The 130,521-nt window shown below is 37.6% G+C and overlaps 2 protein-coding genes, 1 long non-coding RNA gene and 2 pseudogenes across 4 annotated transcripts; 3 read left to right on the forward strand and 2 right to left on the reverse strand.

Annotated features, from left to right (window-relative positions):
* Nucleotides 1-5,602: 5,602 nt before the first annotated feature.
* Nucleotides 5,603-8,136, reverse strand: LOC119988649 (pentatricopeptide repeat-containing protein At2g37310). Its single transcript, XM_038833763.1, has one exon. It carries the CDS (start codon nt 8,008-8,010, stop codon nt 6,037-6,039), a length of 1,974 nt encoding a protein of 657 aa, XP_038689691.1. The 5' UTR covers nt 8,011-8,136; the 3' UTR covers nt 5,603-6,036.
* Nucleotides 8,137-28,263: 20,127 nt separating this feature from the next.
* Nucleotides 28,264-28,363, forward strand: LOC119990251 (annotated as a pseudogene).
* Nucleotides 28,364-36,276: 7,913 nt separating this feature from the next.
* On the reverse strand, nt 36,277-113,025 carry LOC119987880 (annotated as a pseudogene).
* LOC119989027 lies at nt 37,908-39,567 on the forward strand. Its single transcript, XR_005465715.1, has 3 exons — nt 37,908-38,081; nt 38,196-38,271; nt 39,258-39,567. It is a non-coding gene; the product is annotated as an uncharacterized LOC119989027 (long non-coding RNA).
* LOC119989025 (translation initiation factor IF-2) lies at nt 85,959-98,811 on the forward strand. Of its 2 annotated transcripts, XM_038834312.1 has the most exons (9): nt 85,959-86,220; nt 86,582-86,690; nt 87,115-87,159; nt 87,973-88,096; nt 88,505-88,574; nt 90,125-90,464; nt 91,092-92,141; nt 92,412-92,561; nt 97,819-98,811. In XM_038834312.1, exons 2-9 carry the CDS (start codon nt 86,613-86,615, stop codon nt 98,251-98,253), a joined length of 2,292 nt encoding a protein of 763 aa, XP_038690240.1. In that variant the 5' UTR covers nt 85,959-86,220; nt 86,582-86,612; the 3' UTR covers nt 98,254-98,811. The 2 variants fall into 2 exon arrangements, with proteins under 2 accessions (XP_038690240.1, XP_038690241.1); XM_038834313.1 differs by lacking the exon at nt 86,582-86,690.
* Nucleotides 113,026-130,521: the final 17,496 nt, after the last annotated feature.

Consider the following 130,521-nt stretch of genomic DNA (forward strand, 5'->3'; position numbering starts at 1 on the left):
TTATGTAATATTTATATGTCAAATTTAAAAACAAAAAAGCAACTTGAATCATAAAACAAAATAAATTTATTATTTATTAAATCACTCAATTTTTTTTAAATAAAATTTTTTTTTTCTTACGTTAACGACTACATTACTCTAACTACGAAGTACTATGCAATCATGTCTTTTACTATATTTATTATAACTAATTTAAAAAGATATTAACAATTTCTCAATAAATTTTTTTATTAAATTAAAAACTACATCGCGCATGGCGCAAGTATTCCACTAGTTTTTAATAGGGCTACACATGAGTCGATTTTGGGAGAATACCTCATTCGACCCATATAGGTTCGGATTACACTTTATCCAACCCTTAACTGACCTTTAATTGATACGAGTTGGGTCAGTTCGGTTTCATGCGGGCTTGGGGTCGGATAGATATGGGTTGGGGTCGGATAGAACATTAGACCTTGTCATTTGTCAACCTGTGTTTATAAACAAGCAAAACAACTAATAATGACAATAAAAGTTCACATTTACACAGTCCATACTCCATACTCCATACTCCATTAACCTGTGTTTATAAACAAATAAAACAACTAATAATGACAATAAAAGTTCACATTTACGCAGTCTATACTCCATACTACATAGTTACACACAGTCCCAATAAAAGTTCAACATATTCAAAATTCAGAGAAGTCAATAGACATATTACAGTCCCATATAACAAGTAGAAAGTCTGAAAAGTATAAATAACATGAACAAAAGAAAACAACATCCTGGCTGTGCTTGATGCTTCTCTTCATCTTCAATTCTTCACCAGTTCACCACTTCACCTATTGTAAAAATCATTTATTAGAGTTGAAAGTAGTAATTACTACTTATTGGTAGTCCATAATGACAACATAAATCAATTTACCTTGCATTGCTTACTACACATTACGTGTCAACAAGATCGCACTCAGCTGTAGGTTCAGGCAAACCCATTTCTAGATTAAAAAAATTGCAGAATAAGTCAATAGTATACATCCGACACATTAAAACAATTAGAACAAGAAAAAAATATTGAAAGTTAGTTACCTTAGGGCTACCCTTGAAGCAAATATTCTCTCACACAATAGTCTTCTTCATTATCCTCCACCCTTATGGATTTACTAGGTGGCTGAAACAAATCATCACTCTCTGCCAACTTTGTCCCATCTTTAAAGTGATCATACAACCTTGTCAAGGTGTCCCTCACTTTATCCACCATAAATTCCCTTCTAAATGACTCATAAATCTCCTCAAAACAATATTTCAAATATTTCAACTTATAACGAGGGTCAACGACAGCAGCCACATATAATAAGCAATTCACATTGTCCAAATTATCCCAATATTTATCAAATTTTGCTTTCATTCGTTCAGCCATAAGTTTCATGTCTACGTCATCGCTTTGGCACAAGTGTAGCAATCTACTATGCAATGAGACAATCTCAAGAAAAAATGTATTTGAACTCACTTGTAAAGAAGCAAAGAATCTCAAGGTCATATGGTAAAAAAGTTTTAAAAACTTCACAAATGACCTAACATTTTTCTAGTCTTGTTCATTGGGAGGCCCAACTTTCCCTTTTCCTTTTTTTACAATTGTTGCACTTGCCCCAGCAAACCCAACTGCCCCAGCAACCCTAACTGCCCCCCCAGCAGCCCATCGCTAACATCTCTACTGCTAAAATATTTCAAGAATCTCCTATCATCTTGTTCAAGTCTCCTAAATGCTTTTTCATACTACACAGCCACATCCAACATCAAGTAAGTAGAATTCCAACGAGTATCAACATCCAAGCACAAAGATTGTTTGCAATCAATCTTTACCTTTTCTACACATTTCTAAAAATTAGTCAACCTAGCCGGAGAGGATCTAACATAGCGAATGGCATTACGAATCCTTGAAATGGACTCATCTGCTCATCCAACCCATCCTTAACAATAAGGTTGAGAATGTGTGCACAACATCGCATTTGCATGAACTCATGACCTATGTCCCCTTCCACTCCTTAGTGACTATTTTCAAGTGCCTAATTACTGTATCATTTGCACTAGCATTGTCTACAGTGATAGTGAATAGGTTATCAATTCCCCAATGCAATAACAACAATTCTATGGCCATCCCAATCACCTCTCCTTTGTGACTTGGAATTTGAACAAAGCTTATGATTCTTTTGTTCAAATTCCAATCACTATCAATCCAGTAAGCAGTAATGCACATGTAGTTAATATTTTGGATTGATATCCAATTGTCGGTTGTGATGCACACAATTTCATTTTTCAATAATTTTCTCAAATTATCCCTCCCACAAATATTTTCATACAATCCCTAGCAACTGTCATCCTAGAAGGAGGATTGAATAATGATTGTAATGAATGCACAAAGTTTCTAAACCCTTCGCCCTCCACTGTAACGGCCCAGCCCATAACATTTATCAACCACCCAACCGCTATGGCCCACGCCCACTCGTGCATAGGGGCGCTCCACAGGAACACATGGAACCACCGGTTTTCTTTGGTGTCCCCCCCAAAAAGGTTGATAGTTATTAGAGAAGTCGTGCACGTTATATACTGCACTTCCTCCACATTCGTAACCGATGTGGTATTCAGGAATTGACCCCCCTAACTTGGGAACAGGGCATCACATTCCACCCCCTTAAGGGCTTTACATCCCCGTGAAGGAACCCACTCAGTCTCGTAATGATGGGCTCCGATACCATCTGTAAGGACCCCTCCATACTAATGTTTCATGGGCTTTGGAGAGTCCAGGCCCAAACCCCACCCTAACAGTCCAATAGGCCCAGCCCACATCCATGGGTGCACACCCCCATGGACCGGCTGTAGTACAATGGGCTTCCACAATACCAATGTTTCATGGGCTCTTGTGAAAACCTATTGGACATGTTAAGTAGTGGCCTTTGCCCTCCTTATAAATAACACTTAACTCTCCTATCTTTTCGATGTGGGAGTTTCTATCAATACCCTTCGCTTTAATAAGCCAACGCCCACGTTGGCACACTCTGCGGCCACCAGGCCTCCACGGGCTTTACAGGCTCTCCCTACCCTACCCAGATCCATAGGTAGCCCTTCCCGTGGCACGTCCAACCCAGTCCAGAGATTATCTGGACAAAGGGAGATAGGCCCATCCACATACGGAGGATGGAAGGTCTGATACCATCTGTAACGGCCCGACCCATAACACTTATCAACCCCCAACCGCTATGGCCCACGCCCACCCGCGCATAGGGGTGCTCCGCAGGAACACGTGGAACCATCGGTTGTCTTTGGTGTCCCCCCCAAAATGGTTGATAGTTATTAGAGAAGCCACGCACGTTATATACTGCAATTCCTCCACATTCTTAACCGATGTGGTATTCAGGAATTGACCCCCCTCACTCGGGAACAAGGCATCACATCCACACTCCTAAATGGTAATTCATCAATGATAACCATTTTTGCCAACTCCTTCCTTGCAACATCATGATTAAATGTGACAGCCCGGAGGTCCCCCGTACTAGTATTATCTTCCTTCTTAATAGGTTTCAAAAGAAGAGCCTTTTGACCTTTAGGTAATTTTCTAAAAGGGCACTTGGTGCACTTGGAGAATGAGTTTTCAAGTTTGATATGCCATGTGTTTTTAAAGAGCACAAATATTTGATCGAACGGTAATGACATTTGACATATTCAGGCGGACCTTCAATGTAATTATAAAGATTCCAAACCCAGGAAGTACGTTTACCCTTGCGTCCACTGTGCTTCGAAGGGTTGTCCTCCTCCTTGTCATCAATTACAAACTTAATTAACATGAATATAAACAAGAAAGAAGAGCAACATACAAATAAATAGAAATTTAAGACAAAATGAAACCTAAGTATACATAGATTAAAATTTATCAAATAACATCATAATTATATGTTTTCTCAAAATACTAATTTCAGAAAAGTAAGTTTATCATGAGTATTGAAGGGAAGGAGTCCTCGAATCCATTTAGTATAAGTTTAAAGATGAGTTGAAAGCAGATAAGGAGAAAGGGATTTGTGACACCCTTTTATCCAAAAAATACAATAAAAATAAACACAGAAATAATAGTGAGACCCTATCACGAATTTCAAATACACAGGAAGCGAACCACTCAAATTTCTCAGAGGCAACACTAGAGTTATACAGAATGTCTACAAAATTGGTTTCTTGTTCAAAATCCTCAGATTTCAAGTAAGAGTTTCTGGGTTACACAGACATCAACCAATCAAGAAAAACAAGTAAATCACCAATACAACAAGTAAACAACCATGAGAAGCAGTGGCAGGAGTTGGGGTTGGGGTTACCACGATGCTTTCTCGCATCAACTCACTATGGGCTTGCGCCTTCTCCTGTGACATCGTTACTCGTCCGTGGCAGTGAGGGACTTTGATATTCACCTTGAGGTTGACTTCGTGACTTCGATTTCAACCGTGAATGTGATCATTGGCTTACTGTGACGCCGTTAATGGTAGGAACTGGGAGGGTGAGAGACGTGAGAGCGTGAAAGGGCGGTCGTGAGAGATGGAGAGTGAGAGATTGAGAGATCGAAAAGTGAGAGATGGAGAGTGAAAGGGTTGTCGTGAGAGTCTGAGTCTCTGAGAGACGGAGATCTAGGGTTAGGTAAGTTATTTGATATTTTTATTATTCTATATGTGTACAGTAAAATCATAAAATGACGACGTTTTATGTACTTGAGGTCGGGTCGGGTTTATGCGGATCAGTTTAGACTACATACATATACGATCCGTTATGTAAACGGGTCAGCTATTTCAACCTATACTTGAACTGTTCTTTGCGGTTTGGGGTCGGATTTACTATGGGTTGGGTTGAGTTAACGGTTTGGGTTGAGTTAACGGTTTGGGTTGGATTGGTTACGGTTTTGTGCTGCCCTAGTTTTTAATTAGATTGGACTTTTGAAAAGTTTGGACTGGAGGACTTCTCGACAGCAAGTGCCACGTGGCTTCTCAAAACTTGTACCAGTGTAGTAATCGCTGCACAATGAAGTATGCATCCAAGCATTCACCTTCAAAATCCTAAGCCATTAATACTGGAAACCAATTTTCAGCTTTATTATGGTCCAAATAATAATGAAAGACAGCAATCTGAAATTGCACCGGGCAACAGCGCATCCTTATCCTTCTTTAAGAGTGTGTTTGGATTGAAGGATTTGGGGGGAAGGGAAGAGAAGAGAGGGGAGGGGGAGAGAAGGGAAGGGAGGGGAAGGGGGACTATTTTTCCCTCTCCCATCTTTGGATAGATAAAAAAAGAAGGAAAGAAAATTTGTTTAATTCACTAATTTATCCTTATTTTTATATTAAAATATTATGTACAAGGGTAAAATAGATATTTAACTTACAAATGATAATCCATTCCTTCCAAATGACTCCATTTTGGAATGAGAATTTTAACAAAAATTAAATGAAATCTTCCTCCTAAATCCCCTCAAATCCCTCCCCTTAATTTTTAATAAACTATCCAAACAAGGGAATTGAAAGGAAACTCTATTTCTCTTCCTTTCCCTTCCCTCCAAATCCCTCAATCCAAACACACTCTAAAGGTATTATATAATGTCAAAACAAATCAATGCCTTCTAGCTGAATGCTATATTGCTGCTCACTGTGCCTGCTGGTATTTGATGAAAAAGTTTATTAACCTTCAACCTCGATTCGCCGATCCCAATCCTGGTCAGAGTCAATAAACTATGAAGCTGGTCTCGATCTTAAGAACACTCAGCGAGATTACAAACAGTTCTCAGAACAATGAGATTTCCAAGAGTTCTAAATCATGGTTTAATGCCCCAATATCCACACTCCACATAGAACAATGCTTTCTCAGACGAGACATTTATCCGAGCATGGAGCAAGCAACCTATACCAAAACATGGTAGGCCAAGCGAATCAAGGCATCCTCATCATTACACTATCTCCATTAGTGCCCCACTGCCCCTAAAAGAGTGCCTAACATGTGGAAGATACGGTGGTTATCATGTCCCCTTTACTTTCAACCACAAACGATCTCTTCATCAAATTCTTCTCCAACAAAGTACCCCTCTTCTCTCATCAACTCAAGCAATCCTTCCAGCATAGTATATATCTCTTCTTTACCATCATTTGATAAGTCCCTTGCAATAAAATTTTTTAGCCCTCCACTAGTTTCTATCCAGCTACTGCCTGGGATCTTTTTCAATCCAACTCTGTTCATTTTTTTCCTCACCTTATTTGCTTCCTCCCATCTCCCAGCCTTGGAATATAAATTTGCCATGATTATGTAGTTCCCTGTATTTTCAGGTTCAATTTCAAACAAATGATCACAAACAAATTTACCAAGTTCAACATCACCAGTAACTGAAGCACCGTTAAGCAATGCACCCCAAACTTTTGCAGTCGGTTTAACTGGCATTCTGGAAATTAAATCCACTGCCTCAGAGAGCCTCCCTGCCCGGCTGAGAACACCTACCATGCAAGCATAATGCTCTACCGAGGGCTCCATACCATACTTCAGGAACATGGTATTAAAGATCTTCCAAGCTTCATCCACCGCACCAGTATGAGCAAGCGCCGTCAAAACAGCGGTAAAGGTGACAGGGTCCGGTTGAATCTGACAACTTAGCATGTCATCAAAAAGACTAGTAGCTGCATTAGAATCCCCATGGGCAGCATAAGCGGAGATGATTGCTGTCCAAATGATCAGGTTCCTACTTCTGGATTGATCAAAAACTCCCTGTGCACCATGAAGAAACCCTGACTTCGCATAAGTATCAATAATTGCAGTTGCAACAAAGATATTCTCGTAAAGATTATTTCTAAGAGCATAACAATGTATTTCTTTCCCTCCTTTCAAATTTGAAAAATATGACAATGACGGAAGAACGCTAGATATTGTCATCACATTCGGTCTAAAACCACAGGATTGCATTTCCCTTACTAATTCAAAAACCCCCTCGTGCCTATTGTTCTGAACCAGACCTGAAATCATAGCATTCCAGTTACTTAATCCGGGGGTTTTGGCCTCCAGAAAAAGATTTATAGCATCATCAACAAAACCATGACGCATGTACCCAGAAATGATGGCACCATAGGTGACCTCATCCTTCTCACTCATCTCCTCAAATAACTGCCTCGCATAGTCCAAACTGCCACATTTTGCATACAGTCCAATCAATGCATTACAAACTGAAATATCCATCTCTAGTTGAGCCTCAACAACAAACCGATGAACTTCTATCCCAAAAACAAGATCCTCTGACTGCCCACATGCCTGGAGAACGCTAACCACAGTCACTCCATCAGGTCGCCCTGAGGAATTCAACATCTTCTTATACATTCCTTTACACTCCTCATAGAATCCATTCTGAGAATACCCGCCAATCATGGCATTCCACGAAACTACATCTCTCTCCTGCATCGTATCAAACACAGCTCTCGCCGTTGCCACATCATTGCATTTTGAATAGTAAGTAATCAAGGCATTCTGCACGAAAACGTCCTCATCAAACCCGCATCGTAGAACAAACCCATGAACCTCGCACGCAGAAGACCTGGACCCGCAAAACGAACAAGACGACAATGCCTTCAAGACGCATGTCATTGTGTAGTGATTGGGCCTTGGGAAATCAGAGGAAGCCAGAGAGGCAGAGAAAAGCTGCAGAACCTGGGAGTGCATACTGTTGAAGGAGTAGGAGATGAGCATTGCATTATAAGAGAATGTGTTCCTTTTGGGAATTCCGTCGAACAAGTGGCGGGCTCGAGTAAGGAATCCCGTTTTGGCGTAGAAATGGATGAGCTTGGAAGCAAGGAAGTTGTCCGGCGTAACAGAGAAGAGGACTATGCGAGCGTGAAGCTGCTTGGCAAGGCGGGGGAGCCGTTGGTCGGAGAAGTGCTGGAGGAGGAGGCCGTAGGCGCCACAGTCGAGTCCATTTTGGCCCGCCTTCAGGCTTTGCAGCGCCTGTTGGATTTGGCCGTTCGTAGCCTTCATCAAGTCCGTTGATTGATTAGGAGTTCACCACTGGCTCAACTGCCCAAGTGGTTGAACATCATAGTAAAAGTCGGTTGGTTGATCTTTGATAGGATAAACCCCAGTTTGAAAAAAAAAAAAAGACGGGGGAAATTTTTCAAGGAAAATAGTTAAACCGGGCATGTCAGTATATCACCTCGTTTATGCGCGCTTAAACAATGTCCTTCTATATATCTATATACTACTACAATACAAGTTAAAAAAAAATAATAATAATATGATGATGTGCAAATGTGGCTCGCTAGCTGATTTACTAAGACTCTCTCATGCTTGTTAAAATATGTGTACTAACAGCACATAATGTATTGACAGCACGTGAACATGACCGTTGCACAATACTTTATTCAATATGATCGTTGTAATTATGGGCCCGTTTGGATCAGCCTTTTTTGGAGCATTTATACTACTTGTTAGTATAAATGCTCCATGTCAACCAAACAACAATTTGCGACACATATTCCGAGGCAATTTCTTGTAGCATTTATACTACTTTGTGAAATGCTCCATCAATGAACAATTTCACATTTTTTACCCAGCTTTTTCCAATCTTGCCCACAGTATATTACTGATTTACCAAATATACCCTTAGATGACCTAATAAAATTTAATTAACTTACCAAATAATGTATTAATTAAATTTAATTAACTTGGTAATTTATTAATTATTTTATAATTTATTATTTTCTTCAATTAATTTAAATACATTTATTGATTTTATAAAATTTGTATGTTTGGATACAGGTATACAATTAAAATGTATAATATCCCTGCACGTAATTTATCCAATATGCTACACAACACAAATGTTAACAGTAAAAGTTCAACCAAACACCTACCCAGCATTCAAGCAGCATATCTGCTACTAAAATTGTCCAACATTTATACTACCACCATTTCTACTAGAATATCTACTACTTTGTAAATCCTCTACCAAACTAGCCCTATATCTATATATGTTGCTGAGTAGCTATTGTAATAGATAACTTTGAATGAAATTAAATAGAGTTTCTTGCTCCTCTTTGTCTATTCAGTTTGCTTTCCTCTCTATCTACTCTTACATGTAACTCAAATTTAGCATCTTCATGACTGTTGAGAGTGGCATAGTATCTCATGACAGCAACATCTCATGACTGTTTTGTGTTGTATCATCTATTTTTTTCCTTACTCTCTCTTTGTCTCTTTACTCTCTCTTTACTTTCTCCGTGTCTCCTCCACTATCAATGTCTCTATCGTTTCTATCATCACACTCATATATATGGCTCGATTCACTCAGCTATGGTGATCTTGCTTCTGCTATGTAGCGGTGTCATAGTTGATGGCGTATCAAGCTTACTGATGTTATTCTTCCCGAAAAGAAAGGCAAGAGGGAGGAAGACATTGTCAGCCCAGTCAAAAACCAAGGCCACAAAGACCAAAGCCACTATGGATCTTACTTGGACATTTAGTGTAAAACCCCAAACTTTTCTATAGGGGTATAATTGAAATTAAACAAAAATCTTTGGGAGTAAATGAAGAAAACAAATAAATTTTGGGTAAAAGGTGAAAATCTTAGAAAGACCTAAACCGAATTTTACAGTATAAATAACCCTTTGCCTGTACAATACCGAAAACCTTAATGCTATGTTTGGTTGCACCATTCCGGCCGGAACTGGAACCCTCAATTCCTATTCCTAACAAATTCCTGTGTTTGGTATAACACACAATGACGGAACGGAACGTTGAATTCCGATCCTCTCCGGAACTGTAGGTTCCTATCTCCCCCTTAGGAATTGTATATTCCAGCCGGAATGGAACTTGTTTAAAAATTCAATTACAATTTTATCCCTCCCCTCTCTCCCCTCTCTCCATTTGCATTTCGTCTCTTCCCTCTCTCTAGCATCCCGTCCCTCTCCCCTCTCCCCTCTCCCCTCTATCCATCTGCATTAAGATTACAAAACTCCAACTGAGATTTCAATCCAAAACTCCAATGAAGATTTTAGACCACTAAACCCCAAATTCAAATCTGACTAAAACAAATAATGGGATGGGGAATTTGAGAATGGGCATGCAAAATTTGGTTAAGGAATGGAATGGGGAAGATGGAGAGAAGGTAGTGAAAGAGGCAGCCACCATGTTTGAGTGCTCCGAAATCTGATGTAGGAAGAGGAAGGGAATTATGTTTTTTTTTGAGAGAAGATAAGGTTTTGGAGAGGATAAGATTTGTGAGATATTTATTTTATATTATTTTCTGTAGAGACGATAAAACCAGCATAGATTTTTGTTTCTATTTAAAAAAACAATGTAGTGTTTATTGAATATTTATATTTATTTTTAATTTTATGGTAATATTTTATTTTATGTTATTTTGTGTATGTATGTATTATAGTAATCAAAGTATCAAATATTAGTACAGAACAAGGGATAATATAGTCTTTTTTCAAGTAAGGAATACAATGTTCCTGTCACAATCCCTTCCCCAACCAAACAACGGAATCATTGAAATTCCCATTCCCATTCCCATTCCCATTCCCATTCCTGTTCCCATTCCCGTTTCCGTTCCCACGACTAACCAAACATAGCGTTTCAGTTGGCATAGTTTCACATTGACAGAAAATTCTAGGTAAGTGTAGGTCTCTTCCATTGCTTCCATTATTGATTTGGATTAATGAAGTTTTGTCTGCTGTGTTAGGGACATAGGGAATTGGGATTTGTAGGAAGACATCTGTAGGAAACGGATTGAAGAGGAACCAAATTTTGGATTGATATATGATACTTATCTTGATTCTCTGGTATATCATATTGTTTGATTTTTTTTTTCCTGGTACCACATGGTTGGTTGGTCGCCAGAACTCTTTGATCTGGTGACATGTTTGGCCGACCCAAATCAGGTCCCAAGTGGCCAGGAGGAGAACCCAGGTCAGGCGAACTCCTTTGTGGTGTTTGCCGGCCTGAGATGGGTCTAATTCCACCGACGGCGTCCTTGATTAATGTCGCTGATGGAGAAATCAGTTTAACCCAGTCACGGGCTGCATGACTCGGGCTGGATGACTCGGTAATTACCGAGTGAGCACATTCAGTTGTGCCTTGAAGAAGAAGACCAAAATGGGCTGGGTAATTCCCCAAAGCCCAATTGATTGTTCTATATAATTTAGGGCTGCACATCGGGTCGGGTCCCGGGTTATCGGACCGGGTTTGACCCGATCCGGAAATTTTTAACGGGTAAGTCACCTGACTGGTAACTCTATTAAGGATTACTGGGTTACCGGGTTACGGGTTACCCGGTTCCTTTAATTGGGTCTAGGCCCAGCCTATTGTCCATAGACCCACATTTAAATTCTCTTTAAAAAAACCAAGTAAAAGCATCCATGTGAGCTTTGCAAAGCTGCCAAAGGCGCAAAGCATGTATTCAATTATCAATACCCAAACAACACCTGCATCCAATCATCCATCTATTTAACAAAATATCTTAACAAACTTAAGCAAACCTATTCAAGCACTAGCATAGTGGCATCCATCTATTTAGCAAAATAGCTTGACAATTGACGATACATTAAAGACTAAGTTAGACAAAGAAGTTGATGGCTTAACAAAAAAAGGCTGTAAATTTATAATATACTAATATAGATTAGTAGACAGTAGATAGGCTTGACAAAGTCCAGTGAGCTCCGAGCTTCGAGCCTTCTGCAAAGAATAAAGAGAACAATTTAATGGTCAAATTGGCACACCTAAAATCAAAGAACCTTTTTTTTTTATGAATATCAGCAATTCAACATATGTAGAAACCAGCAGAGAAGAAAAATCAACAGGGCAGCAGCAACTATAGATGTTTTAATATCTTGTTCCCATCTCAAGTTTTCCCCCACTGTTAAGAGTAGACTATGCACATTGCACAACACTCTTGTTCCTTTCTTTTTCATTAGCACATTAAGTAAGACGAGAAGGAGAGGTAGTTGTTCATCTGCTTTGCTTGAATGGAAAAAACTAATACTATAAAGAACCATTATTTGTTTTTGATTAGTATTGGAAAGCAAAGCAAATTTAACAGCAATTTTAAGCAGTGATGGAAGCTAAAATTACTTTTTTTTTGTAAAATCACAATCATCCAGATGAGTGTATACCATGTCCTGTCTTCAACCTTCCCCAACATCATGAGATCCATCTCCACCATCCAATTCTGAGAAATATGATTCAAAATCTCAAACTCACAGGACAAGAGTTCATGACAACATGTAGAAGAAAGAACAAAAATCAATTACCTGAAAGAGCAGCGAGTCAGAAGAAATTTGTTTGATTCGAAGATTTGACAGAAACCCTAATTTCAACCCCTCAAATTCGTGGAACTCTCCAAGACAATACACAATGCCAAATCAAAGACCCATTGGAGTCGAGTAAATCTGATGCGCTCTCCCTCTCCCTCTCCGGCGAGGCGGTGACTGCGAGGATGAAGACGTCTTTATCGTAGAGTTGAAAACGAAGAAGCAATTAAGGGTTGACCAGAGAGTTAGAGATAGACTACATATATTTTTAATTTTTTAACATTTGATAAATTTATTATAATACAAGTATTAAAATATAATATATATTTATTATAATAAAACAATTTCTTTTCCGAGTTACCGGGTGACCCGATAACCAGGAAGTCACTGAAAAAAACACCCGAAACCCGACCCTGTTAAGTGTTGATCGGGTCGGGTTTAACCCGAGTGATATTCGGGCAGGTCCGGGCCAGCCCGATAAGCATCGGGTCGGGCCGAAAACCAAGACCCAATGTGCAGCCCTACTATGTATGTATAGGCCACACGGGCCTTAATGAATTAAATGCCATTTTCGGCCCAAAGGTACACTTTACGAATTTTGCCCAAATTGTTATGATCCATTGATCATATTATTGAGTTTGACCGGGCCTAACTTAATGGTCCATTTGACCATACAAATATCAGTTTTGATCAGATTTTAAATGGTGGTCCAAAGGGCCTTAAGCCCAATTAATGTGTTGGCCCACATAGCAAAAAAAATAATTTAGTTGTGTTAACCAGTTACAGGTTTGACCAAATAAATAAATGGGTCTACGACCCAATAGGTCGGGCCTAGTGGGTCAGTTTAGGCCGGAAAAAAATGATGATTACATATTTGGAGAAAGATTATTTTTGAATTGTTTGATGACCCGCCATACGCTGGTATATTTTAGGAGATCGATGAGACGTAGTAGACGCGGTAGACACATAATTTATTTGAACTGATATTGAGGTAGGGTTTTCACATTTTTGGCATATAATGCTCGATATTTCTTTTCTCGTACGATTCCGTGAATCGCTCCTTTCGCTTGACTAGTACTTCATATTCATTCTCGATTGTTTCATGTTCCGTTCTTGAAAATCGTTATTTGTTGCCTATCCATTGATTCCAAATTCTTCGTACTCGATTATGTTTCTTTCGACATGTAGTTAGTCATGCATCGTTTGGATAATGGGGTGAAAATATTGGTTTTTCTTTAGGACCCTTCGTAGAGCTTTGCTTTAATTTGCTAGAACATTAATTGTTTGGAAATTGGTTTCGGGTGCATGAGATATTATTGAAAATTCATGCATCCTGGATGATTGTGTGTTAAATGGATTGTATTGTGACTGAAATTTGTATTAGTGGATGTGATAGTTTTATTGTGGTTGGTTGGTTTTGTGCAATGGTTTTGTTCGCAACACACCATCAGGAGACGTGATCACTTTTTGAGATTATATATCCCTTTTTTTGTTACCGCGTGATTATACGGGGTATTTAGATGCCACAGTCTCCAATGGTGGTTTCAGACTATAGTGTGTTGTGTGATGGTAGTGGATGGTTTGGTGTCACAGTATCCAATGGTAGTTCCGGATGACTCTGCACATGGGATGTTGTGTTGTGTGATTGTATATATATATTTGTTTGCATATATTTATGTATATCGGATGGTGATTGTGGCATGATTCATAATTATATTGTCTCTACTATTCTTTTGCATCTCCATGAGTTGATTATTATTTTGTGGTCTAGTTATACCCTCTCTCCTATCAGTATTATTATTGTGCTCGTTTACTCAGATATTCGTTTCATGGGTATTCGGGTTCTTATTGGGTATTATACTTCTATTGGGCTATTTAGCTCAATCTCTTTTCTTTGCTATCCTTTCAAGTGAGTATGCAAATGGAGGCCAGCACCGCGAGGTGTGAACGATGTGCCATGGATAACAATTAGTGGGTTGATGGGTATTGCTTAGGATTTAATTATAAAGACTTCCGCATGTTTTAAATCTTTAGACTTATTAATGTCATAAATGTTTTTTTAAGAGATGAATTTTATGTTGAATTTGCAATAAATGATTTTTGGACAACTTTGCATAGAGTTTTGTACGTTTGGGATATTTTAGTAATTTCACAGACCCCTTCGGGACGGGTCATTACATTTAGCACTACGGGAGCTCTTGAGGCAGCATAAAATAAGGCTTTTGGAAAGGAAATTAATCTATTTGAAAACAATTTGTGGGTTTGATTGATGACGGGCTATAGCATGTGGTCCCTGTTTTGACATGTGTTGTGTTTGGTGTTGCAGTGATATGTGACTGTGATATTGGCGTCTGACTGTGATGTTACCCCAAATAAAATTTTAGATCCAAGTATTTTAAACCAATTGGACTCAAGTATCGTGATGTGAGATGATCTAGTTGGATCAAAATCTTTAGGGTAATCCAATGTATCCTTAGTGATCCAGACCCCATAGAGGTCAATATTTTCCTTGCGCCTACATAGCATTAAGTTCGATGGCCCAAAAACAACAAAAGTTGTACGGGCTCGATGCATCCACTGGAACTGGTAAACCAAAAACAAATATCATTCAAGACTTGGGTCATATTTAAAAAATCAAACCCAAGTGGTACACCAACTTGAGTTTGAGGGAAAGTGTTAAAATATGTGTACCAACAGCACACAATGTACCGACAGCACGTGAACATCACCATTGCACAATACTTTATTTAATATAAACATTGTAATTATATCTATATATGTTGTTGAGTAGGTATTGTAATAGATGACTTTGAATGAAATAAACTAGAGCTTTTGCTCCTTCTCTCTGTCTATTCAACTTGCTTTCCTCTCTATCTAATCTTACATGTAACTCAAATTTAACATCTTCAATTTATTTCAATGCTTAAGTTGGAACATGAGAAAGCAAGGAATTAAGAACTCGAAGGTTAGAGCTCTCTAGTAATAAAGGAGTACTTCAAATTATGTGTCGAGTATACATGTTTTGAGGTGCCATTTATAGTAGTTGGTTAAGTTCTACTCCATTATGGAGAGTGATCCTTGCTTTGAGGATCTTCTAGTTTGGATAGGAAGATAACCTCTTTTGGTTTTCGAATTGTACAAGGGTTTCACTTCGCGAGTTCTAATCCGTCTTGAATTATGAGTGCTCCTTACGCCTTATCCGACCTAACCATGTTGGGTGTCCCGAGATATGTGATCCGAGATACCTAGATTCTGATAAGGTATGGGTAGTGAAGTTTATTATACCTCGGGTCATATTGGGGAATCCTCGTTGTTGGAAATATGAGGCCCGGCCCAGGCCCGATTTTGAGAATCGGGCCTCGGGCCGAGCTTGGCTTGGCTCTCAAAATGAAATGGCCCGGGCCTCGGGTCGGGATGGGCTTGATTTTTTGACTATATAATATTTATATATATGCTTTTTTGAGGAAAATGTATTATATATATGCAACCACGGTGTCGGGCTGGGCTGCCCAGGATATAGGTTTATCGAGGAAGAGGTATAGGGTTGGAGACAATACAAAATTCTTTTCCCCTATGGGCATGTCCCTGCTAAGGAATCTCCTTTTAATCCTCGTAGGGGGAATTTGCCATCTCAGTTCCAAATATCTTTTTCGAATGCCTTAACTAGCTTTTTTCATCACTTTGACATCTGTCCAGCTTATCTGACTCCTAATTCCTAGATATTTCTCGGCACAATCTTATATTTTTTGGTTGAGATAATATTAATATTTCTTCTACCATTCTTCCTCATCTTCTTTCGCTTTTGTCATCTTTCTGATTTCCTAATTTATGTTATTTAAAGTTCAAAAAGGATACGTGTCCTCGAAAGTACTCATATTCTAATCATGATTGGAAGGCGAGTTATATTTTTATTCAGGTTCCTCTTCCTGAGGGTAGCCATATTCCATTTCGAACCAATTGGAGCCTTCCTATATTCAATCAGTTTTATCGACTACCCAACTAACGATTTATAATGTGGATAGTTACATAGACCTTAAGGGAATCTTTACCCCTCCAACCATCCCTTCAACATGCTCGCTAGAGGACTTTACTAGGACTTTTCAGTCTGAGAAGGCTACCCGAGGTGTGGAGATGATTATCTTTTTATTATATTTCTTAAGTTTCTTTCTCGGATTTCTTAACTTGTTTTTTATTTCTTTTGCAAATATGGCCAATGCTGAGGAGTATATGAATATGCAAATTGGTCCTACTTGAGCGCTTGAGAAGAAGATTCGGGCTGCTGAAGGAATTGGGACAAACAAAAGAGCTTGTGGTGGCAAGAGGAATTGTACGACTGCCTGAGCGATGACTACTTTGACTGCTTTTGGATTTTCTATTCTAGACAATGACAAGGAGCGGACTACGACTCTTCCTCCTGCTCCCCATTCTCAACGAACTCCTCCCCTTCATGTTTTAGACATTCATGTTCCGAGGTGAGGGGTTATGGTCTTAGTTAGTGCTTCCAATCCTCAAGTGGCGATTGAGATGCTGAATTGTATCTCTACTCTAAGCTGGTCAATTTCTTAACTTTACTAGGACTTCTCAGTCTGAGAAGGTTGCTTGAGGTGTTGAGATGATTATCTTTTTATTATATTTCTTAAGTTTCTTTCTCGGATTTCTTAACTTGGTTTTTATTTCTTTTGCAAATATGGCCAATGCTGAGGAGTATATGAATATGCAAATTGGTCCTACTTGAGTGCTTGAGAAGAAGGTTCGGGCTGCTGAAGGAATTGGGACAAACAAAAAAGCTTGTGGTGGCAAGAGGAATTGTATGACTGCCTGAGCAATGACTACTTTGACTACTTTTGGATTTTCTATTCTAGACAATGACAAGGAGCGGACTACGACTCTTCCTCCTGCTCCCCATTCTCAACGAACTCCTCCCCTTCGTGTTTTAGACATTCATGTTCCGAGGTGAGGGATTATGGTCTCAGATAGTGCTTCCAATCCTCAAGTGGCGATTAAGATGCTGAGCTGTATCTCTACTCTAAGCTGGTCAATTTCCTACTAACGAAAAGCTTTCTCATATCAGTGTATACTTTATGGACGTACATCTTTTTCCTCGGTTTGCTTTCCTTGGAATCTCCACCAACCAAACAAAATGAATTATTGGCAAAAGTAAAATTCTTATTCCTACAAAGTTGGATTCTACAAACCAAATGACACCTTAATTCAAAAAACTCACTAACCCAAAAGAAGGCGGCTCTGTCGCTAAAACTCTACTTAGATATGATATTCTTGAAATCTTTTAAAATTTTTGTTAACCTTTCTTGTTTTCCTCTTTGTCATATGCCTTTTTATTTTAGTGGTTTGTCTATCGATGTTGCCAACTTGGTGACGTCATAATGGACTACTGAGGAGATGTTTCAACTTAGGGTTACACTTGATGCTAGTCATCCAGTCGAGAAGGAATAAGGCTATAAAGCTAAAATGGCTAGCCTAGATGACGAGCTGGAAAGGTAGAGGTTCAATACTGACGCTGAAATAACTCAGATGTTCCAAGATTGCCCAGAGTTGATGAGTTCAAGAAGTCTTATGAATATGGACTCACTATTTGGCAAAAAGGCTTTTTTGGCGTTTGAGTAGCCTTTAAGTAGGTGAGGAAGACACTGATCTAGGCTTGACTTAATCCTGAGCTGTTGACTCCTTTCTGCCTAGTCTCGATGGAAAAATAATGAACAAGTTGACAAGGCGACGACCTGTGAAGACTTTGAAGCAGCCAAGGAAGCACGAAATGCTCCACCTTAAGAAGAGTTTCATAAGATGACGAGGAAGTTGACATCAAAGGCTATGCCGATGATGTAGATGCTCGCCCTTATATTGAGATTCTTTCTATCTTTGACAACTATGCTGAGGTTGCTGATTAGCTTTCGCCGACCATTAACCCTATCGAGGAGCCTGCTGCTGAGACTATCCCTCCTCCTCAAGATGTCTTCACAATCTTATTGTTATTGAAAAAGTTTTGAAAAGTTTAGCCATTTGTGGTCTTAGCACTATTTGGGTGATTTGTAATAACTATTTTTGTTTATAGATGTCTTTCTTCATATATCTTTTGTTTATATGTTTTCTCTTGGCCCATTGTAACTTAAAACTTTTTCAAAGTTGTAATGTTAACTATGATGCATGATTGGTTTTGTTCAATCCATTCTAACTTATAATTTTTTTAAGTTTTAATCTTTAACTCGAGGTATGATTGGATTCGTTCAATCCATTGTAACTTAGAACTTTTCAAAGTTGTAATGTTTAAACCGAGGAACAATTTATTATATTCGGTCTTTGTAACTTAGAATAATTTATAAGTTGAAAGGTTGGACTGAAGATTGATTGATTTTCCTCGGCCCTTTGTAACTTACAAGGGTTTCTAAGTTTTAAGGTTGAATCGAGGAATAATGTGATTGCTTAGCCATTATAACTTAGAGAGATTTCTAAGTTGTAGTGTGCTAACCGAGCAATGTTTGAAGCTTTAACAAGCTCTCAAAAAAAGCAACTCTACATATACATATAGTATCTATGGAGAATAGTCGGCTGGAACTACAGCTTCTGATCTGAAAGTGAGGGAAAACAAAGTTTCTTCTATTGAAGGTCAAGGAATTGTTATCTAGTACCATAGGACATATGGTAACTGTTCAACCCAAAGTTCCTTGGTCTTATAAAGCTAAGCTTTTAATCTTTATAGGATGATCTAGTTTGTCACTTCGACCTGCCCGTTGGCTTGAAGATAAGCTACGGAGGTAAGTCGGAGGTTAATGCCTAGTTCTTCATAGGACTTTTTGATGGAAATACTTACAAATTATCTTCCATTGTCAGTGATGAGGATCCAGGGAATTCCATACCTATAGATGATAGTCTTCCAGATATTTTCCTTGATTCTATGGTTGGTGACGGTGGGGAGAGGCCTCAGCTTCTATCCATTTGGTGAAATAGTTAATAGCAACAATGAGTAATTTTGATTGGGCTATTTTTCTTGGGGATGGGGTCCGAGCAAATAAAGTCCTCATTGCACAAAAAGTTAAGGGTTCTGGATGATAATAATCTCAGTTGGAGGAAGATGAGGAACATTGAAATGTCTTTAGAATTTATCACATTTCCGCACGAGATGCTCGGCGTCTCTTTTCATTGTGTGCTAATAATAGCCATAGCACAGTAGGTTGCCGGCTAAAGTTCTTGTTCCCATGTGACTGCCACAAATTCTTTCATGAACTTCTCTTAGTTTGTAATATGCTTCCTGAGGAGCGAGACATTTGAGGTATGAAAGTGTAAATGACATCCTATAAAATTTGTCTTGCAAGAGAGAATATATTTTTGCCCTTACTCGAATGTTTCTAGCTTCATTTTATCCTCGAAAAGTCTTCTTTCTGCTATGTATTCTTAGATTGGGTCCATCCTACTTGGATATGTTTGTATTTTGACACCTGTTTGATTGAAATACTTGGTTTTTGAAGTAATTCTAAGATGACCAAGATAACTCTATCGAGCTAGTACATTTGCTTGCTGATTTCGGCCACTCTTTTGAGATTTACTTTGGGAATTTTTGCCATTAATTCCTTGGCTTTCAAGAGATATTTAACCATGTTAGATCCTTTAGCTTTGTATTCCCCTTTTACCTGTTTGGTTACCGACTGAGAATCATTGTTGATGACCAGGTTTTTGACTTCTAATTCAATTTTGAGTCTTAACCTTGCTAAAAGAGCTTTGTACTTGACTTTATTATTTGAGACTTTTAAGTTGAATCAAAGAGCATGTTCAGTATGTATTCCTCCCAGTCCAAGCAGAAGAATCCCAACTCCACTACCTTCTTGATTGGATGACTCATCCTTGTAGAGCTCTCTTTATTTATTTTCTTCTTGGGTTTTATTTTCCTAGGGAGAATGTTGACATTCGGTTATAAAGTCTGATAAGGCATGTGCTTTGATGCTATATCTTGGTTGGTAGTGAATGTCGAATTTACGAAGTTCAATTGGCCACGTAATAAGTCTGCTCGAGGTGTCGGATTTTTATATAATGTTGCTCACTGGTTCATTGATGAGTACTATGATGGTGTGTGTATGAAAGTAGAGACATAATTTCTGAGTTGCAGTAACCAATGATAAAAACTAGTTTTTCAGCTCGGCTATAACGTATTTCAAGCCCTATAAGACTTTGCTCACATAGTATACTAGTTTCTGAATCCTGCCTTCTTCCCTGATGAGGATCGTACTAATTGCATGCTCGAAAATGGTCAGATATAAATATAAGATTTCTCCTTCCTTATATGTGGTCATGAGGTGGATTTTTGAGGTATTCTTTTAATTTTTCAAAAGTATTTTGACATTCTTTGGTCTATTTGAACTCTTCAGTCTTTTTTAGTGCATTGAAAAATGATCTACACTTGTGACCTGAGCTAGCTAGGAACCTACTCAAGGCTGCAACTCAGCTAGTAAGTTGTTGCATTTTTTGTTGCGTGGGGCTTGCATGCTCATGATTGCCTCTACCTTCTCTAGGTTAGCCTCGATTCCCCTTCTCAAGACGATTAAGCCAAGAAGCTTACTCGAGGAGACCTTGAAAGCACACTTTTTGGGGTTAAGTTTCATGTTGAATTTGTTTAAGACATCAAACATTGATTGTAGGTCGGTTGGATGGTCTTCAACGTTTTTACTTTTTACAACTACATCATCGACATAAGCCTCCTCTGTTTTGCCGAGAAGATTGGCGAATATTTGTTTCACAAGTCTTCGATAAGTTGCTTGTGCATTTTTTAGTTTAAAAGGCATTACTTGATAATAATAAGTGCCTTCTAGGGTTATGAATGAGGTACGTTCCTCATCAAATTGGTTCATCCTGATATGGTGATAACTTAAATAGGCGTCTAGGAAGCTGATAAGGCATTTTCCTAAGGTAGCTTCTACAAGTTGATCAATTTTTAGAAGGGAATATTTGTCCTTTGGGAAGGCTTTGTTGAGGTTCGTTAAGTCCACAAATATACACCACTTGCCATTGGGTTTGATGACCATGACCACGTTGGCAAGTCATTTCGGGTATTGGACATCTCGGATTCATCGGGCATCAAGGATTTTGTTAACTGCATCCTTGATGGCATGTTGGTGGACTAGTGTGAAATTTATTTTCTTCTATTTTACTGGTTCGCTTCCTGTTGGTGACTTGGGCTTAGGGCCTATAGAATTATATGTTGTTAAGTTTATATAAATACTCAATAATATGTGTATAGGTCTCTGACATAAGAGAACATACTTACCCTAATCTGAATAACGTGCCATGGCTTATGCTACTAGTGAAATTGTCTATTAGAGACAACTCTTTGAGGAATTGGGATACAAGCCAATTCTCAATTGTGGTGTGACAACGAAGTCGATGTCCATATTGCGTCAAATCCTGTGTTTTATGAGAGAACAAAGCAAATTGAAGTGGATTGTCACTTTGTGCATGACAAAGCTAAGAACAAAGAGATCTTTTTGCAACATGTAAAGACTAGTGACAACTGACTGATATTTTCACTAAGTCTTTGCCTGAAACTCAGGCGAATTTTATTTGTAACAAGTTGGGCATGATAAATATCTATGCTGCAAGAGTGTTAGTAACTTGGGCTTAGGACCCACATAATTATATGTTGTTATGTTTATATAAATACTCAATAATATATGTGTGGGTCTCTAACACAAGAGAAAACACTTACCCTAATTCTCTTAACGTACACTTTATATCTTGATGTTATAACATCATCACTTATTCTCAGCATACCGTATGCATTCCATACGAAGGTATTCGTGTTTGAGAGGAGCAACTTTGGCAATTCCTTGGAAAGCTTCTTAGGTAGCTCAGACTTGAGGTAGAGTTTCGCTTTTGTTCCTTCTACGGTAATGATGAGACTAGTTCATCTGCAAGAGTGGGTTATGGATTGATTATCTCTTGTACATCGAGACTTGCAACTGGGATGGAGAATTTCTTCTTTTCTTTTAGGTCATTCATATAAACCTATCAAGCAAGCTTTTGGTCAACAGGGATGAGAAGGGTTTTGAGTTCTCTTTGGGGATGTTCAACTCCTTGAAGGCATGATAAAAGAGAATACCAACTACACTCTCATTGTAGATTAAGATCTATTTCATTGTGTAGAAGGCGATATTGGCTTAAACCACTAGCGCATTGACCGACACCAAAGTGTGTGTGTACTTACCCCAAGTGTAGGGTATTGGCAAGTAATAAACCGGTGAGTCTGGTATCAATCCACGAGGAAGCAATGCAAATTTGAAGGTGAATGATATGCAATTGACTGGCTAACACTATTAAACGCAATGAATATCAAAATAAAGACAAGTAATAAAAAATGGCTGAATGACTCGGTAGCATAAGCGATTTTTGTAACCAAAGCAAGTGAGAATTAGATTTAAAACAATTAATTAAAAAAACCTAGTCTCTAATCCGTCCCCGTGCTACTCAGTTCTCATACTCAAGGTATCATTGCAAACACACACAACCATACACAATGCATTGTGTGATACTATCAATCATGCATATGCAAAGATAATTGAGATATAAGACTTCAATTTATACATGTAGGCCATCAGGTCTCTTAATCTACGATGAACACAAAGGGATAAGCACATATTATTATGGATTAATGTTCCCCTTTGGGGCTTGGCTTGGCTTGGCTAACACCCCAGTTTCACACTCAAAGATCAATTAACCATAACTCTTCCATGCACATTCCTAAATCAACCCAAAACCCCATCATCAATACACATAATTAATAGCTATGCAATGGAAAACTCGATTAATTAAGGAAATCATGCAATGGATTTAACAATTCTCAATCGAACACATTAGATGCAATCCCTAGACTAGACAATCCAAGAATGCAATCAAATATGTCATTCTCATATATGCAATCATGCAACTATCACGAAATTAAAATAGAGAAATCGAAGCTACGATTCTTTGAGCATACATTGAGTAATCGAAATCTTGCACCCACCGTTCGGGACTAGAAACTAGAAAAGAAACTTAGCCACTCATCCTAATGGATATAAACATCAATTTTATAGATGAAAATCAATGTTTACAAACAAAATCACAAGAACCAAGCAAAGCCCTAGAGAGAGAAAGGGAGAGAAAAACTATGGAGGCTCTTAATGTTCAAGAGTGAATCAATGAGGTAGAACCCCAAATCTTATGGTTTTATCTTCTTTTTACAATGGAAAATACCTAATTACCCTTACAATATTAATCGCCATTGGTTACAATTAAGAAATACCATAAAAACCCTTCAAAAATCTTTTTTGCAGCTGCTGGTTCGTGACAAGGTGTCCGGACACCTAGGCTTCATCAAGTCTTCGTTATAGGCTCTATTTCATTTTTCAAAGAAAGTGTTTGGACACCTTGGGAGGTGTCTCGACACCTCACAGCAAAAAGTGCCCAAAAAGTACTCCAACTTGCCCGAAGAAGGTCTGATTCCTACAAAATCAAGGGGAAACATTTGTAAGTGTAAAACTAAGCTAGAATGCAATAAAATACATTAGCTAAGTGCTAGAACATTCTAATTAAAGAACAATCGAACCTCAAAATAGAGGTCCAATCGCACCCCCAACTTATACATTGTTAGTCCCTAGCAATGCAACCACTACCTAAAAGTAAAATCTACTAAATAAAATCCTAACTCACTGACGTAGGCATCACGGTTGCATTTAGTGCATGCAACAAGCCTTTAAACCCCTAGGTCACCCTAGTGGACAAGTTGTAGTCTCGTGAGGGCTTATCAGAGTGATACCCACAAACACTTGCCAGGGGATCCACCATTACTTTGATAGTAGCATAAATGATTCTTAAGTTCTCACATGCAAGAAGTATAGTTAATTCCTCAATTCCTCCGGTAGTCAAAAACATGCAAAATCTTTGGACAACCAATCTCAATCCCCTCAAAGATGACTAAAAACATTTTATACTATGTAAAATATATGTGCAATCAAGCAAGGCAACTCAACACATTCACACAAGTAAAACCTTGTTATGGAACCTTTTGGTGTTCATAAATCCCCAATCCCAAATGTACACAAAAACATGAAAGCATTGTGCTAAGTGAATGACTTACACAATTGGATTAAATGTATGTGTCTATGAAAGATAATTTTGGATGGGCATAGCTTTGAGAAAGAAATCGCCTACATGAGCAACTAATGCATCTGTCGACTCACTTGCTTACCTCGGATAAAATTCATCACTAGGTTTTATCGGGTTGTAAAGTGGTCATGGGACAAGATAGGAAGAATTTGGATCTAGGTAACAAGTTACAAGGTTAAGTTCAAATATGGAAGCTATGTTCTCATTTTGTCACCATTTTCTATAAGTACCACAAATTCAACTACTTCTCCTCCTTCAAGCACATTAGAGATAGCTTTATTGCAAATTTCTCTTTTTGATTTTTTTCTTCTCCTTCTCTGTTCTCTTTTTTTTTTTTTTTTATTCTTCATTTGTACATCGTAGCTCAATCTTTTTTTTTCTAAAATAAGTACGAGTAGTATAAACACCAACTTACTTTCAAACTCCTACTTAACCTTACAACCAAAGGTGGGAAATATTTGGGGAAGTGGCTCACACAAGGCTTGTAAGTGAAATCAAGAGGCTTAAAGAAATTTAGGGCTTATAATCACTCACAAATGAATAGGTTAGACTCAATTCTCTCAACCTAATGAATCCTTCAATCCTAAGTTTACAAGCAAGTGACAAATACAAAAATCACACTTCTCAATAATCAAATGTAATGTTTGCAAAGCTATTGAATAACAAGCTCATAGGATGTCAAACGAATAAAAATGAAGAAAATCACCCACACTCAATGTATATCAAGAAAGAATGGCTCAAAAGAATGAAAAGGGTAAAAAGGTAATGTTCGGACAAAAGAATCCAAAAACGCAGTCATGCAAATGCTTCAATGCCAAGATGTCTGCTCAACTACACAATTTTATATCAAACTAGGTCTCAATCATTTCAAGAGAAATTGATCATAGTCATCCCATTCAATCGCATGCATCGATTCACAAACGAAATTATGGAACCTACTCTACACTTGCACATTTGAACAAGAATAAGAAATTAACGTTCAAATTGGTAGTGAATCCCTAAAAGCATCTACCTATCCCCTCCTAAAGTCCATCTAGCATATATGAACAACAAAGCACAACATAATAGGATAGAGGGTAGGAAGTCATACCATACTCTTCAAAAGTGGTCGGAATCATGAGAAATAAAGCATATCCTGAAAAAGTTAATACCCACCACACAATCCAAGCATGACACAACAATTTTTTCTTTTTTTCAAATTTTTGATATTCACAAAAACACACTAGGTTCATAATGAATTCACAATTCCTCACCCCTCAACTTAAATGAGACATTGTCCCCAATGTCAAGAATGAAAAACAATGGAAGAAGAAATTGTGAAATACCTTGTGCACAAACAAAAACACACCAAAATTAAGGGAAAGAAAATCATAATATAACACACAACCATTTCACAATTCTCACCCCCCAACTTGAATGGATGCACAAGGAGCGAAAATTGTGAAATGGATTGTGAGCATACAAAACACGTACAAAAATTGAAATCAAATCAAAACTAATCACAACCATACTATGGTACAAGGGTGGAATCTCCCACAAACTAGGTGGGGGTGGGATCCTTTAGATCTCAGGGAACAACCAAAGCATCAAAGTTCTCCATGAATGGTATCAAGTATTGGTCATTCACCTTAAACACTTTCCCTCCACTAGTGTCCTCAAAATCACTATTTCCATGTTGAGGAACACGACGAACATCTAAAGGTCCATTCTCCTTGGTCCGTAAATCTCTGGGAAAAAAATCGTAATCGAGATTTGGGCCGCCACACTTTCCTAACTTTTCCAATAACTTTTTGCACAAAGTGAAGTTTAGGAGACTTTGTCACTCCACTTATTAAAGGTTTTCTTTCCGGTCTTAGTGGATGCAATTGGGATGATTCAACTCCAAGTGTAGGAGGCTCTAATTCCTCAATGTCATCTTTATCACCCAAAGGTTGACAAACTTTCGCACCCAATGCTAGCACACCTTCAACCGGATCATTTGCAAGGGTTAACTCCAAATTATCCTTAACATGGGCATGGAGAAAATCTTCATCCCTTATATCCTCACACTCACCCATAACCTTAGTCACATGAAAGATATTCATCTCCATGCTCATATTTCCAAAAGAAAGTTGTAGCATCCCATTCCTACAATTGATTAAGGCATTAGAAGTTACTAGGAATGGGCGACCTAAAATGACTAGAATGGAAGTGCTAAAGCTAGTGGGGGGTTGAGTATCGAACACAATGAAATCCACGGGATAGTAAAAATTGTCCACTTGTACTAACACAACTTCAACAATACCTCTAGGAACCCTCAAGGATCGATCGGCTAATTGTAGGGTAATCTTAGTGGGTTTCAATTCAGCTAACCCTAATTTTTGATAGATTGTGCACGGAAGGAGATTCACACTTGCTCCCAAGTTTAACAACGCTTGCTCTACCCTATGGTTCCTTATGACACAAGAGATAGTAGGGCAATCAGGATCTTTATACTTAGGAAGAGTGTTGGTTTGAATAATGGAGCTCGTTTGCTCCGCTAGGAAAATTTTGTCCTTAACATTTAATTTCCTCTTCACCGTATACAAATCCTTAAGAAACTTGGTATAAGAGGGTATTTGCTTAATGGCATCTAGGAGAGGTATATTGATCTTAACTTGTCTAAATAGCTCAAACACCTCCTTATGCAATGCCTCATTGGTGCTCTTTCTTAGCCTCTGGGGAAAGGGTAGCTTGGGGATGTACTCACTCTACTTGCTAGGCTCTACCTTATCGTCGTTTGGTTGTCTCTCACTTTCTTCTACTTGGACTCTTTGCTTCTTACCTCTATTTTCACCAAGCAAAATTTTCTCATTTTCACTTTTGTCTTCATCTTTCTCTTTCACACCATCACCAAAGTCTTGCACCATATCATCTTCATCATTATTCGCAAAGGGTATAGGCATATCCATAACTTTTCCATTTCTTAAAATAATGATAGATTACACTTGCCCATGTCCACTAACCTCCCCACTCCCACTAGATGAATTTATCAAATTGGTTTGCTTGGAAGGATTAGGGTAAGGTTGAGCCGGAAATTTTCCCTTTTCATAGGTGGTGAGAGCTTCTGTGACCTTAGTCATTTGACTCCTAATATCCTCAATGGCCCTATTGGTTTGTTCTTGAAATTTGATGGCCTTTTGATTCTGCCTTATTTGAGCTTGCATGAAAATGTTAAGAGTGTCCTCAAGGGACCTCTTAGGGGGTAGAATATATGGTTGTTGGGCTGGTTGTGCAACACTTGGAGGAGGCAATTGTTGTTGGGGTGGATTGGGGAGTGATTGAGATTGATCATTCCCATCATTCCTCAACCCAAAATTTGGATGATTCCTCCATGGGTAATTCTCATTATAAGAATTGTTGCCTTGGTTATTGGTAGAGTAGGGGCTTCCTAAAGTTTTGAGAATTGTTCCCATTGTAACCTTGCCTAAATAGGACTTCCTTACAAGCCGATAAAGCATTACACTCATCCGTCCTATGATCCCTACTTTCACACAAAGTACAAGCAACTTGTTCATCAACACCAACCACATTTATAGGGGCTTTTTGTGACTCTAGAGACTCTAACTTCTTGGACAACAAAGCAAGTTTAGCATGCATATCATCATTTTCAGTCAGGATAAACTTGTCACTAGAGCTCGGCACAACATCATGTCGGGTTAGTGGAGGAGCTTCCTAAGATCAGGATTCCTCAGCCAACCCATCAAAGAAAGTGAATGCCTCATTGATATCCCTATTTAGAAAATCACCTTGAGTCATAGTTCAAAGATGGAGTCAAAAATTTATGAAAAAATTCACAATTTGGAATTTTTGAAATCCATGGTGAGGGCACATAAACAACAAATCTTTAAACCTCTCCCAAGCTTGGAAGAAGGTTTCATGTTCTTTGCAATGAAAATTCATGATTTGTGTTTGGTAAGATATGGTACGATGGGAAGAAAAATATTTGTTGAGAAATTCTTTTTGTATTGTCGCCCAAGTCATAATGGATTGGGGGCGCAAGTTCTCAAACCATTGTTTTGCATGATCCTTCAAAGAGAATGGACATCGCCAAAAGTAGTACACACCGATTCAAAATCACGCACATGTGAATATGGTCGTTCCAATTCCATTCCATGGAATTTGGGAATCATTTGGAACATGGATGGTTTAAGGCTCACATTTTGTTGGTTTGGTGGCATGATGATGCAAGAATGTTCAGTTTGCCTTGCGGGATGCGTAAGCTCCCTCAAAGTGCGATACTTTTGGGCTTGGGTATGAATGCACTTCATAGCAGGAGATGCATGAAAGTTTTGCCCAAGGTGCTATATTGTGGCACTTGTGGCATTGGATAATATATGGGATGCACATAATTGTATAGGGGAGGCATATGGTATGCAGAGGCATATTGGGAGGTTGGTAGACATTTTGTGGGGCAAATTGCGCCACATTGTCTTGTTGAAGTGGCTGAGGTGCATTTTGCAAAGCATGCTCAACTTGAACATTTGACAAATTTTGGGCATTTGGCGCATTTTGGGCATTGCCAATTTGGGCATTGCCAATTTGGGCATCTTGCCCTTGCACTGGATTCATTAATTCATCAATGTTCACATGTTGCAGAAGACGATGCAATGCATCAAGATTCATATCACCCCACGCACACTCCCCACATCACTCGCATTTATATCACCACCTCTCCCACTATATTAGACCCACGTCCACTAGCATTATCTCTAGGTTGAGACATGATGGCAAGCAAAAATAGCACGTACCACAAAAGATGAGGAATCTAAGTTAGCCCCATCCGCCAAGTTCTCCTCACAATTTTTTTTTCTCTTTTTAGCAACTACACTAGAAAGCAAGTAAAAGGGAGGAACGAAGCTACCCTTGAAGCGTGACCGTGCTCCTTCCTTATTTGATGGCATTTAATAGCATAAAGCTAGCATCTACAAGCCACCCAGCTCCGTCTTTGACCGACACCAAAGTGTGTGTGTGTACTTACCCCAAGTGTAGAGTATCAGGAAGTAATAGACTGGTGAGTCCGGTATCGATCCACAAGGAAGCAATGCAAATTTGAAGGTGAATGATAGGCAATTGACTAGCTAATACTACTAAAAGCAATGAATATCAAAATAAAGACAAATAATAAAAAATGGTCGAATGACTCGTAGCATAAGCGATTTTTGTAACCAAAGAAAGTGAGAATTAGATTTAAAACAATTAATTAAAAAAAACTTGGTCTCTAATTCGTCCCAGTGGCTACTCAGTTCTCATACTCAAGGTATCATTGCAAACATACACAATCATACACAATGCATTGTGTGATACTATCAATCATGCATATGCAAAAAAAATTGGCATATAAGACTTTAATTCATACATATAGGCCATCGGGTCTCTTAATCTACGATGAACGCAAAGGGATAAGCACCTAATATTATGGATTAATGTTCCCCTTTGGGGCTTGGCTTGGCTAACACCCTAGTTTCACACTCAAAGATCAATTAATCATAATTCTCCCATGCACATTCCTAAATTAACCCAAAACCCCATCATCAATATACATAATTAATAGCTATGCAATGGAAAACTAGATTAATTAAGGAAATCATGCAATGGATTTAACAATTCTTAATCGAACACATTAGATGCAATCCCTAGACTAGACAATCCAAGAATGCAATCAAATATGTCATTCTTATATATCCAATCAAACAACTATCATGAAATTAAAAGAGAGAAATCGAAGCTATGATTCTTTGAGCATACCTTGAGTAATCGAAACCTTGCACCCACCGTTCGGGACTAGAAACTAGAAAAGAAACTTAGCCACTCATCATAATGGATATAAACATCAATTTTATAGATGAAAATCAATGTTTACAAACAAAATCACAAGAACCAAACAAAACCCTAGAGAGAGAAAGGGAGAGAAAAACTATGGAGGCTCCCAATGTTCAAGAGTGAATCAATGAGGTAGAACCCCAAATCTTAGGGTTTTCTCCTCTTTTTACAATAAAAATACCTAATTACCCTCACAATATCAATCCCCGTTGGTTACAATTAAGAAATACCAGAAAAGCCCTTGAAAAATCTATTTTACAGCTGCTGGTTGGCGACAAGGTGTCCAGACGGCTTCAGAAGTTGTCCGAACAACTAGGCTTCATCAAGTCTTCATTATAGGCTCTGTTTCATTTTTCAAAGGAAGTGTCTAGACACTTAATGTGGGTGTCCAGACAAGTAAGTGTCCAGACACCTTGGGAGGTGTCCCAACACCTCACAGTAAAAAGTGCCCAAAAAGTACTCCAACTTGCCCGAACGAGGTCTGACTCCTACAAAACCAAGGGGAAGCATTTGTTAGTGTAAAACTAAGCTAGAATGCAATAAAATACATTAGCTAAGTGCTAGAACATCCTAATTAAAGGATAATGGAACCTCAAAATAGAGGTCCAATCACGCATCATCATGAGGAATGTTGATGCGTCGATGTCTTTCTTGGATAAGCTGATTATCTCCTCTTTTTTCTTGATTTTTCCTTCTATCATCAACTTGGTGGACTGTCCTGGCATAAGCCCTTTGTTTTGATGAACTTACTCATTTTGATGCCAATCTATTAATAATTACGTTGATGGTTCCAGCTCTACCTCTATTTTGCCACCAGAATGAGTCATCCGATCATCTCCCCTCTTTTTTGGACGACGTTCACCTTCTCAGTCATCATCTGTATCTCCTCTTCTCTTCTCATCTTTTGTGTTAGTGAAAGTTTTACGATATCCTCGTCGGATGAGACTCTATGTTTCATCTTTGAGGTGCTGGCACTCATCAATAATTTCTAGTATTTGTCATTGGTTTTCCTTCCAGGCGTTGTCTTCATCTTTGGGGGCCATTTGAGAAGATCGTACTCCTGAATTTCCATAAGGGCTTTCCTTACTAATGTATTAAGGGGAGTGTAAATATTGTACCAACGAAGTGTCAGACTTCCGAGAAGAGTCATTTGAGGTATGCTTCTTATCATTTGATGTTTTATCTCTATTATTGGAGTTTTCTTTCTAGATGGGGATTCAAATTATTCAATAAGAAGGTTATGTACTTCTCCTATGGTGTCGTCGGCTATGATGTATTTTTCAACAAGTTCTAAGATCTTAGGGGGCTTCTTGTATAGGGAGTGGTTAGTGTCGAGTGTCGATCTGCCCAAACAAGAGTTTTGGTTGCCACCAAAATTTATAAGTCAGATGCTACCAAGCACTTTTGATTGAATCAGGCAATGAATGCCCAAATTCATCTCTCTTTTGCATAATGTTCACCTAACTGATGTTTGTCTTTGTCTATTTCCTTGGATTAGCGAAGTGCATGGTAAATTCATGTGATAGTTCTCCAAAGTTGGAGATGTTATCCTAAGGAAGACTTTGGAACCATCTTTAAGCCATTCCCATGAGAGAGACATGAACCATCTTGTAGCATGCTTTCTCAGATGCATCTTGAAATTCCATCATGGTCTTGAAACCGATGAGATGATCAACGGGATAACTTTTTCCTTTGTATTTTTCTATAGTAATCACTTTAGAGTTTTTAGGCATATTTACGTTTTGTATTTCAGGTGCCAATGCTGTTAGTGTTTTCACCTAGGCAGGGTTTGAGGTTGGACCCCCTCTTTATTGGGACCATCCTTCAATCTACAACTTCTTTGATGTGTTGCTCTTCCCGTCTATGGTATAAGTATTTGTTTGCTCTTCCCCAGTGCAAGAATTTAATGGAACATATTTGTTGACAATTAACCAGGCTGGGAGCAGCTACTTGTAGCTGTGGCAACTGGAGCACGTCAAGCCTTTGGAAAGAGGTTTGCATATGTGAAATAGCATAGCAAATTATTCTTGAGTGACATAAGCATTCTGTGTGTTGGCTATGGGCGGATTTGGGATTGGTAGATTTTGTTGCACCACAACAGGTGCCTCTATCAACACTGGAAGATTGTTGTACTGCTCATGGTCGTCACCTTAAAGACCATCGACTCCTGTTGTGTCTCGTGTAGACCTAGTTTAAACCATGAATAATTCGAGAAGTTTGTTCTTCCCTCCGATGGTGCCAATATGATGACATACAAATCTAGATCAGTTTTCTTACATATTATGAGGGTCAAACTAGGCTCTTTGGATACTATTGTTTCTAAGGATTGCTTCTCTATAAGATGAGTAAACGTAAGCTAAGAGGTCCCACGAGATGTGTACTCGAAAAAGATGCTCTGATGCTTAAGTTAGAACATGAGTGATCAACAAATTGAGAACTCGAAGGTCGGAACTTTCTAGTAAGAAAAAGAGTATTGTAAATTTTGTGTGTAGATTATACCTTGTTGGAGGTGCCTTTTATATTAGTTGAATGAGTCATACTTTGTTCTAGAGTGTGATATTTATTTTGAGCAACTTTTAGCTTAGCTAGGAAACAACCTCTATTGGCCTTCGAATTGGAGAATGATTCCTCTTGGGGAACGATTATGAATGCCTCTTTAAGCGTTATTCGAGATAGTTATACTAAAGTTCAGAGATAGGGGACCTGAGATACTTGTAATTTTTTGATGTTTGGCCTATGAGGTGTACCTACACCCTGGGTTCGACAGAGATAGATTTGTGGCAAGTATGTTGAGATATGGTTAAACACCATCCAAGTTGCTACGTGTCTATGTTTGGCTGGAGGGTATGATTGGTATCATCATATTGATTTCATTAAAAGAGTATGCATAGTAGAAACTCTAAATTTATAATAAAAGTGCATTTTTCACAGATTTACAGTTTCTCTAGTGTACCACCACGCAGCATACACTCTAAATCATTTAAATATTCATTTATACAATCAAATTTTGTTGATTTCTTAAACTCAATTCATTATCACTATCATAATATAAAACCACATTAAAACAATAAATCATTTGAGATCAATATTTTTCTAAACCTAATTCCATTTTTTATTCTCACATTTTTTTTTCCATCGAATTGACTACATGAGTGTATGTCTCTCTCTCTATATATATACACACACGCTGCATGAGTGTGTTTTTTGTTTCAAAAAGATAAAGAAAATTAATATAATAATTTGAAACTGTGACCCACATAAATTAAAAATTTTAAAAAGCACATCCAGTTTGCCACAATGACACCAAAGATGTTGAGTGTCACTATAGCAAACCAAACATTTGGAGCTTTGTTTATAGTTATTGATGTGGGAAATTTTTCACAAAAAGACAAAAAAAAAAAGGAACTCCAAATGTATACTTCAGTGTGTGTATAGAGTAGCTGATGTGGGTGCTCTAATATATATTATGTTCACTATTAGTTACAAACTTAGAAATATAACCATAATAATGATTTACATCAATGTTATAGAGAATAAAAGTCAAGAACATTAGATATAATTTTATTTAAAATGATCTTTTCAATTAAAAGGGTTGGGTTGGGTATAAAGGATTAAGTATAACCTAAAGCTTTATCCGACCCGTATTTAAAAAGAGTTAGGTGTTGACAACCTTTACCCATTTTGTTGTTAGTGGGCTAGGTCAGTTTTTCATAGGTTGTGTTGGATTAAGAGTTTGGGTCGGGTGAAAAAAGGTTTACTTACACCTCTGGCGTCTCTTTTGGTGCCTTGCTAACACTCCTCGATCTGGGTTTACCTTTGTTAGCTCCTCAATAAGGGCTACTCGGTCTTTGGTACTGCCTCCTCCTCGACATCAAATGTGTCGTGTGTCTGCATTTTTTTTTACAAAAAATAATTTTATATCTTAAAGAGAAATAAAATGGCACCATGTTTTCTAATAGTTGTGTCTATGCGAATAATCTTTTTTTTTTTATAGTTTTATTGTCTGAATTTGTATTTAATTGTCCTAAACCAGAAGAAACATCCATTAGAAAATCGAAAAAATAAAAAAGAAAACAAACTTACAAAATTTTTATTGCTCTAGCCATGTGACTTCGCGACCTGTGTGGTTAGATCATCCCTATGAGCTCTTGTAGAGTTGTAAAGAGACACTCTATCCTATTTTACTGGACAAAGCTCAAACTATTTCAAAAAATTCCACTCAGTAGCTCTTGTACAGTCACCAAAAATGGAAGCAGTGCTAGCAGATCACTGTAGCTATCTGCTATAGATTAAATATTAATTTTTTAATTTTAAACCCTTTATTATTTAGATTTTTCACTCAATTCTTCGCTTTTTTCCCCTCCCTTCGTCCTCTTATTTGTTCTCTCTTCGACCAATCCAGCTGAGAACCCATCAATCGAATTCTTACAAAGATCTGCACATAAAACCCGATTGAAATCATCCAGGACACATTATTTAATTAAAACAAGACAAAACAAAACAAATCGATCATTTGTTACCTTTATGCTGTTTTTGAAGGAGGTGGTTGGCCTGAGATGTCATAAATATAGATGGACTTAAAGGAGAGAAAGTTATAAGGGCAGAAGAAAAGGCAAGCTTCGAGCCTTCGTCTTGCGAGGTTGCGTGAGAGACAAAACAGAGAGATTGAATGTACACTTTACAAATAGGAAAGAGGAAGGCTTCTCCATTGGACAACCACATGAGCATATGGAAAAATATGTTTTTAATATTTTCATATATTTATTTTTATATTAAAATAGGAGAAAACGACATTTACAATAAATCTTTGAATTTTAGCTCTTTTTGGACAGTGCTCTTTGAGACATCTTGATTTTCAAGAACATAATCATGTATTTACTGGGTGTGCCCCATGCTGCCACATGTCGCCACATGATTACAGATAATATTTGGTACGAACAAGAATTTTTTTTAATCTATCGGAACCCGGAACCCCCAGCTCAGCGTGTTACTTTGTAACACCTGGGCCAAATCCAAACCTCGGGTCAACAGCCCACTCTGGTAATGGACTTGATTGGGCTTACCCATCGTTTTTGTGGTAGCCCTATGAGAATACACCGTTGAGGGAGTACCTGGTAGGAGGAGAACTTGTGACCTCTAACCTTTGGTAGAGTTACACATCTTGTCACTCAACCAACCGAGCTAAACCTCTTTGGTAGTACAAACAGGATGTTGTGCCGACGACAGTGAACATAAGTTTTTGAAATTTCCATTAGAAGGAAACTCTGTTTATTTTGAAATAACAATTTTCTCGCAGAAATAACTTTTGAAATTTGAGTCCTCAGTTGAGATTGTATCGAAGTACTTAGCTTCCTTGCATAGACAAGGGACTTCAATGATTCAAGTAACCTCACTCGATGTATTTTCTTATATAAGGCAGTCAATGTATGAGGGGATGTGTTTTTCTTCATGACAAAAATCCTACAGGTTTTATATAGACTTTGTATATAGAGCTCGTGCAACACAAACTAATATGACCATACTGTGAAGAGGACTAATCTATTGTTGCTATATTTGAATACCCAACAAATGGGAGAAGTGAAAGTAATTTTATTATCATGCTTGAATTCTACTTCCTGTTTTAAGTGAGCATTCTGCAATTTGGTTACTAACGTTATTGAAGAATTTTATATTTAGAAATAGCATTCAAATACAAGATCATGTACATGTTGTTCCCGTGAGTAGATATAACATGGTTTCTGTATTCTTAAACAACAGAATAATTAGCAAAGTTCACACATTAATATATAAGATGAATGGAAGAGCCCAATCTTACGAAACCCGAATCGAGGCGAGGCGAGGTGTACAGTTAGTTCTAACCTTAAAGAAATTGCAATTTATTGCCTGTGTATGGTGTGCTCACAGCTCAAACAATATTGCCTCCAAAGCCCACCCGATTCCACACCCACGGTAGCACAATCGCAAGTGTATAGCGAACCAAAAAAATAGAATGAGACACTCTCTCTCAAAAGGAAGACAGACAGACGAAGGAAGCAAAGTATAGTTTCAATAGACTCGAAAAATTTTCCGTCTCGTTCCCTTGAAAACCCAGCCTATTAAAAGGTTTTCTCCCACCAAAACTCCCCACCTGGTCAATCACCATATATTTGTTACTGACCTAGCATAGTGGGAGTTTAGTGACCTCCTTGTAACTGACTCCAACAAAAAATGAATAGTTTAATTTAAAAAATAAAAAACAACAATTCCATTCACTATATCCAACAGTACAAAGGTCTGTAACATGATAGATATAGAGCTAATTGTTACATATAAAGTATTGCAAGCACACACTCTCGTAGTAAATAAAATGCATGTACGCAAGAAAAACAAAGTTGATTCATTCATGTTCCTCTATTCACACCTTTGAGTTAAAAATGGCTTGAATGTCAATAGGACTCCAATTGCCTCAACCACATTCAGGATGAAGAAGACCATCTGGTCACCGGCATTTGACATCATCATATAATTAATAAGCTTCTAAACTAAGTAAGGCAATCCAAAATGAAGTCCACATACACTTTTTATTCTTGTAACTACTGTTATTTTCCTCTTCTTCATTCTCCAGAACGACAAAAAGAAATAATAATGCACATGTTTCGTGGGCGTAAAATCACAGTGAATTATATTGTGCATTACAGATATGTAACTGAGGTTCGACCAAAACTAAGAAAAAATACATTTGCCATATACACGTATGTAGAGGAGTAAAAAATCCAAGTCAGAAAATACCTAAGGACAAATGGGGTGACGACATGTGTCATGCAAGTATAGAGTAGAACGTGGGATCAATTACATGATCCCACGTCCAAGTTAGGGGATCGGCCTGTACCTCACAACTAAGGAGAATAGGCATACTATAAATGGTAGAAGAAAACTCAAGGTATGAGATTCTTTCTCCATTCACAAAAATACTCACACTTGCTACAAATTATAACTTGAGCGTCGGAGCATCCTCGATCACCACCGTGGTCATTAGACTTACTGATCTTCTTGTTATAGGTAATCAAGAATTGAAGTGAAGTTTTTATATTCTGTAGAAGGATTGTACTTCAATGCCCCCATATTGCATTGAGACCCAACAAGATGAGATTCTTGTTCCACAATTTGTCGACCATAATGGGAGGAGAAATCAATCCCATGAAAGACACTTTTTGATCGAAATTCACTCCACGTTTGTTCCACAATTTGTCGATCATAATGGGAGGAGAAATCAATCCCATGAAAGACACTTTTTGATCGAAATTCACTCCACGAGTGTGGAAGAAAGGGAATTTTTGGAACTTGACAATGACCAAATTGCAAGCTTTGAAGCAACAAAACCAAAATCCACCCCCGACAGAGGTGGTCGGAGATAATCCACATACCCATTCTAATGAAAAGGAAAGAAAAATATAGAATAATAAATAAAAAAAGTAAAATAAGAATAAAAAAATAAATAGGACTTCGTTTATGAAAGGAATACAATGCATCGAAAAGAAATTTCATATGGACATATACGAATATAGAAAATGATTTTGGGGTCAAAAAGTTATAAGAGGAAAAATGATAATATAAAATAAAAAAAAGAGAGAGAAAAGGGTGCAGTAGCACCCGATTCTTACTTTTTTTAAAAAAGAGACAAAGGTGTCTCTCCCTTCTCTCCAAATAGAGACCTTTATCGGTAATCACTATTCCGGCGACATTTCGGCGAAGCTCCGGCCGGGAAGGGTCATTCTTAGGTGGAGTCACACACATATTTTAATTTTCTACAAGAAAAAGAGAAGGATTAAGGTAATTTTTGAACCTAGGGTTTGTGACTTTAATGGATTTTGGGGATTTAGATTCAATGAGAGTTTTCTTTGTTCAATAACTCAAAATTAGTTTCTACTCTTCTTATATTACTAGATTCAAGTGTGGTTCTTGAACCAATTCAAGAAGAGGCTTGGAATTCTTGAGTTGGTGAGAACTAAGAAGTTCCAAGGTAAGATTTCTTGACTCAAATTTGTTCTAATTAAGATTGGGTTAGGATGAAAATACTATTATGATTGAATTTTAATTGTTTAACCTTTGAATTTAAGGTAGAATGTGGATTTCTAAGAAATGGGTTGGAGTTTAGAGTATGGAATGTAAGACTTGAGTGATTGGTGAACATTGAAATATTGAAATATTGATGGAGTTTATTTCATTGAATAGGTTAGTGAATTTGCACGGAGTATATGTTACTTTTGTGATAAGGGTTTACAATTCGCTTTGAGGTAGAGATTTTCCTCCATTTTTGTTGGATTCTTCAAATTCCGTAAAAGTACCTTGAATTTCCTCTTCTTAGATATCATATTATTGTTTGGTTTAGTAAGTTCATTTGAGCTACTCTTTGTTTAATTTGTTCCAAAGAGGGTCGAACCCCTATTTTATTCCTATTATTTGCTATCTCTATAATTGATTATTCATTGTACATCAAACCTTGGAAATGTCAAGCTTGACTGACATGTTTGAAAATGCTCTTTCATGAAATGTTGATGTATGTGGACATTGCATTTATTTTGGTACATTATTAGTGACATGGTGAATCACCAGGTATGGACTCGGGTGTTTCACATTAGGTGTTGGTGGATTAGGGGTTACTATGGTATTTCGGCCAAGAGAGTGTTCCGTGTGATCGGGACTCTTGAGCCTGATACTGGGCCAAGAGGTGCTTCGTGTGATATGGACTTTTGTGCCTAATATTTGACATTCTCTAGTATTTACCAGTGTTCCGGATATTCTGATGCTTGTAAATGCTTGAAAATGATGAGTTGTTATTGGTTAATCATTGGAGGTGAGTTTGGAGGCTCGGTTGGATGGTCCAGGTGCATATTTTATCATTGACATATTGCTGCATTTACTTTCATGAAACTTCAACCTTTATTTATACTATATTTTTATCCTTATTGGGCATTCGACTTATATCCTCCTTTCTTATCCTTTCAGGTTAGTTTGCTTCTAATGTAGGTCCTCCATATCAGCAGAAAGGGGCGTGATTATGGTAGCCTGGGCGGATGATTGATTTATGTTTTGGACTTTGGGTGTCTTTTATTTGATTGGATATATATTTATATATTATGAGATTGTTCCTCTGGATTTATATTGGACGACCAAGATGGTGCTTCGGATTATTGGGACTCTTGTGTTGGGTAGTATGGAGGTGCCTGTGGGCCCTGAGGGTCTTGGATTAGATTTTTTTGGATGTTGGATTATGTTTGGGTTATGTTTAGATATTATGCTATTTTTGGATTTTCTATCTACATGCAGGATGACATTCTCCAATTTATGGGGAGAAACTATCCGATTTTCAGCTTGATTTATTGTTGTGTGTGGTGTTGTTGTGTCACTTTCTCATTTTCCTCACACTTCGAGGGTCAGGGGGTGACAATCCACCAGTTCCCCTAGGCAAAATTGGGAGAATCAACATGATGAGAATCCCCAAGCTCCATGGAACACCACGACAACCTCAAAACATGCCTCAGAGAGAGAAAGACTTGTAATTGAGGAGGAGATGGCAGAAGAGATTTGATAGGTGAAAAAACAGTTGGAGGCCTTTGAGGAGGGGTTACACCGAAATCTCCTCAAAGGAAATCACCTTAAACGAAATTCGTCCTGGGGGCGAGAGCACCACATTCATGAAGAGGGAAGTCGACGAACGAGAATGAGTCCAGCTCTGAAACATCACTACTACATACGACATGAGCATGAATGTCGAGATAAGGAGGAGAAATCCCCTTCAAGGCACAACAAAAGGAAGGAGCACCGGTGACAGTATGTTGAGAGTGAACCAAAGAGAGATCGGCACCCCGAAGGGAAAAGGTCAGGGCCGACCAAGAGTTCGATGCGCTCAGAATTGACCTGATTTCAAGGGCGCATCAGAGGGCGATAAAGGCACTTGACAACTTGACGACCTCCCCATTTTTCAAAGAGATTAGAATATGTGAAATCCCAAAGAGAATGTTCATCCCGACTTTTGAGTTGTACAATGACCGAACGGATCTCGTCGCCCATATTGAAGGCTACAAGAGCAGGATGACCCTTTGGGAAAGGGACGAACTGATCTTGTGTAAGGTTTCCTTCATTATTGAGGCAAGTGCCCACATGATGGTTCCATCAGCTTCCCCCAAATTATATCGAATCATGGAGGCAATTGACCAAAACTGTTCATTTCCAGGCAGCGTTTTCAAAGGCATTTTTGAAACGCGTATTAAGGCGCGTTTTGAGGCCAAATGCAACAAAAACTTACCAAAGCACATGTATTAGGAGATTCCATGTATGCGTACGTATTTGGTACAAAAAGCGTAAAAAAAGTGTAGGGTGTAATGCGTTTGAGACGTATGTTTCGTAGGGTTTGCACGAAAACTACACCGTTTTACTATTTTTGTGAGTAAAAAAAATCGAAATCTAGAATAGATTACATATGTCAAAATCGAGAACAAAGTACAGATGTTCCAGATCTCCGATCGACGATTTACGCCACCTCTCGACGAACCATTGCAGGTCAACCCCTTTCGATTCCCATCTACAAGACTACAACGATCTGTTCTTCACTTCGTCGAGAAGAATAATCTGGAACTTAGTTCTTCACCTCCTTCGATAACATCAGAGAAGAGATGCGATGGTGCTTACCTCCTTCAATAATATCAGAGAAGTGATGTGCTGGTGCCGACGATGGTGTAGGTTGTCAAAAGATTCGAGAAACGAACACGACGAAGCCCAAATTTCTCTATTCCCGTTTCAAGATCGAGTTACTGGGGCAAAACAAAATTGTTTCGACTCCAATACAATAACTGGGTGAAATCGATTTGTTTCTTCAAGATCTGATAGAGAAATTGAGTTTTGGTGGAATCGGCCTCTTGATGTGCCGTGACCAGTGAGTGCGCAAGGTTTGAGGGAGAGAAGAGAAGAAGTGACTTGGGGATGAACTAATTTTTTGGTATACTAATTTTTTTATTGATATCTTTTTTCTACTAATATTACATATTTTTAATATAAAAATATTTTTCCCAAAAAACTTACGCCTCAACGCATCAATACTTACGCCTCGCCTTGAAGAGGCAAAAATGCATCGCCTTACGTTTTCGCATTTGAAAACACTGTTTCTAGGTTCATAGCAGAAAGTAGGGAGCCGAAGACTCTGAGCACCCTTTTCACTGTGAAACCAAACTGAGGAGAAGGTGTGAGTGACTACCTCTCAAGGTACTTAGAGGTCTATTCAAAGGTGGAAGATTGTGATGAGAAGAAGGTAGTGACCTCGTTACGGTTGAGCCTCCCAAGCAAAGAGTAGGCTAATAGAGTCTCTGACCCTGTATGAGCCAAACACTATTGCTACCTTACATGATAGGTGTGGAGGTATGCCAAGATGGCGGATAACCCCATGACTGACCAATTGAGGGATCGGTCGGCCTTATCAATGAGATCGGAAAGTAAGGATCAATCTTAGATCGACCAACAATGTTGTACTAGGATGGACATGACTCCATGATGTGTGAGAAATCTAGACAACCTATCATCAGCTCCATAAATACCCTTACAAAGAGAAAATATGCGATATTAAAAAGGACAAACAGGTCCCAACATCATAAAGTACTGTCGAAAGAGCATGTTAATCCTAATATGCCAACACATTTGACAAAACGGAAGGTTGTTTTTCAGTTATTTCGGATGAATAATAAGATGATCATCTTTCCAAAACAAGTCCCTACTGTCTTTTTCTTGAAAAACCTTAGAGATTCCTGCACATGAGGTTTGGTGGAAGGATCCGTCGGGACATCTCCACCAAAAAATTCGAAAGGGACTTCTCAAGAACACTTGGGTTCATTCATTAAAAACCTTAGATTCCTCCACAAGAGGTTTGGTAGAAGGATCGGCCGGGCCATCTCCACCAAAAAACCTCAGAGGTTCCTCCATGAGAGGTTTGGTGGAAAGATTGATCGGTCCATCTCTACCAAAAAAGTCTAAGGGACTTCCTAAGAACACTTGGATTTATTCGTCAAAAACCTCGTAGATTCCTCCATGAGAAGTTTGGTGGAAGGATCGATCGAGCCATCTCCACCAAAAAAGTCCAAAGGACTTCCCAAGAACACTTGGGTTTATTCGTCAAAAACCTTAGAGGTTCCTTCACGAGAGGTTTGGTGGAAGAATCGGCAGGGCCATCTTCACCAAAAAAGTCCAAAGGACTTCTCAATCACACTTGGGTTTATCTTCCAATCCTCCACGTTTGGCTGGCCGAACAGCCCAAGTCAAAGAAAGTCCTAAGGACTTCCCAGGAACACTTGGGTTTATCTTCAATACAAAGGGGCGCATGCAGTTGGATTTGCCCATTGCAACAGCATGATCGGCCTGGTACGCGAAGGACCAGTTGGACGAGCATAATTAAGGCTCGACCAGAAGAAGTCTGAACCAAGCCTAGGGGCAATTGTAGAGGAGTAAAATTCACATCAAAAAATCAACCTAAGGACCAATGGGGTGGTGGCATGTGTCATGCAAGTAAAGGGTATAACGCGGGATCAATTACATGATCCCACGTCCAAGCTAGGGGATCGATCTGGACCTCATGTCCAAGCTAGGGGATTGGCCTAGACCTCACGACCAAGGCAAGGGATTGGCCAAAACAAGGGATTGGACGGTCCAATCTAAACCCTGACATCATGGAAAAGATCTCGCAATTAGTTATTAAGGGAATAATAAATCCTTTGATTTACGAAGAATAGGCATACTATAAATAGTAGAAGGAAACTCAAGGTATGAGATTCTTCCTCCATTTACAAAAATACTCACACTTGCCACAAGATTCTAATTTGAGCGTCGGAGAGTCCTTGGTCACCACCATGGCCATCAGACTTACTGACCTTCTTGTTGCATGTGATCAAGAATTGAAGTGAAGTTTTTATATTCTATTGAAGGATTGGAGCTCAGGGCCCCTATATTGCATTGAGGCCCATGGAGGTTAGATTCTTGTTCCACAACCTATAAGATTTTCTGGCAATGCATTCTACAAGAAACCATTTAGTATCCACAAAAGTGTTTTTATTTATGATTCATGTTAAGATTTATGATTTATGAAAGTCCTTGAACCATGAAACTGGGGTTAGCTCTCCCCTGCCATAGTCTCCCACTCTCATCTCAGTTCGTTTGGGACTCGAAACTCGAAGATGGAATTCCGAGATTCAAAAAAATTATTATATAGTGGCATAGTACTTAAGATTTAATCTCAGTCACTGCGAGATATTCTCATTTTAGAAATAGAAAAGTTACACTAACAGCTCAATTGAATTTCATAATAGATAAGTACAGACCTAATCAGAATTCAGTTTAATTTAATCATAGGAATTTCAACAATAATGCAGGCAGCGTTGAAGGCAAGGTTGCCATTTTGCTGCTTTGCCTCTAACGGCATTCATCAAGAAAATAAAATAAAGCCTTTAAGCTTTTCCTAACGTTAGGATCATAATGTTCAATCTTCTTCAGCCAATCAAGCAATAACTGGCAACTTTATGAAGTGCAGACACAGAAAGATAATTCTTCTTTCAACTCTAACCCACATAAATCTACAATCACAAACATGTACGAGTGTCCTACCTGGGAGAAAGGCAGCATCTTGACGATTTTGTGCCCTCGCAAATCTGCAAGGGCACAAAGCATTAATCACTAAATGATGCCATTAATAAATGGTATTTATCTTCTGGGGAGTCAACTTCAACATAATTCAAAGCACTAACTAGCTTACAATGTACATATATAAATTATGAGGGTACAAAATAAAAATGTATTTCATCTTCAATTGATGTCCTTTTGCTATAGATGATTCAGTGGAGAACCTTCCCATACACATTTGCGTACCATTTGAAGACGAAAACTTAAAGCCAGTAAGTTATAGGTCCATTCATGTGCCTTAACATGCACCTTCAATAATCCTGCGATATTTTACTTTATAGGAGCACCCTAATCCTAATCCTATTGCTTATTTGATTCAAACCCACAATGATGTCCTTATAATTATTTCCCCGCAAACTCACAGGAAAAAAAAATTGAAATTAAGAGAGTCCATACAGTGTACCGCCTCCTGCTGGACCAGCTCCCTTGAAAAGTGACATTGCAGTCATGACAAAGCCATTGGCAGCTCCCCTTTGGTGTTGCTCCTGTTGTTTTGTTTATTACCAAATCGGCTTCAGTAATTTTTTGGATTAAAAATGACACTTACACACCAAGAGAGAGAGAAACGAACGCAAAGAAAGAATTCAGAGTAAGTGAACGAGGAAGAAATTTACCACAGCATTGTTTTGCAGAATGAACAAGCCAGTTACAATGGTAACCTGTTTATGGAAAACTAAAGTAAACAAGGAAAAAATATAATAGAAACAGCCTAAGCTACTACTCTTACAAAAAAGAAAAATACATATGTTTTACAGACCATGAACGTCTATAGTTCAATACATGCAACTGCACACACCAGCATAGTTATTATAGACATATGTCGTGTTATATAATATGCACCATCAAATAGACATTTATTTTAGTCGAATATCTGGATACTCATTAAATGTTGAGGGTTGGTAATAAAGTTACAGCTCAGAGAGATGAGAAGCATATAGTTTCATATTCACTTTAAAGACTGCAAAAGACATTAACGATGGGTGAATATGAACTTCGGTAGATTATGAGAATCAATATAAAAGAGACATGAAGAAGCAATAAGAACTTACTGACAGAACATGCTTAATCATAGATGCAGAATTAACCACAAGGGCTAGGGAGAACCCTGATAACATGGCCATGAAAGGGTAACTTGCCAGCAACGGGATGGATGCAATCTGCATAGCATATTCTTAGTTAACTGGGAAACTCAAAACTAATATATATTCCATGTCATGAATAAATAGATGAAATTGACAGAGTACAGTAAATGCCAGGAGTAGGATTCTTACCACTGCAGTGCGAGACACCATTATTGGGCCGAGAGTCCTCGCCACAAAAGGATATAAAAAAAGTTGAAAGACAAATAGGCCAAAGCCTAGTAGTTCAGTAATTGGTCAGTAGTTATACAGCATCTGATGTGAAGAAAAAAAAAATTCCTCTAGAAAAAGATTACTCAGAGTAGTAGGTTTGCGGTTGCACCGCGTGTGCTGAAAGTGATTTGCGAATTAGTATCAAAAACAAAAGAATGATAGTATCTTTAACTATCAGTAATATTTGCACAATGCCTTTAATATAATGGGCGGATACCATTATATCATTTTCAATTGTCTGAAACTTTCCACGGAAAAGGAAATTAAATTATATGTCAGAATCATTTTCATCAATTTTTAAACTTCGACCATTCCCAATCAGACAAGATCACTCAGAATATACAAGTGGCTGTACATCATACATTGCAATTGATGCATGGATTATTATCAGAAAGGAAATACTTGTATATTACACTTTGAATAAACCATACACATTGCCATTATTATAATATTATATATATCGGTAGATTTCGCTTTGCAATTTCAAAATTAACCTGCATGATGTGTTCAGAGATATATATAGAGTCTAAGTGTTGATGTTTTACCTGAGATTGAAAGAACTTCTCCAACATCCGAAGTTGAATAGCTCAAACCCCCAAACTTCCTAGGACTGACAGCCCATAATGAAAATATCTGCAGCAATATGAGTTTGAAAACAATGGCCGTTAGATTTTTGGAAAGCTTAGTTTAACCTGACCATAAATAAATAAATCATAATGCTTCTGCTTCATAGATGCATATACTGTGATCATATTTTGTAACATTTATGCAAAACACTAAATTCACTAGTGACATACTTGCAGGTTAGTTGGTAGCTTGACCAAAAGAAAGAACCATAGCTAAAAATTATACAAGTCTTATAATACAATAACTTGTATACCAATAAATACTAAATATTGATGTTTAGGTAGCAGTATATTGATGCAAAGTAAATATGTCCCACTTACATTAATTTAAGTACCTACCATGATTCCCAAAGCTCCTCTGCTTTGCAACAATATAGCAGTTGTTGAATTTATAACCTCATATCAGAATCCTAAATAATCGAATTAGCCTACCATAGGAACTCATACCATAACATAATTTTTTCTACAACATACCCAGTAGGTTAGTTCTTAATTAACGCGACAAAGAGGGATCAGTTTCTTGACCTCAACTGCTTTCCTCTAAGCTGATATATGATAATTCTGCAACCTGGTTGTTTATCGAAAAAATAAGCTTGTGAAGGAAAGTGGCCTAAATTTATGATTTGGCAAATAAGAATGCTATTTCTCTAACCAGAAAGCACAAACAAGAATGGTAGGTCTCTTCCGTGGACTCAAAACACACTAATCTAATACAATTTAACTCAGCAAGACGTAAACTATAGAATTCAAAAAATATAAATGAAGTGTACCTCATCGTAACCTGTATGGCTGTATCATGAAGTGAGAAAATGCAATAAACAAGGATAGATGACATTAAAGGCCAATTCTTTATCAGACTTCCTTTGGTGATCGATTCCCTCTCTTCATTTTCTTGCCCTTTTGCATTTGCATTTGAATTACGCCCAGTAGAAGCAGCTTCCGGATCAGCACATGAGCTACCACATAAACTACTAAATTCAGCATGTGTGTGCAACGTTTCCTGCAATAATTAATCATTTTGACCAAAATATGCAGTAAATAACCAGGGGTAGCATTCAAAACATACATACACACGCATATGGACACAAAAACAAAATATAATAAAAGGGGGATGTTCTATTCCTGTAATCAACAAGTCTCCATCCTACATGGAAAAGCTTTTGCAATTTAGTAACTTAAAAAGCTTCTAGAAAATTAGGGGGGAAAATTTTCTTTTACAAAACTTCTGCAAATGCATGGATAAGCAATTCGATATAATGCCATAATTTGATCATTAACTACTTCTATGAAAATGAAATAGAATAATTAGTCATTTATAAGGAGAAGCTGATGAATGGATGTTAAAGACAAGAATTTCCATTTTTCATCAATTTCGAGAACCGTCACAATTTTTGGTTAGTATGCTAAGGGCCGCAAGGAGATTGTCATCTGTGATAGGAGTGTTAATGTGAAAGGCTTGTATTGAATTGAATTAAGGAGTCAAAGAGTTACAAGAGTATATACATATACAAGGAGAAGACTAAAATATCCTCTAAAATAATGCACATAATATCCTTAACACATCCCCTCAAACTCAAGGTGGATCAAACACCGAGAGTTTGCCAATGAGAAGCTGATGACGAGAGACCGTATGTGACTTCGTAAAGAAGTCTGCAATCTGCTCAGCAGAATAAGTGAAAGGCAAGGAGAGACTGCTCTCTAACAAAGTGGCAGTTTATCTCAATGTGTTTCTCCCTCTCGTGAAAAACCAGATTGCTGGCAATATGGATGGCACTCTGGTTGTCACAATGCATCGAGATTGGACTGAATGACTAAGGAGACGTTTGAGATGAACAATCTCCTTAACTGTAGTGGTCATAGCTCGATACTCTGCCTCAATGCTCGAAAGAGAGACTACATTCTTTTTGTTGTTGCGCCAAGAGAGGAGAGAGTCACCAAGAAACATACAATAGCTTGTGATGGATTGGCGAGAAGTAGGATTACCTACCCAATCAGTATCTATGTAGGACTGAAGAGTGAGAGACAAAGATGAGGATAGGAATAGGGATCGAATCATAGTCCAACTAAGATATCTGAGAATCATGAGGAGAGCACTATAATGAACTGAGCTCGGAGCAGATATAAATTGACTCACAATACTAACAACATGAGCAATATCCGGATGAGTGATGATAGGTATACTAGCTGACCAAACAATCTGCCTGTAGCGTGTCGGATCAGGAAGAGGCTGACCATCATTCAAACGGAGCTTCACATTAAGCTCAAAAGAAGGTCTACACTGCGAGTATCATCTAAGAGAGTTGCACGACTAAGATGCCGGAGAGATAATTATGCTGGGATAGTAGAATGTCACTCTTAGAGCAAGCAATCTCAATACCAAGAAAGTACCTGAGAGATCCATGTAATACCTCGTCTTTTTTTTGGGGTTTCGTGGAGGCCGGCACGGATCGGATGCAAATTTGATGAGTCAGATAAATAAGTTGAACATTCAAACTTGGGATTTAAAGATTTGGGAAAAGATACCGGATGGTGTGGCAATATATGAGGGTTATAGTGCAATTTGCTAGATTGGGTGTAGTAACCGCTTTTCGTCCGGCCAAAAATAATAATAAAAGAAAAATAAAAATTAAAGGAAGACAAATGAAGTCCAAACTCTTTTCTTTGTTTAAAAGCCCGTGGGTCCAATCCCAAGTAAGCCCAAATCTTGGCCTGATTACCCACCCAAGTCCAAACCATATAAAATCAAAACCTTACAAAAATATATTTGAAAATATAGAAAATAAATAATAAAAAGTGGAGATTTGGAATTAAAGAAAAAGGAAATAAAAAAGAAAATGTGAAATAGGTGCAGTGTGTAAAGAAAACAAGGGTTTTGGGTTTTATTATTAAAAGGGGAGATGTGAGACAGAGATGGTGGCGTGTGAGAGGGATTTTGGCAGGAGAAAAAGAGATGAAAAGCAGGTGGAGAAAAGAAAGGACAGAGGTGGCGTGACGGAAAGCACAAGAGTGAGAGAAAGGTGAGGGGGAAGTGTGTAAAAGGAGGAGAGACAGAGCAAAGAGGAAAGAAAAAGAAGAAAAAGAGAGGTCTTGGTGAGAGGAAAAGGGGGAGAACAGAAGGAAACAAAGGAGCAAACCGTGAGGAGAAAAAGCCAAAATCAGGGGAGAGTTGCGGAGAGAGCTTTTCGTCACTCAAGGAGAACTTTGATTCTAAGAAAAGGAGGACTTTCTATTGCTTTAAGAAGGTAATATCTCATATACACTCTGGTTCTTTGGATTCCATTTCCTTGGTTCTGTTGCTGTTTCTATTACAGATTCATTTTCTGAGTTTCTTCGGGTTCATGGCCTCTGTTTCCATTTCATGTTTGTCATGTTTGTTCTATGTTGATGAATGATTGAGATTTTGTCCATATTTGAGACTCTTCCTCCTGTATGCATGAATGTGGTTTCTGTATATTTTGTATATTGGATTTGTTCGCTATATTCGTGCCCTTGCATTTTATGTAGGCATATATTGGTTTCTGTATGCATATATATGTTATATGTGTTTATATCTGTTTATATATGATGTGTATATATATATACATATGTGATGTGTATATATATATGGTATGTTACATGGAGTATATAGTATATATCTAGATATGGCGTGTCTATGAGTTTATGTATGTTTGTATGTGTATATATGTTGTGTGTGTGTATATATATATATGTTGTGTATGTATGGATTTGCTTGTATGTATATATACACTGTGGGTATGGGTATGTATGTAGACCGTGGGTTATGTGTGTACATTTTATGTGTTTATATATGTGTATATGTATGTATATGTGGTTTGTAGATGTATATGTGTATATTATCATATATGTTTATATGTGTACATGAATCTTTAAATATGGATTTGGTTTGATATTATATTTGAATACCCATTTGACCATTCTTATGTTTGATTTGTTGGGTTTGGACCGGGCTTGGGACTACTTGGGCCGAAGGGTATACTTAGAGGATTTGGGCCGGATTGGAGCAATGGGTCCCAAGGGCAATATTGGATTTTTGTACATTTGTATAATTTTATTATTTGTGTATAATTGTACAATGTAAACTTTGTAATAGTGTAGCAAAAATAGTAAAAATGCATACATGAATATCCTAGAATGCTAGAAGCATATAGAAATTAGGGATTGATTTTGTGAATGATGATTGCATTAGAATGCATGCTTAGGACTTTGATCTCTCACACTATGCCATGCCTTAGATGTATGTTAAGATTGTTTGAATGTCATGAAAATAAATGCAACGCGTTAGTCATTAGAATTAATCCAAGCCGTCTCACTTTAATAACACATCAAGATTAAATTACGGAACCCATATGTTTTGTTTAAATACCAAGGAGCCTTCAAGATATTGGGGTTCCATTGGCATTCATCTAAAACATTTGGATTTCGTGGACCCGGAAAACAAATATGTTTTTAGGGATTAGGGGAATTTATTTAAGGCCTCAAAGGTGGGTTTAAAGATATTTGGCTCATTCAATGAGCCTTAAATGGATTCTTTCTTTTCTCATGAAGAACATAATTGGGAGTAAGGTTTGAATTGAACCTTATTCCTTGATTGTGGGCCCTTTTGGTACATCAACCAAGTCCTCAAAAGTCCCTTTTTTCAAATATCCAAACCCACTCCAAGTGGTATTTTATCCAATCTTTGGCCAAGCCGGGAATGGCCTTAATGATCCCATGCACACCATTTTTCCAAATACCCAAACCCACTCCAAGTGGTATTTTATCCAGTCTTTGGCCAAGCCGGGAATGACCCCAATGATCCCGTGCACACCCTTTTTTAAAATATTCAAACCCACTCCAAGTGGTATTTTATCTAGTCTTTGGCCAAGCCGGGAATAGCCCCAATGATCCCGTGCACACCTTTTTTTTCAAAATTACCAAACCCACTCCAAGTGGATTTTATCCAATCCTTGGCCAAGCCGGGAATGGCCCCAATGATCCCGTGCACCTTGTTATCCAAACCACTCCATGTGGATTTTTCATCACATTTCAATAAGACTCTTCAAAATGGGATTTTCAAATACAAATTAGAGCCAAATAGGAAAACATTCAAAGGTAACCGATTTCGGGAGTTGTGGGGTGCCTAACACTGTCCCCATGCTCAATAGACCCCCTTGCCCATTTTTCTCGTAGACCAAAACGGATGTCCAATTGCATCCTAAAAATCAATTGGTGGCGACTTCATTGTTTTTCATGCTAGTTGCTTCAGCTGGCGACTTCACTGGGGACTTGGTTCTTGTACCAAAGGGGCCGGGCCTTTTTTGTTTTGATGTTTCCTATTTTGGCTCATTTATTTATTTTGTTGTATAATTTTGTGTAATCTAATGTATTTGTTCGTGATTGTAGGATTTTTGGTTTTCATAAAATATGAATATTTGAATGTTGTTAAGGATATGGTATGATCCCCCACACACACATCACTATTCACATGCACACAAATGGCCCATAAAAACCGGGTCCTACTAGTGATTAGTAAGGGTTGATCTTTGCTTTTGATGGATTTTGTCCTCACGTAAGCAAGGAAAAACATCCTCCTGGATTGACGTCCCTTCAAGATATTGGGGGATGGGTTCCACTTCCAGATATGGGGTGTGAACTAACCTGATCCCGTGGCCTCTCGCGTAGCCGCGTTATAGTTAGATATGCCACCCATATGCACATTACATAACCCTAGATCTGGTTCGAGACCTTCAGAAATTTGTAGGAACCTGATTTTGTTTAGGAACAATCGGGGATTCTCCTATCCTTAACTCTATTTATTTCCTGTACATTTAAATACCCTATACCTTTATTCCTCATTTACATGTTTATATGTACTTCATGCATACCTGTATGTATATATTCATCAAACCACACATGTACATGTTTTATACACTTGCCATGAATATGTTAGCCTAGGTTATGATACTTGTACACTTGTTAATTACCCATACATGTCCATATATACTTGCATGATTGTTAATCACTCATACGTGTTCATACACATCTTATATTCATCCTTTTCATGCCCCCATGCATTCACTAGGCATAGTCTTTGCAATTGGACAAGAGGATGTTTGCGGAAGCAGTGATAGGAACCAGTGACATAAGACGAGACAGCCCGTGGGAAACTAGAGATGTGTTGGAGAAATTACAGACAAAACTCGGAGATAGTTTAAAAGATGATTTACCATTGGGAATTGTTCAGAAGACACAGTTTCAAGAACAGGCACCACCAGGGTTAGCGTAGTTTTTGGAGGCACAAAGTAATGAAGTACGCAAGAATTTTGAGAAAATTTATGGACGTATTGGGCATTTATTAACTGTCAAAACACCTGTAACTCTTCTTCAGGCTGCTATGCATTACTGGGACCCTGCATATCGCTGCTTTACTTTCAATACAACAGATTTGTCTCCATTATTAGAAGAATATGGTCAGTTGTTGGGATATGATCCACATGTGAACAAAGTTTATAATCCGGGGGAAGTTACTGATGGAAGGAAGATTGTTCACCGTCTTTTACAGATAGAGCATACCAGGACTCTTGGAAAGGATAAAGGTAACATTTGGGTGTTTCCAATTGACAGACTTATGGGTTTCGCTCAGGGGAGATTTGCAACTCTAGAAGGGCAAATGGCTTTTGCTCTTGTGGTGTATGGAGCAGTGTTATTTCCTTGTGCGGGAGGATATGTAGAAAAGAATGTGATTAAATTAGTTCACCTTGTCAAGTACGACACCAATCCAATACCTGCAATGTTATGCGAGACAATCCGATCCCTTAATCATTGTCGCATTCAAGGAGAAGGCAGTTTTCGAGGGTGTTCGCAATTATTAGGACTCTGGTTGGTAAGTCACTTGAGGTACCCAAAAAGAATTGGAGCTCCGATGATTGTATTTGAAGATCATACCCAGATGCTTAAAGATCCCATTCAGAATTTCAAGATGGCGGAGATGCAATCTAATGTACCAGCTATTGACGTGTGGAGACAATTCCTAGAGGAGTTAGAGCCGAAGGAGACATTTGATCGAGCAACATGGTACAAGCCCAAAGGTTTGCTTTACAGATGTGGTAATTACAACTTGGTGCCATTGGTGGGACCTTGGGGAGGCACCAGTCAAGCACCAGTAATGTTCTTGCATCAAGAGGCGGGCAATTTATGCACGCCAGTTAGACATGGCTTTGTGGGAGTTTGAATTCGCACATGGAGATGAGAAGGGGAAATGTCTGTCTTACCAAGTGGTAAAAGCATGGAAAAGGACCCACATAATGGAGCGCGGAAGGCTTACTGTAGACTCGGAAGGGAAAGACCGATATGTGCAATGGCTCTGAGGAAGGAAGAAGACTATCACCCAGTGTCGTAGCTTTATTAGCATGAAAATGAAAGAGACGATACCTGGTGGAAATGCAAATTCAGGTCTGGAAATACCATCAAATGAGCTTAATGAAGTAGTGGACACCTTAAGTGACGAAGAGGTAGAAACAACGCAGAATTCATGGAAAGAAAACTATAACAGATATAAGAACAAATGATAAAAGTTGAAGAAGAAGGTCCAGAGGGAGAGGGAAGCCTGAGAAGTGGAAAAAGGACAGTTTGATATGCTGAAAGAAAAGTACTTGAAGCTGCAGAAGAAAATGAAGAAAAGAAAAGAGAAGGATTCAGCAAAGCATAGCAGGACACAAGCAGAACTCCAGGAAATGCAGGAGCAGATTCAGAGGCTAAATGAAGAGCTTGCATCTTGGAAGGAGGACGCTTATCAACTACAATTGCAAATGCATGCAGATAGAGAAGAGCAAAGAAGAATAGAAGCTGAGAAGGATAGATTGATAGACCAGATGAATGAGATGTTTGAAGTGAACCAGCAACAGGTGGAGGGGATCACAACTTTAAAGGAACAGAATGATTATTTTCATTCAATGCTGGAGGAGGTCCAACAAGAGCTGACAAGTACCAAATTCAAAGTAAGGTTGATGATGAGTCACTTGATGACCCTGTCAGATTGGGCTGAGTTTTATGAACGACGTCTGCAAAATTTGAGTTCCAGCCCTGTTTTGGAAATGCCAGAGTCGACGAATATATGGGCATTTTTGAAGACTTTGAAAAGTGACTTACAAGAGCTGCAGAAGAGGTTGAATGCAATACAAGCAGGAAGTGGTTTTATAGTTGAAATCCCGGTTGTTCAAGTGGACTGAATCTGATGTTTCTCATGTACGCTTTGAATGAGTGAAATGAATAAAAGAAGACAACCTTGTTTTAATCATCTTGTCCAATTACAAAGAAATATAGGAAGCACATAAACTCACAATCATGCATATGCATAGATAACAAAACTGATTAACTAATAAAGGTTTCTTTCATCTTGAAGGTGGCACGTAAAAAAGAAAAAGCATCAGTTCATTCATATCACCGTCATCCTTATCGCACCAGATTACAGTTGCAAATTGCTAAGACGATGGAGGATGAACAACAGAAGCAACTGATCCAGAAGCAAAGCCAAGAAATTACAGATCTGAAAGAACAAGTGGCCATGTTGATTACTCAGATGTCACAATTTATGAAAGGAAAAGCAGTTGCAGAAAGTTTAGCACAGAAAGGAGATCCCATGCTTCAGCTTTATGACAACACGGTAATGAATTTCTCAGGAAATGCACTGGTAGTTGGGCTAACTGGGGATGGTGGATTTCCACCACTGGATTCCTAGCAGAAAATGTATGTCATGCCTGTAGAGGTTAAAGAGGAAGAATGAAGGGGTCTTACTGTGGAGCAGTACAAAAAGATGGAAAAATGGATGAGTTCAATTGAAGGATTTGGGCCTATTGGCGCTTTAAGCCCTCATAAGCTATGTCTGGTGAAGGATCTGATCATTTCTCTAGATTTCAAGCTTCCAGCTTTTACTCTCTTTGATGGTATTGGAATCCCTCTAGATCATCTGACCGTGTATTGTCGGAGGATGCAGCCATATGTTCACGATGAGAAGATACTGATTCACTTTTTCTAAGAAAGTTTGATAGGGAGTGCAACTAGGTGGTTTACAAGCTTGGATCCGTCTTCTGTTGAGACTTGGGAGGATCTGGCTAATTTGTTTCAGAAGAAGTATGAGTATAATATGGAGAAGGTCCCTACCATCTATGACCTTCAATGTACTGCCATGAAGGAAGGAGAAAGTTTTCTGGATTGGGCCCATAAATGGAGAGACCTAGCATCCCAGATACACCCCCCGCTGGCAGAAAAGATCTAGTTAACGCTTTCATTGACGCACTCCGAGAACCTTATACTTCAAAAATTGCTGGAGGGGGCACGCAAGTTTAGGAGAAATGATCCGAGCAGGGGAACGTATTGAGAGATGCATCCAGAGAGGAAATATTAGCATTAGCGTACCGACGCTTGAGAAACCAGAATATCAAAAGGGAGGGAGGATGAAGAAGAAGGAAAACGAGGTGCATACCGTTAATTATAGCAGCAATCCCACTTATGGGTCTCCCACTTCTGATTACAGGCCGTGAAGCAATGCTCCCAGGCTATCTAGTCCATATAACCACTACCGAAACTCAAATTCTTACTTGCCACTTCAGCATTCTTATCGACCACCTCAGCAGACTTACCAACCACCTCAGCAAGCTTACCGACCACCTCAGCAAAATTACCAGCCACCTCAGCAAGCGTACCAACCACCCCGCCAAAATTACCAAAACTTTGAAAATAATCCCAGACCCCGAAGGCAGATAGAACAGTTCGCTCCGAAACCCATGACTTATGCCCAATGTTATGACAAGTTATTGTCTAATTCAGCTATTGCACCTATACCGGGAGGGGGACCCCAGAATCCACCTTACCCTTATTGGTACAACCCTGAGGTGACGTGTGCCTATCACGGGGATTCGCCTGGACATTCAATTGAAAATTGTCTGACCTTCAAGAGGATTGTGCAAAATATGGTCAATTCTGGATGGTTGAATTTTGATGGGATCAGGAAGCCCGATGTGACCACTAATCCTTTGCCGGATCATGGCAATAGAGGTACCAATGCTGTTGAGGGTGTTTGGGTGAGTTTAGGAGGAAAATTGCAGAGGTAACTATGTCTTTGAGTTTGGTGTTGGGTGCTTTGGAAAAGGAGGGACTTATTAAAAGAGAGGAGTTGGACTTGACGTTGAGATACGATGGCTATGATGAGTTGAAGACTTGTGAATTTCACAAAGGCGTTGAAGGACATTCTCTGGAGAATTGTTTTCAATTTCAAGCAAAGGTGCAGGATTTGATTGATAGCAAGAAAGTAGTATTTGGGATAAAGTCAGGGTGCTCAAATGCAGTCAATGTTATCGGGGATGAATTCTATAAAGGACCAAGGCCTGGTGGGAGGGCGAAGCCAATTGTTTTGCAGTACTTTTTAGAAGATCAACCGTTTGTCAAAAGTCCACACCCTTCAAAGCCTTCTTACGTGAGTGATAAGGCTGTTCCGTGGGTATACGAGAAAAATGATCATGGGGTTGCTGTGGATAACATCTCAGGGGTGAGTAGGATAACCTGAACTGGACGGGTTTACTCTCAGGAGGAGTCAAGTGACCCAGTGATAGGAGCAGAAGCTGAAAGGAAAAGAAAGGGAAAGGATGTTGTAGGAGCAGAAGAGAATTTGAAAGATTTGAAGAAAGATCAGATTGTATGTGAGGAAATTAAGAAAGCAGTGACTGACGGAGAAATTCAAGAGTTTCTGAAGATTGTCCGTCAAAGCGAATATATGATTGTAGACCAATTGAAAAAGACCCCAGCAAAGATTTCCATCTTGGAATTAATCATGAGTTCGGAGCCACACTGTAAAGTGTTGTTGAGAATGTTGAATTAGGCCTATGTGCCAGAAAAGATACCGACAGAATCTTTTGACGGGATCGTCGAAAATGTGCTTGCAACTCACTTATTATCATTTACTGAAGAGGAGATTCCAGGTGAAGGGATGGGCCATAACAAGGCGTTGCATATTTCTGCCATGTGTAGGAGTTTTGAAGTGGCGAGTATTTTGATTGACAATGGATCATCGTTGAACATCCTACCAAAGGAGACTTTTGATAGGTTACCAATTGATAGATCATATTTGAAGCAAGTACTAGTGGTGGCTAAAGCCTTCGATGGAACCAAGAAGGAGATAATGGGGGAGATCGAGGTCCCTCTGGAGATTGCAAATGTCACATTCAATGTCCCCTTTATGGTGATGGATATATCGCCTACTTACAGTTGCCTATTAGGTAGGCCGTGGATTCGTACTGCTGGTGCGTTACCGTCGTCTTTCCATCAGAATCTCAAATTTGCTCATGGAGGAAGAGTTTACATTGTTAAAGGCTAGTCAGAATGGATGGTGGCTAGCGTTTCAAACTCACTCCATATTGATGCACCCCTGCAAGGGATCGAAAGCTCATTTCAGTCTTTTGAGATTGTTACTGCTAGTTTTGTGAAGGAAGAACAGCTTCTAGTGCAGCCCCGTTTATCAAAAGTGGCTAAGTTTATAGGAAGAATCATGTTGAAGATGGGATTCCGACCAGGAGGATGTCTGGGCAAAGAGGAGCAGGGGATAAGGAAGCCAATAGCTGTACTAAAACAGGCTGAGCGCTGCGGGCTTGGGTATAAGCCAAGTAGAGCTGATAAGATACAGGTCTAGGTTGAGAAACGGGCAAGGCGAATCGCTTGTTTTGAGGGTCGAGAGCTAGATGTTTCAAAAAAGTCAATCCCCTGGCTTTATGACAGTTTCGTGTTTGGAGATTTCTTGGAAAAGGTAAATCCGCTCAATGCAGGGGGCACTGCCAGGGAAATTGATCCTTAATATTCTTGTTGATCAAGTTGAAAGGAGTCGAACTGGGGCAAATTTTGGAGAGCTGTGTGAGCAGTTTGAGGATTTTCATGTTGCTGTTATAGAGGAGGATCAAAACTTTGCTGCTAAGTCTTATTATGTCATCCCTCGGCCTCCAGGTTTTGAGCTCAACAACTGGACCAGTTTTGAATTGCCAGTCTCTATCAACAACCTTCAAGAGTAATCTCTATATGCATTACGATCTGTGGCTCAGCTCACGGCCATTGATTGGGTTTTTGTAATGAGCATGTCTTTACTTTATCTTTTGATGAATTCGCATAGTATGGCCTTTGCATGTTCTCATGTTTCTGATGATGCTGCTATGCTTATCATAAATAAAAATCTTTGTTCAAAATTCTCACATCTATTCACCTTATTTCATCCATTACTTCTAAAAATTCCAAATCTCACACATTCCATTTTAACAGGACTGAAATTGATGATAATAAAAAAGATGAACCGAATGAACCAGATTTTGGGGCACCCATTAACAATGCTGAATCTGACTCTGACACTGAGGATGAATTTGAGATATCGCCAAAAATGTTGAGACAAGTTAACCAAGAGGAGAAGATAATTCAGCCGCATAAAGAAATAACTGAGGTTGTTAACTTGGGAACTGAAGATCAGAAAAAGGTGGTTAGGATCGGTGGAGCTTTTGAAGGAGAAGATAGAAAAAGATTGATAGGTTTGCTACATGAATACCAAGATGTTTTTGCATGGTCATATCAAGATATGCCAGGACTTGATACGAACATAGTGGTCCATAGATTGCCATTAAAACCAGATTGTCTGCCAGTGAAGCAAAAGTTGAGAAGATTGAAGCCGGAGATGCTTTTGAAGATTAGAGATGAAGTAAAAAAGCAGCTTGATGCAGGATTCCTTGCTGTGGCAAAATACCCTGAATGGGTTGCAAATATCGTACCAGTCTCAAAGAAGGATGGTAAGGTTCAGATGTGCGTGGATTATAGGGATCTTAATCAAGCGAGCCCGAAGGATAACTTTCCGTTACCCCAAATTGACATACTGGTAGACAACACGGCTAAACACTTTGCATTCTCTTTCATGGATGGATTATCAGGATATAATCAGATCAAGATGGCACCGGAAGATCAAGAGAAAACTACTTTAATCACTTTATGGGGTACCTTTTGTTACAAAGTCATGTCATTTGGTCTAAAAAATGCGGGAGCTACTTATCAGCGAGCCATGGTCACTTTGTTTCATGATATGATGCATAAAGAGATTGAGGTGTATGTGGATGACATGATTGCTAAGTCAAAGGAAGATGAAGATCACATGATTGGCTTAGAGAAGTTGTTCAAGAGGTTGAGAAGGCACCAACTGAAGTTGAACCCCTCGAAATGCACATTTGGGGCAACCTCAGGGAAGTTGTTGGGCTTCATTGTCAGCAGAAGAGGTATTGAAGTGGATCCGGATAAAGTGAAGGCAATCATGGAGATGTCGCCTTCTCGCACTGAGAAAGAAGTCAGAGGTTTCTTAGGGAGACTCAATTATATTGCTCGGTTTATTGCATAGTTGACAACTACGTGTGAGCCAATTTTTAAGTTACTTCGGAAGAATAACCCGTCAGGATGGAATGATGAGTGTCAAAATGCTTTTGAGAGAATCAAACAGTATTTACAAAATCCACCGGTCTTGAGGCCTCCGGTTGCTAGGAAACCGCTTATCCTCTACCTTACTGTATCGGACAATTCGATGGGGTGTATGTTAGGGCAACATGATTCGTCGGGGAGGATAGAGCATGCGATCTACTACTTGAGCAAGAAATTCACTAGTTGTGAGACAAATTACTCCATGTTGGAGAAGACTTGTTGTTCATTGGCATAGGCTGCGCATAGGCTCAGGCAATATATATTGTATCACACTACTTGGTTGATCTCGAGGATGGATCCGATCCAGTATATTTTTGAAAAACCATCTCTTTCTGGGAGGAGTGCAAAATGGCAGATATTGTTGTCAGAATATGATATTTTGTAAGTTACCCAGAAGGCGGTGAAGGGAAGTGCAATAGTGGATTACTTAGCAGAGCAGGCGATTGATGACTTTCAGCCTATGAATCCAGGGTTCCCAGATGGAGAAATCTTGTCCTTAAAGATGGAGAGTCGAAAAGATATGGACAAATGGGTTATGTTATTTGATGGCGCTTCTAATATCGTTGGTAATGGGATTGGGGCTGTGCTTATTTCTCCAGAAGGCAAAGTGACCCCTTTTACTGCCAAGCTTTGTTTCGACCGTACCAATAATGTGTCTGAGTATGAGGCATGTGCCATGGGAATTCAAGCTGCTATTGATGTTGGGATTAAAAAGCTTCGGGTTTATAGGGACTCTCAATTGGTGATCAGGCAAATGTGTGATGAATGGGAAACCAGGGATGCCAAGTTAGTCCCGTATTATCAGCATATCAAGGAGTTGATTAAGTTTTTCTATTGTGAAGAATTTGATCATATTCCAAGAGAAGAAAACCAGATGGCAGATGCTTTGGCCACTCTAGTAGCCATGTTTGATTTGGACCCTCGAGGAGAAGTGGAGGTTATCAAGATTGAGAAGCGTGAAATTCAGGCACATTGTTTGAATGTAGTAGCGGAACCTGATGGTAAACCCTGGTATTATGATGTGAAGCAATATTTGGAGAAAGGAGAATACCCTCTAGAGGCCTCAGATAATGACAAACGCACCATCCGAAGACTCTCGAGCTCCTTCTTCTTGGATAAAAATGTGTTGTATAAGAGAAGCTCGGGATTTGTACTCCTTCGATGCGTGGATACGGGTAGAGCCAAGCAGATTATGGAAGAGATTCATGAAGGAATATGTGGTACTCACTCAAGTGGATATTCAATGGCAAGGAAGATATTGCGAGCCGGCTACTATTGGCTTACCATGGAAAGAGATTGTATTAGCTATGCGATCAGATGCCATAAGTGCCAGATTTATGCTGATAAGACTCATGTTCCAGTGAACCCTCTGTGGGTATTAGCAGCACCTTGGCCTTTTTCAATGTGGGGTATCGATGTCATTGGCCCTATTGAGCCCAAAGCTTCCAATGGACATCGCTTCATTCTGGTAGCAATTGATTATTTTACAAAGTGGGTGGAAGCAAATTCTTATGCCAAAGTGACAAGTAACGTTATCGCCCGATTCTTGAGAAAAGATATTGTATGTCGTTATGGGGTTCCTGAAAGGATCATTACTGACAATGGCACGAATTTCAACAGCAAGATAGTGAATGATTTCTGTGAGCAGTTCAAGATCAAGCATCATAATTCATCTCCTTATCGTCCCAAGATGAACGGGGCTATTGAGGCAGCTAACAAAAATATCAAGAAGATTATTCAGAAGATGACAGAGAATTACAAAGATTGGCATGAAAAACTTCCTTTTGCTTTATATAGGTACCAGACTTCTGTGCTTACATCCACTGGTGAAAGTCCTTTTGCTTTAGTATACGGGACAGAGGTGGTTCTTCCCATTGAAATAGAAATTCTCTCGCTAAGAGTAGTGGTGGAGGCCAATTTGGAGGAGACAGAATGGGCCCGAACTCGATACGAACATCTGAATTTTATTGAGGAGAGAAGGTTGGGGGCGCTTTGTAGAGGACAACTTTTTCAAAGACGAATGATAAGAGCACATTATAAGAAGGTGCGTCCTCGTTGTTTCAGAGAGGGGGATTTAGTACTAAAGATGATTCAACCACCTCGAAAAGATCATCGTGGAAAATGGACTCCCACCTATGAGGGACCATATGTGGTGAAGAAAGCATTCGCTGGTGGAGCCGCAATTTTGACAAAGATGGATGGTGATGATTTGCCTCACCCAGTAAATGTCGATGTTCTCAGACGGTATTATACGTAACCAAAAAAAAATCCCGTTAGAGTGAAAACCCGAAAGGGCGCTCTAGGCAAAAATTAGGGACCAAAAATAAAAAATAAAAAAATCCCGCTAGTGTGAAAACCCGAAAGGGCGCTTTAGGCAAAAATTAGAGACAGAGAAATTTTATTGAAGTGAAAACCCTCATGGAAGCTTCAATTGTGGCTGCAAGTATGGGTTTCGATTTGTTTGAAGAACGATGGTTGGGACATGGGTCCGTTGAATTAGTGAATCGGTGTCTGAATTGGCTGTTAACTTGTCACACATTGACATAATTGGGAGTGCAGAATCGGCTTCGTAGTTGCCTGATCAGAGGACAGTTATTTGAGCACGCACCCAAAACTGGGGCAGTTTTTGGTGCGCTCCTTATGGTATCATATATTTCACCATGCAAAGGTGTTAGTCCGTTAAACAGAATGAGAAGTTTGTTGGCAGAAATGGAGGACTCAGAGACAGCCTCATACAAGTCAGATTTGATCATTGTTAAGTGGGTGCACACCAAAACTGGGGCAGTTTTGGTGGAATCTTTGAATTATCACATATTTCATCTTGGAGAAGCTTGGTTTGTTTTTTTTTTTCCTTTGACTTCTCTACATTCTCGCACATATCTTCGTCTAAGGGTTTTTTCGATTGTCACCTATCCTTTTCAATAACAATGGTGAAGAAATTCATTTCTTCAGTTTTGTCACTTTTGGCATCTTTTTCCATATCCCAATTCAATTCTCATTCCATATTCCAAAAAACTTATCATTTACATTCAGTAATTGACATGCATGGCTATACTATTGAATTTATCATTGACAAAGTTTTGATAGAAAATATGAAGAACGCATTAGGACATTACTCATGACAGGAATTTGATTGGATCTTGGAATCCTAAATTGGAAAAGATCTGAATGAAGAACCTGCAGTCAAGGTAAGCATTAGCAAGAAAGAGAATATCATATTCCTAAGGTGCATACAACACAATGAACAATGAAAACTTAGATGAACTAACAGTCTTGAGTTGGAAGTGTGCACACATGAAAATTTTGAAGAAGATTTGAGTATGGAACAAGCAAGGAAAGGGAAAGAGATGGTTCAATAGTTTGGGTTCTGGAATGAGTGAGAGACTTTACTAATCAGAATAGAGAAGATACATTGAAAATCCAGAGTCAGAAAATCAAACCCTACGATGAAGCAGATTTGGTCTAGCAATTCGCAACTATACGCGTGCTTGAGGATGGCAAAGCCGTGAGAGAGCATGCATTCATTCATTAATGAGACATTCATATCTGAACAAAATAGGTCATTACATGCATCATTGTGGCATATGGTTTGTCCTTTTTGTATTATAGTAGGTTTATGCAGAAGATACAGCTTGGACATAGTCATTCTCCTCAAATCAAAGCATATCACTTGCTCGAAACATCTTTCTGTTAAGGTGAGATTACAAAAACTCCCGAATAGCATCTAAAAAAAATTTAAAAAAATCAAAAAATCATCCAATCATTGGCCAAGCCGGGAATGGCCCCAATGATCCCGAGCACAAATCATTAGCCAAGTCGGGAATGGCTCCAAATGATCACGAGCACCATAGCCAAGCCGAGAACGGCTTTAAATGATCCCGAGCACCATAGCCAAGCCGGGAATGGCTCCAAATGATCCCGAGCACCATCAGCCAAGCCGGGAATGGCTATAGTGATCCCGAACACTTTTTTCAGCCAAGCTGGGAATGGCTACAGTGATCCCAAGCACTTTTTCAGCCAAGCCGAGAATGGCTACAGTGATCCCGAGCACCTTTCCTCATCCTTCCTGTACGAAACTCGGTTAACTACACCTTTGTTTGCCTTTTATTCCATAAAAAACATACAAAGGGGGGCAGCTATAGTAACCGCCTTTCGTCCGGCCAAAAATAATAATAAAAGAAAAATAAAAATTAAAGGAAGACAAATGAAGTCCAAACTCTTTTCTTTATTTAAAAGCCCGTGGGCCCATAAACTCAAAATTTAAGGTCCAATCCCAAGTAAGCCCAAATCTTGGCCTAATTACCCACCCAAGTCCAAACCATATAAAATCAAAACCTTACAAAAATATATTTGAAAATATAGAAAATAAATAATAAAAAGTGGAGATTTGGAATTAAAGAAAAGGGAAATAAAAAAGAAAATGTGAAATAGGTGCAGTGTGTAAAGAAAACAAGGGTTTTGAGGAGAAGCAAACAACCGACCATCAGGTAACCAATGCTTCAAATTCGTATACTGTGCCCATTCCTTTCCCTCGCAGGTTCATGAAAACCAAGAAGGAGCAACACGAAAAAGATATCTTGGCTACCTTTCGTAAGGTCCAAGTAAATATCCCTCTCTTGGATGCTATAAAACAGATTCCCAAGTATGCGAAATTTCTTAAGGAGCTTTGCATTAACAAGAGGAGATTTGAAGAACATGAAACAGTAGCTCTGAGTGAGGAGGTGTCAGCTGTGCTCCAACGTAAACTACCTCCCAAATTGAAAGACCATGGAAGCTTTACCATACCGTGTACCATCGGTGAAAAAAGGTTTGAAAAAGCCTTACTTGAGTTAGGTGCTTCTATAAATTTAATGCCTTTTTCTGTTTATGAAGCACTTGATCTAGGTGAGCTCCAAGAGACTAGTGTGGCTATTCAACTTGCGGATAGATCACTTAGACGAACAAGAGGTTTGTTGGAAGATGTTTTGGTACGTGTGAATGAATTGATCTTTCCGGCCGACTTCTTTGTGTTGGAGATGGAAGAAGTTGTTATGCCGGTCTCCTTACCCCTCATACTTGGCCGGCCCTTCATGAGAACTGCGCGTACCAAGATTGATGTCTATGAAGGAACCTTGTCCATGGAAATTCAAGGAGAAAAAATTGGCCTTAGAATTTTCGAAGTAATGAGGTATCCTTGTGATGATCAATCTTGTTTTTCCATTGATACTTTTGATTATTTGGTGCAGGATACATTCAATACAAGCATGGGTGATGACTCTTTAAAAACTGTGCTGGAGTTGGGTTTGTTACCATGCCAACAATCAGCCATCACAATGACCAACCAAGAAGCTATTGGGTGTGAAGAATTGGAGAGTTCGGTGGCTGCCCTTGAAGCTTTGCCACGGATACAAGGTAAGTATTATTCTCCTTTTATTTCTCTTCCAATTTCTAATGAAAAACTTGTACCTTCTATGATTGAGGCACCAAAATTGGAGCTTAAACAGCTACCGGACCATCTACAATATGCATACTTGGGAGACAATGAGACACTACCAGTTATTATCGCAGCTAACCTTTCGGTAGAGGATAAAGATAAGCTGATTCGAGTTCTCAGAGAGCATAGAACAACAATTGGCTGGAGTATAGCAGATATCAAGGGCATAAGCCCAACCACATGCATGCATAGAATACTTCTTGAGGAAGGATCAAAACCTACAAGAGAATCCCAACGTCGATTGAACCCTCCTATGATGGAAGTGGTAAAGAAAGAAGTTCTCAAACTTCTTGATGCCGGTATGATATACCCTATCTCTGACAGTAAATGGGTGAGTCCTGTACAAGTTGTGCCCAAACAATCTGGAATAACAGTTATCAAGAACAAGGACAATGAACTAGTGCCTCAACGTTTGCAAACGGGCTGGAGAGTGTGCATCGACTATCGTAAGCTCAACAATACTACGCGTAAGGATCACTTTCCTTTACCTTTTATTGATCAGATGCTTGAGCGTCTTGCAGGTCATGCATATTATTGTTTCTTGGATGGCTACTCGGGCTACAACCAAATTGCCATAGCTCCGGAAGATCAAGAGAAGACGACATTCACTTGTCCCTTCGGAACATTTGCGTATAGGAGGATGCCTTTCGGTTTATGCAACGCGCCTGCCACATTTCAACGTTGTATGATGAGCATATTTTCTGACATGGTCGAAAAAATTATTGAGGTATTCAAGGATGATTTTTCAGTTTTCGGTAATTCTTTTGACCATTGTCTTCATAATTTGTCGCTTGTTTTAAAACGTTGTCAAGAAACTCACCTTGTACTTAATTGGGAGAAGTGTCACTTCATGGTAACACAAGGCATAGTTTTAGGCCATATTATACCTCCTAGTGGTATTGAAGTTGATAAAGCAAAGATAGATCTTGTTCGTTCTTTACCACCCCCTACATGTGTGAGGGAGGTTCGTTCTTTTCTTGGTCATGCAGGTTTCTATCGACGCTTCATCAAGGATTTCTCAAAGATTACAAGGCCTCTTTGCCGCCTACTCCAAAAAGAAGTGGAATTTGAGTTCAATGAAGAATGCAAAGTGGCGTTTGACAAGCTTAAGGGAATGTTAACGACAGCCCCTATCATTGTGCCACCAGATTGGAGTTTTCCATTTGAATTAATGTGCGATGCAAGTGACTACGCGGTGGGCGCTGTTTTGGGACAACGAGTAAACAAGCTGCCTCACGTTATCTACTATGCATCTCGGACTCTCAATGAGGCTCAAGTCAACTATACCACCACAGAGAAAGAGCTACTTGCTGTTGTTTTCGCTTTAGATAAATTTCGATCATATCTTATGGGCACTAAAGTGATAGTTTTTTCTGACCATGCAGCATTAAAATATCTTCTCACAAAAAAGGATGCTAAGCCTAGACTGATTCGATGGATGCTCTTGCTTCAAGAGTTTGATATTGAAATCAAAGACAAGAAGGGGTGTGAGAATGTTGTGGCGGATCATCTCAGCCGCATGACACATACTCAAACTTGGGAAGGTGAGGTTTTACCCTTACAAGAACAATTTCCTGATGAACAAATTTTTTCTATGCAGGTTGCGGATCCTTGGTATGCGGATATCATCAATTATGTTGTTACCAAGAAGATTCCGGCGGATTTCACTAGAGCACAAAAGGATAGACTTGTCACGATGGCAAAGTACTATGTGTGGGATGATCCATACTTATGGAAGCAATGCCCGGATCAAGTGATAAGAATGTGTGTACCCGAAAGTGAGTTTGATTCTATTCTAACTTTTTGTCACTCTTATGCATGTGGAGGCCACTATAGAGCTAAGAGGACAGCTCTTAAAGTACTTGAGAGTGGTTTTTATTGGCCATCATTGTTCAAGGATGCATATCATTTTTGTAAGACTTGTGATCGTTGTCAAAGGACATGTAATATTGGCCCAAGAAATCAAATGCCACTAAACCCATTCAATATTGTTGAAATCTTTGATGTTTGGGGCATTGATTTCATGGGTCCCTTTCCTTCTTCTCATGGATTCCTTTATATACTTCTCGCTGTAGATTATGTTTCTAAGTGGGTGGAGGCACAGGCCACTCGGACTAATGATTCTAAAGTTGTTCTCAGTTTTCTTCGAGCTAAAATCTTTTCAAGGTTTGGTACGCCTCGAGCTATTGTCAGCGATGGAGGAACTCATTTTTGTAACAGATCTTTTGAAGCTTTGTTGAAGAAGTATAATATCACTCACAAATTGTCTACACCATACCACCCTCAAACGAATGGTCAAGCAGAAGTTTCGAATAGAGAGATTAAACACATTCTAGAAAGAACCGTCAATACAAACCGAAAAGATTGGAGTGATAGGTTGGACGATGCTTTATGGGCATATAGAACTGCCTACAAGACCCCCATTGGCATGAGTCCTTTTCGGTTACTATATGGGAAGTCATGCCATCTTCCAGTGGAGCTTGAACACCGTGCTTATTGGGCCATCAAGAAGTTCAATTTTGATATGAGGTTGGCGGGTGATCATAGACGTCTTCAGTTGAACGAACTTGACGAGTTAAGGACTGAAGCATATGAGAATTCTCGAATTTACAAGGAGAAGACAAAGGCGTTTCATGATAAGCTAATTGCCAAGAAGACCTTTGAAGTTGGCCAGAAAGTCCTTCTCTTTGATTCTCGACTTAAGTTGTTTCCGGGTAAACTTCGCTCTCGTTGGTGTGGACCATTTGTTGTTACTAATGTTTTCTCTCATGGTGCAGTTGAAATTCAGAATCCAAAAACAGGGAGCACTTTTAAGGTGAATGGGCATCGGCTTAAGCCATACCTTAAGTTGGTCACAGAGCGGTTGGTGGAGAATGTACCTCTCCGTGACCCTGATGTTAGTGCATGATTTGTGGTGCCGTCTGGCTGAAGACGTTAACTCAAGCGCTACTTGGGAGGCAACCCAACAAGGGAGAAGGCTACACTCTAGTAACTTTTCTTTTCTTTTCAGTTTTAATTTCTAATAGTTAGTTGTGTTTCCCTCTTTCCATGCTTGGCTTAGCTTGTTCTGTGTTTTAATTTCTTAACATTGGGACAATGTTTAGTTTAGGTTTGGGGGTGCGGGAAATGTTTAGAGTTAAAAAAAAAAAAAAAAAAAAACTGTTTTGAAACCTTGAGTTGAAGTGCTACTTTTGCTTACTAATGGAGATGTATATGGTGTGCATTGATCAATAATCTTTGACTGAGAGAGTGTCACGTAGGGATTGCATCATAGATGATTCATTTAATTGTGTTGTGCTCTTAATATCTTGGTGGACAAGGATGCCATAGCAGAATGAACTGTGGAAAAATAGTGGAGACTACCTTGTGAGATTTTTGAGCCTATACTGATTTTTTCTGAGAGATGCATTGTTATTTCTATTCTTAAACACTCTCAACTTCATCGTTTAGATTGATCTCACTAGGCCTTGCATTGGATACTAAAGAACTAATCTCTATACAGATATCATGATGCTTGCCTTTGCTTTTGAGTTGAATGAACCCTGAAAGATGAAGTTAGGCTATGTGTGTCTTACCCTTGTTAAACCTTTTGAATTCATTACCTTTTGTGTGCGCCGTTTACCCTGTTGAAACCAAACACTTAAGCCTTTTCTTTCATTACCCTCAACTTATCCAGCTTGCCCTGTTCTGAACCTACCCTGTAGCTTGAGCTATGTTAAGGTAATCTTGTAGAAATTCGAAGGTTGAGCTGGAAATAAAAGAAAAAAAAATGGTGTGTACCGAGGCAGATTGTGCTTTGATTGGAAGAAAGAAATATGTTGTAATGAAAAAAAAAAAAAAAAAAAAGAAACGAAATTGGAGTTGAGAAGAATATGAGCTCACAAATTAAGGAAAAATCATTTGAGCTCCCAAGTGAAAAAAAAAAGAAAAAGAAAAAAAAGAAGAAGAGCACTGAAGGCCTGGACACCAATTACAAAGTTTATAAGCGGGCCAACCTATTGTACTTCATGAATGCAAGACTTTAGTATAGCTCAAGCTCTGATCCTTTGTATTCCTTTCTTTCCTACCCATAAGCCTTACCTTACGTTACAACCATAACAAAAGACCTAACTGATTTTTGGGTGAATTTCTCTTGGAAGTGAAGATAAGTGTTATGGTTTATCTGTGTTCTTAGTATCTGATTTCTTTCGTGAGATCTTCTTTCTAGAAATGTGCTTCATTGTCATCTATTCATACGTGGAATATCCTTACCTGTTTCACATAACTTCCGCCACGTATGCTTGTGAGAGATTTCAAGCCCTAGGTTCTGAGTGAACTAAAAGAAAAGGAGAGAAAGTTATCATGTGAGGTATAGAGTCGAGGCGAATTTATTCCATGGCATTCGGGTATGGTGTTTCTTTGAAGCTTGGATTTTATGAGTATCTGCATTAGTCTATACATTGTGATGTATTTCCTTATAGTGGCATGATCTTAGTTCATTGAGTACGATTGACACACATTGGTTTCTATTAGTTTGTTTAAAGGATGCCCTTTTACAATTTTGGTTTCATAAATGTTTGTGGGTATCGTTCTAGTAAACCCTCAGGAGACACAACTCCTCCTACTAGGGACACCTAGAGGTTTAAAGGCTTGTGACACACGCTAAGTGTCATCGTGTTTCCCTACGAAAGTGGCCTAGGTTATTATTTATCTTTTGTTTACCATTTTGCTCGGGGACTAGCAAAAGATCAGGTTTGGGGGTATTTGATAACACATATTTATGCACATTTTACATCCCTTATTCATATACTTTGCACTAGTTTCCTTTGTGAAATTGGTTGTTTTGATGTGTTTTGTGTAAGTTTTGAAGGAATACGTCCCTAATGGTGATTGAGAGCTAAAGAGGCAAAAATATGGTGAAATGAGAAAAGATGAATATGTTTACAATTTTGAAGCCAAGTCAGGTTCCTAAACAGATTCGTCAATTTCACGGAATAAACTGGACGTGCTCAGGAGGAATTGGACAACGAGTGATATACCCTTGGAAAGATCTAGAAGTCTAGTTTCCATAGAATTTTACGGTTCGTGATTTGGAGTTCCCTAGAGGAAGTTGCATCAGTTTTAGCATCAGTGGTTCAGTGCAGAAATTATATACGAAATTAGAAGATTTGATATCTCAAGTTACTATTCTTGGTACTCAAGACACGGAACAAATCTTGGGAGATTACGGGGCACTCGAATCATGTGTTAGAAGTCAATGACAACTCTCTCAATCAATTAAGTTCAGTTTCCATAAGGAGAAGTGTATCGAAAGTCGAGTTCTGTATCAATTAGGAGAATCACTTCCTTATGGTAATTGGACTTAATTCCTATTTTGTCTCAAAAGTCTCAGTCGTGCCCTATTGTGAAACTATAAAAGGGATGTAAAAGTCATCGAAGAACACATGGACGGAGGAAAGAACGAACGAAGAACACACGGACGGAGGAAAGAACGAACGGAGAACACAAAGAGAAGGTGAAACCGGCAGCAAGCAAGCGGAGATCTACTAATTGGTTGTCTCTTTCTCTTATGTGTTTGAGTGTTCAAAACAGATGATGAGTGGCTAGTTTTCCTTCAGTTAAGGGGCTGGTTGAAGCCCGAACATGATTGTACTGATGCTTCGTTAATCTTTAATCTTATTTCCTGAGATCGAATGAAAATCTTTTCACTATATTACTTGTTGATGAAATCTGAGATATGTTTCTTTGAGTGCACGCTTAGATGCATGTCTTAGAATTCTATTGCTAGGACAATATGATTGATCGCCCATATCTTCATAAAGTCTCAAGTAGCCAATGAATAAGATAGCTCATATTCATGTGAATTGATTTCTAGGTTATGTAAGATGCATGCCACATCTTGTGAATTTAGTGATGTTTGCTTTCTTTGTGCTTAATGATTCTTGAGTGTTGAATCTATGAACATGCCATTCTAGATTGCATCTTAAGAACTAAGTTAAGGAGTACATGCCATGCACTTGACATACTAATTAAGAGAGAGCAATAAGATAAAATCAACATGCCATTGTTTTATCTTAAACATCATCATTCGTGAATCAAGAATTACAGTTGAAGATTGCAGCAGTACATGATTGTTAGTGGTGGATAGCTTTCCCTTGACTCTTCCTCTTATAAGAATCAAAAATGTTTCCTACTTCTTATTGATTATTCTAAGTTAGTCGTTTAGCTCGAATCACAATACTGTCTAGCTCGAGTCACAATTAGATTTGATTTGCAATTATATTCCAATCCTCTGCGGGAGATACCCTTGCTTCTCACTATACTCAACAAGTTTTTCTTAAGTCGCAAGGATTAAATTGGGTTATTTTTCAGCACCTATTTTGGTGTTCGAAAATAGCTGAACAAATAACCTCCTTCAAACCATCTCAATCATCAAAACACCCCTACCATTGCTATCCCATGCAAGATAGGAAAAACTGAAAATTTAGAGGAAACTAAAAACCAATTAAGTAGTATTACTACTCAAATCCTTTCCCTACAACATCCAGATACTTCGGAACTATTTCCAAAACCTCTAGCAAATAATGAGGTAAAACCCCACAATGATCCCTCTTTCGAAATAGAATGGTGGGAATCATTACTTTTAGACACTGACACAACAACCAATAGTGCTCTAGAAAAACCAAACAATCTTAATTCAAGAAAAATAAACAATTCATCATTAACCATGGATTGGTGTGAATCGCTACTCCTCGACACTGAACCAAAAGATGGTAGTGATCTAGATAGCAAATTAAACCAATTACGGAATGAGATTTCTCATTTCCCTTCTCTCCAAATTCCGGATACTCCGGAACCATCTTCAAAACCTGCACTTCATAATCTCGACAAAATGACTGGTCGCACTGACAGTTCAGATTGTGAGATTAACAAACTGATATGACAGTCTCCACAAAAACTATATTATTCAAAAACAACTGCACCAGATCTTCTTTTAGAAGAGAAACAAACCAATCAAATGAAATACAATGCCGATACAATCTATGAATGGAACATAGATGGTATGTCTGATTACAATATTCTCAATCTGTTGCAACAAATGACCATGGTAAGCAATGCTTACAAAACCAAAATGGATACCACTGATCAAGCGATTTATTTGTTAGTCGCTGGTTTCGCTGGTCAATTAAAGGGATGGTGGGATTACCATCTTACTTCATCCCAACAAAACGAAATCCTTAGTGCTGTCAAAACTGCTTCTGACGGTACTATTATCAAAAGTGAATTCGGTGAAGATATACAGGATGCGGTTGCAACCTTAATCTTCTCCATCTCAAAACATTTCTTAGTAGATCCCTCTAGCATTAGAGATAGGTCTTCTGAACTCTTAGCAAACTTAAGATGCAAAAAACTCCATGATTTTAAACAATACAAAGATACTTTTCTAACCAGAGTCATGATGCGTCCTGACAACAATCAACCCTTCTGGAAAGAGAAGTTCTTAGCAGGACTTCCGATTCTATTAGGTGATAAGGTTAGAGACAAAATTAAATCAATCCACAATGATCAGATATCGTATGATCAACTGACATATGGTGATTTGGTTAGTCAAATACAAAAGGTAGGATTCCAATTATGTTATGACATTAAACTTCAAAAACAATTAAAATTTGAACAGAACAAATATAAAAATGAATTAGGATCCTTTTGTAAACAATTTGGATTTGAGGACAACTGTCCAAAAAGAAAAGAAATCAAAAAAGAAAAACATGATAGGTCAAATTACCAATCTAGGTCTTCTAGATTTAAGCGACCTGATTATTACAATAAACCGAATTTTCGGAAAAAACAAACAGAAAAGCCAAATTTAGATACAAAGACTGTAGTTTGTTTTAAATGTAACAAACCAGGACATGTAATATCCTGACCTAATTTTTACACTATTCATAGTTTATTTACGCATTGATCGAGGTGGAGTGAACCTCGATGATCGCAAACCAGGATTTGGGGAGAATAAAAATTAAATTAAGATAAAAATCTGGAAATATTTTTCATAAATGGGGAATTTAAAAAGAAAATTTTTGGGACAAGAATCACCTTAATCGGAGTTAAATGGAATTAGTTATGATTTTTTTTAAGTTAATACGTGTATATGTCTTATAAAGGTACAATGGCATTTCTGTAAAAACTGTAGGGACTACAGTGAAAAGATGAATTAATTAATTAAATACCAAAACTTTTTAAATTTTTCAAAAACACCCTCTTGTTTCACGATTTTCACTCTCTCTCTCCTCTTTCTCTCTCTGAAACGGGTTTGACAGTGATTTTGTGATTCCGGCGACGTGACAGTCAGGGCTGGTATCAAAAGAAGTGTAGGAGTGAGACGAGTATAACCCAAGTGGAATCACGTCGATCGGAGCTGTGGTTAGGGAGATATCGGAGTTTGAAGTTTCCAGCCACCGTGGGTTTCTTTGGTCGATCCGGCCGATTCCGGCGACGGTTTGGGTTGATTCAGGTACCTATGAGTTCATCTCTTCGAGCTCTTCAATTTGGTGTGTGGTTTGGTCGGGTTTGGTGGCCGAATCGCCGGTGGTAGTGTTGAATGGGTTTCGACTGAGTTGACCGAGTCAGGCCGAGTTGACTCTGTTGACTGGTGTGTTGACCGGTTTGACCCGGTTTGGCACTGTTTCACCCGGTTTGGCACTGTTTGACCCGGTTTCACACTGTTTGACCCTGTTTGATCGGCTTTACCCTGTTTGACCCGGTTCGATACTGTTTGACCTTTGACTTTGACCATTGACTTTGACAGTGACCGAACGTATTTTCACTGGATTTTCGTATTTTATGTTTTCCGGTGTAGACGGTGACCCCGATTGAGATTCGGAGCGAGTTGACTTTCGGAGTCAGGGGTTGACGGGGACGCTTGCGTGGTATTTGCTTTCCGATTTCCAGGTAGGAGTTTCCTTACTCTTACTTGTGATTCTAGAGTTCCGGTTTCACGGACTCTTATTATATGGTGGTTTTGTCCGTTTCCGGGGGTGGAAATACGGCTTGTTATATGTTTATTTATATTCCTAGTTGATTATGATTATTGGATTGTTTTTAGGAGTGAGGTGGTTGGAGGTGATTGGAGGTGGTTGATGTAGACTGTGGGGTCCATATAGGAGCCCAATTTATTGGATATGGATTTACGATGGATGATATATATATAGATCGGGTACGTACCTGTAGACCGTCTGAGATGAGGTGCATCACAAGGGACGCTCTCTGGTGTAGGCTATGCTATCGGGATATCCGATCCTCATCTAGTTTTGGTGTGGACCTGGACTGGGAGACACCCTACGGGGATTAGGGTGGGTCCAGGGGTGGATTATGGATTACGGACTATGAATTGTGGATTATGGATTTCTGGTGGCCGGGGTTCATGGTTACAGTGTTATATAGCCTTATCGGGTACTATATTCCCTGATTGGATTGTCGATGATTGCTTATTTATTGTATTGCTTATTCTGCATCATATTCCTGGATTTCTTATATTTTTTCTCTTCATGTGCAATATCTTGGATATCAAACTGGGTTTATGATTTTCATACTGAACCCAATTCACAAAAATTCCTTATACGTGTCTTCAAGTGCAAATGGTGGGATAAATTTAATCCCTGGAGGGCTTATCCTGACAATATCAAAAAATGGCTTTCAGTAAACAAAACTTTTTTAAAGACCCCAGAGAAGGAACACCAGAACTTCCAAGGGATAAAATCATTTATTAGCTCAAAACTGGTTTCAGCCAATTCAGAAAATGAATTAACTGAATTTCTCCAAAAAACTCTTTCTGAATTAAAGACCAGCCAATCCTCTGTTCGATCATCTATAAAATCTTCCCAAAGCCTTGAATCAGATGATCTCCTAGAGGATTGAAACTGTTCAAACCCAGTCATGGTTTGACTATTCCACTGTAAACGGTCGGTGGAAAAGAAACAATCAAATCCGTTGATAGTTGGAGACTTTACTAAAAAGTCCAAAAATCCCATGCGGTACCTAATCAAATCTAGGTTAAAGGTTTGGCTATTCCACCTCAAACGGTCGGTGGTAAAGAAATTATCAAATCCATTGATAGCCGGAGATTTTGCTCAAAAATCCAAAAATCTCAAGACCATGTTCACAGCAAACTGGCACATATCCACCTATAGTGTCTGCTTTTCCTGACAAAAACAAAAGAGACGACATACTCATTACCAGCACCAGTCGTCAAAACTACAGGAACTCGGCAGCGCTACAGGACAAAGCAAAAGCAACAGTGACAAGAGTGAAAGCTACAGAGATTCGGCGCAAAAGTTAAAGTAGGCCAAAATATTCCAAAAAGCTTTTCACTCTTAATCCAAATGTCATGCTCTCTCCATCTATATAAGGAGAAGACATGTAGGAGGGAGGAGGGACCTTAGAACACACCTTAGAACAAATATCTCAAAAACTCTCCTTCTTCTGAGGTCTCTTAGGAGCTCCTGCTAGTAGGTTAGTTTTTAATAAGCTTTCATATATGCTTGCATACATATATGTTTGCATAATTTATATGCTTTAAACAAAAAGCCTACATATATACTTATATGTAGCCGATATCTATACAGATATCGCAATTGTTCCTCAAACAAACAGATATTCATACAGATATCTGTTATCAATCAATCAATACAGATATTGTTTGATATCTTTTATTCAATTCTTATTATCAATTGTTTGGCTGGTTCTACCTCCTAAAGCTTTAAATTATTTTATGCTTCCATTAAACTGCTGCTACCTCCACCGGATGGTTTAACCACTAATGGATGGTTTTATCCAATTCATTTTAATTCAATTTATTTTATTAATTTTATGTCTATTATTTGAATTTATTTTATTCTTAATATTTGTTTAAATTAATCTGTCCATAAACTGTTTAAATTTGATTCTACTTTAGATTTCTTTTATATAAATTTTTGTATACGTCTACTTTAAGACGTATCACAGGCCTCAATTGCCTGTCTTAGTCTTCTCCCTTAGTCTCCTCTCCGCTTGCCTTGATCCTCGTCGTCTTGGTATCGGAGCCAGAGGCAAGTGCATTATCTAAAATAGTGAGTATGTGTCGCTTACGGTCTGGGTTGGTGTCTGGCCGATAGTTGTGAAATATAGGGTCGGTCATGCTGGCGTTTGTGGGGGAGGACAGGCAGTAAGGGCCGACGGATAAGCCAGTAAGTCCCGAGTGGCCTCTTCCCACCATGGTAGGCATGTATCAAACCCTATAGGAAACAATTCGTAGGTCACCGTACCCGAGTTCAGACATGAGCTCACTCTTTAGATCAATGTCTACCTCCAGCTCAGTTGTTGGCGATGGAATCGTCAACACTGAGGAGATTAATCTTGAAAACTTAGATAGATCAATTGATACTTGGGATATCCCCCGAGTAGAAATTAACAAAATTTATAAAAAAGAATCTAAGTTATCAATTTTAAATAGGACAGATTATACAATCAAAACCGAGGAGCGTGATGTACCTCTATTCAAAAGTCACGAAACAATTAAATTATTCACCTCAAAATCAATTTCAAAACATAAGTCTAAATACAATTATCTCCACATTGGCCTAGTCCAAATAGGTGTCAAACCCTTAACCAGAGAAGGATTAGATACCTCAATCTTATTATGTCTACGTGATTGTAGACTATTAGACTTTAATGATTCTCTCTTAGGAACGGTAGAGACAAGTCTCTGCAGTGGTTCAATCTATTTTGATTGTTACCCAAATTTCACCGTCTCCTTAAATGATCAAAATCTATTAGATACTTTAACATTAAATATCAAAACTTAGTTGATTTTTACCGAAGGTGTGTTTTCTAAGGTGTGTTTTTTCCTCCTACATGTCTTCTCCTTATATAGATGGAGAGAGCATGACATTTGGATTAAGAGTGAAAAGCTTTTTAGAATATTTTGGCCTACTTTAACTTTTGCGCCGAATCCCTGTAGCTTTCACTCTTGTCACTGTTGCTTTTGCTTTGTCCTGTAGCGTTGTCGAGTTCCTGTAGTTTTGACGACTGAGGCTGTTAATGAGTATGTCGTCTCTTTTGTTTTTGTCAGGAAAAGCAGACACTATAGGTGGATATGTGCCAGCTTGCTGTGAACCTGGCCTTGAGATTTTACCCAGTGGGATTTTTGGATTTTTTAGCAAAATCTCCAGCTTTTAACGGATTTGATAATTTCTTTACCACCGATCGTTTGAGGTGGAATAGCCAAACCTTTAACCTAGATTTGATTAGGTACCGCATGGGATTTTTGGACTTTTTAGTAAAGTCTCCAATTATCAACGGATTTGATTGATTCTTTACCACTGACCGTTTGCAGTGGAATAGCCAAACCATAACTGGGTTTGAACAGTTTTTAATCACTCAGAAGATCATCAGAATGAAAACTTGTTAAAGAGTTTTTGTCATTTTTGGTGTCAATGATCTTACCGAGGATTGACTCGTATGTGTCCTTTTTCTGGGACAAAGAACGGTATTTTTAAATAGAAATTGAATCAGAATAATTTCTTTAAGTTTTTCGCAAATCTTGTGGCATATGATGCCAATTTGTAGGAAAATTTTTGAAACAACTTTTGATGAATTTTTGCAATGGTATTCTCGTTCCATGAGAATAAATTTTGAAATAATGTGAAATTCTTTTAGATTCTGAGGATCTGTTGATGGCATAGAACCTTCCATTGCCTCTGCCTTTGTCAGAGCAACCACTCATTGTTTCTACATGTTTCTGCATAAGCGGTTAGAATATTGAGACTATAACGATGTATAGCCTGCTGCTTTAATAGATTAATATTAGAGATAACAGGTTGATTAATAAATGGAAAATGTATTATTTTTCCCATTATCATTGATTGAATGCCATCATAATCAACTTTAAAGGGTTTGATAAGATCAAGAAAAGGTGTTCCCAAAATAATATTTTTTGAAATATTTTTAATACCAAAAAAGTCAGTGGAGAAACCAATACTAGAATTTTGAATGGTAACTTCAGATAATTTATATTTTATTTGTAAATCATCACCATTGGCAGTTTTCATGCCTTCAATAGTGGTTTCCCAAAACCTTTGAGGGGCCAAATCTGCACGAATGCAGTTTAATTCTGCTCCGGAATCAACCAAAGCAATGGTATCAAAAGAATAAGAATTTTTTATTTTAATTGTGATTTTAATAAACCATTTTTGACTAATAATGAGACGTGATAAGTAACCAAGAAATGGTTTTTCTTCCTGATAGGAACTATTGGCCATAATTTCTTCAGTCTCAATTTGATTTGTTCTTTCAATTTCTTCCAACTCACTAGGAGTTTCTGATTTAAACAAACTTTTGCCTTTGTCAATAATTTGAACTAATTCATTGATTTGTCAACGATCCTTAATTTGTTTATTTTTAAGAATCTTGATTTCATTTTTGATTTTGAAAATCTCAAATTGTAATTCCGAAACACCGTCATCACATTTTATGGGTTTTTTGTCATGTTTAGACAAAATGTCTCTCAAGTTATATGTGGCTACTGGTGTTTTTACATCTTTGCTTGGCCTATCTAAATTTTGTTTTAATTTTTCTAAATAGGCTAATTTAATTTCAGGGTCCTCAATGTGGTTCACCACATCAAGAAAGAAACCCTGGTCTCGAGAAAGCATGTTGCATTCAGGAGAAGAGGAACTTAAATCTTCTAATTGGAGTTCACTATCAGCATCACTACTAACTGACGATGTTTCATCATTAGTGTTTAAGAGTAGTAATTCTAATTTTGCTAAAATTGGAGCATCGAGTTCGAGCTCATGAATTCTTTTGTTCAAGTGACAAAATGGTGCCTTATGTCCTGGTTTGTTACATTTAAAACAAACTACAAACTTTGTATCTAAATTTGGCTTTTCTGTTTGTTTTTTCTGAAAATTCGGTTTATTGTAATAATCAGGTCGCTTAAATCTAGAAGACCTAGATTGGTAATTTGACCTATCATGTTTTTCTTTTTTGATTTCTTTTCTTTTTGGACAGTTGTCCTCAAATCCAAATTGTTTACAAAAGGATCCTAATTCATTTTTATATTTGTTCTGTTCAAATTTTAATTGTTTTTGAAGTTTAATGTCAGAACATAATTGTAATCCTACCTTTTGTATTTGACTAACCAAATCACCATATGTCAGTTGATCATACGGTATCTGATCATTATGGATTGATCTAATTTTGTCTCTAACCTTATCACCTAATAGAATCGGAAGTCCTGCTAAGAACTTCTCTTTCCAGAAGGGTTGATTGTTGTCAGGACGCATCATGACTCTGGTTAGAAAAGTATCTTTGTATTGTTTAAAATCATGGAGTTTTTTGCATCTTAAGTTTGCTAAGAGTTCAGAAGACCTATCTCTAATGCTAGAGGGATCTACTAAGAAATGTTTTGAAATGGAGAAGATGTCAGAAGCAGTTTTGACAGCACTAAGGATTTCGTTTTGTTGGGATGAAGTAAGATGGTAATCCCACCATCCTTTTAATTGACCAGTGAAACCAACGACTAACAAATTAGCAATCGCTTGATCAGTGGTATCTATTTTGGTTTTGTAAGCATTGCTTACCATGGTCATTTGTTGCAACAGATTGAGAATATTGTAATCAGACATACCATCTATGTTCCATTCATAGATCGTATCGGCATTGTATTTCATTTGATTAGTTTGTTTCTCTTCTAAAAGAAGATCTGGTGCAGTTGTTTTTGAATAATATAGTTTTTGTGGAGACTGCCACGTCAGTTTGTTAATCTCACAATCTGAACTATCAGTGCGACCAGTCATTTTGTCGAGATTATGAAGTGCAGGTTTTGAAGATGGTTCCGCAGTATCCGGAATTGGGAGAGAAGGGAAATGAGAAATCTCATTCCGTAATTGGTTTAATTTGCTATCTAGATCACTACTATCTTTTGGTTCAGTGTCGAGGAGTAGCGATTCCCACCAATCCATGGTTAAAGATGAATTGTTTATTTTTCTTGAATTAAGATTGTTTGGTTTTTCTAGAGCACTATTGGTTGTTGTGTCAGTGTCTAAAAGTAATGATTCCCACCATTCTATTTCGAAAGAGGGATCATTGTGGGGTTTTACCTCATTATTTGCTAGAGGTTTTGGAAATAGTTCCGAAGTATCTGGACGTTGTGGGGAAAGGATTTGAGTAGTAATACTACTTAATTGGTTTTTAGTTTCCTCTAAATTTTCAGTTTTTCCTATCTTGCATGGGATAGCAATGGTAGGGGTGTTTTGATGATTGAGATGGTTTAAAGGAGGATGTTCAGACTCAACAACAGTATTCTGAGTCATATCCTGCCAATTTTGGGTCCTTTCGGTAATATTAACCGAAGGTAAAGATAAAGGGCAATCCTTGCAGTCTAAGGCTTCTATGAAATCACTGTTTTCTGGTTTTAAGGTTTTAACTAATTTTGGAGGGATTTCATAGGGTTTGAAAACTGGTTTATCCAAAGTAGGATGAAGAATTGGGTTTTGGACGTAGTCCTCAATCCTATTCAACTGTTGTCCTATTGTGGATAAATGTTGATTTGTGAAATTGTTTTGTTCAACTAAGTTTTTGAATTCCTTATCGGTTTTTGCTAATTTAAAAGGGGTAATTGGAGTAATACTATTACTCTCTGGGTTTTGGGATTTTTCGGTGATTTTTACCGAAGGTATAGTTTGGGGATAATTATTACCTCTGTCTGGGAAAGTCATTTCGAACCAGTCAAAGAATAATAATTGGATTCTATGGTTATATATATATATATATATATATAATATATAATAATTAATATATATATATACACATATATATATATATATATATTAATATGTTATATAAATAAATTATGTATATTAGTTTATTCTATATTATAGATCAATGATTCAACCTTCGTCGTACCAGTTGAATCTCAAAAACCTTGAACCTTCAATCTTGATGGGTCGATTTTAAAAATTATGATTGAACAGTCGCAGACACGGTTACAGGAATAGAGAAAGTTGTAGCCTGTAAGAGTAATCACAATGGTACCATTTTGTTGGGCCATGGGTGTTGTTTTTGCTAATTTTGTTTGGCCATTGATCAAAAGATGGGCATAACAATGCCACTTTAGAGCAGCCACAATAATAAAATTTTGTTGGGGACAACAAAATATATTGGGAGATGTGTTTTGAAGATGTGGCTAGGTCAACAAAATATATATTGGTACAATGATGTAAATTTACTGGCTTATTTTTTGTGTAATAGAGGTGGGACCCAATATTTATTTTTGGTGTAATTGTGAGTATGGTACAAGTGGGCCCCATGTGTCGAAGCCAACAAGGAAGACACCAATCTTCCCTTCCCTCATGTTGTTCCCAAAAAAATTGGGACAACAAAATTGTTCCATTGTGCACACTTTTGTATTCATACCCCATTAAAACTCACCCATAGGGCTGGGACCGGGTCAGGTCCATTGGTTATCAACCAACTATCGGCTCGAACCAATCAACTGACTATGTCAATTATGGGAAACCATGATCGGCCTGGCTTTTATGGGTCGGGTAATGGTTGGCAACCGATTTTATTGGTTACCCAGTGGGTCGGTTGTTGGTAACAACTGACGTTTCACAAGAACCGTATAACAAATTAGCAATTTCCAAAATTTTCATCTCAGTAGAAAAACACACAAAGGGAAGGGCTGAGATATCCTAAGCCCATATACATCAAGATCAAAAAAGCACATGACAATAAACCAAAGATTTACCACAATAGAACCCGTACAGAACAACACACCAAGTCCAACCAATGGAAATTCCCAAACGACACAAAAGAACGAGAAAAATGAAAACTAGTAGAATCATCCAGATAAATTATGAGATTAAAACCCAAATCCCAAAAAAGCCACAAACAGACGCCATTGAAAGATGAAGGTGAAGGGAGTTTCTAATCTTGAACAACTAAGAAAATCACATATCTAAGCCGAACACCAGAGGAAAGATTGTTGAAGCTAGAGATCTTGATGGGAAAGAAGTCACCGAAGAGTCAAACCGTTGATTCGAGTGAGTTGGGACATGAGATCAAGAAGGAAATGAAGGAGAAGTGTTAAGATTTCACGAAGTTGTTTTTCTTCTGAATCTCTGATGCTGCTCAGCTTCGTTGTTTTGTGTTGCTTCCTCTTATGAAGACCTAATCGTGCAATTGGGGATAAGTGTTCAATGACCAAAGTTTGTTTACCACAGTCATTTTGAAGTGGTCTAAAACTCTAATAGTGTGTTTGGATTGAGGGATTTGGGGGGAAGGGAATAGAAGGGAAGGGAAGGGAAGGAAATCTTCCCCCTAATTCTCTCCAAATCCCTCCTTCTAATGAAATCTTTATCTCAATCCTCTTCAAATCTCTCTCCTTAATTTTATCTAAACTATCCAAACAAAGAAATTAGAAGGAAACTCCATTTCCCTTCTTTTCCTTTCCCCCCAAATCCCTCAATCCAAACACAATATAAGTCTTCTTTTAATAGTAAATAACATAACAAATATATTAACAATTAACATTTAAGTTATAATAACATACCAATATACTTTACTTAATACTAATTTGAGTAATTTCTTTTAATAGTCGATTGGTCGATAATTATCGGCCAATCGATTTTTGAGTATTTTAGAAACCACCAACTGACCCACCTTTGCATGGGTCAGGTAAAAATATCGGCCCGACTCCATGGGTCGATTGACGATTGATTATCGACAGATCGGTAATGGGTCGATTGGCCGATAATGACCGGTAAAACCAACCCAGTCCCAGCCCTACTCACCAATACCTCATTAGATTAGCACCATTGCAAGTGCTCTTAGTGGTTTTGTTTTGTTGGACCAAGCATGCAAGCATGAACTTTACTTGGCTCATATGCTTGCTCGGTTTATGGATTTATGTCATGTATGGGACCCATTTCAATATATACACATATTTTTACAAAAAAAATCAATATCAGGCCCCACCTCTATTACACAAAAATAAACCACGAAATTTACACCATTGTATCAATACATTTTGTTGGCCCAACCACATCAACAAAACACATCTCCAAATATAGTCACATCAGCAAAACACAAATCTTCATACATTACCCATGTCCCATCCAAAAATCACCATTGTGGTTGCTCTTAGGGCTGTTATGGTAGCGGTAAATTATCCAATACCGTACCGTTACTGAGCTTTTGGTTACCGAAAATGACACTTTATTGATATACCATTACCAATACGTCAATATGGTATTTTTACCGATAACATCGATATCGATAATAGTAATGAAATTTCAACACCGATGTTTTTAACGATTACCGACATATATATATATATATATATATATATATAACTTAATATTATTGTTATTTTTAATTTCTTTAATGATAACCATTAGATCTATTTGTAATAAGATCTACACCGTTGATTTTTAAGGGTTTTCACTTATTCATTGATTTCACTCTCACCGTTTTGTTGGTCTGCGCAGCCCACTGCCTTCTTTCTCAGTTCTGACCTCCTAATGAATCCTTACAAATCCAAGGAATTCCCTTGCCAATACTCACGTATAAGCAAAGAAGTAATCTTTGTCCTCAAAGAAAACATCAGGAAACCACACCCACTGTATTGGATTTCCCTTGTTGGAGAAAACTCGACCTCAAATTTTAAAGAGTATTAGCAGTAGTAAAAATTTTGTCGAGAATAATATCATTGATATGAAGAAACATGTATCTGACCAATACTTCCTTGAACCCTCAACTTCAATTGTCAAAGAGATCGAAGGATTTTTGACCTTGCCAAACCAGTTGGGAATGACAAAATCGACATATTCAACCGGCACCATATTATGGTCAAGATATCTGCTTCTTGAATAATGTGAGATTTCTCCTCCATTATTTCTTCTTTGATCTCCTCTTTCGACAATAGATCTTTTTCATCCGGATAGTCATCGAATATCGGGACTATTAGTTCATCTATCCCTAAATCAATAGATTTCAAGTCTTCCTCTTTTTCTTCATCGAAAATAGGCGTTGATAATTCATTCAAATCATCATCCTCATCTTCAATTGATGATTGCTCTGATCTATTCGACGTAGACCCTGATCGACTATCATTGATGTGATGATCAACTTTGTTGGAATCCACGGTGCTGTCCTTCTTGAGATTCTTTGTTGAGATCATCATGATCTTGAGATCGGGAATTGCAAGGTCGGCGTTTAACTCTTTTTTCCTTGACGAAGAGTGAACTTGAGAATCAAATGATGATCCGGAATAACTGGCATGCGAGTGACGATGGGTTTTATTGTGGGTACTCCTACGTCGATATCGTCCCTTGTAGCTAGCAACGATCACTTTTTCAAAGTGTGCCAACAGTTGATGAAAATCTTGAGTTCTGGTTTGAAGCACCAGGCATAAAGCCTGCAGCTTGTTCTCCAATGAATTGAGTCATTCCTCATCTGTTGCCATTCAAAGGAGCCTCTCAATGAAAGCACCAATGAAGAAGAAAATCTCAGTTTTTTTTGTTATTAATTGAATGAATGTCATATACGAACTACACTTGGCTTTTATAGTAATCAAATCTATTCCTAATAAACATAGTAAACTACTCCTAATATAAGTCTATTCCTAAAATTCAGCCGCCTTAATTGGCAAGAATTAAAACTAAATATTCTCCTAGTAATTGTAACTTTAGTGGTACTAGGTCTTCATCACCTCCGCGGGACTCCACTACTACGCCTCGCGACTCCAAAGCTCCGCCTCTCTCGTGCCTCCGCGACTCCACTGCTTCGCCTCTCCCGTGCCTCCTTGTTTGATAGTTGGCTCTCTTCTTCCTTTTCTTAGATCGTGTTTATTAAAATCTAATTGCGTTTGTTTCTGGATGAAAATTCGATTTTGTTTGAGGTACGAGGATCACCGTTCGAATTTGTTTGTGTTTACGTTTATAGGTTATCAATTTGTTTAGATTTGCAAGTGTTGGTTTGGATTTTCATTTTTTGTTTTCGTGGAATATAGAAACTGTGTTGTGTATAGATGTTGTGCTATAATACTGTTGTTTGATTGTTTCTGGGTGTCCTAAACCCTATTAATTAAGGGTATTGATTTGGTCATTGGGATATAACAAATTTTTTTTGAAAGATTATCAACCCTTGTTATAAATATTGATAAATTTACCAATTACTGGTGACCTTTACTAATTGATCGGTATACCGACTCTACTGATAATGGTAACGATATCATTTTTTTATTTACTGAAGGGATCGGTATGGTAATAGTATTTTGTGTTTGGTAACAGTTATCATTATCATAACAACCCTATTATAGATCACCTCTCAATGTCGAAGCAGATAATTATGCCTTGAAAAAATCAATATATTCTCATATTAAATATTCTATAATCAGCGATTTAGTTAGAGAAAAAAAGTAAAAACTATCATTTTTATTTTTATTGTTTTAAATCTATATAAAAGGATGATTCTCTAACAATCCTTTTGTATAAATTTAAAAATAATAAAAATTAAAATTATTTTTTTTCCCGACAAAAAAGGAAAACGCATTTTTCCAGTTTCCTTTGCATTGAAAGCCGAAAAGATATCCGTCGCCCTATTTTACCGTCAAGGGGAGACAAGAGGCCGTTGAAGCGAAGTAGAGAAATACAACTCTTGTATCCGACCATAGTTGCAGACCGGAAGTTACGTAAACCCTTCAAACCTCTCCCCTCATGAACTCCCTCTTGGAACCAAACTTAGCTCCTCATCCACACTCGCAGATCGTACGATTCTAATTCTCCAGTTGAATGTACCGTATGACAAGGTTGCAAAAATCGGGCTAGTCGGCCGACTAGTTGCTAGGCGGCACTTGCCGCTTCGACTAGAGGCTACTTGGGCCGCTTAATCGGTGGCCCGATTTGCCGGGCCTGTAGGATTTAGTTGGGCCTAGTTGGCTTAGGCCTTTTATTTGGGCATGGGCCTTTTTTGACTGATCCTTTTTTTTGCCACAATTTTCTTCTTTTGGCCCGGTTTCTCCTTCAAGTCCAATCATAACAGCCCAAAAAAACTCCCTCTTCTAGTCTTCTGCTGCGCGACTTTACCTTCCAATTGCAGATGCTTGAACCCTAAAATTCGCATACGTATGTTCTTCGCTTGTTGCGCTGGTGATTCGACTCGGTTCTGTGCTATTCACTTGTTCTATTCTTTGCTGTCGCTTGTTCTAGTCTCTGCTGGAGCTATTCTGTATTCTCTTTCATTGGTTCTAGAGGTGTTCCTGTTCGTCCGTTGTTCTAGTCTGCTGGTCGACTCAGGTTCTGTATTCTATCTGCTATTCTTGTACCCTCTCGTGTTCTGTACTCTGTCTGCTAGTCTCTGCTGTTGTGTTCTTCGATTCAATCCTTTGAAGAGTCTCTGCTGCTGTGCTCTCTCTGTTGTGTTCTGTAGTCTGTACTTGCATTATCTAATTAGTTCAATCAAATACACTCATATATATATATATATATATATATATATATATGATATGTATATTGATTGGATGATTTTTTCATTTATATTGTGTTTTTCACACACTATATGTATTGCATATATATATATATATATTTTTAATTAAAAAAACTCAAAACTTAATCCAATTAATCCCCGATTAATCCGATGAATCCAATTAATCCGTAGTGCCTAGCGGCCGACCAGCGTTTTTGCAACCATGTATCCGTACCACATCGCTAATTTGGGACATGAACTCCTATCTCTTCTGTTGAATCGAAGTTGTTCTTTTTGTCCTGTAAGTTCCAATTTTTCTCTCAGTTATGGTTTTTTATTTCAATTACATATGAAACGGAAAGATTTTGCTTACCCTAGAAGAAATTTCAACAGCCGCCACAGTTTATCATGCAATCACCACCTCGGCCAATAGTGTCACTATTTTTAGTCTTAGCTCTGATTCTGACCTATAATGGTTTAGGTTTGTGCATGTGTGTAGATATGCTAACTGAATCGCTGATTATAGAATGTTTAATATGAGAATATATTATTTTTTCAAGGCATAATTGTCTGCTTCGACATTGAGGTGTGGTCTATAGATGCTAATGGATGTGTAGACATGATAGGGTTATGCAGATTTATTCTAATGATTTGATAAAACTTGTGGGATGATATTGTCCTGGAAAATTGAATGACTGTGCCATTACTATGTGATAATGTTGCAGAGTTCGGCAATCTTAAGAATGGCTTGGATACAAGCTGGAAAAAAGGTAGATTCTTGTGTAATTCTTTGTTCGTTACCTTAATATTACTTTTGCATTTTATATATTTTTATTTTTTTGTTTACTTTTATTTAGCTATGATGTACCTCTTTAGCAGTTTTGAAGTTTGTATAGCTAATTGTGAGCTTACAGAGAACATAATGATATGCACTTTACTTGGTCTTTCTATTTCTTTTCATGAGCCATATAGGGTACTCCATGATGCCTATTGTTAACTGGGTGTGGACAACATTTGTCTACACTTCTATGAATATAAATGGACTCTGTTAATAGTCTCATTGGTTGATTGTTTCATTTCACCTCGTTACTTATTATGGTGATCTTTTTCTCATTTTAGTTTTGGGTTCACCCAAAGGCAGACATTATCCCATAATTGTTTTAACATAAAAAACCTGTTTGGAATAAATTCTTGATGGTGATGATGAAGAGCTGTAAGTGATCACTTTGGGGTTTTATTTATTTATTTATTTTTGTAAAGACTTTGGGCTTTTAGTATACTGGTTCTAAAGTATACCTTACCTTTATTTTCATTGCAGAGATGTTGATATTCATAGTTTCCCTTCTTTCTTAGAGGAAACAGCTACACTTTGTTTTCCATTGACTGACAAAGTGACAATATATGTAATTCTGACTCATTCTAATAATGATTCTATTTCATCAAATGGAATCTTGAATTGAACAGTCGATAACTCTTGAGTATTGATGTTTTATATATGTATAATAAGATCAAGGGTATTATACATTGGTTAAGGGAGTTTAGCTTAGGTTTTGGAATGTCTTACGGAACCCTTTTTTTTGCAGGGTGTCCAAGCCAGTATCACCAAAGCTTTAACTTCAACACAAAAACGACAAGCAGTGGGGTTGTTTTTTGCAACTAAAAACCTGGAGGTTGTAAAATCTTCTGCTTCAGCGAGATGTATACAAGGTAACATGAAACTGTATGCATATATTGCCCTTTTTGTGATGTACTTATCATTTGTTATTGGTATTGATCCTTTCCTACTTGTTGCACTCAGCTTATTTTCTTTCCCTCGTGTTTCCTTTTTCCATGTAAAGCTTCAACCTCATAAGTGTAACGATTTATGTTTTTAGTCCAATTGTGAAAGCAACTTCCAAACAGTAATGGATTTGAATGATCAATCCTTCCGGCATCCCTTACCATGATCACATCATATGTCTCGCCACATCAAAATTATTTGTAATTACAGCTTTATTTCATTGTAAAAAGTGGCACTGTAATTTGAAAAGACATATGTTAGGTTAAAATTTTAAGGCTGACTATATATTTAATTGACATATATTTATTTGTCGATTCCCCAATTTTGTGCTGCAGAGTTCTCTTCAAGCACGATTCTATGTGGGTCCAATTATTGCAAAGTTATGAGAAAAGAATCCCTGATAAGGTACATTGACATCTTCTGTTTCATCTCTTTTTGGGTTTTGGCACATATATAATTGAGTCTGAGTAGTGCTATGTCTTTACTATTCTCTCATACTTCATTTTTGAGTCCTTGTCTGAGAGTATCTTGCGGGCTGAATAGTGTATTGTAGAAAATATGATTAAATTCTATGTCTATTTCATTTAATTTTCATACTGACATTAAGGTAATCTGAATTTCTTCATCCTAGGTGAATGAAATGTTAAACTCAAAAATAAAAAGTATTTGACGGTTTCATAAAAATAAAAGGGAACAACATGTTTATGTCTGTATTGCTTATGGGCCATAGTGGAATTGCAAAATTGTGGGATTGCAAAAAGATGAATAAACTTTACCCATTTTTATTCACTTACGAAAATGTGGAATTGCATTTGGCTTTAGAAAAAAAAAAGTGAATAAAAATGGAATTAGTCTTTTGCTAACAAGGAAAATGAGTAGTGTTTGATTGACAATAAGAGGCGTTGTGTATTAATCGACATGTTAAATTTGCATGCAGCTAGGCTTTGGTTTGACATTATTTACTGCCCCTGTAAACAATGTTAAATTCGTAAATTCGTAACGGACTGGTTGTAAAAGATTGCAATACCTGTTTCTACTCTGTATTATATGAATACTGTGCAAGTACCATAATGACCTGGGCAATGTTAGATTTTCTCTGATTTGTATCATGAATTCTTCCTTGCTTGAGATATTCACATGAGTTGCATTGACTGCAAGGTATAAGCAACATTTGTAGTGTTCCTCGAGCTTTGTCCCTGGTTTGGATTTAGTGGATTGCCTGTGAACCTTCTTGTTTTGTCCTCATGAGGAAGGGATTGATAACCAACTCTAATTACATTTTCCTACCAGCAAAGAGAAAACCGATATTGGTTTGAGCTTGATTTTTGACAATCACTTGCATTGTCACCTTTTTAACATGGTATCTGTCCTCAATTGAGCTTCGCGATTGATTTGCAAAATGTGGAATCTGATTACTTGTCTTGTCAAATCATATTATGACGTGTTTTGGTTAAGCTCTTTTTTTCTGCAGTTCTACTGGAATTTCTTCAGTTTCTTATTCAACAATCTTTCTCTGCCGTACACACTGTATTTTTTGGAAATATTTGTGGTATTGCAGTTGCAAGTTTTAGATTGTATTTTGACTGCTGTCACGATTCCTAGAAACTTATTTATGCTGTCGAAGTTAATGAAAATGCTTTAACACTTCTCCAAAACATCAGAGAATTTTGAAAATTCTTATTACGAACTAAATAAAGACCCTGTTTTAAGTATTTGTTGGCTTGAAGCCGTCGTGCTGCTGCTTCCTGGTTGTCTTCTCCTTTTAAGGGCTGTATCGCCATGGTCTCTCTTTCAATAAATTTTTTGCATAAAAAATAATAATAATTAAACATAAAATGGAATCTGATGTGGGTCTTATTGTGAATTTATGATGTATTTACTCAAGAGTACTTGTAAGATTTGGTATTGAATTTAGTGTGAATGTTGAGACAATTGATTCTTTCATATTTGCCTAGGTGTTTTCATGCCAGTCCGGAACTGTTGGCTAGAAGAGAAAACGATGAACCATTTGCTAATAATCTTAAGAAAACTCACAGAAAAGGGAAATATGCAAAAAAAGAAAAGAAAACTGAACCACCTGTTGAAGCCCCATATGTGCCTCCAAAATTGAGAAGAACTGCCAAATCTTTGCAAGATAAAGTAGTTGATGTATTTGAAGGCATGACCGTTTCTGAGCTTGCCAAACGTACTGGTGAGTCAACAGTCACCCTTCAGGATATTCTTGTTAATGTTGGGGAAAAGGCTGAGTCAGAGTTCGAGCCTCTCAGCATCGATGTGGCAGAGTTGGTTGCGATGGTACTTTCCCATTTTTCTTCTAAAATCTGTGTAATTCTATATACTATAAACTCCGAGGGATGAGAATTGGGAAGTACTCATAGTATTATGTGATGAATATTAATACCAGTTCTCGCCAGATGCAAGATTACCACATCACTGCCAAAGGAAGCCAATTAATTCCACTTCTACTTTTGTGCATTTTGTTCGAGATTGTATTTGGTTTACAACAGTGCCTTTGAGTTAGGTTTACAAGGGAAAAACTTTTTGAATAAATGTGGCCTTCTACTATTGGTTTTACAGCTGGGCAAGCCAGGGAGATTTTCCTTTTTCTCTTTTTTTTTTGGCCTTGCGGAGTGGGGTTTCATAGGTGTTCATGAATTGTATGCTTTAATTTAAAGAAGCTTGTTAATTTTTCATCTAATGTAAGGACTATTCTGGACCCTTGTTTACAGAAATTCATGGCTGAAATCAATCAATTTTCCATTAGAAGCAGTTTTGGCAATGTTTATTGACAAACTGTATTATTAAAAGGAACTCTAGACCGGTGTCTTAGTTTTAGAATCTGATCCGATCTCTTGTTTCGTTAATTTGTGGATCACCGAATGGTATGCTGAATGTGAGGCATATGTTTTTGTATTTCTGCAGGAAGTTGGTATCAATGCTCGAAGGATCCACTCCAATGAAGGTGCAGAACTTTTACCACGACCTCCTGTTGTAACAGTCATGGGTCATGTTGACCATGGTAAAACTTCCCTTCTAGATGCTTTGCGGCAAACATCAGTTGCAGCGAAAGAAGCCGGAGGCATAACTCAGCATCTGGGTGCTTTTGTTGTTGACATGTCATCTGGAGCATCAATCACATTCCTAGATACTCCTGGCCATGCTGCATTTAGTGCAATGCGGGCAAGAGGAGCAGCTGTAACAGATATAGTCGTGCTAGTTGTGGCAGCTGATGATGGTGTGATGCGACAAACTCTTGAAGCAATGTCTCATGCGAAAGCAGCTAATGTACCCATTGTGGTTGCAATTAATAAATGTGACAAACCGGCTGCCAACCCTGATAGAGTAAAAATTCAGCTTGCATCGGAGGGGTTGCAGCTGGAGGAGATGGGTGGGGACGTTCAGGTTGTTGAGGTTTCAGCGGTGCAGAAAACTGGATTAGATAACTTGGAAGAGGCTTTGCTTCTTCAAGCGGAGATGATGAATCTAAAAGCCCGTATTGATGGTCCTGCTCAAGCGTATGTGGTTGAGGCAAGACTTGACAAAGGACGCGGTCCATTGGCTACAGCAATAGTGAAGGCGGGGACCCTGGTCTGTGGACAATATGTTGTCATAGGTTCAGAATGGGGAAGGATAAGGGCTATTAGGGACATGATAGGAAAACTTGCAGTGCAGGCCAGACCAGCAATGCCTGTTGAAATTGAAGGGTTGAAAGGACTTCCAATGGCAGGTGATGATATTATTGTTGTGGAATCCGAGGAGAGAGCTAAAATGCTTAGTGCAGGTAGGAAAAGGAAATTTGAAAAAGATAGGCTTCGGAAGATCAGTGAAGGTATTGAAACTTTGGAAACATGTGAAGATGGTGATGAAGAACAACTGCCTAAGAGGGTTGAAATGCCAATAATTGTTAAAGCAGATGTGCAGGGTACTGTGCAAGCTGTCACAGATGCGTTGAGGACTTTAAATAGTCCACAGGTATTGTCAGAAATTATGCCACATAACTGAATACTTCTATCAAAACTTTTAAGTAATGTAAAATACTTTGCTGCCTTGGTTAGTAGTGGTCATTATCTTTTTAAGTACCCAAATGTTCCAATTGGAGTCCTTTAAATGTGTGGACAACTTGAAATGCTTCACATTATATGTAGTTTGTACTAACAAAGGAATTCTTGATTTCATATTTCTGTTCTGACTTTTAATTTCATTATATTCACTGATCTATTTGCTCTTTTAATTTTATACCAGCTTTATGTGAATATAGTCCATGTTGGAGTTGGTCCTATCTCTCATTCAGATGTTGACTTAGCACAAGCCTGTGGTGCATGTATTGTGGGCTTCAATGTCAAGAGTCCACCTAGTTCAATTAGTCAGGCCGCGATTCAAGCCAGTATAAAGGTAATGATCTTCTGTTTTCATCCTAGAGGTAATGCTTCTCATCTCTCGCTGTTAAGAGATTGTTGGGCTCCAAAATTACCATTTTTTAAAAGAAGTTCCCATCTACCAAAAGTACTCATTGAAGATGATTTTACATGGGCCACTCTTCAATATCAAACACCAAACACTGTCAAATCTCATCATTTTCTCAGTCATTGGTTCCGTGTGCATGATCTGAATATTTTATTTCTTTCTCGGGCATGATTACCAATGAGGCAATTTGGCAGCTTTGTTTTTCCCCATGACCCAAAATAATTCTTTTTATTTCTATAGAAATAACTTTAACTTAGCGTCTAGACCTACTTGATGCTGATTAAATCTAGCTTATTTGGATTTTTTCTTTTTTCTCCCTTGATTTTTGCTCGTAAGGATCCTTAAATGTTTGGTAAGGGCTTCATGTTGACGATGACTTGATGCTTAACATAGAATGACACGTACCATAGAATTATTTTTTCTCTATTCATTGCTCTTAAGAGATAGAAATGAATGAGTGCTACAGGCATGGAATATTTGTTTTGTCTACATCCGTACGAGCTACAGAGCGAATGTCCGTTAATTTCTTTGCTGATCAACAACATAATGAGAAATAAGACATTTGATGAGGCATGAGTGTGTGCATGTGTATGTGTCTGCATGTTGGAGTGTTACCCATATTTCAATGCATGTTCCTGCTTTTGTGCTTACTTTGGGGCGTTTTCATTTATTTTCTTTCTCTTTCTAGTTCTCTCATTCTACTGGTGCTTTTGGTGTTTTAAGGTTAGGAAAAGTCATGATTTCAGTTTGTCTAATAGGCACTGATGCAGGAGGACCATTAATATAGTCTTTTATAAGTTAGTCTATTATTGGGTCTATTTGAACTAAGTTTCTTTTAGTTTTCATATTAAGGGTATTGTCGGAATTTCCAGGTGTGCTGGAATTTCGAATTTAGTATTAATTGTTTTATGAATCTTTTATTAGGTTATTTTCGTAAAGTCAAGTCATAGTTATAATTGGAGTCATATTAGTTTACTTTTAGGAATCCTAGTTTTATTTGAAGGAAGTTTCTTATGTAATTAGGATTACTAGGACACTATATTTGGATGCAAGTCAAGAATAAATAATAATGAGAGTTTTTATACAAATTTGCTATAGAGAGATTCCTTAGACATGCTCGGTGAGAGGCTGAGAGGGGAAGGTGAGTTTATCCAACCCTACTTGAGAGATTCAGGGTCATTTTTGTTTGATACAAAAAATTCAAAAATTTTGTTCCAGTTTCAGACTTGGGAATTGTGAATTTTTGACCTAGGATTCTTAATTTTTGGGCTTAATTTGGGGGTTAGGGTTTTGGTTGCTCAATCCTACACAAAATCTACATCGGTAGTTCAAAACTACATCAGTTGGTATCGGAGCATGGTTTTGAGCAACCTACAATTTTTCTAACCGTTTATGCCAACAAGGAGTTGCATAAACTACGATTGTGAACTCAAGAAGATGACTAACCCTGCTTTAGAGGGGAAGAAACGATCCTCTAAGGTTACATTGGAGTCCATTGCAACATCTCTTAACTACCTAGTAACGAGAATGGATCAATATTGTAATCTTGTAGAATTTTTAGCGAGTAACATTTTTGGAAAGACGAGGGAAGCTGCTGGTTTTAAGAAACAAGATAGGTCAAGTGAAAAAGAAGCTGAATTTCAACATATACAAGACAAGGAATCTGTGATCGTGTGCGAAACAATAGAAGCACCATCATTACAGTCTTGTATTGATGCTGACTTAACTCTGAATTTGCTTGACAAGGACAATTTTCTTCGAGAGAACAAGGCTGGGGAGGAAGCGAATTCAGTTGGGGTAGAATTTTTTGTGGAAGAAACTATTGGAAAGCCACACACCATATCTGATACTTTTCAAAAAGAGTTCCATATTAGTTTTGCAGAGTTGGAAAAAAGATGTTTTTATGATTGAAGTGGCCAAACCAGAGTTGTTACCTGTAACAGAATTTGATATTGAGCAATTTAAAGGTGAAGGATATGAACTCGAGGCTGCAAACATAAAAGAAACAGAGAATTCCAATCCAATCAAATCTTTTCTGACACCACTCTACCTTTTGTTTTTTTGCCTACACAAGTTCCAATCATTGAATTTGTTAATTTCAGAAAAGTTCAATGACATACATGCCTAGTGCAAGAGTTTTATTGTTCTCGTTCCTAACTCCGATCAAGGGTTCCAAGTGGAATCAATGTAGGTTGGCAACTAGGAAGCACGGACACTCCTAAAATGGTGGCGTGTCTGTGTCGGACACTTCTCGGACACCGACACTCCTCGGACATGCCTCGGACACGTGTCCAAGCTGTGTCCTGTTTTTTCTTAATTTTTTTGAAGATGGACACGGCTTGGACACTTCCCTGACACGGCAATAGACAATATACAAGTTACACAGAGTCTGTAAGGTTTGAATCACAAGTCTAAAATCTTCCTTATCAACACCACCTTCAAATGGAAGTATACAAAAATTATATTATACTAACATACTTAGATTTAATTTTAAGACACTAATTTCAATATCATACAGGGTTAGTAGTTGTAATGCATTACATGCTTTTGTTATCTTAAAGATAATCCATATATGTGTGTGTGTGTGTGTGTGTGTGTGTGTCTATATATATATATGTATGTCTATATGTATGTATGTATGTATGCGTGTCCTTACCGTGTCCGTGTCCTACAAATTTTGAAATTGCCGTGTCGGAGTGTCCGTGTCGTGTCGTGTCCCGTGTCCGTGTCCGTGTCCGTGCTTCCTAGGTTGGCAATGATGTTATTCCACAAGACACTACTCTTCCTGCTTCAATACTTCAGAATTAGAGGTCGAGTTCATTCCAACGGCTGGATTTTTGAAGATGAATTATTGGAACGAGCTAGCGCCACATCAATAATTATTTCTCCATTTACTCGCCGGAGTCGAGTTCTTGAGGGAGAGAGGAAATTGATGCAAGAGGACCATTAATATAGTCTTTTATAAGTTAGTCTATTATCGGGTCTATTTTAACTAAGTTTCTTTTAATTTTCATATCAAGGGTATTGTCGGAATTTCTAGAAGTGCTGGAATTTCGAATTTTGTATTAATTATTTATTTTATGAGTCTTTTATTACGTTATTTTCCTAAGTCAAGTCATGGTTATAATTAGAGTCATCTTAGTTTACTTTTAGGAATCCTAGTTTTATTTGAAGAAAGTTTCTTATGTAACTAGGATTACTAGGAGATCATATATGGATGCAAGTCAAGAATAAATAATAATGAGAGTTTTTATACAAATTTGCTATAGGAGAGATTCCTTAGACACACTTGGTGAGAGGCTGAGAGGGGAAGGTGAGTTTATCCAACCCTACCTGAGAGATTCAAGGTCTTTTTTGTTTGATTCAAAAAACTTAGGAATTGTGAATTTTTACCTAGGGTTCTTAATTTCTGGGTTTAATTTGGGGGTTAGGGTTTTGGTTTCTCAATCCTACACAAAATCTACATCGGTGGTCGAAAAACTACATCAGGCACGATTCGTGAAAATCTGATTTTGGGCTAGTGAACAGATCTGGCAGCAAGTAAAAAGGGGTTTTATTTGGACTTGTAGTGTGAAAAGAGTAGGAACGAAGGTGGAGATTATAGGGGAGTAATGTTGGATTGAAGTTGAAGCTAAATAAAGGCTTAGCTGATAATGGATGCTGTTCTAGAGTTGTGAATTGTCCACGGGGATTTAGTTGCTAGAAAGAGAAGAGAAGTCAAATACTAAAGGTATACTCTAGTAGGAATCTGACTAGTAAGTACTCTTTGACATGCAATGATAACTAAAACCCAACTGATGAATGGGAAGGCCCCTTACACCATAATAGAAATTTAAATATTAGCTCCTTTATATTATTACCACGTAAAGAGCTCTAGTGAAAATACGAGAACTGCAGGCATATTCAAATTTCTCATTCTGCAATAAATGTTTGTGGTGCAATGATACATTCTTACATCAAAGTATCAATGCACCTGTTTTAGTCTAAGCCTATTGCTTCATGCTGAAATGCGAACTAAGAGTATTGTTTGAACATCATTCCTTTTTAAACTCATCTATCATTAGATGGCTTTTCTTTACATCAATATGGAAGAAACTAACTTCAACTGAAAATTTTGACTGCTGGTTATTGTGAATATTACGCGAAGAATAGGATGAATAGAACATTAAATAGAAGAAAAGAGAGATCATTTTTTGGAATTTGTTGTTTGGGAATGTGCCTTTGTCCTTTGTGGCTTGTGGACATAGTTTATCACTACATTACTGAATTTGCATTACATGACAATATATATGAACCGAATGCTAAACTTCACAGTAAAAGTTTTCTTTTACAAAGTCATTCTTTGTATGGGCCACAAATATCAAACACCTAGCTTCGCATAAATTATATTAATTTTTTTTAGAGGGGTAGAATACAGTTTCTTATACATGTTCCCTGAAATTTCACCAACAGACTCTTAATAATCTGCTTCTTTTCAGGGCTATTATGTATCTAGGTCATCATTTTGAAGGTGGATACCTTCAATGACAATATTTGTTGGGCAGTCAATATTTTCATTGATTGTTGGCGCCCATAAATGCTTTGGCTCCATGTCGATTCTCATGTTTCTGTATGTTTGTATCAAAGGTTAATATCTCGATGATTGTAAATGACGATGAAGCAGAGCAGTGTGTCAAGGCACTTCAAATGCTTCTTTGAAAATGATCTCACTGAATTAGATCAGGAAAACGAATCTGAGAAATGGTTGTGTCAGCATTATCAAATGGTTGTTGATGAGTATTTACTTGCCTTCTCCAATCGATATTAATTTTGCCATTAACATTAAGGGAAACTTTGGTTCCCTTCATAGTGATGGCAGCAATGAGGCATACTCTCTGTATCGAGCTTCAGATATGAAATTCTTTATTGTGATGGCTTAGTTTGACTTAGATTATTTGTTGAATTTTTAATTAATGTCATCAGTCTTATTTTATTTAACTCTAGGGGGAAAAAGGTTAGAGAGAGGCATATGGGATTCATTGGACTATAAACTGCCTTTAGTGTTGGCTGTTCACCATTTTTAACATCATCATAATTACAGTGATTATAATGGGTACAGCCACAACGTTGTGGGTCAATGCCTAATTGTAACGTGCTTGTATTACTATTTATATTCCTTGCTTATCTGGTTTTCTGGTGGCTGTAGATAATGATGCATCGCGTGATCTATCATCTTCTAGAGGACGTTGGTAATTTGATAGTAGACAAGGCTCCTGGAACTTCTGAGACCCAGGTCGCTGGGGAGGCTGAGGTGTTGAGTATATTTGAGCTCAAAGGAAGGAGCAAATCCAAGGGAGATGATGTGAAGATTGCTGGCTGCCGGGTGATAGATGGCCGGGTGACCAAATCTTTGTTGATGAGGATTCTGAGAAGTGGGGAAATTGTTTATGAAGGTTCTTGTGTATCACTCAAGCGAGAGACGCAAGATGTGGAGACAGTATCGAAAGGCAATGAATGTGGACTCGTGATTCACGATTGTCATGATTTCCAGGTTGGAGATATCATCCAATCCTTAGAGCAAGTAATTAGAAAGCCCAAGTTCATTTCATCGGAGAGTGGTGCTGTTCGGATCGAGTGCTGACATGTGTGGTTAAGTTAAACAATTCTCATGCACAAGGCTCCTGCAGTGCGCTGGTCGGAGACTGGCTGGATGTAGCTTACCCTCACATAATACGTGAAGAGGTTTTCAAGAATTGAACCTGGGACCTCTAGGTTGCATCCCACATAATATGCATGGTGATAATTTTAATTAACCTTCTGATTTTTCTTTGCATCAACTTTTCATTCAAGTGCTTGAATATTGATAGGCACACATTCCGTCAAAAATTGTTGTTTCTGAGGCTGAAGCGCATATTATGGGAGTTTCGCCACTGATGGTCCAGTTGAGCTCCATACTTTTTAAGTGGTGCAGTTTTGACCCGAATTCTTTTGTTTATTTATTTTTTTTGTTTAAGGCTTTTAGTAAATATTCCATTAGGCAAGACAAATTTTATTGTGAATTTAGAGGACTTTGTTTATTTTGAGAGGACTGGACAAATCAAACGATATGTATGTTATTGTAAGACTCTTCCGCCTCCCTCTTCCCTTTTTATTTTCAAAGATAGAGCAGATCAATGAGTTCTGCATTTGTTGTTCGAAACGGATTGCTTGACGTAGTGTCTGTAAATGTTAGCTGGTGATAAAAGCCTTATGTTGCATGGCAGAAGGTATTCACAATGAACTGTACGCATTGAGGGGAGAGGATTGTGTTGGAGAATTTGATTAGTTAACTTTGAGTTCCATTTGAGAACCCTCGTCAAGCAGTTTCATCTGATCAATTAATTGCTAGCTCTTTTTCTTTCTTCCACTACTTAGATGAAATTTGAAAGTCGTTTCTAAACTGAAGATCTATAACGATGAACTCTACCCATTCAGGCATCTAATGTGAAGATGCCAAATCACTTTTGAGTTATTGCACCAGCAATTTTCATAGATATCTTATTTCTACTCATCCATTCGGGCATCTAATATGAAGATCTATCGATGAGATGAATTTTTCACGTTTTTGTCTAATTATTTCACCTGTGAAAGACATTCTAATGGTTGAAATTTTGTGAATATAAATGTAACTCAAATTTTATAGAAACTAAAACTATCTCCGTGCAATCTGCAATGCACTATATTTTTTATACAAATTAATTTTTTTAGTGAACAACCCGTGCAATTTTAATCGTCTTAAAAAAATTTATCTAGTTGATAACTCATGCAACGAGTGAAAAGTATTTGAACAAATAAGTTTAGGGAAAATGAGATATTAGTCCATCATTGAAGAGGTTTTTTTAAAGGACACTCTTAAAAATCTTATTTCATAAAGTCCATGTAGTTTGAACTAATATTCCAAAAATGACAAATAAATTAAAATATATGATTTTATTGTCTAAAATACCCCCATCTTAATCTTCAAACATGACACATGTCTCCTACACACAATTCATAACTGACCTCCGCCGGAAGCTTCGTTTCCACCTCCGAAAGATTGTTCTCCACCCTTCATGACTTACTCAAGAGCTCTATGACATTTTTTACTAATTTTTTATCCCGATTTTTGTTGTATTCGAACTAGATCTACTCATACTCACCACGGGAATTGTAGATCTTGTAATTTTCCTTCGATTTGTCGTCAGATCATTATTTTTGATATTTTATGTGGTGATTTTCTTTATTTTTTTATTCTGATTTGGGATCTGCATATTACAAGTGATTTGTTATTTGTTTTACTAAATATTCTATGTTTTGTTAAAATGTTATATGTCTTTAATGAAATGTTATATGTTCGAAGTTTCGAAACAGGTAACATATCAGAACATATTTGAAACAAATATAATATCTACAGATTCAGATCCGATTTCAGAAGAAAAAAAAAGAGTTCGAAAAAGCAATAAAAACTCAAAGGAGATGCGCCTTGATCTGTGGAGTCGATTGGGGGTGTTGATGGTCACCGTAGTTGGCCGTATTAGCCGTATCTAACTCTTTTTAAAATGGTGACCGTGATTTCATGAAACTTTTTCGACGACTTAAGTGATAATTGACTGTTGGTTATGACTGGGTTTTGATCGGACTGACCTAGAGCTTCATTTCGATAGTTCATTCGTCGAAAATGATGGTCAGACGGCCAACTTTCGATATGGTGGCTCAAGGAAGAAGGAGGAAGGAGGAAGAAGAAGGAGGGATAATATTTTGATAAGTGACAGACTTTGTCATTTTTTCTAAAGTTTTTTTTAGGTTGTCCTTATTGAAATATAACTTTTAATTTTTGTTCTTATGGGTTATTATGACAAGCAAATCATTTTTATTTTTTTTTAAATTCTCCGTATATAAACTAATTTTGAATATTTTTTTACAACCCCATGTAAAATAACAATGCCATATATATAACTTCACCAAAAGTGCACTTTCTTTCAGTCATAATACCCCTCACCACATGAGAAGGGTGGCCCAGAATATTTTTGCAACTTCGGTTGTGACACACCATGATTTCTATTTGGGGCTCCCTACTATCTCGATGCGGAACAAGAGAGTTCAATTCGGTTACATAAGGGATCGTATTTTAAAGAAGCTGAGTTGGTGGAAGGAAAGTAGATTTTCGATGGGGGGTAGGGAGATTCTTATCAAATTGGTGATTCAGGCCATGCCAACATATGTTATGTCGTGTTTTAGGCTTCCAGCGAGTATCTGTAATGACATCCATGGAGCTTGTGCTAGATATTGGTGGGGGAGTACTCTGGAGCATCGAAAAGTTCATTGGAAGCGTTGGGAGAAATTATGCGAGCCTAAAGGAAGTGGAGGCATGGGGTTTAGGGATATTTTTTGATTTAACCAGGCACTTTTGGGAAAGCAGGCTTGGCGCATTGTTACACACCCAAACTCTTTGGTTGCTAGGATATTGAGAGGAAAATATTTTCCAGGGGGTGATATCTGGTTGGCTAACCTTGGGGGAAGCCCTTCCTTCATTTGGCGCAGCATCTTATGGGGCAGGGATCTTTTAAGCCAAGGAACCAGATGGGTTGTGGGGTCGGGTGAGCATATCCAGATTTATAGAGACCGGTGGTTACCTTGCCCTACCTCTTTCAAGGTAATATCTCCTGCAGTTTTAGCTCCTGATAGTAGAGTGGGTGTGCTCCTACGAGATGATGGATCATGGGATGAGGAGATTATTCGCGCTAACTTCTTACATTTCGAAGCTGACCTGTTCCTTAGCATCCCTCGATCGAACCAAAGAGCTGAAGACAGGCTGTGTTGGCATTTTGACAGAAAAGGAAAGTATACTGTCAAGAGTGCCTATAAATTAGCTATGGAACTCCAGCAGGTTAGACCTTCTTCGTCCAATGATTATATGCAAAAATGGTGGAACTGGTTATGGTCTCAACAGATACCGCCAAAGGTGAAGGTTTTTATTTGGAGAGCATGCCTGAATATTATTCCCACACAGAGAATCTGGCAAATCAGCATGTCCCTTGCATCCGGAGTTGTCTGTTGTGTGGTTTTGGGGTGGATGATACTATACATGGGCTTTTCAAATGTGTTAAAGTGAAACCAGCTTGGCAGGCTAGTGGTTTTTGGAGAGACCTAAAACCCAAACTCTTTGGCAGTCTCATTGATTGCCTAATTGGTATGAAGGACTCCTTGACTGAGGAGAATATTCAGGTTTTCTTGATGGAGGTGTGGGAAATCTGGAATTACAGGAACAGGTTGATACAAAACTCAAATGGTCGAAGGCTGGAAAGCCTTTTTGATTGGATACCTGGATTCCTAGGGGACTTTCGCACATGCCACCAGGATTTACATATGAGAGACAAGCCTACTAGGTCTTTATCGTGTTGGACCCCCCTTCCGCCTGGTGAGCTTATGGTTAATGTAGATGCTGGGTTTTCTAATGCCACGGGTTCGTATGCTATTGGGTGTATTGTAAGGAATCATGAAGGAAGGTTAATTGCAGCTTCAGCGGCTAATGTGGGTTTACTCCAGTCAGTTGAATGTCCTGAGTTAGTGGCAATCCGTGAAGGACTACGACTGGTGGTTGGTTGCCATCATGATGGAGCTGTAACAATCCAATGCGACTCAAATGGGGCTGTGGATAGGATCCTGTCGTGTGAGTTAGGTCGGAATGAAGTTGGCAACTTAGTCCGTGATATTCAAGTAGCAGGTGAAGATGTTGTAAACCTCACATTTATGCATTGCCATCGTTCTACTAACAAAGTAGCTCATTATATTGCACATTTCACACTTTCTTGTACTACCTCTTGTGTTTGGAGGTCACCTTCTGAGCCTCTGTGGCTCAAGGAAGCTGTAATGACGGACTCTCTGTCTGATGGTTCTCAATAATATGCAGTTCTCCTTTCAAAAAAAAAAATGCCATATATATAGGAGATTAATTACTGGTTATAAATTCTTAAAATTTAATTCAATTTTCTTTGTTTTCTTTTTGAATGTCATATTTTATTTTGAATGAAGAGGTTGCTCTAAAATTGGAACGTTCAACCAATATATGTACAGTGTCAAGTTGGCTAGAGTTAAAGAAAAGTTGCATTCATTGAAGTGAAGTTCAAGCGAGAGTTCAATCAATTCAGCAATCATTGAAGTTAAGCTTGCCATACATGGATTAGGCGTGTACCAAAAAGGGATGCTATTGCCTTATTATTTTTGGTGACTTTGAGGTATCTTGGACAATTAAAGTGAAGCTCTAGTTACATTATATGTGCAGCCTATTGACATGGTTTTAGCAATTCGTTTGAAATTTAAAATGGGAAGAAGAAGAAAGACCTTTGAAGTTTATTTGAAGATGATTATGTCTCCTTATATATCTTGGACGAAATTCTTTGAAGAAATTATGCAAAGTAGATGATCTACTTACCATATGGAGAGGCAATGACATTGGAGACTTATTGGAATGTATGCTTGCCATATTTGATAGCCAAAAATCAAGAGATAAGAGGAGCTAGTCATTTGAAATTTGAATGGAGAAGAAATGATTTTATGAATATGATTTCGTTTCCATAGACATCTTAGTTGTGATCTCATAGAAGAATATGCAAAGGAGAGATTTTCTTGCCATATGGAGATATTTGACTTGGGGATATTATGGCATTAAAAGAAAAGGTTCTCTTACCATAATTGGTGGTCCAAAATCAAAGAGGAGTTGTTCATATCAAGATGAGCCGATTATATGATTCAAATAGCCTTCCACGACTCATTTAAAGGTATATTGAAGAAGCTTTATTTCCTGTTTGATCAAGTTGACATCAAAGATTGAAAAGAAGTCCCAACCGATCACTTTATGCATTCCAATGGAGTTAAATCTTTTCTATAAAAGGCAAGGAAATAAAGAGGTGAACCAGTCTGTTTTATCTCCAAGTACGAGTTTATTTCAAGGTTCTAAAGAAGGCTCTACCTGATTTCTCTCCATATTTAAGGGAGTTATTTCATTTCCTATTATGTGAAGATTATGACTGCTGATTTCATTGGAGGATTGAGAAGACTCTTGCCAAGTTTAATGAGAGATCTTATAGCCTTATTTGATGGACAAAATCGTGGGAGCTGATTGCTAACTTTAAGAGAAGAATACTATGAAGCATTATTTTAGAAAATCAAAAGAGGAATGTGCCGAGATTGAGGAGAAGACTTTGAAGGTTTTCAAACCTAGTTGTTCTATCTATATATGCAGCACGTTTTGCTATAGAGAATAGTGGGAGAAGCTGAGCCACAATTCCCTATCATCTTGCTCTGAAAAATTCAACAGTTTGTATTGTATATTCTTCAAGCTTCTGCCCGCGAGAGCCATTATTATTATTCATACTTGCTACTGCAACCTTTAATCTTCTTTGTACATCATATTTTCATCTCCACATTAGAGAGCTCTTTGTACCCAAAATTAACATATCCTACCCGTGAGATATCATCATTGTTCTCCTAGTTTGTTGCTGTAAACACCGAGAGAGAACCTGAGCCAAACACTTGTAAAAGCCCTTAATTGGGTATACCATCCTTGTGAGGATTGTGAGAGTTTCATGGTTTGCCTTTAAAACCACGTGTGTAAAAGTTAGGAGGGTTAACTTGTGAAAACCTCTGAGTTTCGGTGGTGAACTCCAGAAAATCACTGTTTCATAGTGGATTGAACTTCTAAGGAAGGGTGCTTAGGGAGTGGACGTAGGAGGACTTGGTGAAGTTGTCGAACCACTATAAATCACTGTTTGCATCTCTTTAAACCCTACTCTTTTACAGTTTTGTTTTATTCCTCTAATCTGGTTTTATATGTTCTATATTGTTCATTGTAATATATATTGTGTAATTATATGTGATTGTTTATATGATTAGAAACTAATATATTTGTTTGATTAATACATACGAATCTAGTTGGAGAAAGTCAAGTTTGCGTTGATTTGAAATTATTCTATTAATTGATGAATTTGCTTCCGCTTATCATACAAATTATGCATTGATTAAAACTTGAATATTTGCTCATTATCTTAAATCTAATATTATATACATTGTCTTGACTTTGTTCTATATCTTATTGGAACTTTTTTTGTCATACTTGTATTACAAGTGATTTGGATGACTTAATTAAAGGCCTCATTGAAATTTGCTCGAATTGGCTTAGGATATCCTACTAGAGATCGAGTCTTTGTGTGTGTTGTGCTTTTGTGTGACGATTTTGTATTAGAGGATTCCTAACAGGAATTTGGGGACACAATTCACCCCCCCCTCTTGGGTGGTCTAGATCCTTCATCTCTCTCGTGAGTCACAATCTACTGCTCCAAAGTCAATTTCAATTTACAATTATGGACATGATCTTTAATCCCAAATCTATTAACAAAGAACAATTGTAATTTACAACTCCACCGGATTTGATATCTTTTTCTTCTCAAATTCATCAAAAGAAACGAAAATAACCTTTAACCCTTGTGTATCTCTCCATCGATGGAACCTCTTGTTGGACCCTAGGTTCTACATGTGTGATTTTGATGATATAAATCATTTTGTGTGCTGTTTGATTGAGTATTGAATTATGATAAATGAATATGTCAAGTTGTATCACTTACTTGTAAAGTATGATTAAATATGCTAAGTTAAGGCTTATGCCTATACATGTGAATTTGACACTTATTTGTGCATGAGAATGATGCTGGAATTTGAGCTCAGAAAATGTCTAGAAATGGTCTATTAGAGTTTTCAACTTTGGTTGACCATAATTTAACCGACTCAAGTCCAAATGACTTGAAACTTGAATCATACACTCATATATGTCTAAAGTTTATCTAGAATAAGAATTGAGTGCATTACAATATGATTTGAATATATGCTTTAATTCCTCCAAAACCTAAGGGTTGCCTGCTAACCCCAGTTTTGTGCATATATATTCTTTTATGAACGTGATAAATGAAATCAACTCCGATTGAATCAAAATTTTATGTGCACCTTTAATTTCCTCATTATGAATAGATTTTACGAAGTATAGTTTGAGAAAATATGTTATCTTGGCTAAGATAATCTATGCCCTAGCTCTCTAGTGTAAATTGTGTACCATTTGACTGGATTACTTGGCTAAGCCACAACTTGTTTGTTTGTGATCCAATTGACTTGAAATTTGGTATGTGCATTATATTTGAAATGATATTTGATTTGAATGCTTGATGACCAAGTTTTGGCTACCGCACATATGTTCTATCAAAGGGTAGTAGGTTCTACACTTATGATTTATCGATTTTACATATATTGAATTACTTGCCTCATTACTTGATCAAATGACGTCCCAATGACTTGAAAATTTGCATAAAAATTTCCTTATGTCTAAAATAATTTATCATAAAAGTTTTGTGATTTATTAAATCTATTTTATATATGATTAACCTAAGTGATCTTAAAGAAGCTCGTTGAGCTTACATGCGATTGAGGAGTTTCGTCTCCCATTTCTTTGAAGGTTAATGCATATGTCCATCATATATGATTCAAGGATCAGTTCTGGATAGTGTTTGAACTCACGACATTCAGTTATGAGTGTGGATCCCTAGGATGGTAAGAAAACCTTATGTTAATCAACTTTCCACTAAGGTTAATTTTATACGATGATTGGAACAAGCCTTAGGGCTATCATTTCTGAAACATTTACAGCTGCATAATGTGTTTATTAAATGAGGTTCAGAGCTCGATTAAGTGTACATAAAATTAGATCCGATTGGTACAAGTTACATTATATGAATATATGTTGTTTATGGATTTAATGTGGACTGTTTATGATGTATTATGTGGATATATTTGTGCTAGAATTTATTCAAGAATACTTCTAGAAGATGTCTCAAAGTTTCGAGGGAAGTCTCTAATTCATTTGAATTCAAGAGAGAATGAGGAGAGCCAAAAGTGTGGAGGAGATTAAGTCACATCACTTCTTACCTGAAATGGCTAAACAAAGCTGAAAAGGAGCTGCACCTTTGCAGGCATACCTCTTTCATTCCAACTTGAAAAAGCATATTGCAAGATTGAAAGAAACTTACTCTCAAGCATTCAAGCCAACTTCCTCATCATCTTGTTGTTACAAGGAGGAAGTGCTTCTCGTCTTGGGGATTGATTTCAGTTTCTCAAAAGCCTATTTGTTCTTCACTTACATCCCTACCCATGAGGCTATACATGTTATTCTTGAGTGTTCTCCACCAAATTAGCTTAGTGCTACCTTGTGAGAATCCTATTGTAATCACTTGTAAAATATCTCTTTTGTTAGGGCATTGAACCCTTTAAGGTTGAGTTTGAGGGAGTTCTTGAAACCATTGGTGTATTGAGTTTTGTGGAGCTTTTGGTAAAATCACACCTTAATGGAGTTGAAAAAGTTCTAGGTTGATTAACCTAGGTGCATGTCCCCAAATATATGAATGTAATAAATCAAAAGGACTACATGTCCGAGAGACATTGGAGGGAAATGGGAGTGTTGTAGCTTTTGCAAGCTTGTAGCCAATGCATGGACTCAAGGCAGAAAAAAGACTACGATGAGAGCTCCAGACAAGGAGAGACTCTTCAGTTGCGACTCAGAAATATGATCTAGTTGTCTATGCCATATATTAGTGGCAGGAGAGGTAAGACCACAAAAACTAGGACTGGATGAGGGAAGATGGAGAGACTAAGATAGTAGAGACTATCCACTCTACGACCACTGCTAATCACCCGACTGGTAGACGGATACTGCACATGACAGTAAGAAGATGGGAATAACACATGATAGCCAGAATCACATATACTACCAACAGAGATAAGGTTTATGCTCAGCTGAGGAGCATAAAGAACATAGGGTAAAGATAGATTGCCCAAGGGCTCTCAAGTGGGAGTAATGCGGACAGCCTGAAAGACTTTCAATGGAGAGCCATCAGTAATCTATATGGAGGGAATAGGTGGTGCTGGTCTACAGTCAGTAAGAATAGAGGCATCTAAAGTCATATGGTGAGAGGCTCCAGAGTAAAAAAAAATCTAAGAAGGAGACATACCAGTGACATAGTAGGCAGAGAGGGTGCAGAGGATCAATTGAAACTGTTGAAACTGCTGTAGATCAACTAAAGGTAGAGCAGGAGCAGAAGTAACCGCAGGTGTAGCATTGCGACAATGGTAGTAGAGGCAACCACGAGGTCCCACACGACACTCTGGGTGAAGCTTCCAACAGTCAACCACATGATGGCCTACCTTCATGTAATGGGAGCATGTAGGGCGATTGGAGAGAGGTGGAAGAGCTATGGAATGAGCCGAAGAAGCCATGACCACAACTCACAAAGAAACTAGAAAGGCCAAAGTGGAAGTTTCAAAAGCTATAGGGACTGAACTTGAATTTCAAAGAACAAAAAGGGCCAAAATTGTAATTTCCAAAAACTAGAGGGGTCGAACTGTAAATTAAGAAACTTGGGGTGCTAAACTATAATTTTTGAAAATCAAAGGGGTCAAACTATAATAAACCTAGAGGGGCCAAAGTTAATTTCAAAAATTATAGGGGTCAAAGTTAAATATCTAAAACTTGAGACCCTAGAAACCAATTTCTAAAGAGAAAAAAAAATTTTGGCTTGAGATATCTATGGGTGGTTGGGTGACAGAGATGGGAGACGCTGCTGCTGAACTGCGCCATGGAGGGGTAAGGCGTTGCTGCTGGCCTGTGCGAGGTTGTTGGACAGTGGCACGCCCAAAGCGGAAGAGAAGGAGTCATCGAAAAGAAAAGGAAAGGAGAGAGCCTAAGGCTCCGATCCATGTTAATGTGAAAGACTTGTATTGAATGGAATTAAGGAATCAAAGAGTTACAATAGTATATACATATATAAAGAGAAGACTAAAATACCCTCTAACATAATAAGCCCATAATATATGTCTAACAAGGAGATTTACAACCACTCTTCATCCTCCATAGGATAGGAACTGTCCACTTCAAAACCTCATGTTCACTTTGCACTAAATGTCCTTGGTAAACCATACTTTGCAAATCCAACTGCCATGCCTTGAGTTATGAGCAAGCTAAATATTCAGAACATGCCTTTTTGAGTGTGGTGGGGTTTGCTTAGGGGACTTTTCCCTCGACATTAGATAACATTTGGATGCTGTGTTCAAAGAAACTTCTTATTTAACCTAGATCAAGCTAAAATTTTATAACTTCATACTTGAAAGTTAAATATTTTCTCTTCCATACAAAGATGATAGAATATATGAAGGGCCAATTATTGATAACTTTTTAACCAGGTTTTAAGGAATAAAGCATATATCACATAATATGAAATTTTGCTTCCTCCATTCAATTTTCATTAAAATGCTTACTGATAATAGATATATAGAAAATATTCCACCCGCAAACAAACATTCAATTTCTCCTGAGTTAGATACTTCTTCGAAACTTTTAGAAAATAATCATTTGCCAAATTTAGTACGTTCGATATTGGCAAGATGTTGAAATATATTGAACATGCAACTGTGTTTGAGGGAGTTAAAGTCCAAAAAAGGGCCAAAATATAAGTAAAATACATACTGGAAGCCAGCAAGAACCGATGGCTACTCCTAATGCGAAAATCGAAATGCACAGGCATGGCAAAAGGTAAGGAAACCTGCATTAAATTTATGTTTTAGATATCATCATTCTTCAGTAAGAAAATACTTATGTATGACACCGGAGCTACATTATGAAAATAAAGTTGAGCAATAGAAGTTAGCTTACTTTCCAAATACAGAATCTTAGGAAAATATATCTTCATATTTCTCCGCTGGCTAATGCAGCAGACAACTTGAAGAAGTTAGAAGTGTACTTTACAAGTAGAAGGAAAATAAGAGAGAGAGAGAGAGGGAGAGAGAATTCAACATAACCTTTTCTTTTCTTTTTTTTCCTGCTTTAGGCAATAAATTCAAGAAAGGAGAATCCATGTAATTTTTCTAGTATTAGGAGTTGGAGGTGTCCAATGCTTTTCACAGAAGTAATATTGTTTATATATTTTGTACAAGGACTTGTTCCATCTCAATTAGTAAATGTTGCTCACCTCTGGTAAGCAATTTACAGCCTTCAAGTTTCAAATTTCAACATTAAATACGCCCTTGTACGAATACATGAAGGTATCATGGAAAACCAAAACACATATATATGTTGCATAATCATATTTATGTAAATTATATATAAAATATCAAAGAATATGATACTTCTTCCCTATATATTCAACCTAGTATAAAACACAGAATATCAACATCTATGAAATATTAACATATTTATTTACTATAAGGATACAGGCGAAAATAAAAAGAATCCTCTGAAACCAATCAGCCAGCGGAAGCTTTATTACCCTTTTTGACAAGATTGATAAAAAATCTAGACATCCAAGGTGGATATAATTTTATATCTCTACCTCACATTTTACACACGTGAAAAAATTGCTTACCACTATTTCAATTTCATATTTACTTACAGTAGATTTTTATGTAAAGGAAACGTTGTTCAACAAAAAAAAAAATTGTTAACACAGGAACAGAGAAAGTTGGATAACACAGGAACAAAGAGTTAGAGGAACAAAGAGTGACAATTCTCCTTATTAGAATATGGCAGACTATTCTGTGTACTATGCCTTTTGAAATGTATTGAACTTGTCTGATTTATCAGGCATCAACTGCACAAAAATTTAACCTATTATCAAACATTTTCTTGCCATGATTCAGTGATTAGATTAGTGAGTTATCCATTATAGATTTCAACGCTTTCAGGCCAAGAGATAATAGTACCTGTGCTAGAAAACCTCCAAGAGCTGGGTCAACAATCAGACCTATACCCCATGCTGTGCTGACCTGATATAACTCAGAATACTCAATTATGATGTAGAAACAAAAATTTAAAGGACTTTGAGATATCATCGTAAGCCATTAAATCTCACTGTTGACTGTGCTAAAGCTTGATGTTCTTCAGGGAAAACTTCAAACGCGTAAGCCTGGTCAACAAATTTATACTCGAGAAATCAGATAAATAATTCAAGTAGAGCAAGAGGATTGCCAATGATGGCAACGATGATGGCGAAGATGATATTTAATATTGAACAATAACTTTATGGGTCCCAGTAGTCCATTAAAAATTCCAAGAAGAAACCTTGAAGAGATAGCCATCCGAAAATTAACACTAAGGCCAAAGAGAGTGTTGAAAATAACCCTGACACCAAACATTAATAAAAGTAATTAAAAATACGTATAAATATATAATTGTACAAATTGGATATTCAGAAATATCAAAAAGAATCCCCAAGAAGAATCATTACACTGATATTGTTCCAATAATTATAACTGGTTTATGACCATAGCGATAAGCCATGACTCCCCAAAAGATAGATGTGAATACCCTGCCAAACATAAATGACGCTCCTTCATAATATCAAGATTTGTTAGAGGATCACTACTTGAGGAATTAAGAATGGCAACTGGAAAGAAAAAAATCACATGCCATTAAGACCTCACCAAGGTATCCGGCATAATAACCAATGTCTTCCTCACTTTCTGCTACACTGAAATCCCTGATCTGGTGAAAAGAACAAATGAAAATAAATTATCCAATTATCAACCGGAACAGGCAATGACTTATCCTGAGGTACTACAAAAGTGCATCTCTATTCCTTATCCCAAGTAACTGTTAGTCCAAGAAGCTAAATCGAGTGGGGAAATAGAAAAATCATTCAATGAAGAATACCAAACTTCAAATTACAGAAGTCATCTTAAACAAGCATTGATCTTAAAGAAAATCAGACATTGATCTATGCTAACTTGCAAATTATAGCTAACAAGAAATTTTGATCTCAAAGAAGCAAAATTTTTTTCTCCTTTCCTTTGTCCTTTTCTCAAGTGGGAAGGCGGGGCTACACAACCAAGGGTAGATATCTCTCCAAGTTGCTTTTGTTTTCCCTCTTTCGTAGGTGTCTCTCCCAGGGATTATGCCTCCTAGAGGTACAATTCTGAAGAGTACAAAATTTGATTTGACATAAAACCATCCTAACTATTAGGGAAATCAAAAGAGAATATTTCTCATAAAAATTGAAACTCTTTGTTTTCAAGGAGCCAATAGTTTTAATGCAGAATGCAAGGAGTCTTAACCATGTTATTTGACATATTCATTGTTGTCCATGCACATTCTTAATTTCTCATTAAAACATACTAATTATGTGAACTCTCTGCTTCCAATTAAAAACATAAACAAATAGTTCCTTTATTCAAGGATGGATTTCTACAGAAAGAAAGTAGTAAACATTAGAAGGCATTTCAATTTTATTGAATATTGTAGAGTTGTGAGAACTAAGAAATGTCACAGAAAGAAACATTATGAAAATGAATTGGAATGTTTATTTTCACCATAAACAAATTGAAAGGTCGTAAGTAAATTACAATTGAAATAAAACCAATGACGATACATCCATCTTTCTCTCTGTATCAGAACAAAAAGGCAGGTTAAATTCACCATTTCGATGTTTCTACACTCACCATGAAATAGACAAATGGAAAGAGAGATTGTATTGGTAGAGCTGCCAAATTGTAACAAGGTAGATGCATTGTTAGGCAATTTGTTTGTGCAACTCACACAGGTCTTTCACCATGCAAATAGATTGGTTACAAGAGGATATTAACAAAATCAAAATTAAACTTATCATCGAATATGGCGACTATCAATAAAAGTGATATTGATTAGCTGCAATTTAGGAGGAGAAATAGCTAGCACTCAGTCAATAACTTGGGGATGCAACTGTGAATGAAAGAGTTAAGTTTACAAAATTTAATGAATATGGTCCATTAAATAAATCAGAAGGAAATTCAATCAGCCATATCCATGACAAGTCCTACATGTGTAGAACATACGCTATATTTGGGTACAAAGCATATAGAACAATGATCCATCTTATCTGTTCTTTTTGGTTACAGCAAAGCTACAACTCTTTCCCTTCCTATTTAGAAGACAAAGGGATCAGATTTAGCATATAAAACCAAATTTAGAATTTCATGTTAACCTTGATTGTCCAAACCCATCTTTATTCCTCCATTCATTACTTGCATTCATTTTAGGAAGTTCCTAGAACAATGATTAACATACAACAGCTTAACTTTTTTACTCATTCAAAATAGGCACTTAGAGCATTTCAAAGACAAGGACTTTTTACAGGATTTAGCTTCAAGAAGAAAAACAAAGAGAGTGCTTACCACTACAAAGAACAATAACCCATATTGAAACGAACTCTCGAATTGGTAGACCTGTTCTTGAGAGCTTACGTTTATCAACCTTACAACCCGGACAATTCTCATAGTATTTCTTCTCCAACAAGGGCTCTTTGCTCTCGGGTGTCATGCTTCTCAAAATATATTCAGCAGCTCAATAACTTCTTCAAGTCACACTTGTGTGGACATGCCAAACACTTGTCAGAGTGGGAAACAAACTTGAGAATATGAAGCACACTTCACGTGTAAACAAAATCAGCCATGATAGGGATCCCAACAGTTGGTATCCAGTTATTATCCCATCTAATGAGTTCTACGTTCAAGATTTTATGTTCATCATGTGAGCCCCAAATTCACTTGAATTTGTCATCAACTCAGTAGCTATGATAGAGGGGATGTCACTGCTGGGATGCGCAAGCAACCGTTTGGTGCCTCTACTGTTTCTAGTACCTCTCCTTTGCATATTGTGTACAGCGATGTTTGGGGCCCTGCTCCTATGCAATCCATTGATGGTTATACCTACTATATTATTTTTGTGGATCATTATACGAGATATACTTCGTTATTTCCCTTACATGCCAAATTTGAAGTCTTTAACGTCTTTTTACAGTTTCAACAATCTATTCGCACTCTCTACACTGACAATGGTGGAGAATATCAAAAGTTGAAAACTTATCTTAATCAAGAAGGGATCAGTTGGTTCACTTCTCCACGCTATATGCCTCAGCATGTAGCTCTTGCTGAACGTAAACACAGGCATCTTAGAGAGACAGCTCGTACTCTCCTCCATGTTGCTAAATTACCTTATACCTTCTGGAGTTTTGCATTTCAAACTGCTACCTACTTAATCAACCGACTACCTCTTACCTCCACATCCATTCTCAGTCCTTTTCAAAAATTATTTCACCAAGTCCCAAACTATATCAAGCTGTGTACCTTTGGTTGTGAATGTTATCCTTGGCTTCGCCCATATACTTCACACAAACTTCAACCTCGCTCTCTACCTTGTCTCTTTGTTGGTTACTCCACTACCCAGAGCCTTACAAGTGTTTTTACCCAGTCACTCATAAAGTGTATCTTTCCCGTCATGTCAAGTTCAATGAACATCACTTTCCCTCTTATACATCTCCTATACTTCCTCACTCTATTCCTACTGTTTCAAATGCCGACTATTCTGTCTCTCTTGTTGTCATTTCACCACCTCTTTCCTCTACTCCAGTATCTCATACATCTACTCCTATCATTTCATCATCTCCTGTTAGTTCTCCTACTCCTCCTATTAATCTTGCTCCCTCTACTCCTACCACTTCTCGAGTAACTAACCGATCCATGAACAAAGTGTTCCACCCTAAGAAACTCCATCTCACCACTGTTCATCCTCTTCCTTTGTCTCATGAACCCCGTACTGTCAAAACTGCCTTAGCCCATCCATTATGGAAGCTACCATGCAAGCTGAATTTAATGCTCTCATGCCACATCAAACTTGGACATTGGTCCCCTCCTTCTCCTGATTATTATCCAATCGGATCCAAATGGATTTTTCACCTTAAAATCATCCTGATTGGTCTATCGCCTGCTACAAGGAACGTTTGGTTGCTCAGGGCTATGCTCAATGTCCGGGCCTTGATTATACACGTACTTTCAGCCCTGTTGTCTGTCTTGCAATTGTTCGTATTGTTCTTACTATTGCTGTATCCCAAAAATGACGGCCTCATCATTTAGACATCAATAATGTTTTTCTTCATGGCTCTCTTCAAGAAACGGTTTATATGAAGCAACATCGTGGCTTTGAGGATCCCACTCATCTTCATCACCTATCCAAACTCAAGAAATCTATATATGGTTTGAAACATGACCCATGGGCCTGGTATATGGCTCTTAGCAATTGTCTTCTTCAACTTGGCTTTGTTCGCTCTGTTGCAGATTCCTCTCTTTTTGTTCTCCAAGAAAATAATCATTTAATGTATATATTAGTTTATGTGGATGATATGATTTTAACTAGTTCTAATTCTTGTCTTCTTTGCAGGATTACCACGACTCTCTCTACTTCATTCTCCCTGAAAGAGCTTGGTGATCACTCTTACTTCCTTGGCATTGAGGTTCATCCCAGTTCCATTGGTCTGTTTCTCTCCCAACAGAAGTACATTCGTGACATCTTGGATCGTGCTGATATGGTTGGCGCCAAAGCTGTTCATACACCTTTGCCTTCTCATTTCACCACTAGTGCTACTGAAGGAGAGCCTCTGGTCAATCCCAATCCTTACCAACAATTACTTGGTGCACTGCAATATCTTAGTCTTACACGACCTACATTAGCTTTCCTGTTAATTGTCTTGCCCAGTTTATGGCTGCTCCTACGTCCACTCACTGGACACTTCTCAAAGGTGTGTTGCGGTATCTCAAAGGCACTCTTACCATGGGTCTTCACATCCGTCGGGATTCTTCTCTCCAACTTCATGCCTATACAGATTCAACTTGTTTGACACCCCTACCTCTCAATGCTTACTCTGATTCTAATTGAGCTGGTAATCCCGACGATCGTTCTTCCACCTCAGCCTATTTAGTGTTTCTTGGATCTACTTTAATTTCCTGGAAATATCAAAAATAGAAGGCGGTTGCACGCTCTTCAACGGAGGCAGAGTATCGCGCTCTTGCCTCCGTTGTGTCAGAAGTTGTTTGGCTTCAAAGCTTACTACGTGAACTTCATCTTCCAGTTGCTTCCACCCCTACTATTTATTGCGACAATCAAGGTGCTACCAATCTGAGTCTTAATCCTGTTCAACATTCCCGTATGAAGCATATAGCTATTGACTTACATTTTGTTCGTGCTCTTGTCAACAATGGTTCAGTTCAAGTTTAGAAAATTTCAACTCTTATTCAACTTGCTGATCTTCTCACCAAATCTTTATCTTGCGCTCGATTTGTTGATCTTCATTCCAAGCTTGGAGTGGCTTTACCCCCCTCCAGCTTGCGGGGGTGTAAAGAGAGTATATTACAATATGAAGAGCAGCCCAATAAGATTCAAGACTCAAGTCACAACAAGCCCAAATGCTAAGCCCATGCATTGTGTATCTTGGTTTTAAATATTACTTGTCTCACAACGGATAGTTGTGTACAACTATTAGTCCTGTCACTGTTCACAGTCATGTCTCATTTATGACCGTTGAACATCTCTTCTATTTATGTTATATTGTTCATTTGATTTCTTTAATGAAAATATTCTCCATCAATCCCGTTTACTTACAAGGATAACATGAGGGATACAATTGATTCCACAGTCCATAATAACCACAGCACATGAGGGATGAGGCCCACAAAAAAAATTTGAAAATGGCCGCGGGCCCTTCAGCAAGCCTACATCGAAAGGGAAAAAAAACAAAGGAGGTAGTAATAATTCATGTGAACGATGTCCAATCACCCATGCGAAATAAATGGCATTCGTTCAGGAATATTGTCGAACATTTGAATGGCATACCATAATGAGTTCTGGTTGTATTGCCATAAAGGTAGGAGAGATGAGCAATACAGATTGTGACGTTCAACCAGAAAATTTAGACTCTCGTGTGGGTAGGAAAAAAAAGAGGTGGGTTTTGGTAAAAAAAAGTTGGGTACGTAGAAGGGTAGATTGTCCATTTGTAAATTATTATGTCAATGCATGCTCGACATGTGTTCTTTTTATTTTCGTAAAAGTTCTCATTATTAATATAACTAGGTGTGTGCCCAAACTACGCGCGTCATGTACGAATGCTGAAGAATAATGTTAGTGTATAAGAATAAGGTTAGTGTATGAACATTGAATAATAAGATTTGAGGTGATACATTACGATGGAATAGTGATATACTCCAAGTTTGACCATAAATGATTCATCACTATGGTTTACTTCGAATCCAATGACAATGTAAGTGACATAATGATAATCACCATTACCAATTTGATTGTAATGCGCATTCATGGCTTGGAACCTATGAATACCCATTCCGTTTTGTAAACATTACAAATAATACTTGCGTTGCTTAATAGCACATTCAAGAAAAGGTTTAGATTAATTGGGATCCTCACCATTAGTATCACTCCTTGGCAGAGTAAAATCGGGGGATCTCATTTAATAGCAACAAACCTCTGATGCAGGTGGTATAAACCTATTACCATCAGTTCGCTGTTTGGTGATTCCAAGTCCATTTCTATCGGAACCGTCTCATATGCTCATTGGAAAGCCTAGCAGTTTCAGCAAAAACCTGAACTCTTGATAGTATCTTATCATCAATCTAAAAGCCGGTGTTTCAAATAGAAAGTCCATTATAGTTGCAGAATGCTCGTTTCTTCCTTGGAGAAGGATTGTTGTAGCATATGCCACACCGATAATTGTTTTAGCATATTTATTATCACAATCAATACCCATAAGTGAGAGAGGTGCAATATGTTATACCTGGAAGGAATGCAAGAAATCCAAGGGCCAAAGACCATAAGCCTGGCATATTCATGCACCGATTCGAAACAGAACATGAATCAACCTGCATGTTGATGCATTAACCAAGATGTGAGATGGAGTTTGAAAGGAGCCCTAGATACCAAAATTTGTAAATCTACGAGAAGCCTAACTTGATTGATGAAGGAAGCCGAATCTGGACTAAAGTATGAACCGTCGTGAGAAGCATTGAAGCTCTAAAATCCCAACATATAAACAAACCTTTGGTTGGTAGCAAAGAGAGAATGAGAACGCAAAAACAAACCTTCGGTTGATAGCAAAGAAAGAACCCATGTCACATCACGTTAACAATCGCAGAAACGGAAGTTAGATCATGTTAAGGAGGTGAACTTATACTATGTTCACATTCATGAATATGTACATCGTATGTGTATTCATAAAGTTGGCACAAAGAAATTAATTGTCTTGAAATTTTAAACATAGGAAAGGGAAATGGTTCAAGGAAGACCAACCTAGCTGTTCAGATCCCTACACTTTTTGAGGCGTCATGGAGAAAAGAAGCTTTAGTCGTTCCATCCGAAGAGAAACCCTTGGTCTTTCTCAGGTTCCGAATTCAACTCCTAATTAATAGTTTTTTTTTCACATTAATTGAATTGATAAAACAAAATGTCTGATTGATGACGTGGTCGCGTGAGAGTCCGGTTTTCTCCTAATTAATAGGTTTTTTTCAAGTTAATTGAATTGATAAAACAAAATGCTTGATTAATAACGTGGCCGCGTGAGAGTCCGGTTTTTCCCAGTTGAGGTCTCCGCTATTAGTTATAGTATTGATAGCGGTTAAGATAACATTTGTCACCGAAATATAACATGTGTTCCAATTTGTATGCCGACGGTCAAAACATTTCAAAATTTGGTAATTCAAAGTTCAAAATGTGTCAAATAAGTCATTCGGACAGATTTTTCAAGTTTTGGATAGTCATCCCGCCTATGTGACAAATTGACCGAACACTAAAATTTCTATGCGAAAAATAAATATTTTTTTCTCAAAAACAAAATACATGTGCCAAAATCAGGACTACACCTGTAATTAAGGCAAAAAAAAAACTAATTAATATTATCCACCTTAGAAAAAGATTTTGACTTATAAACTAATTAATAAAAAATGTTATAAATTAATATTTAATATATTATACAATTCATCATCTCTACCAAAACCCTTGTTCATCTCTAGCTTTCCAATTCCTCAATAGCGTAACCAATATTTTTTTAAGATCACGCCAACAATGTTGACGTGATCTTTATTCTGGATTTTTTACCTGGCCATTCTCCTATGTCTCTTTCTTGATACACTGCAAAAGACATTTGCTGTTGAAGCACCTCCCACTCCTAACAACTAGTCCTTCGAAATCCTTTCCTCTGTTTCAAGAAGAAGACCTTGTCTACATCGGAGGAGGTGCGACAATGCCGATCTTGCGAATTGGAGGAGATGCAAGAAGGGGATTTTCTCTTAGAAAGACCCATGAGAGCTTCTATGATGCAGAGAGACCCATCAGACTTGGAATTTTATGAATCTGGTATTCTCACCCTCTCGAAGCTCTCCCACCACCGCATCTCTCCACCATCGCCGCAACTCCTACCATCGATCCGCACCATCACAAGGAAATCACAAGAGAAAGCTTCGATTGAGACGGGAACCAAGAGAGGAGCTTAAATTGGCTTAAATTGAACCCACGGTGAGGGTTTGGGATTGTGGGGGATGGAGGCAATATCAGAAAGGTCAATACCATGGATGATTTGTCAATCCAAAAAAGGATATGGTGAAGAGATCTAGAATTCCTTCGGTTTCGTTTTGCGGGTGCGATCTAGAGAGAGATCCGATGAGCGATAAGGAGCAGAATCTAGTGCTTTCCTCCATCATCGATATGCTCGATGATGATGTCTGCTTCAATCGTTGATGGAAGACAGGGGCGAAGTCAATCTACTCGCACGAGATGGGGAAGCGAATAGTGGCCGCTGATTTTGCAAGGAGTAACCATAAATTAAAAAAGAAAAAGAAGTTTGTTAATTTGATGACGCCATTGTTGTTCGCGTGATCAAAATAAAAGGTTGGTCACCCCATCTACAATGACGTGACACAAAATTTGGATGAAGTGACTAGTGTAATCGTATAAAAACTATAAAAACATGCCATCCATGATGGCGTCATGTAGTGTTATATGGGGAAATATTTTTATCTTAATGTTATATTGGGATATATTTAATGTCAGAGTGTTAGTTTGGAAAAAAACTCTTTAAAATGATGAACATCATTTGCACATCATTTTTTATTAAGTACACCCCACTCTAGTGTATTTTCAAAGGGTTAATGGGGTGTATTTAGTAAAAAACGGGGTACAAATAATGTTCATCCTTTAGAATAGCTGAGACCTTAAATTTGTTGGATTAGGCTACACCGGCTCGTATCATATCATGATATCATGATTTTACTCTTTTTAGCCTTTTCTTTTAAACCTTTTAGTAAATCTTAGTGTTTTCTTTTGGGTAAGTATGAAATTGACCCTGGTAGTTTGTTTTATGATTCAAAAAAGTCCCTCAACTTTGTTTTGGATCAAAAAACCCTTGTGTTTACAAGAATGATAAACGTTAGCTCTTCTATCAAACATTCGTTAAAAATTGCTGATTTGGCACAAAACATTTGACATGGCATTAAAAAAAGAAAAAAAAATTGAAAAATGATGCGTCGCCTACTATATCAATTTTAAAAAAGCCCTAAAGTCTCAAACGATTAGCGACTAGTATGGACAGAACCACCAAACTCATATACTTGGTTCTTCTTTTTCAACTCTCTTTCCTATCAGTACTCTGGTTCTTCCACATATTGTGAAGGTCATCCATGACCTTCGGAGGGATCCACTCACCTTTGTCCTTCACACTTCGGACCCTCTCCATTGTACCCGCAATAATTCTACACTCTTCTTACTCCAGAGTCTCTCTATCTCACCATTATAAGAAGGGTAACATTTACTTTTTTATAAAATATAAAAAATCAATATCAATATGCAGCATCGATGAGTAAATATATTAAAGGAGAAAACTTTTTAAGGTATTTTATAATTACATTTAGCTCCCCAAAGTAATGACCTTTATGCTCGGTAGTGGTATCCTTCCATGTATTAACGACATGTTCATAAAGTAAATAAATTAAAAAAATGTACTTACACAGAGTCAGAATATGATCATATCTAGGTACAACCATTTGTAGGATTCAGAACCCCAATCTACTGGTATGAGGAGCTACCAGAAGCCTGTCTATCCAATGGCGGAGTTTGAATGTCGAGTGCATGTGGGATATGAGTGGCGGGCCATCGAATATGAGTGGTGGGTTGTGGAATATGGGTGGGGTTCCAATCGAGATATGGAGGAGCATATGTTGAGTGGTTTGGGTCGTCAGGAACATGGGTGGTGGACCCTATGTTCACATGTAGGAAAGGAGAGGATGGGTGGGTGAATAGAATTCACTGATCGAGGGGATGAGGTTGTGTCGTAAGAGGACGAATGCTCCGCAGCCCCTACACTGGATCCAGGTTGGCGAGGATGACCGCAACCAAATGGAGTACAACCATGACCGTTCGAATGATCACCAGACATCTACAATTATACAAGACTGATAACGATCGACTCTCTTCATCAACTTCTATCTCAATTCAATTGACCATCAACAGATTCAAAACAATAAATATAAAATACCAAAATTCAAAAATACACTTGTCAACACAGACACAATTCACTTCTCAGATCCAATTCAACATCAAATATTCCAAATTCATCAAGAGTCCATCATTGATTCAAGGACGAGTTGGCCACCGGGGCATGTGCAATAAAAAAACTAATACCAATAAATAAAAAAAAAAGAGACTAAAAGCACCAAGAGTCTATCATTGATTCAGGGTATAATTTTAGTTTTGTCAAAGTTAAATTTAATAAAAATAAATAAAATTATCGAGCGAATTTTCCCAAAAACTTCGTCGCTAATTGATTTTTGAAAATTATTAAAAATATTTATTTCAGAAAATTCAATAAAAAATTAAAAATATATATTAACAACATAATTTGACAAAACTTCTGTCGCTAAATGTTTTTTTAAAAATATTAAGACAAATAGCTAAAATATAAATTTAAAAATCTGACTTAAAACATTAGTGACGGAGTTTTCACAATAATTTAGTTGCTAATTTTCGTGACAATCGGCAATGGATTTGATTTTCATCATAAAGTGAACATTGTCTAGTATTTTTTTTACTAGCTTGCGACGCAAAACTTTTCCGACGCTAAAATTCCATCGCTAAGGTGACACAAAATCCTTCGCAAATATTCCGTCACAAACATTTTGCGACTGAAAAATTCCGTCAAAAATCTTTTGTTTTCTTGTAGTGTTCAATACCAAAGTATCTTAAACAAACTTACAAAAAATATCTATCCGAACAAGTCGATGTCAAAGTTTGGTTACCTCTGTGAAAAAATATCTCTCTGAATCAAGCACGCCACCAAATTCAAATATGATAGATGATACGAAAATATATATTCCCCTCCCTTTTTGTGACGACCGAAGAAACTACCAATTCTCGTAAAAACTTAACGTGGATGAGAAGTTACGATCTCAAATCTAAATGTATTTGAAGAAAAGACAAAACAAAACTATTTAATACTTAATTCTTTAATTAAGTTTTGAAAACTAAAACTATACCTAAAAGGTAAAAATAAAATGAAAATGTTAAGTTTACATGGACTTTTTTGTCCATAAACCTCCATAATCTAGGTGGCATGGTGCCTAGATATGAACGGTTCCACTAGTCATACATACACAAACATCCCTAAGTGTACATATGCCTAGGTGTCATGCCACAAGGGACTTGATGTGGCAATTTTTTGAATTTCAAAAAATTAAAACCTAGACTAAAAAATGTGTGCAACTCTATATTTCTCTGACTTCCCAGCACTTTCTCTTTCTCTCACTTTCTCCCTCTCACTCTCTCTTCCTCTCAAATAAAACGAAGAGAGACTCTCTCAAACAAGTCGAAGATTCAAGAAGCCCAAAGAAAATGAGAGAAGTTGATACTCATTTCACACTACAAGAATTTCACGGATTACCAACCGATTGCCAACCGATTGCCAACCAATTTTGATTGTATGGGGATTTTCTAACGGATTGAACATTGGTTGGAAAATCGGCAAGAAAAATAAAATTTCCAACCGCCGTTTCAACCAATCATGCGGTTGGAAAAAATAATGTTTTGTTTATTTTTTAAAAAACATTTCCTACCGATTATGTGTTTATGTGACGATTTTATAAGTAAAAGTGGTATTTGATGTGAGGTTTGAGATTTGTTCGAATTTAGTGCTTAGTTTGATATTGTTACACTTTCTGATAAACTAATGTGTAATTAGTTTGAAATTGTTACACTTTCTGAGATACTGATGTGTAATTAGTTTATTTATCTTTGGGATCTTTCATATTGTGGGTTTGTTTATCTTTGGTGCTTGTGTTGTTTTTGCCTTAGAGTTGGTTGGAGTGCTTTAGAGTTGGTTGGGGTGCTCTTTTGTTTCTTTGGACATTCAAAACTCTACTCAAAGTGAATAAATTACATTATTCCAATTCATAATTACATATTGATATTTTTTAATTACATTATTCTAATGCGTAATTACATTGATAATTTTTAATTACAAAACAACAGTGAATAATTGCATTATTCTAATGCGTAATTACATTATTGTGGTTTACTTACACAGTTTACTATATATTACACAGTTCACAATATTCCAATGCATAATTACACATTGATAATTTATAATTACATCATTGTGGTCATACTTGCACAGTTCACATTATATTGCTCTAACGGCACTATTGTTAGATGGTGATGAGAAAGCCATGGATAAGCACTAGTGGAGGTTGGTGGTGGCCTTGAAGATTTATAAAGGTGAGATCTTTTAAAGCATGGGAAGAGGGCTGCTTTAGCTACTGCGCTCGCTGTAATGCCCCAACCTGGAATGCGTTACTTTTGGTAACTTCTTAATCAATCTCCTAATTAATTCAATCATTAAGTCACCAAAAATTTCGACAGTACCTCCCCATAATACGAAGGATGCCAACTTGGAGTAAACACGCAGTAAAATCACAAATATATTCACAACCTAGGCAGGGCCTCTGGCCATCTAACAATTCATATCACAGTTAAATTCTCAATTCTAAGCAGGGCCTCAGGCCACCTAACAAATCATACAATCAATCAAATTCTCAAATCTAAGTAGGGCCTCAAGCCACCTAACAGTCACACATAATTTCTCCACACAACAACATATATAATCAACATCCAGCGCAAATAGCAATCCAACAAACATAAGAAATCGTCAGGGCACAAAGTCCACAAATCCGGTTCGGGAGTCCCGATCACACGGAGTACCCTCCCTACCGTCCATCCCACCATCGAATAGGGATATCACACAATGTCTCAACTAAGAAATATAGATACGACAAAATAGTAATAACATAATCAAAGTTTAAAACTATCTAGTCCTATCACTCTCCAGGGGTCCATCCATGTCACGCACCCTCCTCCTGAACCGCGACCCTGGTATCGGAACTAGACTCACCAGCGAGGAGGGAATAGGAGAAAGAAAAGGGTGAGCGAAAGGCCCAGTAGGAAATAATAAAGAGTAAGTGAATAACATAAAGCTGAAATATTAAAGAAAGACACAAATGTAACAATATGATAGCTAACATCATGTACACCAAATACAAGTAAATAATCACACCATACGAGATCCTAACTTGGCCCACCGACATCCCTATACATATCGAGACCCTAAACAGCCCAACGACATCATCATATGGTGTTTCGAACTCATATGGAATCCTGACTCGGCCCACCGGCATTCCTGTACTCATAGGAACCCTGAACGGCCCAACGGCATTCCATATTTCACATGTAACACAACTAGGAGATATACAGGTTCATACCCGACATCTACTATGCAATTACAATGCATGTCTAACATGGTTATGCAATAGGGTATACATACAACTTACATATATCTATATACTACATGATGCATGTTCAAGAATAATTCATGCTCAATGGAAGATTGAACAAGTAGGGTATGCAATATAACTCAAATCATACAACGAAGAAAACACAAAGTGGGGTTATTCTCCCTTAGACACAATTAAGGCGAGAACGCATCGTAATGAACAATGGGGAAGGATAAATGTTCTCAATAGGAAGACATATTCAAAGGGAATAGCAAAGGGTGGAATTTCCCTACCTCGCACTTCAAAAACTAGTTATGTAAACCAATACTCAACCTTGAATTCTCCGGCCTCAATCAACCTATTATTCGATAAGCCCATCCTCCAATCAATATACAAACAACTTCAATTTCACATATCTAACACAAATTAACCCAATAAATCAAGAAAACCATTACCTTCTCTTACCCAAAACTTTCCAAGTTCTTGAACTTCACCTACTCAAGCTTGCTACTCCAATGAACAATAGAATCTAGCAATACAACCATAAACAAGTCTAAATCAACCTATTAAATCACTAATTTCATCTAATGTAGAGATTTTTCCCCAAATCTACAAAACCCATAAAACCCTAGAATCCCAAATCACCCAATCTCTAAATACTAGCTTTTAGGTCTAAGAAACTTACCAAGGTTGTAGAGACAAGTAGAAGGAAGGGATTCAAGCTTCCTTTAGACCTCAAATGATGTAAGAACTCATGGATTTGAGTTTGGGTTCAAACCTTGAAAGATTAGAACAGAGAGAGGAATTTAAGAATATGTAAGCTAGAGAGAGAAGTCATGAATCCAACTTGAAACAACTTGAAAAAGGACAATCTTACCTTTATTGATGATTTTAGGTTGATGGGAGGAAGGAAATTTGAGAGAAAATGGGGTTTAGGGCTTATTTAGGTCGGGTATGTTAAGAGAATTCACGAAATGGGTGTTTAAAACCATTCTCGAACTGATTTTTAAAGAGGTGTCTGGACACCTCTGCCCATTTGGCAGATCTGTGCCATTTTATTAAAGCTGTCCAGACGGTTACACCTGTAACCCAAATTTTCAGTTTTTAAACCACTTGTATACTCCCAATTCACTTGGTTTTTATTTCTAATGGTTTTAAATATATCTATATACTCAACACATGTTGGTCCTACCTAATTTCTACAAGAAAAGAAGTTCGGGTTATTACACTCGCTGTATGGGGTCTTCGATGTTGTGAGTTTGTTTGTTTGGGGTCCTCCATATTGTGGCTTTGGTGTTTGGGGTCTTCCATGTTGTGGGTTTGTTTATCTTTGGTGCTTGTGTTATTTTTGCCTTAGAGCTGGTTGGGGTGCTCTCCTCTTGCCCTGGACGTTCAAAATTATATTCGAAGTAAATAATTACATTATTCCAATGCATAATTACACATTGATATTTTCTTACTTACACTATTCCAATGCGTAATTACATTGATAATTTTTAATTACAAAACAACAGTAAATAATTACATTATTCCAACGTAATTACACATTGATAATTTATAATTACATTATTATAGTTTAATTACATAGTTCACAATCTATTGCTCTAATGTCATAAATAAAAATTGTCTTTTCAAAATTATATAACAATCTAATGAATCATTAAAAAGACAGTTTAAAACATACAAATATCCATGTGAATCCAATTTGTCTTCTGTTTTGATGCCCTGACATTATATATGTAATTACATTGTTTGTAGTCCAATTACACTGGAAAAATTTATAATTACACATTATACTGTCTTAATTATATCTTATAGACAGTCTTGATGATTACAGAACAACAGGGAATAATTACATTAATTCAATTTTGAATTACACATTTATAATTTCGAATTACATTACAACTAGTAGATTCAGATCCACTTTCGTTGAGGTAAACTACAACATGTCAAACACTTAAAAATAGCACTATATGAGATGAACACTGCCCGTTATATATCGAGTATTGACATCCCTCGTAAGAAATATAATATATATATATATATATATATTATATTTCTTAAGAAAAACAAGTAGACCCCCTTCGACCGAAGAAGCCCTAATTGCAAATGTAAGCAAAATTGTCGCCAACATTAATGGTTTCAAATTCCATGACATGCCAAGTTTGGAGATTTGGTTAAGAGGGGATGGGATTAGGCTCGTATCTTATCGGCCAATAAAGAAAGATAATAAAACCCAATATTTGATTACTAAAAGAGGATACATAATCTTCTATATATTTAGAGATCAAGGGCTCAAGGCTACTCGCAAGCTTGACAATTATTGAATCCCATTTATTTAGTGAATGAATCAAGCTTGACCATGGTTGACGCTCATTTGGTAATGCATGACAAATATTTTATTCAATACACTCTCACTAATTACAAGCAACTTCCAACAATCAATAATCAATTCCCACCCCTTTAAAACATGTCATATAATATACAAATCATATAAACTAGGGGTCACGCCCACGCTTTGCGCGGCATGCAATTGTACTTTTTAATTATATTGTAAATTAAATGTGGTGTATTTTTCAATTTCCGTCCATAAATTTGAAGTAATTTAGGGTGTGGATCAAAGCATATGCAATTACAATTCACTGTTTTTTAGACTACATTTTTATTCATTTTATATTGATGGCTTGAATAATTGTTACCGTTGAGCAATTAAGAAAGTATTTTAAAACCGATGCATGTTATCGTTGGAATATTGAAAGATGTTGTCATTGCATACCCACGCTTCACATAATCCATATCACGAACTTTACTATCTTATATTAATCAACCCAAAAGTCCATATCCATATAAGTGTTTAACACAATTAACATGCTTTTTAAAAAGAGTAAATAGTAAAAGCATACAACGTTAACACTTCGGAGGTGTATTGTTATGAATAATTAGTCGTTAAATTGAAAGATTCAAAAAAAAGAACTTTGAGAAAATTAACATATTTTCAATTGCTGGAGAATTTTCTGCTATTGGAAAATTTTATGTACATTGAAGGACTGAAGGACATATATATGATGATAGAATTACAACAATATGCTATCAGTTCTCCTTAACAATCTTCGCCTTCTCAAAAATGAACCTTACATGTACTTTTGTGATGTCTCATAAGCTCTTTCATACTTTCAGCCCAACACTTCACGACAATCAACACAATATATATATCAGCAATGGTGTGAAGTCCAATCAAGAGATGCCTGTCTTTCTTAGGCCTCATCATGATATTCATGGCATATTCGCATGAGTTAACAGGAAGGCTCTGCCATTTTTTCACTGAAAACCCAAGTAGGGTTAAAGGTTCTAAACAAACATTGATACCGGACGTTTGCATCATGTTAATATATATGACAATGAATTTTGCTAACTTATAAGGAAGGGCATGGAGATAACTCCTCAATGGCATAACATCAGACAAAACTTGTATCTCCTAACATTCACAATTCACAAAAAACTTTAATAATTCATGTCTAGTATTATCATTCAAGGTTCTTCGATTCTCTTCAAAACTAACTTTTCAAGACCCTCCACATTGTATATGGTAATATGATGCAAATGTCTCAGCACTGCCAGGTTTTCAATTCCTTTAAAAAGCAAGTTGTCCCAATATGTTTTGATCCCTCGAGTCTATCCTCCAATTGCAAGCACATTGTTCATGAATCTAGAAATAAAGGGGAGCATGTGAAGACATATCACCACTTACCACATCAGAATGCAACAATGAGTCAATAATTTCAACTTTAAAATTCCATGACATTTAAGGTCTGCGAGCAGGTACGTAGTGTAGATGTTAATTTCCCGGAAAATCTATATTATCATGATTAATTTTATTGACTTGTGTTTACCTACACCATGCTTACAAATAATAAAACCTAATAAGCATTGCAGATCCATTAAAGCAATTGCTTCCACTCTACCAATTCATGTTTGTTTTAAGTGGTTCAAAGGATCAGATGAGCTATCACATATAAAAAAGTTGAACGGCAAGTCTGCAGCACAAGCAATATTTTAAATCCTATTTTCAACAATTAAAACTACAAACAGATAAGCCAATCAAAAAACTAACTGACATCTTTGAAGATTGTAAAAGTGCTTTCATTCTTCTGGTAAAATTAGTCAACCCTACACTATAAAATTTATGATTGTAACTTCAAGTCTAATTGGGAACTTAACATCATATAAAACCAACAATATTTTGAACTTTGAAACAATAACCTATAACACAAATAATTCAGTCCACAACAGTTCAAAAAGGCTTCAAATAGGTGCTAAGGCAATGAAGATGTTACTGCTAGCTTTGCATGGAAATTCTGGTATATCAATATATTTGCAAATTTAATGCCTCGAAGAATATAAATGGGTCTGGGCAGTATGCTCCTGCATATATTCAAGACCTCTTACTGAATCAAGTGCACCCTAGTAGACCACGGCAGTGGCTTCCTACCTGGGACATGGTAAAACAGTATCATCATCATTATTCAAAATTGCTCTAAAAATCTAACAATGATGACCCAAATCTAACCTGAGCCGCACAAATGTTCGCTTAAGTTACCATTCTCAATGAATTCATATACCAGGAAAAGATAACCTTCAACGCAGTATCAAATCTAGCGCACCTGCATTAAATGCAAATTCATAGTCTAAAAGGTTAATAAAATTAAAACCTACAAGATAAAATTCCACATTCTTCTCACCAAAGGGGCCATCCAAGACCATCTCATTTGACAGTACCGGACCCTTCTGAAGGGCAGCAGTTAGACCAAATCCACTGCTTCCGATGTGTTATCCTCTAGATCACGTAGCAATAATGTAAAGATAATAATTCTATAGCAAAGTGATCCATGTACCTCCATATCATCCTTTCTTTCTTTTTTCTCTTCTTCATCATGATCTTGGTTGCTGCCTGCAAGAAGTAATCTATATCAGTATCAATTATTAAAACAAACACACAGACCTGTGTGCTGGATTTGCGCCTTTTTCCCATCAGAATCGATCTCTTGAATCGTCCTTTTAACAATCATGGACGAAGCATGAAATTCACTGACGTGGGAGAGGGGAAAGTGGGATTGCGTGTATAAAGCAAATAACCATTACTTCAGCCTTTAATTCAATTTAATTCTATTAAATTTTAAGCAAATACGTTAGTCCTAAATTTAATTTTATTCAACTAAATTTTAAAGCAATTTCCATTTGACAACTGTTTGTTGCATGCAGAAGCTGACGTGGAGTCTCTAAAAGCATTTCAGTATTCAGGTTTTATATAATGTATATGATTGATTTAGGCATTGTTATGGCACTCATGAATGAGAGAGAGAAAAAGTAAATCTCAAAATCAAGAGAGAGAACAATGATGAGAGAGCTTGTATAGAGAACAATGATGATGAGAGAGAAAAAGTATGGATGAATTTTGTGATGAAAAATACAAAGGACATAGAACCTCCTCTATATGCACAAAAGGTGGCACACTACCCTATGCAGCTGTGCCAACTCCAATACCTACATGGATATAATGTAATTTCTTAACTAATTAAATATCTATGTGACAAGTGTATGTACACTTATGGATGGAAAGGTCTAGGGAAGTTTAGTGTTTTCGAGATACGAATTAAACAAAAAAACATAAAAACTTTCTCTCACTCCTATTTCAATATGGCACAAATACCCTTCTCTATTTCTTCTCCACCCATCTCCTCATTCTCTCCACCCTCTCTACATTTCCCCTCCTCATCTCTTTCTCTCTTTATCATCTCTCCTACTTAGCTCTCTCTATCTCTGTCTTCTCTCCTCCTTTTTTGATTTAGATACTTGATTTGGAGCGTCTCTGTTTCTGCTCTCTTTCTTTGAATTTACAGCATCTTTGTTTTTCATTTGTTTGTTCTCTTTCCTGGGATTTGCGGCATCTTTGTTTCTCATCTTTCTCTAATGAACAACTCCAATTTCTCTGTGCAAAAGAGTAGTCCATAGTTATGTTTTTGTATTCTGTTTGGTTTGAGTGTTGTGATGATACAAAGCGAGCAATGCCAAGTCTAGGAGGTTGGGCTTCTTTAGTTGGTATCTCTTAAATCCCATGTTAGCCAAAAAAAAAAGACTATTGGGTTGGATTTGGGTGTTGGGTGTGGAGAGTTAAGTTTGGTCC

The sequence above is a fragment of the Tripterygium wilfordii genome, chromosome 21 (genome assembly GCF_013401445.1).
Source record: "Tripterygium wilfordii isolate XIE 37 chromosome 21, ASM1340144v1, whole genome shotgun sequence".
NCBI lineage: Eukaryota > Viridiplantae > Streptophyta > Magnoliopsida > Celastrales > Celastraceae > Tripterygium > Tripterygium wilfordii.

Excerpts from the sequence above, each read along its gene's own strand:
- LOC119988649 (XM_038833763.1), bottom strand. The coding sequence starts at position 8,010 with ATGAAGGCTACGAACGGCCAAATCCAACAGGCGCTGCAAAGCCTGAAG.
- LOC119989025 (XM_038834312.1), top strand. The coding sequence starts at position 86,613 with ATGTATCCGTACCACATCGCTAATTTGGGACATGAACTCCTATCTCTT. Across the intron at positions 86,691-87,114 it reads GAAGTTGTTCTTTTTGTCCT|AGTTCGGCAATCTTAAGAAT; the intron begins GTAAGTTCCAAT and ends ATAATGTTGCAG. Across the intron at positions 88,575-90,124 it reads AGAAAAGAATCCCTGATAAG|GTGTTTTCATGCCAGTCCGG; the intron begins GTACATTGACAT and ends ATATTTGCCTAG.